The sequence below is a fragment of the Phyllostomus hastatus genome, unplaced genomic scaffold (genome assembly GCF_019186645.2).
Source record: "Phyllostomus hastatus isolate PE091 unplaced genomic scaffold, TTU_PhHast_1.1 phas_contig_1, whole genome shotgun sequence".
NCBI lineage: Eukaryota > Metazoa > Chordata > Mammalia > Chiroptera > Phyllostomidae > Phyllostomus > Phyllostomus hastatus.
The window spans coordinates 31584686-31728864 of NW_025333498.1; the positions used below are offsets into that span (position 1 = coordinate 31584686).

The following is a 144179-nucleotide window of genomic DNA, read 5'->3' on the forward strand; positions in this document are numbered from 1 at the left end:
TTTTTTGGATTCAACAGGAAGGCTTTACAAGAGATTCTAATATATCTGCAGATTTATTTCCATCACTGAAAGCATGTGAATTTTTTCTGCTTTCCCTCAGTCAAAGTTTATGGAGCTAAATTATCAGAGGCATCTTAGGAGAAATTGTATTTGCTCATGATCACATCATTTGCACCTTTTTACAAAGTCAGAGAGGACTTGTTTTTAATTTGTTCCTTAAGGAAATACGTGTTTAATTATTTTGTTGTGTTTCTTCACTGAAAAATATGTTGCCTTAAACTCCTAGTGACATTCAAAATAGTTTAGGAAGAAGGCTACTAACGGTGATATTACTTCCACTCAGCTCTGCTTCCCCAGGAGGATTATAAATGTTTTCAAACTACCAAAGAGTATGCACACACACACAGTGCAAAATTCTCTCTCTGTGCTTTTATAAACACCAGCACCAATTCCATTCCTATCTAGCTAACACTTATAGAGTCCCCGTGAACAGAGAGACTGTTCTTTCCATTGAAATGTATTAAGAAAAATCCCACTGTAAGTAAAACAGAATTATAATTGCTTGGCTTAAACCTCCAGAAAGCCTAGTCCCTAGGGGGAGCACTTTTATATCTGCTCTCTAAATTATGACCAAGAAAGGGAGATTATTTTATTTTGTGGGGCTTCCCACTTGCTTACTTGTGCAATTGCTCTGCAATGGTCTCATACACAATTCATTCTCTGCTCTATGGATTCCTGTGAGAAAGGGATCAATGGGACAAGGTCTACAGAGTCACCCTGTTATCTCACACTTTGTTAGCATCAATTTCCACAAAGCCAATGCACTGGGATGTTTGTAGTGGCCACACTACACTAATTAGTCACACACTAATCCCAATCCAAGGGAAGGAGGATGAAGCCATAGTACTCACCCATGTTGTGTATTATTAGATAAAGCAGATGCCACCATTGTGCATCCCCTGCAACAAGCCATTCTAAAGGATGCCATTACTGAGGGTTTCCTGAGGACTGCAGGAAAGAATAGGACTGAAGCCGCATTAGGTCTAAACTCCACTATGTGCACCCTCTCAGGAGCAGGCATGTCACAGTCCCCACATGGCTCCTACTGAGTTAAAAAAAGAAGCTTTCGATTATCTAACTTCACCTGTCTCAGAAGTAATTCCAGAGTTTGGCTTGTTATTAAAAAATCCATGCATATGTAGATGACATATGCCCTGTTTTTCCTGGAGACTTTCCTTCTCAGACAACAGTAAAATCATGTCCACTCTTCATAGAGGAGCAATGAGAAGCAGTGAGAATTCCTTTAGCCCTTATCATGAAGCTGGCCGTCATTGCTGTCAACTGTCCCCTTGAATCTTGATTTAGACCATTTCTGACTGAAGACTGAATGTTAGGAGATTTGGTAGAAAAATATCAGGATGCTAGAGTGTTTGTAATTTTCTTACAGTTCTTTATAACCTGCTACAAGCTTCAGTCAAATTTGTAGTGTCTGAAAGATGAAAGAGAAGCAAATACAACCTTACTAGGAGAGGTATTTTTGGCCAGTAAGAAGCAATTCATGATAGTTAAATACCAAAATACTTACCCCACAAATGGTTGAAAGAGCTGAATTTTCTGTCCCTAGTCAGTCAATGAAAATCCAGCCAGAGGATCACGAAATGCAGTGTATTGGTTTCCTGTTACTGCTGTGACAAATTACCACAAATTTAAAGACTTAAACAGTCCAAATTAATTTTTTCCAATTCTGGAGGTTTGGAGTCTAAAATCAAGGTGTTGGCAAGGCTGTATTCCATTCGGATGCTCCAAGGGAGGTCCTGTTTTCCCGCCTTTTCCAGCTTTCACCAGCTGCCTGTGTCTCTGGATCCCGTGCTCGTGTCCCTCCGGCCTCTCGCTGTGGGGTCACAACCAGCACCGCTCTCTTCAACCTCGCGCCCCTTCATCAGGACCTGCGGGATTATTACCTTGGATTCGATCTCATAATCTAAGATAATCTCATTTTAAGAGTTTTATTTTAATCGTACCTACAAAGTCCCTTTCTTCACGTAAGGCAACATTCACAGGTTATGGGAATTAGGACTTGGCTGCCTTTGGGCTGGTCATTATTCAGACTAACACATTCAGCTGGGGACTTAAAGAAAGACTGGATGCTCAGGTCCATACCTCCTAATAGTCACCTTCCTTGTAATCAAGAGAGAAAGGTTACGTGTGACATTGTTTAAATCCTTGGATCCAAATATGTACGAAGCCAACTCGGAATTTTCTGCAACGTGTACAGGACTTAACCGAGGTACCAGAACAGCAAAGCTGGGATTTCACTCCAGGTCATGTGGTACCTGAGTATGGACTCAGGAGCCTCTTGACCACTCTAGGGGTCACTGATGATAATGATCATTTGTCCTCCATTTAGGAGGGCCTCTTAATTCTTGCTTAGTGCTATCCCTCTTCCCCTCTCACCTCTGCTTGTCTGGGCCACAGGGACTTACACCGGCTACTTCAGAGCTCTGCTCTCCGCTAATCCTCACCAAATCATGAGCCTTTTTCTTCCAGTGCTTTCTTGATGTGCAGTGACTCCCTGGATTCTAGGACCACAAACAGATACACTGTTCCTGGGGTCTAAGAAAGGCTTTGTTTTAGAGAAATAATTGACAACCTCCCCTACCCCACGCATATACCCCTAAATTTGAAAAGCATGCTGAATTTTCAAATTCTGTCACATTAAATTATTAAAACTGATGTGCTATTCATTGGCTTCTCGGAGAAATTGCTCTTCACTCTGAGATCTTGTATCACCAAAACGACAGCTGTTGCTTCGCACTGGGCATAAGTATAAACATGAGGTACTGCAATGGCACAAGGCAATCAATTAATTTAATTTATACTAAGTGGCAGACAGTTATTGTTTCTAAACTAAAATACATGATTGATTTCACTGTATTATGACACTTTATATTTCTGTCTTTTCAATTTGTATATGTTAATCCCTTAAGTGAACCATTTCAGATTATCCTATTTCCTGAGGGACATTCAGGGTTACACACTTCCTTGAAGCATTACTCTGTTTCCCATGGAAGACTCTATGGATTACTGTGGAGAAAGGTGGGCTAAAAGGGGCATTCGTGGGTGAGAATGGGAGGGTGAAATGAAGCAGCAGCTATTTTGCAGCTCACACAGGCTGTCTCTGGTCTGTCTGCTGGTTCACCTGTGCATGGGGCCACACTGGGCCTGCACCTGCTCCCCACTTCCCTGCATCTTCCTTCAGCTTCTCTGAGTCTGGGCTCCAGACAAGGGGATGACTTCTCCTGGAGGACTCTGATGCCACTAAGGTCAGAGGCAGTGAGAACTGACACAACATTTAGTCTGACCTTGTGTGTCCCGGCTTGTTCTTCTCTCTCCAGGTTGCTCTTGCCCTAAACATCCATTTTTCCTTCCTACTTCCTGCCCTGTAGACTTTCAGTTCTGACACCAGACTTGACAACAGACTTAAGAAGACAACTTAAGCAGCAGCCACAATTGTGTAAGATCAAATCCCTTCGGAGAGATAGATCTCTTCGGAGAGATTTTCTGTGTCAACCCTGCTGGATACAATAACCCTGTCTCAACTATGCAAATATCTGCTTGTGTAAACATTGGCTCCAAGCTGCCAGGATAAAAAAGCCCAGTTTTAAAATACATTTCAGGTTTGTAACTCAGTGCTTATTGGCTACATAAACTATAACACTCACTTGTGGTTTGACTTCTCACATATTATTAAAGGTCAGGAGCTTATGACTTTTCCTCAAATCTTGTTTCTGGACGTCATATAGCCTTAACATCAATCATTTTGAATTTGACAAGTGGAATGTAGATATTTACATACTTTTATTTTGATATTTCACATTCCCACATGAAAATCCTACCATTATCATATTTTGTTATACATTTGATGATTCTTACATGGCAGGATGCCCTTCACTCTTAAGTATAATAACTAGAAAAAAAATTCAGTAAAGCATCTAAAAAAGTCATGATTCACGCAGTGGAGATTATGCAATGGTGTTTGAATTAAGGATCATTAGTGCAAATTCTAATATACTTTACAGGTAATGGGTTCTTATAAACAATGGGTGGTAACTTACCTCTTTGTAGATAAAATGCCCTACGTTTTATTTTTTTAGCTATGTAGACTCATCGTGGTGCTAAATGTATCTCCTGTTGCCAACTACTTGCAGGAAAAATAGTACATGTTGTGAACCAGTCACCTGACCCCCATTGTTCTGCAGGACAGCGTAGCAACACTGCTTTTTATAGAGGGGAACACCCTGGTTAGATGATGCTGCTGATATATGAGTCATTTCTCTATTTTTCAAAATATAAAATAATTCTAATGCCAGGAAAAACATGTCAAAGCATGACATGAAAAAAGAAGATATTTAAAAAGTTAAACTCCCATAAACTCTAAGCCAGAGGTATAAATTGCAGGCTGCTATAAGGTCACAGAAATCTAGGTGTGGGAGAGATAAACTAAACCTGTGCACCTTGCTGTGCGCTGGAATTGGAGTGCTTGGCAGTCTCCAGGGAAACGAGAGGGACTGGAGACAGGTCTTTAAGGCTACTATGAGCATTTCTCTGCATGTTGTTGCTGGGCATTGGGTAGGACTGGTGTCACTTCCTGTTCTTAAGGTTCTCACAATCTAGTATTCCTGGCTTTGATGTTGGTTTCTGTATTTTTCCATCTAATTCCATGCAGTATTTTCTTCACTGCCTTAGACCCTGGGCTGTTTCCATTCCATGTCAGTGGGATGGATTGACCTGGCCTTCAAGCTTCAGATTCTGATCTTTGAATTAAGGGATTAATCTTTTTATTCCTGGTGATAGGAAACTCCCTGGCCCTCCCAACACGGTCCTTGGCAGCTTGAACTTCTATCTTGGGAAGGGCTTGCTGCCACCCCAGGCACTCTGCTAACTTCTCCTGGCCACAACTGCTTCTGGTACACTTTGCTTCCAAGGTGGTTAATTCATCAAGCTGGAGCTCAGTGGGACTTACATAAGCATCCAGGCTAGATGGCACCATGCTGCAAGTGCTCACTGGTAGTCTTTCTAGCTGTGTGAATTGAACAATTTCCTTAATCTCTCTCTGCTTTACTTTTCTAGTCTGTTAAAGGGGATAATAATAGTACCTACTTTACAGGGATTTACAAAGATCAAAAGTGTTATTATTTGTGAAGCAATTTGAATAGTACCTGGCATATAATAAGTTCTGTATAAGTGCTTGTCAAACAAATTAAGGACAAACGAATGAAGGATAATAGGCTATGCCACCCAACCAAAATATATCTCTTTGGCATAATGATTATGTTGAGTTAATTGATTTTGAGAAACAGCAGGCACTGGGGAAGTTCTGAAAACAAAGCTGGGGGTTTAAGGACATCCCCCTTTTGTGGGGGAAATGAACATTTACAAAGAAACTCTATAAGTGTGTCTCTCTCTCTGTACCAGAGAAAGAACAGTGACCCTAAACCACAAGAGGATCTAATCAGTGGAGAAGGCATAACAAAGTGCGTAACATACATGGCCCTGTTCACTCTGCTTTTCCTGGTGATCCCCCCACCCTCCTCCTAAAACCTCTCTTCCTTTCGTCTTTAGTTGAAAGTGATATTTCAGTTGGTAGTAGCTTGAGAGGTCTCAGGAAGTTGCTTGGTTTCCCTGGGTATCTCCTATGCATATGTGAAGTATACATGTTAATAAACTTCTGTTCCTTTTTCTCTTGTTTTTTCTGTCTTTTATTACAGGGCCTCAGCCAAGAACTTAGAGGAGCAGAGTGAAAATTATTTTCCTCCTACACAAACAAATAATTAGCATGTTGGGGAGAAAAGAGCTGGTGATGACAAGGGAGAGACATCTAGGATCTATTAGAGATGTCTTGCAGGTTCTTGGGAGAAGGAAGGGCAGAGTCATGTATTTGTCATTCTTGACATAGACTTTAATGAGCTCAGCCTAGATACAATTTTAAAGGTGATACATTTACAATTACTATGCAACCTTTCTTCTACTCTTTAGAAAAGAACTGAAATGTATTCTCTTGGGAGTAAAATCAATTTATTTTTTATTGAGTACTTACCTACTTCAAGGCAGATGCTACAGAGTGGGGACATGTGTAATAAAAGTACACATGGTTCCTACTCAGACAAAGCTTCGATCTAGTTGGTGAAACAGGTACTATAGCTAATTGTGCCATCACTAGTTTAGTAACAAATGTAAGGAGTGCTCTGGAGGACAAAGATAACGCATACAAGAGTCCTGTCTTAAATCTGTGGGTCAGGGAAAGTGTTAAAAAAGTGTTATTTCATCCTCAGAGCTGAGACTTCAAGGAGCTGGTTAAGACAGGGGTTTGGCGGTGAGGACGAGAAGGCTTTCCAAGGAGGTGGGGGCTGGGTTTGGAGAGGGAGCATGGCAAAGGCTCTGGGATCACTTTGTACTATATGTGATTCCTCCCCTCCCCCCCCAGAAAGAAAGAAAGAAAGAAAGAAAGAAAGAAAGAGAAAAGAATTCATGTCTTCTTGTAAAAGGAAGGTGTGGTGGTGGCAGATGTTTTACATTATCACCTGTTTCCCCAAAGGGCAGGCTGTGTTGGTGTTATAGCATTTTACCAGCATCGTGCAATATTGGTAGGGAGAGTATTTCTGATTGAGGGAGGTGAAACTTCATGGAGGGAATTATATTAGGGTTTTAAAGGATGGGTTGGGCTTCAATAGATATAAATAAACTACAGAATAAGAAGCTATAGACCAAATGAATTACTATAAAATTGTAACATTTTGGTATTAGCAAGATGGCAGAACTTTTTGTTTGTTTTTTGTTAAGTCTTTTCTTTGGGCTCCTGAAAGCAGACCAGGGAACCTGCTACCAGAACCACTTTTAATAAAGCTGTCTTGTTTACAGGTTTTTGATAAGCTGTCTTATTCTTGAATAAATAAGAAACGATGCCATTGTTCCCTACAAAATAGCTGAGGTTTTACTTGAACAAAATCTGTTTGGAAATGTTAAGCTGGTTACACAGAACTAATATGCCTCAAGGTGGTCATTCTCTCTGGATTAAAGCTGTGGAACAATGGCGGCTCCTGTTACAAGGAAAATGACAAAAGACCATTATGAAGAGGGACAAAAATCTCTGTTCCCAGAGTGGGGCTGACAAGCTGAGAGTTCCCCTCTACACACCAACACAAAAGCCTGATTGCCTCAGATTGTTTGTTTATGTAAATCAAAAGGCAGCCATTAATTCTACAAGTGGGACTGCTAAGCAACAAAGAAAGTGGCGGTTGGCCGATTAGTGGGCTGGTGGCAAATCTGACAAATCCTATTGCCTTTGTTCCAAGTTCCATCTGGGCACCTGTAGAAAAAAGAAGCTTGTTATTATGCACTAAAGAAAATGTTCTTAGAGTAGGAGTTGGAAGTACAGGACTTGAAGGCAACAAAACGTATCATCAAGGATCTGTTTCCTCAGTTTCCTCAAAGATCTCTCTAAGTTGGACTCAACTGTACATCATGACAGATGCTCCAGTGACATTCAGTCAGGTGGAGTGTAATGGGGATATACCACCTGAAAATGGTAAACCACCAATCACTGAGGCCAATGAGGCAGTCAGTGATGTGGACAGCACCCCACCCTACTTCAGGGCAGAACCCAGTCTTGCAGACTTGCCCACAGAAGGAAATCAGGAGAAAAGTGAAAAACTACAAGGGAAGAGAATACTGAACTGGTCCATGGATGAGAAGATTCTAAAAGGTAAAACATTTTCCTTCTCTTCAATTTGCTTGATTTGATTTGTAAGCTCACTCTGGATTCTTTTGATAAACTGTTAGGACAGGAATAAGCTGTACATCTTCCCAGTCCTATCCTTGCCCAAATGTGGTCCCTTTTCACAAGGGGTTGCTTAGCACAAGGACTAAACCTGTGCCACAGATCCAATCCAGACTTATGTATTTCATAACTCTGGGACCCTGGACAACTGTCCTAGCTTCCTGAAGACTTAGTTTTCTCAGTAGAAGGCAGAAGAATGGTGCCAACATTTGTTGGGTTGTGAAGATTGGTTAAATGTTAACTACTGTTATTTACTAGTATTACAGACAGCTCCATTATTATTTGAGCAAAAGGAATTCAGAATTTCAAGTTTTTCTTCTAAATATACCTTAACATGTCTGCATGATGGTTATATACTTTAGATATTAAAGGAAGATTATCATTATGTATACAATTAAAGAGGAACAAATGAAGAAATGAGGCAATAGAGTAAAATCATTATTTTAAGTGACAATTAAAAATCAACGAATCTCCCTAGTTACAATCTAAAATTATCATATTTAGTTAACCCTGAACTACTTAAATATTAAAATATTAATCTTTGTGGGTTTTTTTTTCAGAAAAACCAGAAGAGAATCTCTTTATTGTTCATAGGGCCATCACAGATCTTTCTCTCGAAGAAACAAGTGTTGATGAAATGACATTCAGAGAAGGTAAGAGGAACCTGTCTCCACTATGTACACAGCACTTGCTTGACTGGCTATGGATGACAGTTTTGGCAAGGGATGATGCATGAGTGTGGTGTTGAGAACACAATCCAGGCAATACCTTTCATCCCTCAAAGCCACAATAGGTGGATAAGGGAATCTTCATTATCTGGGGGTTCCACCTTACAGAGTATTCTAGAAGCTTCAAGACTGACAATGTATCTGTCTCTTACTAAGCTAGTCCACTAAATCAACCTTTCTTTTTGATTTAGTGTCTCCAAATCTGCATCAGGCACCTTGTGTAAATGTTAATGTTAATCCTAAAAATTTTCCATTAACATACAATTTAAAATAATCTTATAAACTTATTTGATCTAAAAGAAAATTCCAGTCCTCTGATCTAAGCACAAAATGGTTACCTAATTCTTGTTAAAGGAATCTCCCAGGTGATAAAGTTAATTTTAATCGTGTTTTTCAGAGAATATGAGAATAAAAGGAACACTGATTTTTAAGTGACTGTATTATGTTGCAAATAAAGTCAAGAGACTAAGAGATATACAATCTTTTAGACTTCTCTTCTAAGGAAACACCTACATTCAAGCAATTTCCAAATACAGTGAAGGATAAGAATCTATTAATTAATTATTTACTTCCTCTCTTACAGCCATAACTGTCTCATTTCAAAATTGAAGTCAGCTTATTAGACCTAAGCAATTTAGTTTAGTTAGCACCTTAACAGGAAAAATATTATAGGCATTATTGGTTGAATTATTAGAGCATCACATAAAAAGTAGATGCCAAGGAAGACACAAATGTGGCTGGCAGTTTCCTGGACACCTGTCAGACTGCCCACCATCCACATGCAGTGGTCCACTGTGTGGGCACAAGGAAGAATGTAGTAAGCAACAGGCATTGTCAACAAGCTCTTACATTATCACAGATAATTTATCAGGCTTAAGCCCCAGTGAAATGGCTAAACCTCTTTGCCCTAGTCTTTCTGCTCCCAATTAGTTCTTGGAGGCAGGATCACGATCTTCCACCTAGAGCCCTTTTCAAATTTCTAATCAGAAGTCCAATGGAGACCAGTTTTTTTAAAGGATCTTTCATTTTTATTAAATAGGAAACAAAAGCAGTCTGGATTTAAGGTAGTGGGTCTCAGTGTGAATTGTCCCATGAATGAATCCTTCTATGTTTGGAGGAACATATGTTTTTCCTGTAAGCTAGAGGTATGTATACATTTCATTGTCTTTTATTTTCACAATGGCAAATAGCTATAAAGTCTTCAAAGAGAATACTCCTAATTCAAAAAATAGAAAGATGCTAAAAATACTGAGGAAAAACTACCATTTAAATTCAAGAAGTAATTTTATATGTGATGACTCTATGCCCGAGTCATGAATATGAGTGAAAAGAACAGTTTCTTTGGTTCTTGTGGAAAAGAAGAACACAAAACAAAGCTCAAGAGGACAGCAAACATCCTAATGCATACTTATTTATAGTGTAAAGAACATGACTGGGTACCTGTGTACAACTAGTCAGAAGTGATAATCCATCTTTAAGTCCATTTTTATAAGTTTGCAATTTGATTCCTGTAGTTGGGGAACAAATAGAAAAATAAAAGAAGAATGAAAAAACATTTTTTAAAGATTTTATTTATTTATTTTTTAGAGAGGGAAGGGAGGGAGATAGAGAGAGAGAAACATCAATGTGCAGTTGCTGGGGGTTGTGGCCTGCAACCCAGGCATGTACCCTGACTGGGAATTGAACCTGCGACACTTTGGTTCACAGCCCGCACTCAATCTACTGAGCTACTCCAGCCAGGGCTACTGAGCTATGCCAGCCAGGGCTGAAAAAATTTTGATGGAAATGAACTTGTGAATATCTTTCAGTGAAAATAGATAATCATGGAAGGGAATGGCAAAGAGAAACCTCATCTGTCACTTTTGTTAAAAACTCTTACAGTGTTGAGAGGGATCAGCGAATCCAGGCCTGCCTGACAAGGGACTCTGCTCAGGCAATGTTTCTGAGTCACACACTTTACACACCGCAGCTTCCCACACAAGTCCCCTAGCAGTGAAAGCTCCAAGAACTACCTCTACTCTCATAATTGATTCTTTTTTCCATTCATAGTAAATATTGTTGAGAACACCCTCTTATGATCTGTTTGTAAAGTGAAGTGTGGAGTGGATTAAACTCCTTAAAAGTCAGAGAAATGGACATCACATGGAGGGTTTTCAGTGGGGAGGGGGAAGGGAGGAATAGGGGGAAAGGTACAGGGAAGAGGACGCATAATTGGTAGACATAAAATAGATGGGGAGAGGTCAAAAATGGTATAGGAAACAGAGAACTCAAAGGACTTATATGTACAACTCATGGATGTGAACTAAGGTCGGGGAATGCTGGAGGGTTGGAGTATGCAGGGTGGAGAGGGGAGAAGGGGAGTAAAATTGAGAAAACTGTAATAGCATAATCAATAAAATACACTTAAAAATAAGAAAAATAAAAGTCATGGAACAATACCAGACAATTTGAATTAATTAGTTGTCTTTAGGGACGTGTTTAAAACAATAGGCTAATCTAGCACTATGTAGATACGACCTCAAAATTATTTTTAAATCTTGGCTGTCTAGGAATTAATGGCAGGAATATTAGACTAAAGTGTGCGTGGTTTGGTGGGTTTGGTGTTTCAGTCAGCTGTAGCTCCTGACTTTGGACCGTCTGCGCTCCTCCATTCCCCCTTCACACCTGGTACTTTAGGCCAGCTCTGAGAAGCATGGTGGCAGGTACTAAATGTGCTCCTGTGAGCATGGCCAGAAGTGGGTGGTCATTGTTTTTACTATTGGAAGAAATCCATTTTTTCCCCATGAGATACCTAATTTTTCTTGAAGTGTGCATGTGCCTGTGTGTGTAGATAGAGGTTCAAATGTTTATTTTATATATTCACATCCCATCATGACAGTCTAAACAAAATTTTTAGAAGTGTGTCTCAGGGAGTACCAGTTTCACTCAGTACTGTAGCCCACAGCAACAAAAAATCCATAGTCAAATTAAATTAAGTTGTCAACTTTCTTGGAAATCTACAATGTTTATTAGCATGGCGTGAATACATTCTGAAGAAAATTTCTTAACTGTGTTTAATTCAGTGTTTTCCAAACTAATTGAATGGTATAGTCCATTTTATTATATGAAATATATTAGTAACCCATAACATAATATTTCATAAAAAACATGTGGGGAAATGATTGTCCAGAAATATAATTTGGAGAATAACATCTGAGGATTTTGGAACCTCTGCACATCTCAACTACCAATTGATTTTGCTACAGGGCATCAGTGGGAGAAGATTCCTCTGAGCAGCAGTAACAAGGAAACAAGTGGACAAAAGGAAAGAATTGTTGAGCAACCTCTAGAAGAAAGAGAAGATGAGGGTAGGAAGAACATAGCTTACAAGGCAACTGAAATTGAATGGCTGGGATTTCGAAAGCCTCGCCAAGTGGATGTGGTACCTGAAGAGGAGCAAGAGGTTTGGGATGAAGAAATTAACAATGAAGACGATGATGAAGATGAAGTTCGAGTGATAGAATTCAAGAAAAAAAATGAAGAGTGTCCTCCCTTAAAGGAGGAAGGTGATCCAAGTGAGGACTCCCCACTGAGCAGCTCCAGTTCTCAGCCAGTGACACCCGATGAGCAGCCAGCTTTTGGGAAGAAGAGTGATATTTCCAGAAGTACTTATTCAAGATACAATACAATATCCTATCGAAAAATCAGGAAGGGGAATACCAAGCAAAGAATTGATGAATTTGAATCTATGATGCATTTATAAACTAACTGAATCTGAGAAGTTCTCAGGCCCACTAATGCAAAAGCTAATCCTATTTTCTTGAGATGTATCTTTGTGTGCCTTATTCCACTTATAAGCTTTAAAGTTGTGGAAACTTACTTTCTGTTTTTCTGTAGAATAATGTGAAAATAACCCAAGACAAAATTCAGTCTGGTAACTTGAAATCAAAACCTTTACATTTATTTGTGGACATTTGCTTTTTAAAGTTTCACTAACATAGCATTATGGGATAAGCCCTAAACAACCAGAACCCTGGGGAATCTGGCATAATTTGGCTTTAAAAGGACCAGTGCTGGGAAATGTATTCATTGAATGAAGAAACCTATTTGAAATGGTTCCTATATTTCTTCTGGGGTCTTTCTTACTGTAACTTGAAGCTGATAGAAAGTCTGTTGTTAACTCTTTCTTAACTTTTAAACATTATTTTATAGACTCTGGCAATAAACTTTTGAAAATACTTTGCCTTTCCTATTATCTTCAAAAAAAATTGAAATGGTTTCCTTGGTATCCACAGAGTGAAAATTCTGTATGGGCCTTCTTCCTCAGTGTTACCATTCACTGAATTTTCTCACTAGAGGAGCTGAGCAATTGTTAGGAGACTTCTGTATACTAAATGTTGCCTTTATGCTCTCAAGATGAATTCAACCCATTGTGAAGTAGACATAGGGAGGGGCTATAAAATTGATGGGCAATAGACTAGGGTTTTATCAGATAATTTTATTTCTGTGATGGAAAATAAAATCTTGCCTAGCAAAATTAATGTCATTAAAAATGAAAATGAGAACTTTATCACATTTTAAGGAAAATATCCTCCCCTTATTATCATGCTTTCCTTTATTAATAATATGTCAGAATAATTTTCTTTCCTAAGAAACTCATAAAACTCTAGTCATAACTGTACCAGTTACTATGAAAATGGAAGTAATTAGCTTAGAATATTCTCAAAGTAGAGTGTGAGTATATATTTTTAGTGAGAAAGCTCTGATAGTTGTTGGGAATATATAATTTACTGGACCTCAGCCCAAATCAGATGCTTAAAATTGTGCCTATGGAGTTTAATCATCCAGTGTGTCAAATAATGTATTGAATATTTATGAAAATGGCGAGTCTATATTTATATAGATTTCTTAGAGAGTTTCATAATTTTTTTATTTCATGCCTCCATATATATTACCCTGTACTTTCTGTCACTACAGATAAAGATATTTTTTGGCCCTGCAAATAAAAAGACAATTCCTTATTGTCTGAATGTAATATAGTCTCCATTGTACTATTCAACCCTTTGTTCATTTCTTTTTCATTTTGTAAAAAAACCCCAGTTTAGCTCTTCTTAGATTATTGCTTATTTATGTGTAACAAATCCCACACATTTTAATGGCAATTTCTTTAATTCTTCCTGGTCATATAATATATTTCCATAGTATCATATACTATTATTTAGTGTTTACAAGACTCACTTTTGAATTAAGATTGCAGTGTTCTTTTTATTCTTTCAAACAAATACTTTGCAACTTGATCATACAAAAGTTCTGCCAGCCTTAATCTGTAGAACCTGTAGATTTCATTCTTGACAAGGCAAGTTTTCAAAATAAAGCTAGGAAAATCAGGTCTTTATTGAAAAAACTTAGGTAGAAAAGTGATGTACTAGGACAATTTCCTGTTTATTTAGATCCTCTAAATCTGCCCATCTGGACAACCTATTTTATTTTCTGGATTACTGATGACTTCTGCAATTTTCTACCTAAATTCAAAGCTCAGTGCTGTGTTATCCTTCATAGAACAGGGGCATATTGTTAATCTACCATCAGCAGAGCTCGTATTTTAAATTATTCCAGGGAAGGTGATGATGCAGTGGTGGACTATGACCATGTGATATGGCCAAGCAACTAGCTCTCCTGGGGAATGCATATAGATGACAGATAGATGATAGATAGATAGATAGATAGATAGATAGATAGATAGATAGATAGATAGATAGATAGTAATGCTGGCCTTTTTACTTTTGTACTCTTTAACCAGATGATTAACCAATCACGAAAACTTTTGTCAACAAAACATTTTTCAGGGTATATTCAAAGAATAAATACTTAATGCTCATGGATGAGGCAATGTACTTGCAAAAGAAAAACTGTTCTTTGTCATTGCCCTATGCCACTGTCTTACACTAAGGCCATGGAGTTAAGTGACCACTAGTAACATGACACTGATGGGTGGATGTTTGGTTCTTTGTAACCTAGGAAGGACACGGGTCTAGTTCAGATTGCATGAGGCATATTATCATATTTGAAACTCACATGAGACATTAAAATACAAACTGCTAACTACGCAAGAAAGTTTACCACTTCTGTGATTCAAGGTTCAGAGTTGGGAGAAGGACTCTAGTACCTCAGGAAGGAGAATTAATTTATTGTGGGAATGCTGATATTTCTTACATGATTTTTTATTTTCCTTAGTTGCTGTGTGAACAAGAATTAATAATAGCTCTATTTCTTTGTCAATATAAAATTTACATTTAATATAGTGCTAACTTTGAAGACACAGAATATGTCAGAATCTATCTATCATCTATCTATCTATCTGTTAACAAATAAATTAAAGAACTTCTGTGTCTGACTTGTTCTCAATAAAAGTTTGTGTCCTTCTTTTTGGTGCCTAGGTTTTATTTTCTTTAGCTGCCCTTTAAAATTGAGTAAAAATACTTGCATATCAACAACTATTAATATGATCAATAAATGCTGCTTCAGAAAGCAAGAGAACACATTATTTTAATTCATTTGTATTATTATATCAGAAGGTATTAAGATGATTGTACATGAAATTGCAAGAAATTTGTAATGGGTTCATGAAAAGTTTCCATTACTTTTATAGGAACTGGGCTATTGTTTTAGATGCATTACTCCAATAGTCGAAAAACATATCTTTGTAGTCATTAGGTAATACATGTAAATTATGCCGACATTTGTATAATAGTTGTTTCTGCATATTTACATAGGGTAGTATTTTTTGAAACACTTTCAAATGGCAAATGGACATTGAAGTTTTTCAAAGTGATAGAAAAAAAACATTTAAAATAAGTAATAGTAGAAAATAATGTGAAAAGATGAAGCACCAGAGTATCATAAAGAAGAAATACGTTTGACAATATGAGAAAAGCAACTACTTATTTTAAAGCCTGAACTTTCATTGTTCTATAGGGGAAAAAAAGGACTACAAAAAGTAAGGTCAGAAGTTATAGCAAACATTTAACAATATTAAAATATCGGACTGTAACATAATAAATACGAATACTGAAACATGTACGCCTCACACGAAGAACACAAGGTGACCAGGCCATGCACCCAGCACAAACGCAATGACATAGGCAGAAGTCAGCTGTACACATCACTCAGATACATGACAAACTGTAACTCAAATGAGGATGTCTAGTAATTATTTGGCAGTTAGAGAACTTTTTGGAAATGAATTTGAAAAGTAATTTAAATTTGTATGTAGAAACTTAAAAATTAAACATCACATGTTTGATACCTTCTTTATAATACCTTCAGTTGGTCAGAGGCAGAAACATTGGGTATTTAAAATGTTCAGATTAATTATAAATTCTTTTATACTCAATAGTGTTAATCTAGTTCTCCCATTAACAAATGTTTTCAAAAACAAAATTCACGATATTGACCTTTGCCTTCTCTTGTTTTTATGTTCACCTCTTATAGTTAATAGGTATAAAACTAGCAACATTTGGGCAGTTGTTTGAAAGAGAAGAACTAAGGTATGTGTATAACCCTAACTTGAATAAGTGGCATTTTGAATTTAAAGTTTGATTATTCCTTTCAAGTATGAAAAACATCAGAGTGAGAGGTCAACCTGAACTTCTGTCCAGAAGGCCAGATGAAGACAAAGCTATGCATTTAAGAAGAGTTAAAAATGTCCAAAAGTATTTCTTAATTTTCTTTACATAGAAACTCTTGGTTTTACTATTTCCCAATTAAAAACATAAAATATAGAGACTCATATATACATACATAAGCATATAAATAAATATATTTGCATATATGTATATGTCCACATATACATATATACACATATATTTACAAAGATTGATGTGTTTTTGAATGGTAAAATACAGACAATCTATGCTTTATTTATATAGAGATTTATGACAAATATTCTTAAACTGGAAAATATTTATCAACTGATAATAAAATAGAAAACCTCTGTTTTAAAAGAAAATATTTCTTATTTGATTACAACTGTCATCATTAGGAACTAAGCATATTAAAAGTTGCTGTATTTGCTGGAAAATGAGAATTTCATGTGTGTTTTTGCAAAGCAAAGTTTCACATAAGCTTGCAAAAAGACCCTAGTGGGAGTGGTAACTCTTAGGTGACTCATTAGGTTGAAAACAGAGACAGTAAGTTTGCTTAGTGTATGGTAATTTTCATTTCCTTTCTTGTAGACACAGGCACCATGAATACCTAACATACCACCCATCAAAGCTCATCAGGAGTATATAATACATTACATGGTTTATTCAAACCCGTCCACAAAATGGCTATTTGCCAAAAACAAATATTTTCTACATTAGCTTTGGTTAGTGATCCTGTTCTCTTTGCAAGGCATCTTAGCTTGCAGCAATTGTTGAATAACCTATGGAAAAATGGTTGCAAAAGCAGTATGGTGACAACACAATGAAAAAAAGTTACAAGTCTTGGTTTGTGTTTTAAGTTGAAGGATTCTTCAACTTTTCATTTCCCACCTGTGTTCAGATCTGTCAGCTGTGATTAACAGTTGGGGGAAGAAAAAGCTGGTAATATTATTCACAGAGAAGCAATCTCTCTATGTCCACCTCTTCCCCTCATGTTTGTTCCTGGAAATGGAAAGGATTGTGTCCAGCATGAAGTCAAATAAGTAGATCACTGCAAGGCACGTGGGGTTGCTCTCCTTAAGTCTACACTTCAGTTGTTTAACAGAAAAGGGCATAGGTTCTATTTCCTGTCTGTACAACGTCGATGAGAGAAAACAAAGTGGTTTGACTCCACAACCAAGGGATTTTAACAGAGCCCCACTGAGCTGACTGCCTACTTAGAAAAATATAATCATACCAGTATGGTGTAGGGGAGAAGACTCTCTCTCTTTTTCCTTTTTTTTTTTTTCATTTTTTTTGATCCAGATAGGATAGAAACTGGGTTCTTATCTCTTACAAAGTGGGATGATGGGATGGCACTAGACAATCCCTCTTACCTATCCTCTTATCTTCATGATGAGGAGAACCAGACCCACTTCACTGAGTTGTGCACAACAGTGAGATGGGGTGCAAACTGTGCCTAGCACACCGTAGGTACTTAACTGTAATTAGTTCCCATTTTTTCTCTTTACTCCTTGTCATTTCCTTGCTTTAATCCAAGATATTGGGGTTTTCATCTGAGGCATAATTTATTTCCTGTGTTTGAACATAGAAATTAAAGATGTTAAAACAAATAAAGATGGTACTATCTGGTGTTCCTCAACCTCATTCTCTTGCAGGAGAGCCCCTTGGAAATCATTCTAAGCTATTCATGAAATCAAGGTTGACTAGGGAAATTGAATTCCTACATTATAACTATATCTTTGCCCCTCTACAATCCCTATTAGAAGCAAGGTATTTAAATATCTAAATAATGTTTCCAGATTAGTGCAGAGAAGCTGACACTATGCTGTGACCATGACACATGGTGGATTTGGCCTGGTGAGTGACGGCTGATGAAATGTCAGCAAGCAGAACTGTGGAGACTCGATGCTGGTGATAAAACATGGTTGTAGCAACAACAGCTGTGCCATCCTTTGGGGAGGGGAGGGTGGAAGCTTTGGGTAGTTGTTGAAAAAGAGAAAGAATTGGGCAAACTGAAAGGCTCAGAAGCACTCAGATGGTTTGGTCAGTTAGTTTTTGGTCAAATGAGTTCTGTTAACTATTAACATAACCACACTTGTGTTTAAGTTAATGAGACACATAGACATTTCTCTAAGAAGGGCAATAAGTCAAGCCAGTCAGTGGAAAACTGTGAAGTACCCAATAACACAGCCCTCTAAGGAAAAATTCAGGGCTGATAAGGACCCTAAGGTGCCCCATCCGAAGGTTTCTTATTAGAAGTACCAGAAGACCTTGAGGCATTTGTATCTTTACTACAGTCTTCTGAAAACAAAATTTAGAGGGCAATGCTAAAAAAATCTTGGTAGTAGATTTCAAAATTAGTCAAAACTGTTAAGCTTAGGCCTATAAAACTCTTAACTAGTGATTAGTATTTTTGTGTCGTAGAATAACTGAGCAAATATATGCTAAAAGTTGTTTTTAAAATTCTACCCAAGAACAACTATGTGATATATGAAAACAACCCTTTGTTATATTGACAATATATATTCAAATATATCTTCATATAGTGCATACGTCAAGGTAAAGTCAGGATGAGCATACACTGAACAGACCTTAAGAAGGTTTTCTGAGAAAAACATTCAAATTTCTTCTGCTCTTATACCCAAAGTGAAGTGTATCCAAAACATAATTCATCCTTTTATGATGAGAGGTGGAGTTTTTGGTATAACAATAGAGTCTTTAGACTGGGGGACAATAAACCTGCAACATTTTTGTGAAGAATTGCATGAAGCACTCAGCATATTCAGTTCGGTTGGCAGTTCAGTAAGGCGTCTGGCAACTACCTTGTGTTTTATGCCCTGCATGGCTCTGTGTGGAGAGAGTTATCTCATAATCTAGTCATTCTCTGATCTCATCTGCAATGTCAATTATTTGTAAAATGCACCCCAAATATGATGTAAAAAAGTAAAATTTTCCCCCTTCTGATTCTTGTTTATTGGTCTGCTCTTGTGGAATTAACTGGGAATTAAAAATGAACTTTAAATTGGAAGGCAGAACTAAAAATGCTCAGGTTTATCATCAGCTCAGCTGAACAAAGGTGGGTGTTTTTGTTGTTGTTGTTGTTGTTTTGCTTTTCTTTTTTTTAGATATTAACAGGCATATAGTATGATTACCCTCCAGGACTGAACTCAGGCAAAATGGTGTGTGTGTCTCTTTCAGAGAAATGCTGTGGCACAGATTTGTTCAGGCCAGTGCTCTGGGGCAAGAGATTGAGCCTTGTCTCTGGAGATTCACGTTCTAATCCTGATTCTCTCACTAACCAGCCTGGGATTTCAGACAAGTAACAAGTCTTCTAGGTATCAATTTTCTTATCAGAATGAATGTAAAGGATATCAGGATTTCTAAGATCTTCTCTGATATGCCTAAGTGTTCACATGCCTAAGATTAGGGGCTCAGTTCAAATCAAAGGAATATTTGACGTGCCCCCAGTGTTATCATTAGCTCCTTATCTGAGGCTTTATTATCCTCCATTATTTTTGCCAGGTCTAAAGCGTTTTCTTACCCTTTTTCCTGAAGACTGCTTACCTCATTTTCTTCCCCTTATATTGTTTTCTTCACTTTATTTCCTTTTTAAAATCTTTAGAGCCCATTTTTAGCATATTTATCCCCTAAATGCTGCTAAATTTAAGGCAGTATTTTATTTAAAGAACCTTAATATTTTTGCATGCCCTATTTCTCTTTCATTTCAACTCCTCTTACTTGATCCTGCATTAGTGTGTTCAGTGATTAAATGTATTTCGGGTTACTACAATGTGTTGTGATCAAGCCTCTTTTACTTTGCCATTTTTGTTTCCTTTTTAATATTCACGTGAATCTACAAAGTTAAGTGTAGTTTTAAAAGCACAAAATAAACTGAAGCAATGTCCACATCTAGATGGAATAAGTATTTGACTCCCCACTTAAACAATTTTCCATTGACTCATCTTGGTAAAAAGCACTATGTAGTAGTGTAGATCAAATGCTGCCGTCAAGGAGTATGATATCAATACTATCTCAGACTGTAAGGTAAACTTGCATGTAGTCTGGGGAGTTTCGCCAAGTGATAGCTGTGTGTTTATGCGGTCTTCCAGCCATTGAAACTAATCTTTTTTTTTTATGAAAAAATAGTAAATAAAGGACCAGTTTCTCACTGGTTTTAACCTACTTTGGGGCCAAAAGAGCTGGTTATTACCCAACACAGTCATTATGATTATGATTGTACTTCCCCAAGTACTTCTGTCTTTATTTGCGGGTGCTTGGTGGGTTGCTTGGGGAAACTTAAAGGCTGATACTAGCCCAGGGCAGGAAGCAGGCAGTTCAAAAGGGTTCCTGGTGCCGAAGAAGGACTCCAATTCAATGTAGGACTGTTTCCCTGAGTTAACATTTGGTATCTCAAATATGATTTTTAAAAATCTTCCATTCAAGTGTTATTCATTTTGAAAATTTAAATTACCGTGGAGAAACATAGTCACTGAGTTCACTATCTTTTTCACAGTGTTTGATGGCCTCACTAGACAAAAACATCAATTCCTCTTCAGTCTTCAAAATACTTTTCAAATTTCCACTTTTGATATGGCTTCTTTGGGTCACAAGGAGCAACTTTCAGGGTCTTCTGAGAAAAATTTCCTTCCAAGCATAATAGCTGATGATAGTTTGCAAAAACAATGTGATTTACCTGCAGAGAAAGAGGATCTGGGAATGAGCCATAGACTGAATTTGACCAGTGAGATGTAAAGAAATGGAAACCAATAAAAAATAGGTATTTACATTTTTGATCATTTAGGAATTATCCTAACTAAATTAATAACATAAACACAGGCTTTAGACACTATTAATTTTGTCTCTCTCTCAAGCTAAGTTCTCATACATCAAAGATGAATTTTCTGATCATATGGCTGATTACTATATTATTTAAAGAAAATATTACCAGATGGCATTTGCTATATTTGATGGATGATGGCCCATCACTGATGGTAGGAAAGAAAAAAACACATAACATGACAAATAGTGAGTTAGTTCATTTCTTAATTAAATCCATGCCTTAGAATGCAAATTTGAAATACAAAGTGCTAGAAAAAATGATATATTTAATTCACAAGCTCCCCACCATAATCCCTGAGTACATAATGCCTAATGTCCAGAAAATTCAGATGTAATTAGGAAAACGATCAAAGGTACTTCAGGGTTCTATTATTGCTTAATATTTATTGATATGCTAGGAATATCAATAATCTACTTAGAACTTGCTCATGGCTTTATAATTTTTTTTACCTATCATACTTCTCAATTATGCAGGACTATGACAAAAATAATTTTAAATATATATATGTATATTATGTAATACTTTGTAGTAGACCATCCTGAGTGGCGTGGGCCCAGCCCCCAGTGGCAAACATTTACTGCAAAGTAACTTCCTAAAAACCATGCTAAACCTTCCAAGGATGAGTGTAACCAGTTCAACTACTTTTGCCTTTTCATTTGCAAATATCCCTCTTCTGTGATGTGATTAGCAGCATTGGCTCCTTTGTTTTCTGTAAAAGGTAACTACCTAAGCGAACCTGTGTATTGTAAATGAGGACCATCATGTAATGGGTGGAGAAACCCAATAAAGGGCTGTCATGGTGGAGGCCAAGGCTTTTGCTCCTTTTGAGAGAAAAGCCATGCTGTCCCTTTTCCTCCACTGGACTCAGGGTCCGTGTGAATGTCTCATGTCATCCATAATGATGTGGACACTGCGAGGCAGTGTCTGCATCAATACTTAAAAAATATTATCAAATGGGGGGCTTAATAATAATTTATTTTACAGATACTCCTACAAAAAATATGTTAGAAAAAAATAGACCTCTGGTAAAATCATTCTAAATGCTTTTATCTACTGGAGCATTTGGGATGTAACTGAGATTTAACTTAGATTACCAAGTGTGACCTCTCCACTTATAGGGTGCCCCCTGTACTATCATGGGCATCACCTGAGAGTTAGTTGGGAATGCTGAGTCTCAGTCCCGCCATGGACATATTGAATGAGAATCCGCATCATAGCAAACTCCCTTATGGAACTTTGAACATATAGTGTTTATATAAGCTCAAGGTTTTTGTGAAGGAGTTAGACTTGAGCAAAATTATTCTGAATTATCTACAATATTCTGCTGGTGGATTGTAAAGAGGTAACTAAATAACTGGTCCCCAGCCCAAAGACACTTGCTGTGAGAACTAGTGGTAGAGAGGTTTTATATTTCCCAAATCCTAGAAGCCACCCATGAAACTATTCACTTTTATGTGGCCATAACCTGAAGCATTTGGGAAAGGCTCACCTAGAGAAGATCTTTTAAATGCTGATTAATAAATGTATAACTTGAATAACTCATTGGTATCCAGAGTCAAGCTTACTATTACTATTCCTCCTTCCATGAAGCTCCTAACTCCTAATGCTTTCTGAAAGGAGAGAGATGCTCCTGCCATTCATAGTCTTATTTCCACTTCTTTTGTCTTTTAAGACTTTCATGTCTTGGGGGACTTAGAAGTTTAAGTATGAAAACTACCAAAATACTGAAAAAAGAATGACAGCTTTCAAGATACTCATCTCCACGACATCTAGCAGCATGAGAAGGGGAAACTAAGGCGGAAGGTAGCTATATACTGTGTTATAAGTCACAGTCACAAACAAGGTAGCAGAATAGCTGTCTAATTTCTGCCATCTTAATTAAATCACCTTCTTTACAAATTGGCTTACCGTTTCAGGAGGCTGAAATTAAACTTATATAAAAATCAGTTAGCTCTGGCCAGGTGACTCAGTTGATTGGAGTGTAATCCCACGCACCAAAAGGTTGAGGGTTCAATCCCCAGTCAGGGCATATACCTAGGTTGCAGGTTTGATCCCGGGGCATGTATGCGGAGTATCTGATCTACATGTCTCCTTTCTCACAATGATGTCTCTCTCGCTCTCTCTTTCTCTCACTTTCTCTTTCTCCCCTTCTATCTAAAATCAATGAACATATTCTTGGGTGGGAATTCAAAAATAAAATTAATCAGCTAATAAGCCTGAAGTTTCTCAGTGGGGCCAACCCAGTTGGTAAATAGCCCTATGTGACTTAAGGATGGCCTGCTTCTAAATATTTTCTCACCAGCCTAAAATATTTCTATTTTCAGATTCACTTCTGGAGATAAGGATTTTGTTTTCCTTCCTATATTCTCTCTCTCTTTTTCTTTTTCCTTTTCTTCTTTCTCTCCCCCCCCCCCACCCCTCTTTTTCTTGCTCCCTTCCTCCTTTGGCACAGAGTTAGGGAAGCAAGAGGTAAGATGTAATTTATTTGGTACGTATTTATAGAGTTTTCCAACACTATAAAACATAAAAATAGTAGTTTATACACTCATAATTCCTCATTTTTTAAAATAATAATAACTATTGTCACTAAAGTGAAAAAATTCTTTAGGAGGGATTAAAATGTAACAGAGAACATCTAAATGGAGATAAACTGGAGAATGTGTGGCTCAGGCCCTGATTTGGATCCTGGGCAGGAAAGAAAATATCCTGAAGAGAGTAGTCACTGGCTATGATATCAAAAGGAATGGAGGTACTCCAAGTAAAACAGCGTGCTTACTTTGGGGCCAGCCCTGAGCAAAATGATGGTCTCCATATCTCACTGCGTTTAGTGGATTTGGTGGCTATCTCCTACTGAGATAGTGGAGAATTTGAGAAGGCAGGCCTGACAGTATTTCTGCCACTCCAAGATCCTACATGAATGCGTCTGACTTTGTACCCTGTTAAAATAGAATTGGGAAAGGCTGAGAGGATTTTGTATGAATAGGGTATTACAGGGGTATTCTGGTAAATATTAATCACTGCACCTCTGGAAAAATACCCCCTGACTTGTAGCATGGATATAAATACTCCCATCATGGGTGCTTTCAAGTTACCAAAGCAGTATCACTGCATGTGCGCTTGGTAAGCAGGTAGGAGCTGACTCCAGCACCCCCAGAGAGCCCAGGCCTCTGGAAACTGAGTGCATGAAATGTGTTCCTGTTGGCAAGAGGCAGAATGTGCATTCAGATGCATACTGAAATGCAGGGCTTATGGGGAGCACACCACTTCTTGCTTTCCCCATATACTCTCCCAATAAGGCTTTCTGGTAAACAGTGCAAACCCATTCTCACCTATAAGCCTGCCTTTTGACATTGTTAACTGACTGAAGCAAATGGCTTTTAGAACCAGATCATGAGAACTACATAACCAACAAAACCTGGTGACTACTATTTAAAATAACTGATTTTAAATAAATTTGTAAAAGAAAAAAAGAATTTGATGATTTACAAAAAATGTGTTTATCTCTCTGTAAGAACTTTTACATTGCCTTTGTTGTCACATATTCTCTTGTGTCAGATTTCCTTTAAAGTTGGATTTGTGGTAAAGAAGGGATACAAAGATTGTGCTTACCAGACCCGAATGAAAGACAGATGTTGACTTATGCAGCCATTTCAGCCCTTTGTTTCTGTTGTCACAAGGGTGCAGCCTCAGGGCTCCCTTATCAGGGACGGGAGCCAAGCACCATTCTTCGTGTTTGATGAGTCTTAACCAGGTGTAATTAAATTGTTGTAGCTGTGGAAGAAGTGAGTAAGAGAAAAGTCACTTCAAGCAGAAAACACAAGTTCGTTAGTTAGTTGCAATAATTCAACTTAGTACAGTTAGTACATTCATGTACATAAGTGTCATTTCAGGTGCTCTGAGTCCCAGACAACACTGGTGCTTGAAGTACTGGAGCATGCAAGCACCACAGGATTATGGCCTTGAGCCACTGGGGCTAGGGAGATCTAAGGGAGATCTAAGTCACAGCTCTAAATCACCTTGGCAGGAATTACTACGTTTCTTTGTTTAATACTATCTAGACAATTGGACTCTTAGAAGGATTGTTAAGAATATTCCTTATGCTTCCCTGCACAAGGGGTCAACAGGTTGCTGCTGTGTGAGTGCCCCCAGTTCATAGAAACTGCTCTTGAAGAAGTCTGGTTTTGGGGAGTCACCAAGGTCTAAAATAAAAACTGATTCAGGAAATAGAAGCAATTTTCAATTTCCACATATTTTCTCCAGTTTTCTACAACCTAGTACTATCTGCCTGTTTGATATACTATAAGGCTCTGGGCCTGTGGGAAATTGTTTTACACCAATGTAAACATATTAGGGAAAAATAGGCTGCCGGTAAAACCATCCTAAATGTTTTTATCTACTGAAGTATTTGGGATATAGCTGATATTTAACTTAGATTACCAAGTGTCCAGGTGTGACCTCTGCACTGACAGGGTGCCCCCTGGACCATCAGCGTCATTACCTGGGAGCTAGTTGGGAATGCTACGTTTCAGCTCTGCCATGGACATTTTGAATCAGAATCCGTATTGTAACAAACTCCTTGGGTGATTTGTGGGCACATTAATTTTGAGAATGTGGAAGAAAATGGGGTTTTATGGAAAATAACTTTGCAGGGTGGTCTGATCATAAATTCCCCACTGGGCAGATCATGGTGGATATTCACCCCTGTCCATTTTTCTGTTAACACACCTTTGAGATATTCCTTTAAAGACCCTTTCTTCTAAATGTGACCACTGTTTCAGACCTCTGTTTCTAAGGTGTGAGAGCACATGATTTGAACTATCCTGTAATCCAATCCCCTCTGTGCTTTCTCCCACATATAATCTTCCTCACATATCCCCCTTAATCCCAAATTCATAAAAGAAACTGCAAAATGGTTATTCTCTGGAGCATTTGAGATCTTACTCCCTGGCATATGCCATCAGTTTGGCTCAAATAAAGTCATAAAAATTCTCTATAGGTTTGGATATTACTTACATTGACAAGAAGCATGGACATATGTCATAATACAAGGAAGCTATGTAGCTACTAAGAGAAGCTGGATAGTACCTTGCAAAGGGACATCTTGATTGGTTGAAAAGTTAACTAAAGACTTTTTAGGTAAGATGAAATATGGGGCTTGATGTTTCAATCCTAGGGTTTTATAGCTTTTGCACTTTTTTTTTGATAAATGCTGTAGTCATGGGCTTGATATTAAGTCTCATTAATTCTGGCAAAAATAAGTTAATTTCCACCTTTTCTTTTTGTTAATTTACAAAAGGTAAAGTTCCTTTACCTTTTATTACTCAAACAAACCACAAGAAGCAGGAGGTGAAAAAAAAGTTACAAGACAAAAAGGGAGATGGGCATTTAGGGGAGGCAGAGGATGCATAATTCATACCTTTTCCTCTTAGCATCCGCCTGAGAGACTCACTGGTTATTGAGACCAGACTTTGGGTTTTCAGATAAAATACTGATTAATCAATCAGACCCAGAAAGTCACTAAGTGATGAGTCTTGAAGGATTGCATTATTTAATATTTTGTTTTCATATAATTTGGACTAATTGTTGTTTTTGTTTTACAATGTGCGAATTATTTCCTCTTTGAATCATTAATACTCACAAGTTATTTCTTTTAGTTGATTTTGACACTTCTTTTTCATGTCTCCTTGTCTTTCCCAATTAAGAAAGAGTTCCCTTAGCTGCATGTTTATAATCCATAGCTGGATTATAACTACAGAGATGACAAAAATGCATTTTCTTCTAATAGCAGCTTAAGAGGTAGAGATACGATGTGCTTGAAAATAAAAGCAGTATCTCTAAGTCAAATCAAAGCAGTAAGTTTCAGCAAGCCTATATTATCATCTTACAAATAATTTCTCTAACAGAGTCACGTACACTTTTGGGGGACTGACTTCTACTGATGAATCAATATTCTTGTGAGTTCTATTTGGCACCCAAACCAGAAACTGGCCAGGGGACTTACTTCTACTGATGAATCAATGTTCTTGTGAGTTCTGTTTGGCACCCAAACCAGAAACTGTTCCCACAGAACAAGAATGGATAGGGACCACGTGATGGAGAGGAAGGTGCCGTCTCCTGGAGCGGTGGAGTCCCTGCTCTCTTCTCCCTCTCCCAACCACCGGGCTTGAGTCTGTGGGAGTCTGCTGTAGGATTTTCCACCATGGGTCAAGAATTTTGTGATTTACATTATTTTCTTAAGATATAAAATAATGAGGGCAGGGGATAGAAGTAGAGAATGAAATTGCTCCCTGAGATTAATTCTTTAAAAATATGTCCTTTTTTTATTACTTTATCTTTATATGTAATATGTTATTTTTCACTTTTTTGTTTCTGTTATAGTAGTAAACATTTGTGGAGCATTAAATGTTAGGTATTATTCTACATCCTTCAAAATATTGCCTAATGCAATCCTCACACTAGCTTTAGGGTAGGCATTCTTGTCACTGCCATTTAGCCAGGGGTTAAGAGACTTACACAATTAACACTCTTTGCAAGTGATGGAGCCAGAAACTGTGTTCCTGGTGAGTTGACTTCAGTACCCACATCTTTACATTTAGTGGTGGAGCTTCTCATCACCACCCTCATGATTATATAAAGATAATATTTATTGTTTCTATAGGAAAAAATAAATTTCTAGGGATCTGATGAATGTGTCACACCCTCCATCATCAACTACTCCAGTGTCATCAGCTGCACCTGCAGTGAGAGAGATCCCAGCTCGGCCTACCTCGCTGCCCCCGTCACAGTCTCCCAGGGTGGCTGTGGCGTTCTCAATGGAAATGCATTTTCCCAAGGCCACATTAATAAGCTGAGAAGCAAAATATAAGATGTGCATTAAGAAAAAAATATTTTAAATTAGAGCAAGACATTCAGAAAACACAGAATATACAACTACCATAAGGTTAAATGATAGTTAAGTTAATAGCTTAGCAGTACTTAGCACTGTAAGATTTTAGTGGTTGCTATCTCTAACAGAGACATAATGTGATCTTGCTAAAGTACAGCTTCAATCTGTCAATTTAGGCCTGTGATTTAGCCACAGAGCCAACAAACAGAAGCTTTTAATTAACCCTTGCCTGGAATGCTGAACAGGGAATGAGCAAAAGGTGGCATGGGAAGGAGTTATTTTCTTGACTCAAGTTTGGTACATATATTAAAAGTCATTGCATATACTTACAATTTAATCAAACCAAGAGTCACAGGCTTTCTTGCCAGGCTGACCCCTCCAAGCTCTCTGACTGCTTAGGCAGTGAATCACAGATAAATTGAGTCCTTCAAGAACAGCAGATTTCCAGCTGATTCCCTGTCAGAATCTTTCTAATGACTCAGGCAAACTACAATTGATTACAGGAAAGTCACGAAAGCTAATACAGAGCCAAGCTTAAAGGCAGTTTCTGGCAGGCCCCCAGATTTTTAATGGATTTGCAGGGTCAAATATGGAGGCAGCTTTCTATAAGTCACCATTTAACACAGAAAAATGTTGATTATCTTGCTCCCTTTGACATCCTGGGCAGGGCTAACGAGATGGTGGGTCAATAGTGCAATTTAGACTTCTCCGATTTGTAGAAATGCTGCGTAGAAACATGTTTCTACTCTGGAAAGCCTGCTGATGTGGGAGGCAGTGAGGTGCTAGTTGCCAGGGACACTGTTAGTGTGCTTCCCAGTTCCAGGTGCCGAGCACAGAGCTCCAACTCTGGGGTGTGCGTGACGCAGGCTGTGTAGCTCACAGAATTGCCAGTGTTCTTAACCCAGTGCTCAGTGGGTTGTCCTCACTTTTACATGCATAGCTTAGCTGGCCAGAAAGTGAGGGGCACTTTCAGGAACCAGAAAAGACAGAGTTAAAAAAAAACCCCGAAACCTAAAAGCAAGTGGAAAAACTGCAAATCATGTAAGTAAGGGACTGACATTTTAAGGACAGGAGAAAACATGGCCATGGATAAGTCAGAGAGGTAGAATTGTGGTCTTCCACATACAGATGAAAAATCAGACTAAGACCGTCAGTGGAGTGATGTCCTAGGAAAACAATTTACCCATTAAGGGAGTAAACAGGGAGGCACAGGGAGACCACAGGGAGGCTAGGTTCTGCCTGGGCTAAAACCTTACAGCGGCCTTCATTTGGGTTTGATATGCATATTTATACTACTTGTATCACATATGAACCCTGATAAAGCCTCAAGACACAGAAACAACATAAAAATAGTACCAAGTCAGTTAGTTCTGGGGCGGCTGGAATGCAAAAACCATTTTAGAAGGACAGGAACTCTGTCCGAAATCCTCAAAGAAAGCCCTGTTCACACTTCAAAATGGCAAAAATTGAGAAAACCATCCACCATCAGTAAATGGGAACAGTCACAATGCACAGGAGCCAACCACTGTGGACTGCAGAGAAGAGAGTTAACCGAGATGCAGGAAGGTAGAATAATCCTGGAGATTAAAGAAAGGAAGTGCTTTCTCAACTTTTCTTTGGATCTTAACAGAGATAAATATGAACTCCTGTACTTGTGGATTGTTTAGAAAATATTCTGTCTTTGAGGGGGTTTGGAAAACTGGCTGCAATGCAGCTGCACAGGTGGTTTTCCTCCAGAACTTCCTAGAGCCTTCAGTGCGTTCACATTCAGCTTGCTGCTCTGAGAGGGAATTTCTACGAGTGGTTGCCAAATGTATTTGACCAAGGATTCCTCTTTTTAGCAGCACAACTAATAACATTGCCCAGAACAGTATTTAAAAACTCCAGGTTCAACAGATTTCTTTGTATTTATTTTGTATAATTTTTTCCAACACTGAAAGGCATTAGAAGGTAAGCGAAATCTTTTCTATCTTTGCCCCCCTTCCCCACTTCACCTGAAGATCTCTTTCCCTTCCCTCTTATCCTCTTATCAGAGATTACTGGAGAAATTTCCTGGAGACACTGCTTTTCTTCATAACAAATAGTCCATGAATTGGTAATAAACTCTCATTGTGTATTCATTATGAATGACTTTTAAAGTGGAGTCTTTATTTTATTTTTAGAGAATTGTACACATGACTTTGTGATAAACCATTTAAATCTCTCTTGTTTAAAACATCAGGTAGTGTATTAATTTTAAACTTTTCATTTTGAATTATTTTACTGCCTAATTTAGAAATGGGAGTTACTCCCACAGTTTATGACAGAATTGGTAAGCATTAGGCTATAGGCCATTTGCTAAGAGTTTTATCCAATATAAATATACGCTATTGGTGAGGGTATTTTATTTATGCCAAATATTTTCAGTTTAATAAGAAATGATTTGTTCTCATTTTAAAAAAATAACTTCACTGGATTTAATTCCTAAATATATAGGTTGAAAGAAGAGAAAATGTGAAGCAAGTAACAAAAAGTTGTGGAGTTCATTTTCTTGGAACTTTTTAAGATTGTCTATCCAAAATAATGGTCTAGTTAATCTTACTCTGTGTTGCTTGGAGAAAGGTCCTATTTTTTTTTTAATGGTAATAATGCTCCCTACTGGTTGCTTCAGGCAGAAGCAAATGGCATCTTTGTTAAAATTTGTCTAAGAAAAGCAACAAATAGTGAGGAAAATTAGAAGAAAACAATTTGTTAAAATCATTTAAAATATTTTTTTGCATTTGATATATAATAACTCTGGCATCAGCAGATGGCTGTTTCATTAGGAGAGTTCTTCAAAAATTTCATAGGCAGGCAAACCAGGCAGCCTGGCAGAGGAGGCAAAAGACAGTTTTTTAGTTCCCTCTGGTGGTTAAAGTTAAGTAATACTCTTGCTGAGATTTTGTGTTAGGACCAGAAAAATTACTATGGTAGCATTTTTTTTTTCTTTTCTGCTCAAGAGATAGAATTTAAAAAATATATAAATTTATTTTACAGGCATTAAAGTTTTAAAACAATTTTATGTATTTATTTTTAGAGAGAAGGTAAGGGAGGGAGAAGGAAAGGAAGAGAAACATCAATGTGAGAGAGAAACTTCGATTGTTTGTTCCTCGTACGTGCCCCAAGCAGGGACCAAACCTACAACCCAGGCATGCACCCTGACCGGGAATCAAACTAGCAACCTTTTGCTCTGCAGCACAAAGCCCAACCAACTGAGCCACACCAGTGAGGGCCACACATATCATTTGAATAGCGTATAAATCCAGGTCATTTTTCCTAATGATTTCTCTAAGAGAAAACATCGTATTGAACCACCTCAAGTAGTGCTATTCTATTTTGACCTATAGAGATGGCATTTTATAATATATTATAGTACATACAAACAAGTCACATGTACCCATCTGTCAGTTGAATTTTATAAAATCAGAAAAAATTTTCATACTAGTTTCCTCTCTTTCAAATTCTTCCAGGATCTCCCTGTACTAACCAGAAGAATGGCTTTACTAAGTCCTTGTCATCAGGAAAGTTGTTAGGAAGAGAGTGGTTAGATTGCAAAATCTACTTTCTAGGACAAACTAGAAAAAGTTGGCTTTGTTTTCCCTCTTCCTTGATTTTTCCTTAGCTTTGTACTCTATCCAACCTATCTAGCTTGGTTTCTTCCCTTCAGTACATTACATTGTGCCTTGGAATTTTCTTTGCTATTGTCTAACAATTTGTTATTTTCAACCCATGTTGGAAACCTATCAAACTCTGATTAAATCATGTCATCCCATTACTTAACCCTACTCAATAACTTACCACTACATTCAAAAGAAAAGGAAGGGAGGGAGGGAAGGAGGGAGGGAGGAAGGAAGGAAGGAAGGAAGGAAGGAAGGAAGGAAGGAAGGAAGGAAGGAAGGAAGGAAGGAAGGAAGAATTCTTACTCTGCCTACAAAGGCCTAAATAATCTGACTCTGTCCTGCCTCTTCAGTTTCACCGGGTGCCATTCTTCCCTCCTTCACACCCTGACAACAACATTCGTCTTTTCCCAGTCCTTGAATGCCTCAGACAGTCACCTGTCTTAGAGTTTCTGCACAAGGGTACCCTCTGCCTGGGGCTCTCTTTAGAGCTTGGCTGACAATTGGCCTTTCAGGCCCAGCCTTCAACGTCTCCTCAGAGCTGACCACTCTAACTTAGAGGAATTTTCATTTGTGGCTGGTTCCCTAAATGAGAGCTATTATATTTATTTATACTTCATTTGCTTGTTTGTTTATAATCTTTTTCTCTTCTCAGCTTGAAGCTCCACAAAGAAGAGGTCAAGCCTACATTATTCATCTCCTTATTACCCAGTTTTGAAATATTGCTTTGTTTATTGATACTCAATAGGTATTTGCTGAATTAATCATCAACATGGCTGCCTGGACCCTTCCTCAACTTTCCCTTTATTTACTACTCACCTCTGCTTTGTCTCATCTGCATTCGTACTTGCTATTTATTCATAATCTAATAATATTATTCTTTCCGACACATTTTCAAAAGTGTTTTGGCACTTTATTTGTATGGAGTCAGACTTTAAATTGCTGCTTGAACTTACCACACCACAAGCCCTCACAATGGGAGCCTTCAAGTCAGGAAAAACATTTTCCAAGTACCATTTGAAACTTTTGCACTTTAGTTTCTGTCGAAGTTCTCGTTGCTGAGTGAGGTTTCCGACATCAAGGCCTTGGTCTATGAGGTGATCCCCATGGCCGTAGAACAGCTCCTTGTACTCATCAAGCCAGACCTCAGCCACTCGCACTAAGTTGCGTTCCACTGTCTTCATCCGGTCTTTGGGGAAGGAATACGGATTGTCATTTCGGAATATGTGGCCCACTCTGGAGCAGGGAACGATCTCAATTTCACCACCACACATCCATACCTGGAACAGTTTAATGATAAGCATCAATTACCAAATCATTGTCCACAAATTAAGGACAATTAATGGCAAGAAACTACCTGACAACTCCCCTCCTCTACCTTGTGTGAAGTAGTTGTCTCACCTTCTAAAATCTTCAATAGAAAATTAAACTCAACAAATGTATTGACTTCTGTATATTGCTGTGGACCATTTTAGGATTAGTTAAATATACTTTTTTCCTTCCCTGCAATGTAGATTTCTTTTTCCTAAAGAAATCCTCACAGAATCTCAAAATGTAAAATCAGTTCCTGCTTTTAGCTGAATTAGGGAAAGGAGTATATATTTATGTTTTTTTTTTTAAACACAACTCGAAAACCATTCTTCTTGTTCAGGAGTTCAATGTAATATCATTTTTTACTATGTATCACCCCACTCCCTAGGAAAACAGTTGCTTTTTGGATGCTCTTTACTAAGGCTGTTTCCATGGCTTTCTTAGATATCAATCAATGGTTGTATAATTACCCAGAGTTGTCTGATATGTCCAAAGTTGCTGCACTGTGGCCTTTGGTGGCATGCCCTAGGGTCACTTTTTGTACTTCTGTCACTTGTGCTCTCTAAGATGAGCCATCAATGAATGATTTAATTACTTCTAATGTATTAGGAAAATTTTATAGAAGAGTTATTTTATATTAAGTATGAATCCTACAGCATTTACACTGAATGGCAGACAATTATTTCCCTCATATTCAGATGCAGAAACAGTGCTGGGAAATATTAGGAAACTTTCATACATTTCATGCATGCTATTGATTCTTCCAAATTCAATCTTGGATATGAAAACATTAATCTAGAGGCCCTAAAATTTCTGTGAAATTTCCTTCCAGAGGCAATAACATATCTGATTGTATTAGTAAAAAGAAACCATAAAAAATGATAAACTCTAAATTGGAAAGAGAATTTGAGAAACTCTTTGTAATACCTTGAATGACAGCTCCATATTTTCTCCACCCCAAACATCAAGTCCAGGGTCATATGTTCCAAGCTCAAAGAAGTAATTTTTATCGATAGAAAATAATCCGCCTGCCATGACAGGGCACCTACAAAAAGAAAAGTTTGTTTTTTCACACCTGCATGTCATAGGAGCTTGACTGTTAGCATAGATCCTCTGTATAGTTGTGATGGACTTAGGGGGCATTTCAGAATGGCTACCACGGGTGAGGTCTCAGAATGGAGTCACAAACAGCATTTAAGGAACGAGTTCCCTGGTTCATGCTGGTACAGCTTAGTTAGAGTCAGCAAAGGTAGGGCCTGGAACTCGGATTGTCTGTATTCCAGATTATTCCAAATACATTCTCTTCCTAACATCATGTAGAGTATAATCTGAACTCTGACACTACACTGACCCTCAAAATGGGAGTCTGAAAAAGGCAAAGAAGTTCTTTAGGAGCAGGATCAGAGCAAGAGCATTAAATTCAGGCAGATCACATCTAGTTATGAATCCCACTTTCTTCTGTTACTCTCCATATATCCTTGGAAAAATTTCTTTACTCTTTTAAGTCTTAATTTTCTCATCTCTATGATGGGAATACTACCACCTCTCTTCTACAGTTATAGACTGGGTTAAACACATAGAGCTTGATGAATATAGTACTCCTGTTTCCCTGGCTAGGAATGTCAGTCCTGAAAGCACACACCTGACAAGGCATGCGTGTGTTGTGTTAAGGATTAAGCTCAGGGAAAGCATGCTGCAGTGCATGGACTGGTCCTGGACTTTCTCTTGGAACTTGCTGCCTGCAGTCTACATAGGTTTTCTCTTCAACAGGGAAAGCTCCGGGCTCCCACCACACAGCCTGAGGCTGACTGCCTGCTTGTCCCCAGGACTCCTTTGGGGAAGTGTCAGGAAGCCTCCATTTTGGCTTCAGGTATAAGTTTATTGCTGGAAAAGCTGGATTTTTCCAGCTTTTTTTCAGATTTTTCCAGCAATAAAACCCCAATTTTAATTAATATCCAGCTTCTGTGTCTATTTACTAATTCATTCACAGGAGTCGGCACCCCTCCCATGGAAAGGGTAAGGCTATACTAAAAAAATCCTAACAGTAGCCATTACTATTATAATGATACTTCTATTATTATTATTTACTCTCTTAATTTTTACTCATGTTGACTTTAATATTATGTTTATTTATATAGCATTTATGCAGCATACTCAACCAGCTTAATGTTCTTTTAGGTTGTAAATCCCAGAGAACAAAAATCATGTTCATGAATTTCTCTACATTTAGGGCTGACTAGGGTGCAATTGGCCATTTAAAAAATGAGCTTTGGTAGTGGGAAATTAATTTCTCAGGAAAATTTTGTTTACTTTTTGTAATCTATTGGCTACAACTGCAAATCCTTTTTTATTGATTGATTTTAGAGAGAGAGAAAGTGAAAGAATGAGAAAGAGAAACATCCATTTGTTGTCTTACTTGTTTATGCATTCATTGGTTGATTTTTGTGTGTCCCCTGACCAAGGATCGAACTCACAACCTTGGCATATTGGGATGATGCTTTAACCAATAAAGCTACCTGGCCAGGACTACAAATGTAAATTCTCAATGTCCTATAGAATGACAGGACATGCTTCTTTTGTGAAATTGCTTCCTATACCTTTAGAAAAAGACACATGACTGCTTTCTAATCTTAAATTTCACACACTTACCTTATTATATCAGTTTCTTTGATCTTGTTTTTTGCAACAACATCTGGAGGAATTGTTCTCCAACCGAAGTTCATGGGCCACACAAAGATGCCTCTTTGAAAGTTGTCCACTGTCATGTAACTAGTCCAGGGGAAAACCAAAAGCGCTACTTGAGATCATGCATGTACACTTAATCGACCTGATGCCATGTCTTGTGTAATGAATAAAATAAGTGTTTCTGTAGATGATTTTAGATCATTACAAAATTTTAAAAGCCATTTCAAGAAAATTTTAAGTACAATTTACTTTAGTGACCAATTGGCTAACTTGATTATTTTTAACTTAAATAATATTATAGCCATTTTGAGGGAAAATCCCCCAATGTACAGGCATGATTTTTTTACCACAAAAAATCTAATCTTAAGAAAAATCAATATTTTTCATTTCAGTTGAATAGAAAGAGGAAAAGACTGGACAATGGTGTTAAAGGTTATGAATTTATGATAATCAAATAATCAGATTTGCCCACTCTGATCCTAAGATATCTACCATGTATTTCCATTTATTTAAATTGATACACTGTGTATTTCTTAGATTTGCAAAAATGCACACATGAGGAGTACGGCTAGTACTTTATGTTGTTGCTGGCTGAAGACCCACTTAGAAGTATCTTGTAGAACATGACAATATTACCTCATATCCTTATCATTGATGACTTCAATTACTGGACAGGCTACTTTCTTTCTACTTAAATAAACTCTTTCCAGAAGAGGTTCCAACCAACCAATGTTACATTCCACGTGAGAATCTAAGAATGTCAACACATCACCTAAAGAGCCAGAAAAAAAATCCATTTGAAAATGTGATATCAGGTCTTAGATATTGTTTCTGAAGTGTGGTTGTAAAGGCATTAATCCTTTCTTCTCACTGAATTCCTTATCCCTATAATTTCATTTTATAGTGAAATAACAGAAATTTTGCTTCTTATAGTCATGTGGGGCAAGTACCATTTTTGCTTGGAAAGATTGCTCAGCCACTTAGAATGGGTAGCCAGGACTCTGCAGGGGATACTCAGCATTAGAGGTGGTTGCTTACATTCTTTCTAAGGAGATGTGTCCCACTAACTCTGGGAGTAGAGACCTGGGAGTGGAGACCTGGGACTTTGTTTTTCAGAAGAACAGAAGTTTGAGATTCCAAGTGTGACTATAGGAATGATAAAGAGGAAAAACTATTCCACATAATAGGAGTAAAAATAAGTTGAAGTGGAAGAACCAGGAGGACTAGGAGGTAGTGTTCAAAAGGTTATAGGGAAGGGAGGAGGACTGGGGAGTTGTTTAGTGGCTACAGAGCCTGAGTTTTGGAAGATGAAGAGAGTTCTGGAGATTGGTTGCACAACAGTGTGAACACGCTTCACAGTACAGAACAATGATACACTTAAACATAGTTAAGATGGTAACTTTTATGTTATGTATATTTTATTATAATTTAAAGAGTTACAAGAGAAAACAATCTTAGAGGCCAGAAATATTTATTAAGATTTATTTTTTTAAATTGGTTGTGTGAAGCAATACACCTTCTCTTCTCTGAAAATCTCAGCAGCATCTAAATTGTTACAAATGGAGTGTGTGTGTGCATATGAGTGTGCGTGTGTGAATGTTAATAGCAGGATAAATCTGGCTCCTGGCCAGAATCCTACTTTAATCTTTGTGGCTCTACCACAGGCAATGACAAAGGCTTTACCCAGTAGACATCATGAAGGAAGCCACCCTCCCCATGCCAGACTTGGAGCACAGCTGGTCACGACAGTGTCTGAAGGGAACTGCAGTCCAGGACTCGGGCCTTCCCTTTCCCTCAGCTGGACACACTTTTATGCATATCTACCTTCTCAGGCTGGGTTTTTCCATTTGGAGGCCTCTCTCTCAGACCAATATCTCTGCCCCACCTTATGGGAGGTGGATGGATCTTGAAGACATTTTTCTGCATTCTGACTCAGTATTCAGTACTCATCCACTCCCAGCCCTTCCCCTTCTCTCCCACCCTGCCCCCCAGTCCAGGGCTGTAAAATAGAAGGAAACTTTTATTCTGGACTCCTGGCGCAGTGAGATTACCATCTGCTCTTTTCCACCGACTTAGCACTGTTGCATGGGGAAAAAATGGAACACTGAGGGAGGCAGCCAGTGCTTTCTTCTCATTTAGCTTCTTTCCTTACACAATTGCAGTGAGTGATTAAAGGCTTGACTCTACTTTCCTGTTGGATTATTGCAGATAATTGATCACTCTGACATCTGGCTGTTCTTCTCTGCTCTTGCAAACCTATAATAACATCATTTATCATCTATTAAGTGCTTACTTTATGCCAGGCACTGTTCTAACCATTATATATTGTTACCCTATTTAATCCTCACAATAAACCTGAAGTGTAGGTCTAATGTTTATTCCCATTTAAGAGAGAAGAAAACTGAGGAACAAAGAACCTAGGTAAGCTTTTCAAGGTTGCACAGCAAAGTAGCAGCATAATATTAGAAAGTAGTTCATTCCATAGCCTGAGTTAAAAAAAAAAGGCACAATAAAGCAGAACTTTGAGTACAGGAAGACTTAAAGTAAATGCAGGAGACAGTAGTGGGCAAAGAACAAGATGAAAATAGGTATCTGGGTGATGGATGTTTATCCACTAAAATCTGTAAGTTACCTCTCAAGCTACCACTCAAATTAATCCAGTATATTATTAATTACCTGATCAACAATGGCATTTTGGCATGAAGGTAAAGAGCCTATCTTAGCCAAAGTCTTGCTAGGGCATGTTCTTAAAAAGGCTCTTCAGACCAAATCAGGCTAGTCAGAAGCCCTGCGTCCCTGTCAGGTCCTCTGCTCTTGGAGACAGCAGTTATGTGTCCTGATCATTCTGGGAGTGTCCTGTCTTCAGGAAATTATAGCTTGTTTCATAACGAAAGGCTGTTTCTCCTAAGGGTGTCCTCTTGCACAGGCCTTTCCCTGTTGTGGGAAGGTTTGCGGGGGCCATCTGGGTGTGTAAAGCATGTAAGCGTGGTCTGTGAAGGCCCTGCTGGCTAGTGACATGGTAGTAGAAGTTGTAGAGATTTACAGGACAATTGCTCTTCAGGAGTCCTCAAAGTTGGCCAGGAGCTAATGTCACTTCTTAATGTTAGCCAACCGATTGTTTGGAATGCAGGCAGCAGTGTCAAGTATGTTGCTAAAGGCTATGAAGGAAATGAAAATCTGATCTGACTGGTACTGAGTGTCTCCATCTTCTCAGCACTCCTATTTCCATTCATTCAGATGCACAGCTTAAAGAACAGTCTCTGGTAGGCCGTGTCCCTATCCCCACAGCAGGCTTAGAGAGTCAAAGGGGCTTGGATCGACTTCCTCAGTCCCCAGTGGCAGCACAATGAGTCCCCAAACTTGTATTCAATTCCTGCCTGCCCCAGATCCCCACAAAGCTTCCCATTCACTTGCCGTCAGGACCCATGGGAAGTAGCATCTACCTAAATCATAGGTTGAAATTCTATATTGTATTTTGGGAGAGAAGAGAATCCTACCATGCAAGAATGTCATTGCTCCATATTCAGACATTTTATTAAATAACATCTCAGGAATCAGCACAAGGAGCTGTGTAGCTACGTTGGGTGGGATTTCTAATTGTCCTGGATATTGTCAGTGGATATTTCACACACTGTTTCTGACTCTGAGAGGCTGCAAGGCAGAGTGAAATGAACATAGGATTGAAGTTACACAGAACTGCTTTTATCCCAGTGCTGCTGCAGCTTTTAGCCACATTAGATAAGTTAATTTTAACCTTTTTGAGCTTTACCTTATGGGAATATTTCTAAGATCTACCCAATACCTAACTTCTTAATAAATGGTATTATTAACATTTTTTTCAATGAGTGTTTAAGCTACAACTCAGAATAATTAATTTGGTCTTGATTGCCACCTGGCAGGTTGTTGTTTTCTAAGAGTATGTCCCAGGAATGCTGGAGTGTTTGTGTGTGGGTTTTGTTGTAATTTATTTATTTATTTATTTATTTGACAGTCCACAGCTGCTCCATGTGCCCAGCAGCTTTGGCTCCTTTTGTAGCACTGACTCCCACTTATATTTAGCTGACCAGCTTATATTTAGCTGCCAGCACCAATTAGTGCTGGAGAGCTGTGTTTAGGGTTCCTGGAGGAATGTGTACCTGGCTGGCCATTTGATTTTACAAAATGATTTATAAGTGATGTTAAGGAAATAACCTGTTTTAACTTCAGCAGAAACAAGTTGCAGAAATTCACAGGACTGCTGCTCTTCAGGAGACCTGATGTCACTTCTTAAAGTTAGCCAACTAATTCTTTGGAATGCAAGCAGCAATGTCAAGTATGTCGCTAAAGAAGACCATGAAGGAAATGAAAATCTGATCTCTACTCCGACTCTATGGAGTGTACTGCTGAACCTGCCTGACTACAGGCTCTTCCTGGCAGGGCAATAGGCCACTGGACCAGCTGGTTGGTTTATTTCCTTCAACCTCAACTACCCCATCCCTTCTTACTTCGGTTGCTTGTGTATACGGGTCTTTCCCTAGAGACTCATTGACCATGGCCTGCTCTTTACATTTTGAAATTCTGCTTGGCCTCTCTAACTCCTCATTCCCAGTAGACAACTGATTGGATCTGATCTTTTTTCCTGAATCAGATTCAGATGATGAACCTATCAAGCCCTGGAACTTGAATGTGTAGTAGCCATTGCTAGTGACCAGAGAGTCAGTGCTTTGCCTTTATTATTTTGTAGAAGGCTCTGTCACAGTTCTGTACAGTGATGATAGTCTGTACTGAAAGGGGCCACTTGACTTCTGTTTCTTCAGGTCCTTGATTCTCCAATCTCATCCTTGCCTGTGGTTTTCCTTCCCTTTTCTCAAAATTCTAAAGGGTAAACCTGTAGGGAATAGTAGGTGTCAAGACCTGTCAAATTCTGGATTCATGTTCTCGTCTGATCTCTCTGTTTAGCTAAGGCATTCTAGAGAAAATTTTTGCCCTGTAACCTTTGCTGATCTCTGATTACAGAGACTCTTTAGACCTAGAAAGGCCTCCTGCCAGTGTGCTACTTGTGAGGTTGGGGGGTGGCCGAGAAAGGGGCGGGGGTGACTGGGAGGACTCAGGAGGCCGTATATCTTCACTCAAGGCTGGTCCCTGGGTGGTACCTGAATCATATCCTTGGCTAAAGCTGATACAGGATATTAAATCCCATCAAATTCTTCATGGGATTCAGGCAGTTGGATATATCCTTACACAAGGCTGTCACTAACTTTATCCAGATACACCTTTCTGTTTTCTTCCAAACTCAGGCATTGTCTCTTCACTCATGCTACTAAAAGTGTGGGCCATGAACCCTGCTGTCTACAGGAAGATAGAAACAGAAATTGAGAACAAGTGTTTTGAAACTTTATAGTAGTTTGCTAGAGTAATTTATTAATACATTATCTGTGGACAATTTCATATAGATGTATACATATATAACATAGATATTATATATACAAATCTACATGTATATATAATATATGTGATAAAATTATGCACATATAATACATAATAAAATTATTTATATATCAATATACATAGTGGTGGAGGCATGAGAGGAGAGGAGAAAGGAGGAAGGGAAGGAGGAGAAGAGAGAGAGAGAAATTGCTTATTTTAAAAAGTGAATGCCAGTTAATAAAAAATAAAATGATAGAATTAGAAAAATAAGTTTGCAGGTCAGTAATAATTGATTCAAGGATTCAAGCAGTGATTATGACTGAATGTTAAACCATTAGATGAAGTCTTAGAAGGAAAACAGGATACTTGCATGGATCAAAGTATCGCCCTACATTTTACTTCTCACTACCAAAGGAAACCTCTAGCTGCCAATATCTTAACCAAGAGCTCAATATTTGTATCTCCAGCAGCGGGGCAACTTGACATCATGTGCATCTTGATTTGAAGCAATAAGTACACAATTCCTACCACCTATATAGTTCAATTCTATGTAGTATTGATACCAAAAAGTATTTATCCTGTAGGTAACATGAGGAAAGAGAAAATTTTAGAATGTGTTCAATTATACAAAACAAATGACCTACACCCCAAGTCAATGGAAGTAAACAATGCTTCAGTGTGGTGGCATTGTCTCTTCTCCATCGACAGACTAAGGAGATCAAACAGCCAAATGCAGTGCATGAAATTGAATTACATCTCAAATATTAAAAGAAAAAACAGGTACATAAAATATTTTGGGAGCAATGAGAAAATTTGAAAAGATAACACATTAGGTGATATTTAGGTATGAAAGTTATCCTTATATAAGAGAATGTCTCTGTTTTACAGAGATGGCTACTTAGGTACTTAGTGTAAATTCCTTTTCAAAAGTTCAGGAAAAAAGGCATGCATATATAGACATGTATCTGTGTATGTGTGTGATGAAGCATGTGTGTGTCATTGAAAAAAAATACAGATATTAGGGTATGCACTGTACTATTGTTTTACATTTGATGTATATTTTTTAAAAATTAAAATAAAACAAAAATGTAACCAAACAAAACAATTAGCCACTTCTTACCTGTTGCATTCTGTGCCCCTGCCAGTCTGGCTCTTATTAAGCCATGTCTTTCTTTGAGGCGAAGAATCCGAACTTTTGGAAACTGAGACATATATTTATCCAAATTATCTTTTAGGTAATCTAAATGAAAGTTTAAGGAGAGACAAGAAATAATTTAACTAGATCAGGATAATACCAGAAATAGTGCCTCCTTAATATCAAACTCCAAAAACTATAATATTTAAATTAAAAAAATTTAATCACCATTGACATACAATATTATATTAGTTTCATGTGTAAACCGTAGTGATTAGACATTTATATAGTTTACAAAGTGATCTCCCAATAAGTCAGGTACCCATCTGACATCATACATTATTACAATATTATTGACTATATTCCTGTGCTCTACTTTACATCCCTGTGACTGCTTTTATAACTGGCAATTTGCACTTAATCCCTTCATATTTTTCACCCACTTCCCAACATTCCTCCCATCTGGCAATCATCAATTTGTTTTCTGTAGCTATGTTTTTTTTCTGTTTTTTTTTTGCTCATTTATTTTGTTTTGTTTTGTTTTGTTTTTAGATACCATATATGAGTGAAGTCATATGGTATTTGTCTTTCTCTCTCTGACTTACTAGACTTAGCCAAATACCCTCTAGGTCTAGGTCCAGGTCCAGCCATGCTGTCATAAATAAAATATTTTATTCCTTGGGCCATGATTTTATTTTCTGATGTAATTTTCTTGGATGAATTTTTGTCTGGATTCAATACTCTAAACTGCCATTATCTTAAATCCCATATTCTTTTTAGTGTTGCCAAATCACACAGAGGAGGGTTCGCCTCTTCTGAGTGTTTGTGGATACAGGAGAAACTTTAATCTTGAAATAAATGAAATTTGTACAGCCCTTCCCCCTTACAAAAGTCCATTCTAAAGCCCAGGAAAGAGATTGAGCATTATATGCAAACTGAAAAATTTGCAAAAAAAGATATCACAACTGTCATTGGTTAAGGACACTGTTACTTCTCAGTGTGACATCCCTGCCTAGTCAGTCATACCCACTCTGTTTTGTTGGATGGCCAAAATTGATTCATCTAAAGAAATGTTTTTTGTGTGTGGTTTTATGAAGTATTTCCATGTGCCTTGCTGTCAATTCTAAGTGTAGTTAAACTATTGAAAGATATCCCAGGGAGGAATGGCCATTAAGAATGCTTCTGCTACTCACTTTCCTACCAAAGTCATGTTGTTTTTCTTAAAGAGACTCCATAGAAGCTTTAGGTACCACAAGATCTGGATATGCCATTCCTAAAGAGATTATCATCTGCTTAGTAACTACACACTATTTCTGTTTATGCTTTCTTAAAGTTTTCAAGTAGTTTTCCTTAGGCATCTCACTGATCTTGGGGCTCCATGTGATTCTGAGGCCAAGGAAGAAAACTGGCTGTCATTGTGGTCATGATTGAGGTTCAGCTGTTCTATTAAGGTTTGCCACCTCTTCATTATTTTCTAAAAGTGGGTTGCATTTTGGGAATTCACAATGTGGAAGTCATGAGACCGCTGATAGTCATGAGACCACTTACATACACAAATTCTTTGACAATCCAAAGAGAGAGATTCTTCTCTGTAATAAAGAAAACAGATGTAGCAGATCTGCCCTACCATGGTGGATTCTGCTTTTGAATGGTTAGAGCCTTGTCTCTCTCATCCCATTGGACATGTGTCTCTGAACACTTACCTGAAAACATCATATGTTTTGCCCTTGAAGAAGAAGTCACAGGCCTTCCATTTCCTTGTTTTCCATGAAGTCTAACTCAAGTTCAGGACAGTCAAACTCATTTTCACTGGGGGCCACATCAGCCTTGCTGTTGCCTCCAAAGGGTAGAGTGTAATTTTAGGACTGTATAAATGTAACTATTCCTTAACTAGGGGCAAGGAGCTCAGCGCTGCTGCCAGGTAGAAACAAGGTGCTGGGCCAGATAAAACAAGGTGGAGGGCTGGATTCGGTCTGCAGGCCTTGTGTTTACCACCTGTACTCTAGTTATAGGAAAGGCATCCCATTAATTGTGGGACGTTTGCTTATTAGATCCCATGATATTTGTGCAATCATAGAGAACATCTGGTTGTCTGTATCACCTCTACATGACAGAGAAGTCACAGCTGAAAGGAAGTTTGAGGAAGCCAACTAAACAGGGTCCTGGATACTAGTTAGAGCTGGCTTTCTGTATCCCATCGATACTTGGTAAGGCACCAAACAAAACAGTGATTTGGTATTTATAAAATATATATGCTTTTTCAAATTACCCTGTAATGTTGTCATCTATCCAAACTATAATTGTCTTATATCAAACCTTATTTTTTCAGGATTGGTCTTCTTACCTTTGGTGCTAAAGTCATCCACCAGCAGGATCTCCTTGATGAGATGTGGAGGAGAGCGATTGAGGACACTATGAACGGACCTCAGGAGAGTGGACCATACCTCATCCACAAAGCACATGATGACACTGGTGGTTGGGAGGTTATTGTGAACTAGCTGCTTTGCACACCTGGGCCAGGACACAAGCAGAGCACATGTGATGTGCTAATAAGATCCACAAGATGGTTTTAAAAGTTATAGAGTGCAATTGTGTGTAAATATACATACCTATCGATTTATCTATTCATCCATTCATCCAAATCTATGTATATCAAAGAGAATACTACTATTGTGTGTTTTTTCTTAGGGAGGAGTACAAAAAATAAATGAGCAAAGAAAGAATGGTCAGGAATAGCATTTCTGTAAAAAGGCCAACAGGGCAAGACATGAGCACGTCCTGTGGAGGCAACACACTGAGGTGGAAAGGACATAGGCTTTGCAGACCATTAGACACTATTTTGAATCCCACCACCAATATTTCTAAGATCTTTATTCGCTGATACCTTACTTAATCTCTGTGTGCCTCAGTTTTCTCCTGTGTAAGATGAGGTAACGTTCCTTACAGAACAGAGGTTTATAAAATGTCCAGCACAGTTCTTGGCACAGGAATTCACCAAATGAGAGCTATTGTTATTCTAATTAGATTATGTACCACAAGAGAACATTTGGAATTATATAATGCTATCAAGGAGTTTATGATTGTCCTTCCAACTGGCCTTCTGCCAATGACCAGAGAAAATATCTTTCTTCTACTCTGCATGTAAATGCATTAACAGCAAATTACATATATGTGTGTGTATATATGATATATATAATAATTAGACTCTTTATCTTTTTTATCTGTTTGGGGGTGTCTTGCTGAGACTCTGTCTGCTAAAGATGAGCCACAATTGAAATCTGTTCACTGGCACGGAAATGGGAAGAAGGCCACGGTGGGAGTTGGTATTCAGGTGGGCCATAATTGGTCTTGGTGTTTTTTCATGCTGTGCACTGCATACTGCCTCACTGCTGGCATTTTTCCTTCTTCTGCCTGTGTTACTATTCACGGGATGGTGCCCAGTGGAATCTCACAAAGAGGATGTGCTATCCTTTAACACAACTACTGTTAGAAATGCAATAATTATGAAGATCATAAGTGAATACTATAGGCACTCTGTGTTATTTCTATTTAAACCGTGAACCAATGGCATATCTTTCTCTTTTTATAGGTAAATAATTGAAATCATGGGGAGACTAGTCCATGATTATACTCTTAGTAAATAGCAGAGTGGGGGCTCTGCTTTGCTTACTACAGTGCCACAAGCATAATAATTCTTTGATAATTATGAATTAAATGGATTAAATGAATGGAGTTAGAATGGAGCTTAAATCAAAAGTTTAAAAGGTAGAAAATTATATTTTCCTTCAAGATAGAAAGAGAAAAGATGATACTATATACTGACAAAATTTAAATATTTGGGATGAGAAGTTGAAAGTATTTGGAGCTCATGCTGGATGAAAGGTTATTTGCTTATGTAGTAGGGTAGAAACTTGAGGATGACAGAGAATATGTGGGATAGACGGTATGAACAATGGGAGACTGTGCTGGCTGGCTACATATATACACGCAGACACACACCGTTCTGAGGTGCATTGAGCACTTTCCTGCATTTTGATATCCCAGAATTTTGGTAAAAATACAGTGTGGTTTCCTCAACCAGTGTGTGGCAGCCTAGATATAGAAGAAGATAAAGCAGATAGTTGGATTAATCCAAGTTTAGGGGTCATCAGAACAAGTGAATTAGAAAGAGAAGTGGCAAAAGATTTTGAGGGTACTGATGTAGCATGGTTAAATGGTTCATCGTGGACTCTCCTCTGGGACAGAGGAAGTAAAGTTAGAGGAGTAGAAAATGTCAGGGAGGGTAGAAAAGACATCAGCGACTTCCTATGACTTTTTAACTGCATAATGTAAATTAACGAGAAATGCACATTTCACATTTAAATATTCTTTATAAGATTTGGTGCTGAAAAATAAATCAGTTCTAAAAAGGAAGGGTCAGCTGCACAGATTCTGCATGAGCCATCCAGAACAAACACGCTTAGCTGTGAAGTCCTGAGAATTGTGTTATGGCTGAAACTTGGTTGCCTATAGGGACATCTAGTAACATTGGGAAGGATTAACTAAGAACACTAATACAGGTGAAACTTCTTATATTCTGAAATCAGTAGATTTTGGTCTCTTTTAGAAGGGAGTTCTAAGAAGTGTTATAATGCTAGCAGGTCTGACACTGGAGATAGGAAAAGCCCTCTGAGATCTGAGAGATTTGGGGAAGGCATTGCCACTCACAATGTATCTGATCCTCCATTTGCAGCTGCCGGTCATGATGCCTTAACTTCATCATGGAAACATATACAGATAGATTATGAATGACTCCACCAGATGCTGTTACCTCAGAAATAAGTAGAACATCTCTTAATTATTGAACAGAAGTATTTTAGATGTATTTAAGGGATCACCTTGAAGAAGACTTTGTGAAGGCTTATACTGTACAGATCATACTGGTGCCTGCAAACAGGGGCAGCATTAAATGATGGGGAAGTGCAGCACAGAAGGAGATGTGAGAGGGTTCGAACACAAAGTTTCAGAGTGTGCCTTGGTTTGGGTGGCTGAGATGTCAGGCCACTCTTACGTTTTTATATGTACATGGTTTCCTGCATTGCCAAACAGGTTCAACATGTCTTCAGGTATCTAGGGAAGCTGGCCTGCTGTCTTGTTCAAAGATGCTGTGGGTCAGACCAGAAAGGCTTTCAGCATTTTTAGCTCTTGCACCATTTTTACATAACAACAGTCATCTAGTTTTTACAGGTTGTAAAAACTACTTCTAGTAATCCTACACTGACCCAAATGAAGTAAATTTCCTTTCTTCCCATTTGCCCATTGGAAACCTTGCTTTCTGCTATACTTGGGTGAGGAGTCACAGCTAAAGTCAAGTCTAATTTAAATGCAAGATATAGGTTGGTAACCCATTATTATCAATAGATAATATTGATATCAATGGTAAATCCATTATATTATCAATAAAACCATGGTTTACCAGAAATGGGTTGGTAATATTTTTTTGAGAATTAGAAATTATATTTTTATTCTATATGTCCATTTATTAAAAAATTAGGTATTTAGAGTCTTCAGTCCCTATGCCATTCTTAAAAATTAATCCAATCTATTTTGTTTGGTAACAGTCTAGACTTTGATTGCTGTAGCCAATCCAATACTGAAAACAAATGGGGACACTAATTCGGGGGTTTCACTGCCCTGCAAAAAGTTAATACACTGCTGTGGTGGGACAGGAAGACTCTGGACTTGAACAAGATGATGAAGGACTGAGTTTTGAGTCCTTTTTGACACAATTGTCTGCATGACCATGGGCAAATCCCGTGACTTTCCAGAACCTCAGTTTCCTCACTTTTAGGATGATTACAATGCTTTCATCACAGAAAGTCCATGAAGATTTGATGAGATCATGAATATGAAAACACTTTTAAGCTCCATGGTAGAACACCTGTGTGAGAACCGATGATTACCCACAATGCAAATACATACATTTGGCCTGGGTGTGCTGCCCTTTTCTCGGGCAGTCCTTCAATCCAAACCTATCTAGGGCTCATCATTTACCAAGAGACTCAAAGGGTGATATGTTTCACCTTCTTGGCTTGTGTGCTGAGTCCTCAGCCAGTAACTTGATTTGAATGCAGCCTATCAAATAAAAAAGGCTTCAAATCAGAAGATTGAGGGAACGATAACATTCTCTCATGTCTATGAATTTTTCATTTTATTCCAAGACAGTCAAAATGTACTATTGTAGGTCAAGTCTCAGTGTTCTCAGATTTGAACAGAAGGTCGAGGAGAATATTTTCTCAGTTTCTATTTGCAATTCAACTACTGCCTCATGTGAGCCTTTGGGGGCTCACTCCCCAAGCTCTGCTATCTTCAGGATGATCAGAAGGAGAATTGAGCATCAGGCTGAGGAGCTTTGTCTGGAATTATATTATTTTCTCCAAGACCTTAGAATTATTGGGACTTCTTTTCCCTCACTGTAAAAAAGTATAGTTATATAAAAATTTTACTTTTATGCTGTGTTATTTCTATGGCAGACTACTCCTGACATTCAGTCAGAATCAGCTGACTACTCATTGAGAAGATTTTAGTCAAACTTACCACCTGTACTCCAAAGGCCTTAGCCAGCTGAAGCTGTGGTTCCTGAGGTAACTGTATATCAATGCTACTGAGCTAAGGCTTAGACATATAAACCACCAACATCAACATTCATCATTTCAACAATAGTCTATTTTGAGCAGGCAGCTGTCAGAGTGAAATTGGGAGGGGAGGGAGGAGAGCAGGAGGTGGTGTGATGTAGCAGAAATAGTTCTGGGTGGAGGTTAGGGCACCGTAGGGCCAGTTCTGCCCCACAGTGCATGACCTTGGATGAGTCACTTCCTTCCTCAGACTTTTCTGTATATAAGAGACTGACTAGATTGCTTTTGAAGTTTCATCTAGTATTAACATTCTCTGATTCTCTAGTCAGCATCAGTCTCATTCACCCATAAGAGCTTTGCTTTTCTCTGGGTCATGAGACCTCTGAAAAAAGGTAATTAAATTGTTTTCTCTATGACTTTAAATTTTTCAATGTTTTCCACTGGCCCTTAAAAGAACGTAAGGCCCTGAGTAATGAGGGCTCTTCTTATTTCTATGGTTTCAATCCATGTCAGATTTTCTACACTTCCTCAAAGATTACTCCTTGTACCCCTTTTCCCCTCTTCTCTAACTCCCTACCTTTCAGGTCAGAGCTCAGATGCTTCTGCCTTCTTGCAGGCCAGATTTGGCAATTCTTTTGCTTACTCCTTTAGTGAGTCAGGAAATTTTCTTTTGTATCCCAAATGTGCTATTGGCTTGCCAGGATAGCAGATGTATCATTTGGCTTTTAGAGCCTCACTTTTCTCCTCTGCAAATCATATAAAAGAAATCATATGTCTTTCATAGTGCTGCTGTGAGGACTGATCAGAATAAAAGCATATACATGTAAAATGCAGCATGCACACACACACTGCTGCCTGGCACCTAAATAAGCACTTTTTTTGGTGAGGCTCAGCAAGGGAGAGAGTCCCCTTATTCAGACAGCTTCGGCAAAACCAGGCAAGGGGGAGGTGAAGACGGTCATGATGAGGGAAGAGTGGCTGAGGTCTGGGGTTGGGGGAGAACCAGTTGGTGTAGTAGATTATTACTGAGAGAGGTAGAATTGGAAGGCCAAGGGTGGAGGCCAATCCTGCCATTTGTGAGCTGTGGGCCCTTGGGCAGCTTGTTTCCCTGGGGTTTTCCCCTCATCTGCTAATGAGGGGAGGTAACTCTTCACCCACCTGACAAGCTGTTGTCAGAACCAAACTAGCTGACGTGAAGGATGAAAGGTCCCAGCTGCCTGGTATGGTTGCCTAGCTCGTGACAGTCAATGAGCAAGTAGCCCATGGAATGAAATGAACTGCCACCCTCTGAATTGTCTGTCACAATGTGAAACCTCAGTTTCCTCTGGAAGTCTCAGCTTCTTTGTAGGTAAAGCTGGCATAATGATAGCACCTGCTTTGAGGAATGGTTTTAAGGATAAAATGAGAAGGCAAGTCATAAAGCTCCTTGCAAATATGGAGTTTCTCTGTATTGCTTTTTTTCACACATGTCTGTATACCAACATTTTAAAAGCAGGGCCAATTTAGAAGACGATATAGTTTTGAATAATACAGACTTTTGAATTTCTTTTTTAATTAAATTTTATTGGGGTGACATTGGTTAATAAAGTTATATAGGTTTCAAGTGTACAATTCTGTAACACATCTGTATATTGTATTATGTGTTCACCACCCCAAGTGAAGTCTCCTTCCCTCACCGTTTATTTCCTCCTTTACCCTTTTGTTCCTCCCCTTACATCCTTTTCCTCTGGTAATCACCACACCGTTGTCTGTGTCTGTGAGGTTTTTTGTTGTTGTTTTCCTAGAGGAGACTCTACAAAGCTTCTTTCATTTTGAAAGCAAACAAAACAGAACTTCTAAACATTGTTATTTTTCCCTAATTTTCTGACCCTTGAGAAAAAAAATGTTTCCTTCTTAAAAGGCTCTTGTTCTGAATGGGTCAGCCAGGACAGCCCAATGGGAAGTTATTTTCTGGTACAAGAGTACTTGTGGCAATATTATGGCAAGAAGCTGATAAAATTAAGCTGATGGTTAAATTGGGATTAAACTGGGCCCTGGATTAGATATGTAAAAAAGAAGTGTAAACAGGTTTGAATTTTTTACCTTTACTGATTAATTGCTCCAGGTCTTTGGCAGTATTTAGGAGAAAAAGTCACTGATTTGATTTAACATTGCTCAGTTTTACATTAGTTAGACAGTGTTTAACTGTTTTCTTCTCTTTGAATTAGTAGCAGCAATGTATTTTGCATTCCTCCCCTCTGGTCATCTTTCTCCTTATTATTCCCCTAGTTATGGGGAAAGTGTGGCAGATAAAAGTATCAAAAGGCTCTATAATAATCTTTTAGCCACATTCAACCTTTGTTATATTATGTTCTAGCCTGTACCTTTTAAACAAACTCTGCTTTTTATTTCCTACTCCCTACATGACTTTTTAGTGAAATAGTGCACTGTTCTGTAACACATGCAAGCACACAAATGTGTCCAGGTACACATGCACACACACACACGCACATGCACACGAACGTGCATACTTCAAAGGCACCACTGCACTGTGTTGATCCATAAAGGTGAAAGCCAGAAAGAACCATTCAAATCTGTCTTGTGAGACTCCTTCCCCCTGTCCCTGTTTGGATTTTCGGGTAGGTCTCATAGCTTTTCCGATTAATTTTATTAGAGAGAATGTTCTCCAGTCATTACTAGTCACAAAAGCAGTTTTGTGTCATCAATTAAAATACTCATTCCACATAAAAAATAAAAGAATCTGAACTCCATTTAACATTAAAGTTTCTCTTTTCTCCAAGCCTGATAAACGTTTAAGGGCCTGAAGTTTAGAAGAATATGTGTGGTCAGTTTATTTTCTCTCTCCTAGCTGCTCCTTCTCTTCCTTTCCACCTCCAGAAATAAATTAGTTATGGCTTTTGAACTCACAAGGGTGGAAAGGGAATGGGGGGATGGAAAGCAAGTTTCCAGAAAGGTTTTTCTTTCCCCTCAGTAATTTAGACTGGTTTGTGGCGAATGCATGGTGCTATCTTTCACTTTTCATATGTGCCAGAAGAAAAGTCTCTTTAGCTGTGTAGGAAGGAATCAAATTATTGGTTGACAGTCCCAGCTCTGGGCTAAGATACTAAAGACCAATTTGGATAATTTTACAGAGAAGTTTGCCAGAGCTCTGTAGGAAAAGCAAGCATTGAATGAAGCGATCGAATAAAATCACGACACAGCAGCAGCGGAGGAGCGTGCTGCAATACTTAGTGTACTTCAAAAACTAAATGCTGGCAGCAAAAACTTTTTGAGTCATTTCTCTCTAAATACAGATTCAGGAAGTGCACTTGTAAAATGAGTTCATTTGTTTGTAGTTTCATCTCAACTATAGCTGCCAGCTAAAAGAGAGACTTGAAGTAGAATTGCCCTACATTTTCAGGAGACAGGACCATGCTTTAACAATACTTGTATGGTGTACCGGTTATCACTGACTGAAACAAACTTTAGTAATTAACAGCAAGAACTATAAGGATTTACTTTTTATAAAGAATTGATTCAATATGGGACTTCAAAATGACTGTCAAAAAACAGTTTATTTTCAACTTACTTTAGAGGCAAAAGTGAAATTATATTTTACTTACTGACATTAAACATTCTTGTAAATAAAGTCAAGAGATTTTCCTCCCTTGACAGTGAAAACACTATAATTAAAAACCAAAACAATAATGAATATATGCACTAAAGAATAAACGTGAGTTAATGAGTGTATCATAATGTTAGAATAGGTGTTTACCTTTAACCTGATACATATTCCACATATTCAAAATGAGAAATTAGGATGTCATTATTAATTTATCAAAGGACTCATTGCAAGCTTTATTTGAATAGTTACCTTTCATTTACTTTATTTCTTTAGGCCTGGCCTGGGAAAGCAGGATTCCCCACATCAATCAGTAGGACCTTATTTACTTGTTAAAAAAAGTATTGACTTTAAACAATAATCTTAGAGAAATATCTTTTAAAGTGATATTTGAAAAACTTGTATCTTTTGAGTGTACAATGATGTGATCAGGGCTAAGGAGTATAAAATAAAGAGAAAGACAGTTTCCCTCAAAAGCTTATAATCTCACTAAGAAGGCAAAATAGACTCTGAAGGCTCGAGTTAGTGGAAAGCATATAACAAGGAGTGTTTCAGTGACCCTGAGAGCAGTAAGGGTCATGCGGATGCAGAGGTCCCAGCCAAGTCGTGGCCCAGGCGCAGATAAGCTGCAGTTGGATTTTGAGCAGTGTCAGAGCAGAAAGGAGGGTGAGGACTATGCAAGGTGAGGGTGGTGGGTGGCTGTGGGAAGGGACTAGTTAATAAAAGCATCAGTGGATGGTAATGAGCATAAAATGCAGGAAAGGGTATTGAGACTAATTTTTCTCATGCTGAGGGCCCACATAGGAGAGAATGTCACGTCCAGAAAGCTACAGCTACACTGCAAGGGGCCAATACATAGGCGACACAGAAAAAGACAGGGAGAAAAATGCTGGTAAGAGAAAGAGTACTTGTGCTTTTGGAAAAGGCCATGATTGCATCTTAACACCTTAGAGGTGGGTTTTTGGATTCAGGGGAAAGGAATCAAAAAGCAGGCTAGGAAAAGAGAGTCTGATTTCAGAACTAGAGCAGGTGAGGTTGTCCTGTGTGCCTTTTCTCCTTCTCAATGCCAAGCTTCTCCTAGTGTATCTGTTACATCATTCTCAGGTAAGCAGGTAACTGGTTATTATTGTCATTACTGAAGGGAATTGAATTTAAGTAAGCCTATGGTTTTTATCTTTTTTTGGTTAATTGATATTCAATTGGTACTTATGATAGACCAGTAACTGTGTTAATCAATCTGTAATGGTGGCTTTGGGGAAAATGTAGAGGGCATTAAGGGAGATATTCCCCAGAACTCTTAAGATATAAAGGTATCAGTGGGCTGCTGCTGTGGCTAATTTTAAGGGCAGCCCTCCTGTGTTTCTCTCTCTCTCTCACACACACATACACACACTTTCTTATTATATTCTATGACAATTTTCTTTTATGTTTACTTTTAAATTTTATTATCTTAAAAATCTTAATGTGCCATCTCAAATACTTTTTGAACAAGGCTGAAAACAAATAAAATCAAAGTAAGAAAACTTCAGTTCCTGCCAACCTGATGAATCCAATATTTTTCATTTCTATTTTCTGCCAACCTCTATCCATGTGAATAGATATTTTGCACATATTTATAGTCAGTGTGTTTGAGTAAAAGAATAAAAAACCATTTGTCCTCTTTCAAGGAAGAATGGCACAAGAGGGCTGTATATACTTCAGGGGTCCCATACATAGAATACTTGGGGCTAAACTGCCACGTCCTCCCTGTCCGTGGGCTGCAGCAGCAGGTAGGCGGCGTGTAGGGAGCAGCTATGTTTAGCCAAGGTGGGTTGTGTGATAAGAGGGAGGCGACCCGGCCACATGCCGTCTGACTCATCCTCTCAAGCACACGTGTCAGTGGCTCCCACAGTCTGGACAGCCTCCTTCCTGCGACAGAGCGTGACTGTAAAAGCAACTTCCCTGGGCTGCCACCCTTAACCTCCACGCACCAAATTTTAGAAACTAACAAGTGTTGGGAGTCAGCAAGCTTTCCATAAATCACATGCATAAGAACATCATTATTACTTGCTTTTGGCCCTCACACAATCGCCCTTTCTCTGGTTTGGAACTGCAGCCGTGCCTCTGTGCAGTGTCTGATTCTTCCCCAGGATCCATAGCAATCTGCTGGGGTGCTAAACGGATGTTGAAATGGAGCGACTTTAAGCACTACTTCAAAGCTGGCACAAATATAAATCATGTAAAATATATGTGACATATAATATGTAATATACAGAATTTCAGATCAGAGCTGGTCCAATATAATTTTTGGGATTATTTGAGGGGCTCAGGAGATGAAAGATAAACACACAGCACAATTTTGAGCACAGATTGAAATCAATTCTTTACAGTTACTGGCTCTATGACCACGGACAATTCCATTTCCCAGGTCCTCAGTTTCTTTGTCTTTATTTTGGGTATATTTGTGTGCTCCACAAGGTTGGTGAGTTTTGCCAGAGGGGGGAACATGAATGGCACAGTGGCTGATCTTGCAAGTAATCAGTGCATGTCTGACAGGCATTTGCTAAAGGCTAAGAGAGTGGAAAATGGCCTCTTTGTAGTTGATATCAGGGCCTCCTCTTCCTAATATGAATCCAGGCTCATTTATATCTGCCTTTCTCCTGGTAACACCGACTACCTGGGTGTTACTACTGCACCGGGTTACTACTGCACCGGGTGTACTACTGGGTGTACTACTACACCAACACCTACTACTCACAAAAGGAAGTTTTCTACAGAAGCCAAAGAAAGCCCTTGTTTACACACATGTGTACACCTTGTTTACACACGTACTTGTTTACATGTGCTAAGTTTGAATCTTAATGTTCCCTAATTCCAAGTTCCAAGCAAACATTGTTTGGCTCAGGGACGTGAATACCAAGGCATACATGGGGCTTTGATATTACTGGGTAGTGACAATATGGCTACAAAGTACCCTAACTTATGAAAGGATTAAAAAGAGGTGGGGACCCAACTGTATTTGACCCAGAGCATATAGTTGTGACTTAATACACCTTCTGCTGATACAGTGACAGGAATTTAATTCCCTGAAGCCCTGGTTCATGAAGGCTCATTGGGCAGCTTTAGAGCTTTGCTACTTTGGGAGAGTGATACAGCTTCTGAGCACTTCATCTGTTAATTTGAACCCATAATATCTGCATCCTCTTTTCTAGGGCACTTATGAGGTTCATTTGATGGGTATGCAGACTCATTGTAAATGGTGCAATTCTAGAAATATAAGCAGGCATTACTATACTCTTGTATAGGTTTTTGCGAGTTATTGACCAATTGACGTTTTCTAACATTGTTATTCCTGCATAACTGAACTCCTGAACTCCAAAACATATTAAATTTTAGGGGGGAAACTCACTTCTTCACTTGTTATTATGGTGATCATTATTCATGATTAGGCAGAATTTTGCTGGTTAAGATATAATTTTAGAGGGGCCTAGAAGGACCCTTCTCTGTGCTCCATTCCCAAATATATTTGTGACAAACTTGCTAACACTGTAAAGTTTTGAAATTAGTAATTCACTTCACTGTTACTCTTTAAATTGAATTACATTTTAAGTTCTACCATTTATATATACCTTATTAGGAATCAAGTTGATCTAATCATTTTATGTTTTTAATAGGGGAAACGAAATGTAACATAAGCTAATGGGAGTGGGGCCAAAGACTCAGAAATGAGAGCAGAAAGGTAACACAGTGAGTATGCAGATGTTGGAATTTTTCTTTTTGTGGGTGGTAGACTGTGTGCACTGTGTCTAATAATTAACATTGCTTTAGTTCGAGAGGTGACAAGAAATCATACAAAGTTATCTAGAAATAAAACCTTCTCTACATCAGTATGTGGTATGGAAGAAGAAGAAGAGAAATGGGTCTTACCCAACAGGTCTTGTGTCTTCAATGGCTCTGTCCACCGGGATCAAATCGCTGAGGTAGACATTGAAGTTTCCTTCTTTCCATCTTCTTTCTGCCTCCTTCTCCTTTCCAGGGGGAACAACTATAGGACGTCCAAACTGACCTGGAGCTTTAGGGTCCCTTGGAGAAAGTGTCATATCAATGCTTAATACCTGGTGCATTTGATGGTCTTCAGGTAGAAGGGCTTTTGCATGCTTTTGGTTGAGTTCTTTATGCTGGACCTTGGCAGTTAAGCTGATTCTTGCTGGCTTTGGTCCCCCAGCTAAGACTTGATTGGTTTGAGACAATGTTGCTCTCTGTAGTGCAAGTACAGAGAAAGATGCCTCAGTTCTATTCCTGGAACTGTGTTTCCCTTGGCTTTTATCCAATACTAAAGGAAATATAGTTTTGGTTTTAGGATTGGGGACCTGTTTGGTGTCTGTCTTTAGCTCCTCCTCCTTGGTTATAATCACAACATGGCTTTCAGAGAAATTGAGTTTCTTCCCAACAACCACTTTGGCTCCATCATTCTTTGGCAAGCCTCCCAACAGTGTCTCATTAATAGATTGCTTCTTTAAGTGATTTGAATTGGCAATGATCTTGGAAAAGGGACGGTTATTGGCTTTGTGATTATATGCATTTAGTTCTTTGCTCTGAGACTCAGTTTTATTTAAGGCTATGGTTTCCCTAGATTTGGGCACTGGTGGGCCAACAGTGTATATCCCCTCACTTGCTACTGCCTGTGATTGCTGCTTTGATCTGTCGCTATTAAGCCTGATGGTCACATTCAGGTTCCTTTCAGGGGCTTGTTTGGATGTGTCATTGCTGTGACTATGTCTCTTCTGGACCTCCTGGTTTAAACCAATGGGTCCTGTGTGTACAGATATTTGGGGCAATGATGTTCCTCTTGCTGCTATGAATGTGGTTTCCTGAGCTCCCTGAACTGTCGTTTGCTTTGGTGTCACAGAATGAGAGTAGGCTTCAGGTTCAATGTCACGTTCCTCTGTCATCAGCTTGGTAAAAGTCATAAGGAGGGTCTGCAGATGTACAGGAGGCCACAGAGGTGCAATCTTGACACTTCCTGGAGCATTCTGCATTTTTCTTTCCTTCTGGGTTTGGTCCAAATCATCTTCAATCTTGAGCACATGCCCCTCTGTTTTTCTAAAGGTTTCTTTGCCCCATATGCCCTTCCCGTGTCCCCTTAGTGGCCGCTTCATCTCTTTTATGCTGCTGTAAAGGATCTTCATTTGGTCTGGCTGAACCCTGAACCCTATCCTTTCCTTTTTGATGATGTCTTCCTTCAGGACCCCAGTGTTAATCTCACTGAATGAGAGGCGGAGAGCTGCCATGTCAAAGAGCAGCCAGATGACAGAAGCTACAAATATAAATGCCAGGACTCGCCCACTTCCTCGGAAAAACTTTCGGATCTTGTTCATGGTACAAAAGCGTCCCTTGCAGCCTACCCTCCCTTTGAGCCTGCTTACCTTGAGTGGAGAGGGAGCTGAAGTAGTAGTAGCAGCAGCAGCAGCAGCAGCAGCAGCAGCAGCAGCAACAGCAGCAGAATTGCCAGAAAGTGCCCCCCTCCCCTGAACACAGCAGGAAATAGCAGTCCAAGGGGAAAGCTCAGCTCCTACTGCTTGTCAGTCTCTGCCAGCGTGGCATTTCACAGCAGAGCATCTGTGCCTGCTAGGCTGGCCCCTGGCTAAACCCTGACAAACACTGTCCTTAGGTCACTCTGGGAACAGTCAATTCCAGCTGCCAGATAGTTCAACATATCACTCTTTTTGTCTCTGGGAGCCCATGTCCACCTTCCTACAAGCCCAAGAAAAGGTGGGGGCCGGGCTGGAGCTGCTGCTTCTCTCCTCCCCGGTTTTCAGCCTGCACGCTGTAACTCAACACCACTTCTCATAAGGAAAACATTTCAAGCCATTACCCAGAAAACTTCATTCAGCTCTCACCTTCTGTGTTATGTGAGAGTGTGTATGTTTTCAGGGCAATTAAAGGGAATGAAAGCTATCTCACTTGGAGGGCATGTGTTCCTGGTTTGTAACCCCACCTACCCCATTCCTGCTTGTTAACCCTGTTGTACCCAGGTCTTTCAATGATCTGCCTGAGCAATTAATCACCGGCCTTAACGTTTCAGCTTTAAGAGATAGCAGCTGAAAGAAGGCGCCTAACATAACCTCAAAACCAGAGGCAGTTGTGTAATGAAGCCTTCCTTGAGGGGCTATCAAAATGTTGCTTTGTAAGTCAGCCTTTATTTTAAACTAGTCCATCTATTTTTATTATTTGATTTAATAGATGTAAATGCAACTTGTCACATTGGTATAAAAGTTTCTAAAAACTCACTCAGTTTCTGTACCCATCTCATTACAGACCATAGCAGTTTGCTGATCGCACTGAACTTGGACCAGACTGTGAGTGGCGCTTGTAGATGGGTATAAGAGTGGTCCCCACATAGGCTTTGCCTTAAAATCACTCTGAAGAAGTTTTCCCTATCTGATTAATTTGTGGGGGGAGAGGGTAGAGATGACAGTTCATCTGGTATTGTGTTTTTAAGAAGTTTCCCAGGTTTTTCTAATATAAACCCAAAGTCTACCATAAAATGCCTCAGTGTTATTTTCTGTTTGTTTTTGAATACTGCCTACAGCTTTTGTGAAATTCCTTCTCAGACAGAATAAAACTTTATAAAAACTATACATTCTTAGGACAACTGAATCAGAATCTGCATTTTAACATCACCTGTGATAAACATTGCCCATAAAGTGTGAGCAGCACTGCCCTGGAGAACTATTTTCTGAGGAGCTCTGACTTTTTAAAAAAAAGATTTTATTTACTTATTGGTTTTTGGAGAGAAAAGGGAAGGAGAAAGAGAAAGAGAGAAACATCAATGTGTGGTTGCCTCTTGCGTGTCCCCTACTGAGGACCTGGCCCATAACCCAGGCCATGTGCCCTGACTGGGAATAGAACCAGTCACCCTTTGGTTTACAGGCCAGCACTCAATCTCCTAAGTCACACCAGCCAGAGTGGAGCTCTGACTTATTTGTGTTAGGAGGGCTATAGTGTCACCGACTTGAGACTATCTTAGATTCCCAAAAACTTGGGAAAGGAAGAAGGAAAGATTCTGAATTCTTTACACTTATGCCATTGCCTTGCATTTGGCTTTTAAATTTATACTTGGCCTCAAGGGAAGGAACTCTGATAAATGTAGCTAAGGTAACGTGTTTCTTGCATCCCTGATTCTCCCCTTTATTCAGTGACTGCTCACTCTGATTTGAAATACTTACATGAGGATTAGCATGGGTAGCTTCACCATTTCCCCCATGCACTTTTTCTTGCTCCATTGATATTTCCAATGTTTGTTGAGTGTTTTCTGTGGCTCAGGCCCTATATTTGGTGTTGAGGGGTATTGAATAAAAGGATTTGGTTCTTGTCTTTGAGATTTCACAGTCAGGTAATTAGATACAAACAGGTAGGTCCATATATAATTCAAAACAAGTAATATGAGAGAATAATATCTCAGATTCTGTGGGGATGTAGTTTAGTTTTAGAATGCATGGGCAACTTTTGAAGAAGATATCCTTAGACTTTAGGGATGAATAAGAACGTAAGGATCTCTTCTTATACTGTGGTCCAAGAAAATAAATATTAGCTGGATGGTGAAAGGTAGATAAATTACCCAAAGCATGGAAGTGAAGAGAGAGTATTGTACCTTATGGGAAGCACAAGTTTTGGAGAACCAGCCTGATTGGAAATATAGGCCTTGGTGTTAACTTGTGTGCGTGTGTGTACACATCCCCAACACTTTGTTAAGCTCTTTCCATTAAGTATCTGAGTCTTCACAAAAATGAGAAAGATACACTTATAACTATACAGTGGCACCTGGGTACTTGTCAGCTTCAGAATTCAACAAACATGGTACTGGTCACATTTTGACAAAAAAATTGTTTCAGCACTTGGCACTTGCTCACCTCTCGCTGCACCTGCTGGAACTTGTATGAGCAATGATGCCACCCTGCAAGAGAAAATGATTCATCGATCATCGCTCACTTTCCACTCATCAGAATGAATTAATGATGAGTACTAAGGAGGTACCACTGTACTCTGTAATTGATGAAACAAACTCTTAGGGAGGTGAAGCAACTTGTGGAAGAGATTAGAGGAATTGGATCTCGAGTAAATGACTGCATGATGCTATAATCCATATGCTTAAATACCACAGAGTACTGCTTTTTTAGCTCTATGACTTTGCAAGTTGGTTAATTATATGTGTTTTCTTAGCAATAAAAAAGAAAATTTCTGCTTTTCAGGTTAATGCGGACATTACAGAGCATGATTTAAAGTTCTTGTTATAGATAAGGCAGTCTATAAATGATAGTTACTGTCATTAATACTGCTGCTAGTGTTTTGTTGTGATTGGAATGTGGGGTACAGTGGAATACAGTGTACCAGCTCATCCTAAAACTCAAATAGAAGGCTGATAACTGACATGATATTGGCAATGGGTCAAGTACATCTGTGTATTTTATTTTATTTTTGCTGTTCCTATTTTATTTTATTATGGATTTAATCAATGAACAGTTATTCACAGAGAACTAACTACATGAACAAAACATGAAATAGGTGACATCACTTTTGCCCCTAATAATCTTAAAACTCACTGAATAGAATATCTTCAATACAAAACATAGCACAACTATTAAGGATCCATGTTCTAAAATAAAGTGAGATTTTTCAGTGTCAGGGATAAGTGTTTTGCATTATAATATTGTTTTAAATTTAAAAATAGAGCATTTGCAAATATTTTACTATAAAAGATTTGTCTTGTCCAACCATGTCTCCATTACAAATGGCAGCTGAAATCACTCAAACTCCTGTGAGAATAGTTAACACTTGTTGCATCCTTATTATACTTGACTGCTTGGAAAATATTCTGAGTTTTCTATATTTATTTGATCTAAGAACAATGATCTCTCTCTCTCTCTGTCTCTTATCTCTGACCCATCCTTAATAGTAAAAACATAAGTTACTTTAAACAGAAGGGAAAAATGTTAAGAAAAATAAAGGAGAGTTTTGACTTTAATTTGGGGAAAGTTACTTATTACCTCTGGCTGAGTCTTTAGTTTTAGTAGACATAGAATTTAGAATAAGACATAATAGTACATAAGAGAGGAAAGAAGTATCATTAAGTCCTCCATGAAAGGAGGAGTGGATTGATAGATAGTCAGACCTAGTCTAAAGTACTAACTTGGTTCCTCAAAAGTTGTCCTAACCTCTTCTTCCCCAGTGAGTCCCCAGCAGATAAACATCTCTCCTTTTTTTCCTCTTTTGTCTGGACATACATGATATTCAGCCCATTAACAAAGTATGGATAAAAAAATAGAAAAAAAATAAATTAAGAAATTTTACCTTTGCCCTGGCTGGTGTAGCTCAATGGATTGAGTGCAGGCCTGCAAACCAAAGAGTTGCCTGTTTGACTCCCAGTCATGGCACATGCCTGGGTTGCAGGCCAGGTCCCCAGTAGGGGGTGTGTGTGAAGCAACCACACACTGATGTTTTTCTTCCCCTCTCCTTCCCTTCCCTTCTCTCTAAAAATAAATAACTAAAATCTTTAAAACAAGAAATTTTACCATAATAGAAGTCAAAACACATTATCCAAAAGGAGACTTTTCATAGGTAAGTTCTGCTGTTTTTTATTTTAGTTGCATTAATGTCCATGTTGCCAGCAAAAAACTAAATACATAATTTTAATTTGGGCTATTTCAAGTTATCTAACTGTCATCTCAAATTGTACGTTTAGCCAGTCAAATTTTTCAAGAATCTCCACATACTAAGTTGAAATGGATATCAGCCTGAAAATCTAGCTATGGGGTGTCTTTGGGAAGCTTTAGAGGGGTTATTCTCATTCTCAGTTTGAATCTACCTGTATAGCAAAAAATTGAAAATATATTTTGAGTTCATTCTTTGTAATATGAGTATATTAGTGGGAGAACATTCCTTTTACTCTACTTCATCGATTGTCAACTTGTATGCCATAAGAATTTTTAAAACATGCAATACCTGACTATTTAGTCAGTGGCACTGACCTCTTTACCCTTAGATTGTCAAATAAAAAAAAATAGCCCTGGCTGGTGTAGCTCAGTGGATTGAGCACAGGCTGCAAATCAAAGAGTTTCAGGTTCGATTCCTGGTCAAGGCACATGCCTGGGTTGCGGGCCAAGTTTCCAGTGGGGGCCATGTGAGAGGCAACCACACATTGATGTTTCTCTCCCTCTCTTTCTCCCTCCCTTCCACCTCTTTCTCCCTCTCTTCCCCTCTCTCTAAAAATAAATAAATAAAATCTTTAAAAAAAAAGACTTTAAAAATAATAGCCCTGGCTGGTGAGGCTCAATGGTTGAGTGCCAGCCTGTGAATCAAAGGGTCACCTGTTCAATTCCCAGTCTAGGGCACATGCCTGGGTCGTGGGCCAGGTCCCCAGTAGTGGGTAAGCCTGCAACCCAGACATGAGAGGCAACCACACAGTGGTGTTTCTTTCCCTCTCTCCATTCCTTCCTCTTTCTAAAAATAAATAAATACAATCTTTAAAAAACAACAACAGCCAACACAACAATAGCCATCCTGTGTGAATGTGGCAAAATTATACCTATTTTTTGTCAAATTGTCAAAAAACATATTTTTGGTATGTTGCAGAATTATGGTAATTAGTTTATGTGTGCCATGAGATAAAGGTTCAAAGGATAATCATATTAATAACAACCATTTATTGAGAATTTACTGAGTGCCTGCCACTACATTCTTCCAGACTAGATCATGAACCATTTAGCAGGAGAGCTCTGTACACAGTGGGATCTGTATGCTTGTTCTGCTTTCACTGCACGTATCTCTGAATCATCCTCATTAGTGATCAGTAGGAGTTCAATAAACATGTTTTTATTCCTATTTTTAAATTTCCCCAGTGGGAATAGAGAATCTCAGAAGAATTGATTCCAGTTCTTTGACTTTGCATCAGATGTTACACTCTCAGGGTATATGAAGGTCTCTTGACTATGTGAATGTAGTGTAAGTGTTAACTAATGGCTATTGTCTTTTACAATATTTACTCAATAGCTTACCCTAATCATAAAGAATATAAAGAAAAATATGGTTAAACATATATTTTGAAGAGAATAATGGTAATCTATCGATGCATCACTGACTTTGAATTTAGGTTTAAATTTGGGGACTCCAGTTAAAGTCTGCATAAGATGAGGACATTTGAATGAGAAAACTGAGTAAATATTAAATATCACTTTATTGTCTTATTTTAATATGCCCACCTTTTCCTTTAAAGTTTTTTTGAGAAGAAACAAATTATATTCAACAGGATAACACTATCCTGTGGACAAAATCCACACACACACACCAAAAAAAATATTAAAATAGAAATTTAAAGACTAGAGTTATTGCAAAATTCATGGCTAGCATAAAAATACAAGTGAGTAGGTCAGGAATGGAGTCCCAGAATTTGGGCTTATAACTAGTTTCCTAACGAAGCTAACGGTGCTAGTCCCAGGACCACACTTTGTGAAACATTGCCTTTGGCTGAGCATAAGGAACCTGGATGAGAAATGTTTGTGGAGGATGATGACAATTTTGATTGTTATATTGAATTTGAATCATCAGTGATGTATTTGATTAGCAATATCCTTTTTAAAAAAAATTGGCTTAGATTTTAGGAAAGAACCCAGGGCTGAAAGCCTTTGTGGAAATGTGAGCATGTATTTGATACCGCATGCATAAGGTTACTCAGATACCACACAGATCACAAAATGAGAAAATGGTGGGGAAACTGGTATGAAGAAGGTAGAGAAGTATATAATAAGAAAGAGACTGAGAAAGAACAGTTAGAGAAAGCAAAGGCTGGTAAAGAATAATGCCATAAAATCCCAGAGAGGAGAAAATGGAAAATGTTCAACAGCATCAGATGTTTCTAAGAAGTTAAACAAAATATGTAAAAGTAGTCCTTTAGGCACAGGCAAATTATTTAATTCATTTTAGATATGACTGGGAGCTCGTTTCACTCTGAAATTGTACCTGTGCCTAAATAAATGAATGCTGTTTTAATAAATAAAATCCTCTCATACATAAATAATTTTGTATATTTTTCTTAAAATATGGAGAAATAAAAGGGATAAGTTGGTACCTTGATGAGCTGCCTTTTATATGAGGATGGGCAAAACCTGAATGCTTTTGAAGACTAAGGCATAGAGGTGATAACATTGAAGATTAAGTATGAATAAGACCTTATCAGACTAAAGTGAGGTTCCAGAAGAGACAGGAAACCAGTTTAAGAACACAGGCAAATTACTTAATTCATTTTAGATATGACTGGGTGCTCGTTTCCTTCTGAAATTATACCTGTTCCAGGGCAGATAAGGATGAGTGGAGATGAAAAGAAGGGAAGTTCAGAGAGTTCGTGGTCATTGTTTTAGGTATGTACGAGGCAGACAGTGAGAAGTAGGGGGTGGGTGGAAAGGGGATCAATGTACTTGGTAAAGATTGGAGTCACTTGTTATGAAGAGAAAGAAATGCTGCTGACTCAGAACAAGAATATGGATTGTTAGACAGTTTTGAGAATCCTGCTGACATTTAAGTCAATGTCTCTAATCTTGGGAAGAACACATTGAGTCACACTAGAACAGTGGGGATCTGGAAAATGCATTGAGTCAGCTAGAACAGTGGGGATCTGGACAGTCCCACAGCACCCATGAGGCAGAGTGTTCACGGGTGATAGGGCAATAGGCAGGAGTGATGATTTCTAATCAGCTTGGTAGGGAGCCAGATGTCATGGAAAACTTCTTGAAGGAAGTGGAATGGTTGGATCTTGAAGCCTTGATAGAACTCTTAAAGTTCAGTGTAGGAAGTAGGTACTAGGGTTTGCTTTTATTCTTATGTTTTGCTTGTCTTTGTTCATTTGTTCATGTGTGTGTGTGTGTGTGTGTGTGTGTGTGTGTAAGGAAATATTCTTCAATGACCACAGGCATGTCAGGGGCTTTGTCTTTTGAAAATCTATCACAAATCATATAAAAATCCTTCATTGTGTCTTTTGGCAGAAACTGGATTAGTTTTCAGCTGCTCTCTGACATCATTCACTTAAAAGTTCCAATGATTCATACACAAGGCTTAGGCTGAAAAAAAAAAAAAAGACCTGGGTGAGACTCTTTAGGGTGTGGCCAGAGCTAAATTTTCAGGTGGGGTGGAAGGACTGATTGGTGTCCAACCCTCTGTCCTGGCCTCCCAGGAGCTCCACCTGCCTAATGTGAGCCACCTCCATGGTATTCCAGGTGCTACACCGGTAATGCCCTCAGAATGTGTCCTGACTCCTCTTCCTCTTCTCATCTTTCCTACCCTGAAATCTGACTATTCTCTCTATAATCTCCATTTCAACAAAGAGAATAGAAGGAAGAGGAGAGGAGTAGAAAAATAAGTGTTGTGGGAGGAGCAGACTGCAGGAACTTTGGAGGACATTTGAGGGCACTTCTCAGGTGCTGTGAAGAAGTGGGATGAAATGAAAGCCTTTCAGAAAGGGCTAGATGCTGCCTCATATCTCTCCCCACCACCTCAGTTTTTGCCCCAAGTGGGAAGATCAAAATAACCTTCTGTGGGGTGAAATGATGACCTTGGATCCAATTACGTTATCATAACCTGGAAATAACCCTTGCTGAGGTACTTTGCAGGCTTGCTGAAGTGCTGAACTGTGAAACTCACAATGTGAGAGATGAAAGAGTTTTGAACTCAGGGCTCTTTGGACATTTCCCTCAATATCAAAGGATTTTTATCTCTCCTCTCTGAAAATAGGATATGAATAAGACAAGTGATAATCTAACTGAGAAATGGTGGAAACAATAACTAATTGGAAATGAAACTAAAAGAGGAAAGGAAAAATGGGTTCAGATTAATGTCAGGCTTGCAGTTATCAAGGGATCTGAATTTGTTTACATTATCACATATTTTCAGGATTACGGAATAATGTGAAGTGTCTAAGTGTTTTTGTTATCCCTGGGAGTTGAGGATTAAGTAACTTTTCAAGGCTGGGCACACAGCAGACAGGAGTATGCAAAGGTCCACTCATGGTTGGGCTGAGAAATTGTAAATATAGCTTTAAAGTCCCCCACTTCCTTTCCAGAAGTATGAAATAATCCTGGAAATAGTTAAACTCTCTCCATGAATTTGGGCTGGATTGGAGCCATGCAAAGAAGGAGCATGTGAGAAAGAAGAAAAGATGAGCAATGTGTATATTTTACATGTGCACACATATGTGACTATACATTTATATGCAGACACACAAGCTGCATGTGTGGTTTATGTTTGTGTGTGCATGTAGATATTTACACAAATACTATGCATAGAGTTCACAGAGCACACCCAAACAAACACACACCAGATGTGCTGATTTTGAGGTCTGTAAGAAAGAGAGAGAAATGAAATGGCTTTTGAGGACATTGGTCATACTATCAGATACACTGCTTTTTGGAGGACATATAATGTGTTTTGTGCATGTTTATTTTGGGTAAGAGGAGACTCAGGGGCAACAAAATAACTGCTTCAAAATTTTGGATATCATGTGAAAAAAGGATGTAGCTCATTCCATATGGTTCCGTCGGGTAGAAAGGAGCCTGAGGCATAGCAGATTTCTGTTCTAAATGAGAACAACTTTCTAACAATTAGTACTATACAAAAGAGATATGTATTCCTTCTAAAAGTAGATAATGATCTGCCTGCTCTCGGAAATGACATGTGGCAGAGGCTGCATGGCCATCTGTCACGAAAGTTGCAGGGGGCATTTTTCCACTTGGTGGGGTCTGGACTGCAGTCAGTGGTTGTGCCATCTCCGTTTGGAAATTCCATGGTTGTCTCAATCAAACACATAAGCACATTTTGAGGAAAGTCAAGTCATATAATGGTTTTGGTTTTCTGACTGGTTTTATTTTATTCAGTAACTTATGAGCAGCTAACTCCTATCTCAATAGGTTCTAGAAATAGCAATTTTTCTGCTTTTTACTTGATTTCTGTTCTCCCCACTTCTTTTCCTCACCTTTAATTTCTGTGTTTTTTGTTCTTTTTTCCTTGTTTTTTTCTTTATTTTTCCTGTGCCCTACAGACATAAGGGATGGAATGAAGGCAATGTTCACTGAGAAAGTAAGATAAGAAAGAAAAGTGTTTGAGTCAGTTAACTTTTATTTTCACTTCAAATCCTGGCTGTGTCTAAGTATGTGAATATGTGTATGTACATTTGAGCATGCATGTGTGTGTAGATCCTCAGTGAGTTGTGGAATTGCCTAGAAAATAAGGCTTGTAGTATTTTTAACTGAGGTAGTTCATTTCCGAAATAAATGTTTACAAGAGTTGGGGGTTGGGAACTTTTGATCGTCACAAAACCTGGGGCTGCTACTGGCATTTAAGGGGAGAAAGGAAGGAATGCTCAGTGTTCTGAAAGCTTTGAGACAGTCCCATCCAATCAAGTATTATGCCACCCAAATGACAGCACAGCTACATTGAGGAATACTAGATAAAGGCTTTAGAGATAGATTATCTGGGTTTGAATGTGTTTCTGCCAATTTTAGCTCTGTGATCTTGGACAAGTACTTTAATCTCTCTGGGCTTTTGTTTTCTTATCTGTAACACAGAGGGTAATAAGAGCACCCAATTCACAGTATTGTTAGGAAGATTAAATAAATGAATAACATAAGTGCTTAGAGGAGCACAGATAATAAGACACACTCAAAAAGTGTCAGCAACAATTTTTATTTTTTTGTAGCGGGTATTTGGATTCATTTATATATTGAGTATATGAGAGTTTCTTTTATTGCATATGCTTTAAACAGTTTTTGGGAATCAGAAGCTAATGAACCAACATGTAAAAACTGTGGTCTGCAGACTCCTTGAAGTTAGGAAGCTGCTGTGATATCACCATGGTAAGTGTGCAGTAATCCTTGATGAGATAAAGTTAGTCTGCCTTTCCTTCTCCTCCTCTCATGTATATGTACCCAACTATTTCCCTAGTGCACACACGGTTCTAATTAATAAAATATGCATTCATTTAAAGACCCAGGGTTTTTTTCAGTATGTATTTGTTCAATAAGTAGATACAAAAATGCATTTACAATATGTAGGGACTATAGAATTTTCAAGAGTGTTTTTTTCTTTATTATGCTTGAAAAGCGTGTGATTCATACTACAGACCATTCCTAATCCTACAATAATAATGAAGACTATTTTATCCTTTTAAAGGCGGACTCAGATGGCATTTCAAGATTTGTTACTTTTCAAGGTCACATTCATGGACTCTAACGATAATTCTGTTATAGTTCTAGAGGGCACATTTGATTAAGTGGAATCTGTTAAAACTATGTAACACCAAAGAAATTGCTTTTAGAAAAAAATCTATTACATTTAGTTTACTTTTCATTTTTAATCTATTTTATTATAATAGAGTCAAGATGCTTCATAATGGTGTACACTTTGGTATGATAACGATACTTCCACTTGATTTTGTCCTATCTGTTTAAGTAATTTCCCTATACTTTTTTGACTGGCTTATTTGGAGAGAAACACAAATACGTATGACAGTGTGTGAATTGAACATGTTCCTCCATGATATGACTATTGTATTTTTTATGAATATACAATGAGAGGTGTTAAACCGTTTCCTGCCTTTCCTGAATGCACTTTTTTCTCTCCCTCTGGTGCAGGTGACCTGCATATACTGGATGCCCCAAATTCCGTGGAGAAAATGGAGACATTTTATAGTTTATTAAAATATGCATGCTTACCTATTTTCATTATTTATTATGAGGATTAAATGACTTCTTACAGGTCAAATGCTTAGAAAAGCACAGACAAGTTAAACACATTCAGTAAGTGTTAGCTACAATTTTGATTCTTTTGAAATAGCAGGGAATGGGCTATTTGAGTTCATCATATATGTTGAGTATGTATAAAAATTCCTGTAGCCAGTTTTTAGCAAACTGGAACAGGATGAACTAGGATTCAAGAAATTCTATGGTGAGGATAGAGGTGTCTTACACTTTATTAAAATAAGAGGACTCCATGTATCACTCTGGCACAAGACCTTGACGGTGGGGGAGGCTGGGCATGTGTGGGGGCCAATAGTACAATATATGTGAACTCTGCACTTTCTGCTCCATTTTACTATGAAAATAAAACTCCTTTTTAAAAAAGCTTATTAAGCACTCAAAATACTATTGAGATTAAGATCTGAATTGTAAAACAACAATAATAACATTTGAGTAATTAGGCATTTTTAGTACCAAAAATTTAAATTACTTCTTTTCTGTCATGTATACTCATACTCCCAACTCCACTGGGGGTTACAAAAATTTGACATCATGAGGAATTGCACTACTGATTTGTGTTTGCCTGCCTCTGAGGAAGCTCAGTCTAGAGAGGAAAACTGATGAGCAGGTGTCTTTATGGCTGTATGACTGGCCTGCTTAGGGTACTGCTGGTTGGTCTGCAGTGCTCATGGTCCACTGTTTTACATAGCTGTGATCTGGGTATAGTTTGCATTGTTTTCTTTCATCTTTACAATTCTGTTTGTGCTTTTGTGCATTAAAGGTTTGATTACATTCAAAATGTGACTACTCACCCATTATTCATTTTTTTAGTGAGGAAACAGAAACATTAAATAGAACACTTCATGCACAAAAATAAGTTCTCTATAGGGAGACAGCCTGGTATAGTGAAGAGCAGACAGGATTTGAGGTCACCAAGTCTCAAAGTCATATTTCAGCACTGCCACTTTTAGCGATGGAACTTTGGCACCTCAGTATCCTCATTGACCTTCAGTTTCCTCATGGGAAAGCTATGAATTTTGATGCCTCTTTCATGGAGTTGTGAGAATTGGAGCAGGAAGGTGAAAGGTAAGCAGAATTATGTAGGAATGCAGATTGGTGCAGCCACTGTAGAAAACAGTATGGAATTCTCTCAGAAAACTAAAAATGGAACTGCCTTTTGACCCAGCAATTCCACTGCTGGGTTTAAACCCTAAGATTCTGAAACATCAACTCAAAAGAACCTATGCACCCCAATGTTCATAGCAGAACAATTTACAATAGCCAAGTGCTGGAAGCAACTTAAGTAAATGAATGGATCAAAGAACTGTGGTACATTTACATGATAGAATACTACACACCAGAAAGGAGAAGGAGCTTCTACAGTTTGGAAGTGGATACAGTCACCAGTGGATGGAACTGGAAAGCACTATGCTAAGTGAAACAAGGAAGGCAGTGAAAGAGAAATACCGCATGATCTCACCTGTAAGTGGAACCTAATCAACAAAGCAAAGAAGCAGGCAAAGTACAACCAGAGACATTGAAATAAAGAACAATCTGGCGGTAACCAGAGAGGAGTGGGGAGGGGGATAATGGGTGGCATCAAGGAACATGTATGAAGGACACATGGACAAAGCCAAAGAGGGTGTGTTTGAGGGTGGGAAGTGGAGATGAGTGGGGCGGGGGGGATGGTGGGGTGAAAATGGAGACAATTGTACCTGAACAACAATATAAATAAATAAATAAATAAATAAATAAATAAATAAATAAATAAATACTTAAAAATAAAAGGTAAGCAGAATTACAAGGAGAGTAAAAACACCTATCTCTGTGTCTGGCACATAGTAGATGCTTATTAAATGCTAAGGTATCAATTATTGGCAATTATTATTATTATCATTATGGTAGAATTTCTGATAAATGAGTTTTGTTAAAGTATTGTCACTTGTTTTCAATTGTGACACTGTAGAGTGGTGCCTTAACAGCAACAACAACAACAAAGGATTGGAGACTAAGCTCAACAATTGGCTAAGTAAATACGCAGAAGTCTACAGTCTCCGGACAATATTACGCAAAGCCTTTAGGGACAAGATACAAGAACTACCCCATGTGACCCAAGTGTACAAATAACTCCTTAGCATTCATGAGATTAGAGTGTGCTTGAAAATTTCCAAGAAATAATCCATATTGGACTATGATTTGATGTGGATAATCAAAGGTCTAATTTACAATCAGTAGGAGCTGACTAAACTACAATAAGAATAAATGATAAACCAGGACATTATAAATTTATTTATCAGTGATTCATTCCACAGTGTTATGTGATAGGCTTTGTGTTATGTGCTGGAAGTGAGGGTACAAAAATTTATAAGATGTTGTCATTAAAATCAAGTTTCTTAGGCTAATAAGCTAGCAATCTATAACACAGATAAATGAAAATATTACAGAGAATTTTATGCCACAGTTTGTACACAAAAGGATTTTTGGTTAACTTGGAACAGTCAGGGTAAATAATTATTGGGATGAGGAATAAAGATTGAATAAGAACTGTCAAGAAAGACAAAAGGAATGGATAGTTCCAGTTAGAAGGGACAGTGTGTGCAAAGACAAAGTGATGGAAGCAGCATGTGGCACAGGTGGTTGATCAGGGAAAATGCAGAAAATAAACCTGGAGGTGGAAGCAGGGACCATGATGACATTGTTCATGTGCTATATTAAGATGCAAAAGAAGAGGCCCAACAAACAACAGTAGTAGGAAGGAGTTTCTTAGCTGCCACTTTTGGTCAGCGAGCTAAACTTCTCAGGGCCCCACATCACCTGGGTTTTTGTTACAGGTTTTCTCTGAGTTTCTTTTTCCCTGACCTGACTCTGCTCTCCAAGGGAATCAATCACATACCTTGTGGTCACACTGATCACCAATGCTACAGAGCATTTTTGTGCCTTATGTGGAAGACATAAGAGTTCTTAGGAGTGGAGTTTTTGGTAGAAGAACAAAAATTATGGTAATATGGTAAAAAAATCTGTTGGTGAGATTATAAAAACAGAGTCTGTTCTATAAAATGATCCTGGTATCTCCTCACCCACCAATCCATTTCCCTGTTTTACTAGTTTTACTAGCCTGATTCTCCCAAATGTTAAATTCATTTCAGGATTTAAGAGACTGCCAGATATTTTAAAACTCTCCCTCTGTGGTTTCTCATTTGAGACTGCTCTTGTGGGATTGGTTCCCACATAATGGATTTCCCCAATCTCTCTCAATCTTCTCAGACTCAAGCAAAATCGTCCTGCATATCTAGTGACTAGTCATACCATCTGGCCAACTAGTTTATTCTCCAGTATTAATGGCTCATCATGGTTCAATAGTTTTACTTTACCAAAGAAGAGTATGCTTAATGTCTTCACCATGATGTTCCCATTGTCTCACCTTTCTTGCCTACACCCAATTTAGGCTCTTAGGCAATACTTCATGAATGGGAAATCAGTTTTTCATAAAACTTGTTTTTAATAATTTCCCATATAACCCTTTTCCCCACCCACATCTGCTACATAGCTTCCTCCATTATCAACAACCCCTACCAGAGTGATACATTAGTTATAATCAATGAACCTGCATTGACACCTTATGATTGACCAGAGTCCATAGTTTACATTATAGTTTACTTTTGGTGTTGTATATTCTATGAGTTTGGACAGATGTATAATGACATGTATCTATTATTGTGCTATCATATAGAAATGTAATATTACAAAATCATATTTTCACTGCCCTAAAATCCTCTTTCCTCTTTTTATTCATCTTCCTTTTATTCATCCTTCCTCTTTTATTCATCCTTACATAGTTTTGCCTTTCCCAGAATGTCATACAGTTGGAATAATACATTATATAGACTTTTCAGATTGGCTTATTTCACTTAGTAATATGCATATAAGTTTATTCCATGTCTTTTCATGGCTTGATAGCTCATTTTTATTATTGAATAATATTACATTGCCTGGATGTACCACTGTTTATCTATTCACCTACTGAAGAACAACTTAGTTACTTCTGAGTTTTTGAAATTATAAATAAAGCTGCTATAAAAATCTTGGTGCAAAACTCAACATAAAAAATAAAACAATTGAAAAACAGGCAAAGGACCTGAATAGATACTACTCCAAAGAGGACATATAGATGACCAACAGACACATGAAAAGATGGTCAATATCACTAATCATCAAAGAAACACAAATTAAAACCATAATGAGATATCACCTCACACCTGTCAGAATTGCTATCATCAATAAATCAACAAACAACAAGCTCTGGCAAGGATGTGGAGAAAGGGGAATCTTTTTGCACTGTTGGTGGGAATGTAGACAGGTGCAGCCACTGTGTAAAGCAGTATGGAGATACCTCAAAAAATTAAAAATGGATCTGCCTTTTGACCTAGTGATCTCACTTTTGGGGACATATCTGAAGGAACTTGAAACACTACTTCAAAGAATAAGCACCCCTGTGTTCATTGCAGCATGATTTACAATCACCAAGATATGGAAGCAGCCCAAGTGTCCATCATCAGATGAGTAGATAAAATATCTATGGGACATTTACACAAATGGAATACTACTCAGCCATAAAAAAGGGAAGTTTTACCCTTTGTGACAGCATGGGCAGACCTGGATAAAATTATGCTAAGTGAAATAAGTCTGTCGGAGAAAGACAAATACCATCTAACTTCACTCATATGTGGAATCTAATGAACAAACAGAACTAACAAGAAAAATAGAGACAGATGCATAGGCAGAGAGCAGGATGAGACCTAAGGAGGGGAGGAACTAAGCAAAAAGGAAAAAGGACTCATGGACATGGACAACAATGTAGTGATTGAGGGGGGAGGAAATTATAAGGGGACCAAGTAGTGATGGAAAAAGTACAATAAATAATGCAAACAAAGTATGTGTGAAGGTTTTTTTGTATGTAGATGTAAATCATTTCTGAACTTTTTCTATTTTTTGAAGCCCATTGAAGTAAATAAAGAATGAGTAAAACAATACCTTTACTATGAAAGAATTCTTTAATGTTAAAGTTCAGATAGGTTTCCATAAGTGGAATGACATCATAGAAGGCTGACCTGGGTGATATTTGTGGAGAGAGGTCTTTAGTTTTCAAATCACTTGGTCCTAAAAGGTCACAGTTCTGCTATATTGAGGTTTTGTGGGGTTTTTTGCTAAAATTCAGTGATTCTCTTCCTTTTCAATTTCAGAGCTATAAACTTTAGTGGTCTATTTAAAGGAATTATAAGAGCTACACTTGCAATGGACAAATCAACAATTCCTACTTCAGTTAGACAATATTTAATATATGCCTTGAACAGCAACTATAATGAAAGAACTCTTCACTTTGTCATGATTCAACTCTTTCCTGTGAGATGGAACATTTACTGTCTTAAATATGATTTCACATATTGTCAGCAGGCAAAGTTCTTTGAGAAAATGCATTATATTTCTGGAGAGCACCACTGTTTTATTCTTTGAGAATGGTGGCCTTAGAGCTGTGCAATACTGCCGGACTGCATGGTGGTTAATCACACAATGTTTGTGTAACTTGGGCTTGACTGTTGCTTTATTCTTCCTTGACCTGTTCTTTTGACTAACTCCTTATACATGCTGCTCAGCTTAATGTTCATCTGATGACCCACAGTAATATTGTCCATATTAACTAGAATAAAGTTAGATCTTGTTCTGGACTTAGGGTCAGTCTCCGCACTGAGTTCTAGAAGGTTGAGTGAGATGATGGAGAGTGTTGTGACTATTTGTCCTTACATAATTTTGTCCTGATTACATGCTTTCACTTGTAGCAAAAGTACATTTTACATGTGGATTAAAAGTCATCCACATTAACTTTTACATCTTTTAAACAGAGTGACCCTATTTGTACTCAGACAATTTATACACAGATATTTGTACAAAGAACTTATCAACATAGCCATCAAAGTTTATAAGCCCTTTAAATTGAGAGACTTGGTTTCTTTCTTTGTTCCCCTTGTATTGTGTAAAGTATTGGGTCACCACTTTGATTTCCTTTCAGTCATTAGCTGGAGGAGCTTCCTAGTCACACAGAATAATTTGTCTTATTCTATTATCACTACTTTGAAGAGTCTCTTAATACTTAAATGAGGAACTCCTCATCTTTGAGTGTTGAAAATATAGCCTTTCATGCAATTTTTAAAGTTGCAGAGGTATGGACTTAACAATTTGTTCACACAAACATGATTATTTTCTCAAGGGAGAAAATGCTGTTCAAATAGACAGAAATATAGTTGTAGAGAAACTCAGTCTATAGTGCTTCCAGTTAGAAGCTAAAAGAAAATAATTTGGCCAGGCTAATAGAAATAATTTTAGAGGTCAGACCAAAAGCACAAAGTTGAAAAGTATAGAAGATTGTCTTGGGAATTCCTTATGAGAAACCCTAGATGACCTGCTATTCAACTGAGCTGTGTGAAATAACAGACTTGATTTTTTTCCAAAAACTTCTCTCAACTTCCTCCATTCTTTTAAAAATGATAACTTATTAAAATGAAAAAGATAGTGAATAACAACTAATTGCTATTGGAAATTTAATACAGAGACTTTAATAATTGTCATAAATGTTCATTTTTCTCTTTTTATTTTTAAAGTTTTATTTCATTTTAATATAAAAATATATATAGTATTTAATATCCACGTATTTCAGAAATTGTCCTGAGCCTAGATTTAAGCCTGTAGTCCCTGCATATACAACCACTCAAGAAGAGAAGAATTTGTAGCAGGAAACCACTTCATGATCCTCAAGTATCTGAAGAATCTTCTTTTTTTTTCATTTTGCATTTATTCGTCCATAGTATCCATGTACCTCACATGGTGCTAAATGCTTAGGATATCAAAATGGAATAAGTTTTTGTCCCAGCAATCCAAAAGTTCTCTAATAATGGCATAAAGCAGATATATAAAAATACCTAACTAAATATCAATGAAACTGAGCATCCATGGAACTACTGACAAAGGAAAGGTGGACTGTGTTTGAATATCTAAATTTACCTTTCTGCTTACTCTTTGACCAAGGGCTGCTTTATCATCTTCGATTGTGAATTTTCCACAGGCTTTTCCATGAGTGCTGCCCTCGCATTGTGAATCCTGGCTGCTAACACATCATCCTCTATCATCCACCCATTGCACAAATCTTAGCCAGATGCAGTGGTCTAGTTTTCATTTGCTTAACCAAGATCCAATTAAGCAAATAGTGAACTGACTGAATCTATGGATCAAATTAAAAAAAAAAAAATGTAGAATACTAGCGAAGAGTTAAAGCTCTGGAAAAATATGTGTAGTCTAAGAATCACTTTTTCAATACTTATGTCTCATTCATAGACCATGAACCTTGAGGTGAGATGAATTGGTTTATAATTTGTCATAGCCAAGTATTTTTGGTTTTTGTGGAGAAGAAATAAGATAATTATGTAAAACATATAGCATGTTACTAGTTATAAAGTAAGTGTTCAATAATTGTAGGCTTCTACATTTTCCTGATTAGCATCATTGTATTCCTGTTTCTGCTGCTAAAGGATGGCCCTTCTGCTCAGGGATAAACTGGGGGGTACTTAGGTGTTGTGATTTGAGGGTCAGTGGAAAGAAACATGTCAAAATATTCTCCCACAAGTCTATAATATTTTGAAGTTGTAATAATGTTTGAATAATTAATTAACTCTAAATTAAAACTTTTCCCATACTCTAATCTATTAACATCCTTATATGCAGAGGCAAAAGAAGACTGGTTTGAGACCCAGGGGTTTTCCTCTATCTTCCTCTGTCATAATTGACAAAAATTACTGGGAACTTAGGAAGAGAACCCAAAAAGGCACTAAAGGCAGACTTCACCTATTTTAATTTCATGAAAAGATGAAATTTCTTTGCCTCTGCTTCTTTACTTTATAGGTATTAGATCTACCCCCGCCCCCAAATCCAGGGCATCAACCAAAAAATACTATTCAGGTGGTTTTCAGTTACCTACATGTATGTCTGCTCAAAGTTTGAGAAGAATGATTCAGCCTGTGGGAATGTATCATAATTAGTCTAGTACATACTGTAGGCACTGGATAATGGTGAATGAGATGTATCAATTCATCCTCCTGTTGACAACAGCTAGAAAATTGGATATAAGGTAAACACAAAACATTCACTTGAATTCTTTAGAATTAACAGGACCAAGAGAAATCTTTGCAATCTCCTTGTTACTCATAATGAATTCTATCAACTAGTTTGAAAAGAAATACATGCATTTAGATCAATTCTACCACAAAATAAAGAAAGAACACTCATTAACTGTTTTATGTAGCAAGCATAACCTTAATATTAAAGCCTCATAAGGATACGCTGAGTAAGTACAGGACAATCTTACTCATGAACACAGATATAAAAACCTTAAACAAAGTATTGGCAAACCCAATACAGCAATACCAAAAAAGGATACATTATGATTAAGTTACACTTATTATAAGAATGCATAATTAGCTTATAATTAGCTTCTAATTAAAACAACCAGTGTATTTCACAAACAAATGAGAACAATCATGCAGCCTATCTCAACAGCTGGAGAAAAAGTTTATGATAGAATTCAGTTCTGATCAAATACCTTAGCAAACTATGAAAACAAGGTGACTCTTAATTTGATAATGGGTATCTATAAAGAATTCCAGAAATGCCATCCTTAATGTGGAATGCTGAAAGTTTTCCTCTTGATTTGAGGAAAGGAAAAATGTGACTAAATATTCACTTCTTTTCAAATTGTCTTGAAGAGCCTAACCAATGCTGTCAGTCAAGAAAAAGGAATGATGAGAATTGGGAAAGAAGAAATACAATTATATTTCAGATGATATGATTGCATAAATAAAAACGTCTGAGGCATCTATGTATAAATTATAAGAATTTGTAAGTTAATTTAGCAAGATTGCTGTGTAAGAGGGCAATGGAAAAAGTATCAATTGCATTCTTATATAGTATACACTATAGAAACTGAAATGGACTTCAAAGATAAGTTTTACCTACTCCACCTAGCCAAATACAAAATTTTAGACAAGATCAGAAGTAGTAATCTGAATCTGTGGAAGGATTTTATTCCAAATGTCTTTAACATTCCCTTTTTTTTAAATTGGGGGACCTCCCAAAACCCTGGAATTATCTTTTGGAGGGCAGGCCCCTTGTAGTACAGCCTTCCCAGCTAGGTGAGTGTTTTAGGAACCCTTCTGTATCGGTGTATCAGCTGGTGTTGTGAGAGGCTGTGTTTGGCTTCAGTGAATTTTTTGAAGACTCTTTCAACATCATTGCTCATTTCACAATGGGTGATTTACAAGTGCACCTGCCCACACTACACTGAGTGACCAGCAGTTTTTGACCAAAAACGGCATGACCCCCATGTCCTACCCTCGCTAGTTACCTGATCTGGCCCCTAGTGATTTTTTTTTGTTTCCCTGAATGAACAAAGTCCTCAAAGGGAAGAGTTTTGACAAGGTGGAAGAGGTGAAACAAAACATAGCAGAAGCATTAAAAGACATCAAAATCAACAAATTCAAAAACTGTTTTGAGCAGTGGTAAAAGTCTCGGTAGGTGTATTGCATCAAATGAAAAGTAGTTTGATGGTAACTGAAGTTTAAACATATAAGAATAAATACACAATTTTTTATAAATAAATTCTGTTTTTTGAGAGGGTGTCCCCCTCGTATAGTCTTTTTTTTTGCAGCAGAATCCCACAGAAATGTGATAGTTAAAGAATAACTTCGAGTAAAAGAAGTTACTTAAAGAAACAGCCAATTCTTTGATCTGGGCATATCAATATCTGTTAACTTCTTCCAAGATAGCAATGACTAGCACAAGCTCAAGTCCATCATCAACAGTTAAGTGGGATTTTGTTCTGCTGCGTTTCCTTGCTGCTTTCTTCCCAAGTGTCAGTGTTTCCTCGTGATCAGCTTCTCTCTTTCCAAGCCCTTCCTGTGGTGAACCCAAATGTTGTTTATCAGGTGGGTGTAATTCAACCCACTAAAATGCATCCTTGCCAATGGGTTTCATGCTATAAACTCCAACCCCCTCTACCTAGTGGCATGCATGTGTTGTTCTCAAATCTGCGTCATGGAGATGTGTAGGCAGATGTAGGTGGTACCAGATAGATGCAAACTATTTTTTGAGTTTTTCCTTTGTCATTTGGCACAATAGTAGAAAAGCAATCATTCCTTAGTTAAAAGGATTTAGACAGTTAACGGTTGGGCTTATTCCCTAACCTTGTCCTATCCTGTGTTTTCTTCCAGATCTTAGCAGGGGGAAAAAAGCATATAAGCCTTGTGTTCTGCAGCTTATTTTAGTCCCCTCACACTTTGTTGTGTTTCTCCACCTGGACTGTACTTATGTACCACACATACCTAACTAGGAATAAGGGCGTGAGGTGCCTGAATAGAATCTGGACCTGTAAATGTATCATTTACTTTCACTTTTATATTAATAAAAAATGTAATTGATATTATTTGCTTCTAACATTGAAACATTTGAAATTGACTTTTAATACTCAGAAAATGTAAACGTTTTATTAATTTAGCAATCCTTTGTAGATTTAGTAGACATTTAAGAAATATGAGAAAAGAAAATGAGAATATTATTCTTTTTTAGGTACTCATTTTGTAATTTAAAAAGTTTTATTTTAAAAGCACACACATCAATATTAACAAATGTATGGAATATCTTTAGAAGTATCATAAGAAACTGGTAACTGGTAACAGTGGCAAACTTTGTAGAATTGGGTGGCATAACAGCAGAGAGTCAGATATATTTTCACTGTATCCCCTTCCATATCTTTTGAATACAGCACCATGTTTAGTATCTATTTATTTATTTTTATTTTTTTAAAGATTTTATTCATGTATTTTTAGAGAGGGAAGGAAGGGAGATAGAGAGAGAGAAACATCAATGTGCAGTTGCTGGGGGTTACGGCCTGCAACCCAGGCATGCACCCTGGCTGGGAATCAAACCTGCGACACTTTGGTTCGCAGCCCGTGCTCAATCCACTGAGCTACGCCAGCCAGGGCTTGGTATCTATTTAAACACAAATGGTTTTTAAAAAACCACAATGATGGGAAACATGACAGACATTTAAATTTTTCCATATTTAACTCTTTCCACATTCATTAATAAAGAATTTCTTTTAAAAAATATCCCCTCTTTTATCAGGAAGAGCAGGAAACTCCCTATGTTGGGGGTTTAAAAAAATCCTGGTTTAGTTAAATTCTAAATTAAAAAACCAACTCCAAATATATGACCTATGTTCCTTTCTCTTATTTTTTTCTAAACTGTTTAATCTAAGGTGAATTTCAAGGTCATTTGAAGACACTTTTCAGTTGGATATTTCAGAGGTTGTTTTCAAAAGGTCATTCATAGTAGTTTAAATAAACTTAAAAGACTTTGAAAACAAGATGTGCCTTGTTACATCTAAGCAAGATCATTTTAGAAATCAAAATTGTGACATTTGAGAAGGATTTAAACTTGGCAGAATTGCATCTAGAAAAGGAATAGTAGATCTTGAAAGTATTGGAAGGCATGTGGTTTATAATGAAAGATTTCTCCACATTATCAAATCACTTGCTTAAACTCAAAATCTTTCCCCCGCTTCTAAATAATGTGCAGTTTCATCTCTTCCTGTTTGCAGATTTGTAACTGAACACCGGTCCAGCTTCAGAAGTATTGCTTTTAAATTTTGTTTAAAAATATCAACTTTGGAATGTCTTGTGAATTACACAGTGGATTCGTTGTATTAAATCAGAAGGGCTACTTTTAGAAAGGAGAGAGATATTCACACTTAGTGTTCTGATTGAACCTGGTATAAATCTGCAGGTTTTCACTGTCTGTCTGTGGATGAGTGAGGATGGCCTCCTCGGTGGGTCCTTGACTTTTAGTTGTAATAGTCTATCTACCACTTTGGGAATGTTACCAAGAATACCATGTTATTTCTAGGGGACCTCCTCAATATCTATTTTCAAATGGCCAAGTTATTTTTTAAAATATCTTCACTTGTTAACATTAAATCAAGGACTTATTTAATTAAGTTAAAAATGACTTAGGACTTTCATACTCATGTTTCCCTCTTTTCACTGCACAGCCTTCTAAGCCATAACAGACATAGACTATTGATAATACTAAATATAGCAGGATTCTTTAACTCATGATTTTTGTATCATTTTAAGCATAAGCCTGCTTCCACAGCAAAAATCATAGATTTTTTTCAAGATTTATATTGTAGCATTGGTCATGACTCACTATTTGATATTCATACTAAATATTGGTATTTGGAGTTTATAAACTCTTTTAGCAAATGGTTGTCTGCCCCTTATCTGGAACAAATGATGGTTTTGTTGAGATCCTGCCCCCTTTCCCCAGCACAGCAGTGGGCTCCATCTCACCTCCTTTACTTCCTGACCCAGGGCAACCCCTCACTCAGCCCCTTCAACCCAGAAGGCAGCCATCTGGTGTAGAATCCCACTGACTTGCTTTGAGTACAGCTGCTTCAAGAGATGACTGCTTGCTCAAGGAGACCTAGGTTTTCAGAGCCCACCAACTGCTGAAAGGACAGGTTGATCTCACAGCTGAGCTGTCTCCTCTGACAACACACCCAAGTCCTTGCTTTCAAAATCTACTGAGCTGGAGGCAGATGTTAATCTTTTTGTTCATCTATGGTCCTGGTGTCCATGGGGATGGCATATAGTTTTAGTTCTGTCATTGGGTTATTGAGAAATTGCAGGATTGTGATCACTGTGCCTTTCTTTCAGTAAGTAGGCACTCGATTTAAGTGTGAATGTTGCTTAAGATGAAAATCAGGATAACAATGACAGCTTTATTTTTTTAAGAGTGAAATTAATATAAACACAGTTGATGAAACAATTTAGTGATAAAGTGACTTTAGTGAGTCCTAGGCTGAGTGGAATTATTCTACTCTGACTTGAAGAAGGCAATATTTTTCAGTTTTACTGCCTCTTTTGGTTTTATAGGATTTTCAACCTGATTGTTTTCATTAAAGCAATAGAGTATCTATTGTAAAGTGAAAGATATTTATGCAACAAAAATGGGTGTATTTAAAGAAAATGAGACTACTATATAGCATTGTTTTGAGCTTAAATTATAAGCATTTTGAGCTTCAATTAGTATGAATTCATTCTTTTCCATCATTTTCCCAAGAATTTAATTCCAGTTTTTTAAATTATTTTTATTTTTCTTCTCTGGGTTATTTAAATTCTGTATTATTTCAACCTTTGTCACAAACTGAACTATATCAATATCCAGGATGGGGCAAAAGTAGGTTTATAGTTGTGAGTATGCAAAACTGAGTTTATTCTTGTATTATTATTTATTAATTATATTATTTTTCATATGAACAACTGTAAACCTACTTTTGTCCCTCCTTGTATATTTATTTTTATAAATGATAATATAGATCAGAATTGTAAAAGTAATTCATCAGATTTTTGTTTAGGTATTCTCAATAATTTGGTTTTAAATTTTTTAGGCAGGAAAGGACAAAAATAATCTGAAAGTTTGGTGAGGAGAAGGAAAGTGTCAACAAACAACTGGTGAACTGGGTATAGACAGTACTAGCTATATATCTAGTCAAGTTGCTATGCAACTTAATGATTACACTTTGATTTTTACGATGCTAACTCAAACTTTTCATACTTTAATGAAGTATGGGGGTAAATGAGATAAAATGCTCATTTCATTTGTGGAACTGAACTAGAGATAACCTGAATGGTTGATTCCCCATTTGCTCTCACCAATGCTTAGCTTCTGCTTAGAACCAAATTGGTGCTCTCTGTCTGTCCTCTGTTAGAATGCATTGCTTCTAAAAATTCTCTTATGTCCTTTTTTTTTAACAGATCTTTAGTCAGTCCACTTAGTCAGTCCTTCAATTGTGTCCAGCCTTGATGTATCTGAGACAGAGAATGAGCATAGCTTAGTGTAGGATGCCGATAATACTCTAAATATATCTATTTTATGATTCATTAAAATTACTAATTAACTTGTTACTTAGTTCACTTGGAAACTTGGCATAAGTTTTTATTATCACCACTTCCAATATATTTTCTTATTCATGTAATTCACTATTAATCAGGAAAAACATTTTGAAAATTCCTGGTTTAGATCTATGTTATCCAAACAAGTTAATGAAGGAATAATGTGTAGGGTCATTTATGTATTTTACAGCTTTGTAAAGATGTCCTGAATATATCATGATATCCAGGATTCCCCTCCCCATAACTGCATTTTAATTGAAGATATGGAAGGAGAATGTAGTGGTCACCATAGAATAGAGTGCAGTTTTGAACATGGATCAGCACATGTGTACAGCTGTGTATTTAAATGAGAGTAGTAGCTAAACAGTGGGATATTTAGTATTGACAAGATAAATGTTTAGCATTTAGTGTGTATATTATGAAAACATATATTTAAAAGGTGTTAATGTGTTTTTCCTTATTGGTTTTATCTGAATTACCGTGCAAACAAAGCCCAAATCCTTGGCAATGTCAAATGATATTTCATATTTTTCATTTGGCTAGGTGTTGCCAGTTCCATCAAGGCATTGTAGAGGATTAAATGGGTTCAATACTACATTGCCCCCCAAGGCCATTAAAATTTGGGGGATTTTGAGCATTGGTTTATTCAAGATATTTACAAATTAATCTCATTAAAAAATTAAGATCATGGTATATGTGTGTTTTTGTGCCTGACCATTCTCTGAACTTGCACAAAAACGGGGTTATAACACAGTGTGCTTCCGTGTGCACCCCACAGTGTGAACAAGTCCAGTGAACTTCAGAATGTACATGAAAGTGAAACTAAGGCTCCATAATTTGCAAAGAGGTTGTGTTTCATCAATATGTGTCTTATATACACAGTTAGGATGTAAAAATAGATAGTAAATATGGCCAAGAGTTTAAAATTATGAATTATATATAAAGTATATGCTAAATTAATTAAAGAATTAATTAAGAAGCTTAAGTTGAGAAGAAAACTCATTGATGTTGGACAATATTGGATAATGGTAGTCATTTTCTACAATTGGTTAATATAATTTGACTCATAATGTTGTCCTTTGGTAAATTGTTACAACACTGTGTGATATATGTGGCTTATTAACAGTTTCATTAATTGCTATTAGTGGGAAAGCTATGAAAGCCAGTACACGTAGGAACAAATGTGGAGGCAGATGGTTGAAATCAGTGAGCAGTTGCTGAACTAGTGTAGCTTTTTCCATAAGAGTAGTTGAAATGAACTTGTCATATTGTCTTCTGAAAATTGAGATTCAGGGAACAATCATACTATAGTAAAAAATATACACATCAAATAACTGTGGGTCCTGACCCATGACTATTAGCTTGTTCTGTACTGAGTCTGCTTAGATGAGTGGGACCTTCCCTGTTAGGGAAAACCACCTGCCCGGACATCTTTTCACTGCCTATAATGGGGACAACTGAGGGAAAAGAGCAAGTGAAAGTTGGCTACTGACCACAAAAGTTTCTCGATGCTGTTACTGCTTGTGAATGATTCTCAGAGCAGGTGAAACAGACTTTTGAAATAATTTCATAAAACAGTTTCATCTTCAGTGAGAGTACAGAAAATTCTAATCATCAAAAAATTATAATAATTTTTATGCTCAGGCCATTTCTAGCCATATTCCTGGGAAGGAAAGAAGGGGAATCAATTTTTTTAGATACTTCTCTTTGGTCAATTCTTATTGATTTGAGTTTGGCACTAATAAAACAAGTAGTTAAAGATGGTAGAGGTATTGATTGAAACATGGTTCATATATTGGAAAAAATGATGATATTCTGAATTGTTTAAGGGGGTTCTCTAAATTTTGGTTGAGCATTATACAATTTATGTCTGCTGAGGTTTATATAATTTTGGAACACTTTATTATGCCTTCTGACAGTAATGTTTTACTTTTTTCTGTATTTTTAAGACACATTTTTTAACTTTGTAGCAGAAGTGAATAACTAAGCTATTCATATATAAAATGTTCCATGATATAGTCTTTATTTTTTAGGAGGTGGGAAAGTGAATATTTATTTATTTATTTATTTCCTAATTTTTTAAAGATTTTATTTATTTATTTTTAGAGAAAGAAGGGAGGGAGAAAGAGAGAGAGAGAAACATCAATGTGCGGTTGCTGGGGGCCATGGCCTGCAACCCAGGTATGTGCCCTGACTGGGAATAGAACCTGTGATGCTTTGGTTCATGAATATTTATTGAATGCCTGCTATGTGTTTCGTCCTATGCTAGGTCACATTAGAAGTGAGCTCTGGGTGATGTGTTTACTGATATAAATCTGAATGACAACTATAAACAAGTATGACTCATTAATGACATAATTACCCTTTCCCCTGTTAGGATATACTATGAATTTCTTTCTGCTAGTGTTAGCTTATAAATTGTTTGATTTAGAAACTACAGAGCAGCTGCTTCTAATGGTTTGGCCTTTGTCATCTTCCGTGCCTTTTTCATCACCTTTGGACTTAGGAAAGAAGTTAGAGTAAGATCATTTTATTCATAACACGTTTACTGTCACTATGCCAAACACTTTTGAATTTTTGAGGTCCCAGAGAATGCATACTGAACTGTTAAAAATTATCTTTATAATATGAAATCTAATAATAAAAAATTGAAGTGAATAAGTTCTTACATATCTATAATGTATAATTAAAAAATAATCAATTGTTATTTTACTGAACTCTTAAATAGTAATATATAAATAATACTTATTCTGGAAAGTGGGTCCATTTTTTATATGTTTGCTATGAAAAAAACTTTAATATAAAATACAGCCAATCCTTATTAAACTACATTTCAATTTCCATGTTTATATGTTGCAAAAAAAAATTAGTTACATTAAACCACTAAAGGCCATCATATTTGAGCCCTCAATTTAATACTCTTCATAAAAGATGGGAAGATATTAGGCATGATGCTAGCTCATTAGAATTTAAGAATAAAGTTTAGTAATACTAAGATGATGATTCAAGAAATGAAGGAGTTTGCCTTGTGGGGGGTGATTCAGTTGGTTGGAGCATCATTTCACACATAAAAGATGTCATGTGTGATCCCGAGTTGGGGTGTCTACAGGAGTGTTCCTCTCTCTTTCTCTCCTCTCCCCTTCCCCTCCCCTTTCTCTTCTCCTTCCTCTCTCACTAAAATCAATAAACACATCTTTTGATATGGATTTAAAAATTTTAAAAAAAGAAAAGAAGCTTAATGATAACAGGTATAAGACAAAGAATGCTATTACAAATACTCTACATGTGAAAAATCTAGAGATGAAGGTATACCACAAACTAAGTAATCAGGCCAATGGTACTACTATTTTTAATATTGAGCAACACGGGACTGGCTCTCTAAGCAAAATTGGAATCAGTATTGTTAGTTATATTTGTACATTATAACATAGTTTGGTGATTTGAGCTCTTAGCTTAAATTATTCTCACTGAACTTTTAGTATTATTTGTTACACACTCATCCTACACCATGCACTAGAGCTGTAATGCCTTAAGAATAGATATATTACACCATTGCTCATCTTTCCAGTCATTGTGAAAAACAAATTGCTATGTGCTCAAAGAATGTCTTGATTCAAAAGCTTTTGCTCTGAATGTTAGGAGTATTGAGAAAGCTGCTTCTAATTTAGATATAGATCACTCCTACTCTAACAGCAAAAATATGAAATAATCTACAAAACTGTAACTTATTTGTATTCCTCAGAGAGATTGCAATGCAATCTTTGAATTCCAAAGAATGACAAATTTTTACATGGAGAGGAGAGTTACACAAAATTTGCCTTTGGTAGAGCACAGTAAAAAGAGGAAGCATCCACCATGGTCACTGTGGCTCAGTTTTGGAGTGTCATCCCATAAACTATAGGTTGCAGGTTCAATTCCCAGTCAGGGCACATATCTAGGTTGCAGGTCCATCCCCAGTTGTGGCATGTGTGATAGACAACCAATCAATGTTTCCCTCTCACATTGAGGTTTCTGTCCCTCTCTCTCTTTCTCTCTTCCCCCCTCTCTAAAATCAATGAGCGTGTCCTCAGGTGAGGCTTAAAAAAAATAATATATGTGAAATATCCATAAAATCAGGTAAGAAGAAAATAAGTATGTGATTGTTAGTTCTATTTGTCAACTTGAATGGACCATGGAATACTCAGATATTTTGTTAAACATTATTTATTATTACTGAATTTTGTTATTATTAACGTTATTTTTAGATGTGCCTATGCAGATGTTTCTGGATGAGATTAACATTTCATTAGGAAGATTTAGTAAAGTAGGTTGCCCTTCTTGATATAAGTGGGCCTCATCCATTCCATGACGGCCTGAATAAAATAAAAGGCTGAATAAGGAAGTATTTGTCTCTCTGTAAGGAAGGAATTAAGCTGAGACGTTGTCTCCCTGCCTTCAGACTTGGACTTAGACTGGAACATACACCATTGGCTCTCCAGCTTCTTGGGCCTTCAGTGTTGGGAACTGCCATGCCTGGTATCAGAAGCTGTAACCCCACTAAGGCTACAGCTGAGGGAGTGGCCTTGGACCATAAGCCAGCAAGGAGACAAAAGCTTATCTCCCTGGCAGGAGTGCTGCTTCTGCTGCTTCATTCGTAACTGAATCCCAAAGCTTGGTCGGTTAGCCAATGATGGGTAAGATTCCCCAAGGGGAGAACGACCTAAGACAGGCACGATCACGTGGGAGGACCCCAAGAAAGGACTTTGGGGGCTACAGCAAAAGGGGGTGATGGACCCTCTCTCCTCAGCTGTGATATAGCCTGAGTCCTCATCATCTAGGACAAAATCTTCTTATCCCCTGGCTGCCTTACTTCCCTTGCTCCACCTAAGCCTGAAACAATGACAGGGTGGTGCCGCTCTGTGCTGAAAAGGGCGGGTTCCCCGGGTGATCAGGCCTAAGGAAGAATATGTAAGATCCTGTGAAACCTGCTTTGTTTAGAATGCTCTCAGTTGAATGATGAGGGTCCAGGGAAGAAGTAAGTTTGTTCCTCAAAGTTTTACAGCTGTTTGACCCTGACTCAAAATAGGCCCTCAGACTTCCTTGTTATCTATTGTTTGATCCTTACTTCCTGGCAGTGTTTAATGAGCTTTTACCTGAATTATTATTCAAACAAAACCAATAAAAAGCCTCCCCAGAAGGGGGACGGGGCTCTCTCTTCACCAGAGTGGCCATTCTGTTCTCACTTCCCCACAGGACTCAGTTGTCTCTGTGTATGTTTTTCTCACATGTTGACGAGCCATCCACAGCATTCTGTGGTCACTACCAGCCTGTGATTGTGACACTTCAGATTTGAACTAGAACTTATACCATCAGTGTTCTTCTTCACAATATATGCAAATAAAACCACCATACTGTATGCCTTAATCTTATATGGTGATATATATGTCAATTATTAATAAAACTGAACAAAAATTTAGTTTCAAAAGCAAAAATCAACACTATTGTTGATTTATAATGTAATTATGGATAAAACATATAAAAGCAATAAAAGAAGGAATGAATGGAAGGAAATAGGGTTGTGTGGTTATTACAACATATTGAAAAGATATATTTTTAGAAAGTAGGTTGTGAGAAGTTAAAGATGTATTTTGTAAACCCTACAGAAAATACTAAAAAGTAAGACAAAGAGCTGTAACTAATAGACCCGTAAGGGAGATAAAAGTGGATCAGAAAAAAATAGTAATTTAACCCAAAAGCAGGGCAGAGAAGAGAAAATATACAGAATCTATGTCACATTTAGAGAACAAAGAATAAAAAGGTAGATTTAAATCTAAATATATTGGTATTATATTAAATGTAAATGGTGTAAACATGTCAGTTAAAAGCTAGATATTGTCAAATTGAGTATGATACAGCTATATTTTGTCCATAATAAACTAACTTTAAATATAAAAATATAGATATATTCAAAGTAAAGTAATGGAAAAAGATATACCATGTAAACACCATCAAATGAAGCTGAAGCCAGTGTATTAGCATTAGACAAAACAGACTTCAGAGCAAGAAATATTACAAGAGACACAAAGGACATTACATGATAGTCATTCAATCCATAAACTACAACAATCCTAATTATGTATTCTTCAAATAATAGATGGTCAAAATATATAAAGAAAAATCCTGATAGAACTGAAATGATACAGAAACAAATACACAATTATGGATAGAAAATTGAAAATTTCTTTCTTTACAAATGATACTCATAGGCAAGAAAGTCAGGAAGAAGACTTGGGCAGCACTATTAATGACTCCTACCACACTGACATTTATAGAATACTCCAACAAACAATAGCAAATTGTATTTTTAAGTGCACATAAAACATTAATGAAGATAAAACATTTTTGGGACCATTGGAAATGCCACAAATAATAAATAATAGAAATCATGGGGAATATGATGTTCAGATAAAAATACAACCAAATTAAAATTTAATATTAGAAAGACATCTGGAAAATCCCTAAATATTTAAAAATTAAAGAATATTCTTCTAAATGTCCAATAGATTAAAAATATATCACAAGCAAATTAGAACTATTTTAAACTGAATAAAAATGAAAATATGACATTAAATTTTGGGAGACACAGCCAAAGATCTTCTAAAATGTAAATTATAGCATCAAATTCTTATATTAGAAAAAAGAGGCAATGACTTTTTTTGGGTATAATAACAAAAGCCAAAGATTCAAAAGCAAAAATTAATTGAGACTACATCAAGCCAAAAAGCTCTGCACAGCAAGATAAACAATCAACAAAATAAAAAGAAAACCTGCAGAATGGGAGAAGATATTTGCAAATGATATATTTGATAAAGTTCAATATCAAAATATATAAAAGATTTTTATAACTCAATAGCAACCATTCCCCCAATCTCTCCAAACAATTTGATTTTAAAACAGGAAGAGGACTTGAATACCATATTTTTTGGACTATAGGACTCACTCCACCCCTCAAATTTGGGAGGAAAAGTGGGGTGTGTCTTATTGTCGAATTGAGTTTACCTGGTTCACTGTGGGGAGGCGGTGGCCTATGTTATTTATGTTGTTAAATATTTTACCACATTTTTTGCTTCAAAATTTTTTTTCCTATTTTCCTCCTCTAAAACCTAAGTGTGTCTTATGGTCTGGTGTGTCTTATAGTCCTAAAAATATGGTAAATATTTTTCCAAAGAAGAAATACAAATGGCAATAAGTACATAGAAGATGCTCAACATCATTAATCATCAAAGAAATACAAGTCAAAGCCAAAACCATCTCACATCTGTCAGAATTGCTATTATCAAAGGATAAGTGATAAAAGTTGGTGAGGATGTGGAGAAAAGGCAGCCCTTTTGCACTGTTGGTGGGAAAGGAAACTGGCGCAGCCAACATGGAAAACTGTATGCAGGTTCCTCAAAAGGTTAAGAGTAGAACTACCGTATAATCTAGGAATACCACTTCTGGATATTAATCTGAAGAAGATAAAGTTACTTCTTTGAAAATATAGCCTTACATCCATGTTCACTGAAGCATTATTCTCAATAGCCACGACATGGGAAAAATCTATGTCTATAAACACATGAATGCATTTAAAAATGTGATATGCAGGAGGTCTTTCCAGAAGGTATCCAGCCTTGTAATATGAAAAATAGAGACATTTATTGAAGAAGATACAAGATATAAGAAACATTATACATAGGACAATGATGCTTCAGTCCCCTTCAAAGTAGGTACTTTGGGACCTCACACAGTTCTCCCAATCACCATCAGCTGCTCCACTGTGCTTTCCTGAATGTCATTGGTGGTCTGAAATCTCTTCCCTTTCAAAGGTGATTGTAGTTTTGGGAAAATCCAGAAGTCTCAGGGCACCAAATCTGGGGCTACAGGAGTGATTTGAGGTTTCACCAAAACACTGTACAAGACATGATGCATGAGCAGGTGCATTGTCATGATAAAGGTACCAATCACCAGTTGCCCAAAGCTGTGGCCTTCTGAATCATCCAAATAGTTTCTGTAGAGGAATGTTCAAGCTTATTGAAAAATCTGATGCAGATTAATTGCTCTGCTCACTCAGTCATTTTGAATGGGATGGCCACACAGCACACATACTCACTCAACTGGCATATACCACCCCTACTGACTAGTACAGTAAAGTCATCATTTTTCATACATGTGCATTCCAGTGCACTCTTCTTGGCTACCAGGTTACATCACACTCAAACCATTCTCATTGTATTAATAATAACTGAACTGTCTTTGGACAGACCTCTGTGTGTGTGTGTGTGTGTGTATGAATTTTAGCCATAAAAAGAAGGGAAGAAGGTGGCTCAGTTGGTTAGAGCATTGTCCTGACACACTAAGGTTGCGGGTTTGATTCCCAGTCAAGGCACATACAAGAATCAACCAATGAATGCATAAACAAGTGGAACAACAACAAATTGATGCCTCTCTTTCTCCCTTTCCCCCTTCCTCTCTCTCTCTCAAACCAATAAATATGATTTTTAAAAAGAAGGAAATCCTGTTGTTATGACAACACGGATGAACATTGAGGGCATTATATTAAGTAATATAAGTCAGAGAAAAACAAATATTGTATGATCTCGCTTATATGTGGAATGTAAAAAAAGTCACATTCATAAAAGTAGAGAGTAGAATGATGAGTGCCAGAAGCTGGGAGGTAAGGGAAATGGGAAAATGTCAGTCAAAGGATGCAAACTCTCAGTTACAAGATGAATAAGTTCAAGTGTCTAATGTACAACCTGGTGACTACATGTGGTTAACAATACTATATTGTATATTTGAAAGTTAGAAGAGTAGAGATTTAATGTTTTTTTTACCATAACAAAAACAGCAAAATGTTTTGTGAGGTAAACAATGTGTTTTGTTAACAAACCTTATTGTGATCGATGTTTTGTAATATACAGAGTCCAGCAGAAGAACACCTGCTTGAGAGTGGTTGGTAGGATAATAATATGGGTGTAATCATTTACAGTTTTAACTTGAACATTTCACCTAATATGTCATATGGTGTGCTTGAGTGTGATATTGTTATGGTGCAGAATTATATGCTTATTATTTTGTAATAAAAATTGTGTAATAAAAAGGGGGCATTCTTTGTGCTGGACCCTTTATATATGTCAATTTATCCCATTGTGTACCTTAAACTTACACAATGTTTTATGTCAATTGTAACTCAATAAATCCAAACATGTAAGCTTCTACTTAAGACTCTATAAAAACACCTATACTGAATGAAACTACAGATGTGAAAATATTAGACCACAAGTGAACATGATATTGAAATTTCTCCTTTGCAAACAAATAAATAATTAACATTAAGAACACTCCATAAAAACAAGAGAGTATTAAATGTAAATAAACAGAAGAAAGAAAATAGTAAATATGAGTAAAATCAATAACATAAAAAAGAAAGCTAATAGAGAAAACTGATAAAACTAAAGTCTGGTTCTTTGAAAAGATTAACAAAATTAATAAGCATTTAGCTAGACTAGGGGGAAAAATAGAGAATTTAGAAATTTCCCATATCAGAAATAAAAATGATTACATTACTACAGACCCTCTAGACATTAATGATGAGAAAATATTAGGAGTAATTTTATGGTCATAAATTTGACCACATAGATGAAAGGGGAATTTTTCTTAAAAAACAGAAAATGCCAAATTTGACTGAAGAAGTAATATACAACATGGGGCAAAAGTAAGTTTACAGTTTTGATTACATAAAATACAGAGGGTTTTTTTATTATTATAAATTATTGTATTATTTTCAATGTGAACAACTATAAACCTACTTTTGTCCCACCCTGTATAATCTAAATAGCCCTATGTCTATTAAGGATATTTAATTTGTAGTACTTACTGTTAAAAAATCTTTCAATAATGACAATTCAAAGCCCACTTGATCTCACTGATAAAGTCTATTAAACATGTAAGGAGGAAATGATACCAACCTTTTACAAATTCCTCCAGGAAAACAAGAGAGGATAGAATCTCACAGATTTTATCAAGTTCTATTATCTTGATATAAAACTATACAAAGACATTACGATATAGGAAACTACTGCCTAATGTTTTCCATAATTATATGCTTAATAATATGTCAATAGTAAGAAAAGTGTTTACCAATATATTAGTAAATCAAATCTAGCAATGTAGAAAATAATAGTACATAATTACAAACCTGGATTTATCCCAGAAATGCAAGTTCGTTGATCATCTAAACAGCCATTGATGTGCTTTACTATGTTAAAAAACTAAAAATGAATATGAACATAACATTATATGAATGGATATAAAAAATGAAATATCATAAAGGAATCAATTGTATTTCTATACTTGAGATATAAACACCTAGAAATTGAAGTAAAAAAATATCATTTATAATAGCATAAAAATTCATGAAATACTTGGCAATAAAATTTTAAAAATATTTGTGCAAGACCACCATAATAAAAGTCACAAAAAATTATTGACAGAAATTAATAAAAATATATATAACTGGAGAGAATACTGTGTTTATGATTCAGAAAACTCAATATTGATAAAATGTCAGTTCTCTCCAAATCAATCTATCAAAAATCTCAGCAGGTTTATTTTTTTCTAGATATTGAGAAGCTGATTCCAAAATATATCAAAATCAAAGGGACCTAGATCACCTAGGGTCCTAGGGACCCAAACAATTTAAAATATCCAAAAATTGAAAGACTCACACTACCTGATTTCAAAACTTACTATGACATTACCCTAAACAAAACTATGTATTATTTATTTAAGTATAGACACATTGAACAATGGAACAGAGTTGGGACTAGAAAACAGACCCACACATATATGGTCAATTTGCTTTTGATAAAGATGCCAAGGTAATTTACTGGAGAATGGATATTTTTTATAAACATATGAGATTGAAACAATTGGGCTCTAGAAGCAAAATAATGAAATTTAACACTTATCTTAGATAACAGTAGGAAAATGGGCTTGAAATAATTATAGACTGAAATGTAAGGACTAAACCCACAATAATATCTCTAAGAAAATAAAAGAGAAAATAAATTTTACCTCAAATTTGGCAAAGATATGTTAGCACACATGCACACAAATCATGAATCATGAAAGGAAAACAAATCAATAATACTGCCTTATAATTTTAAAAAACCTACCTGCTTATTATCACCCTTATTTATCTTATCTGTAAACTAAGATAATTTAAACACGTGTGTTTCCTACTAGAAATTAGGGCAAAGCTCTGAACAAGGGCATAGAGGTGAACATTTTTGACATGAAATGTGTAACCACATAGAATAATAAATATTACAAATTGACTTTTAGAGATGAAATATTTTTGTTTTTTGAAATATGCCCTGTGTTAAGACATTGGTGAATATTTTGACAAATCAGTGACCCAGCCTTCCTTTTCTTCACTTAAAGAGCCTAAAGGGCTAATAACATTTTTATTTTGGCTCCTTAATGATTATATAACTCTAAAAAGTGAACAGAAAGGCTTATTGTTTTAGAAATTCAGCTGAACAGCTTGCTGCACATTTAATCAAAACAAGTTTTTATTCAGACCAAGCTTGTCACTCTTGTGACGTGAGGTGACAATAGACAAAGGCCTTCGTAGGGTTTTGGAGGTGAGGCTTGACTAAAAGAAGGTGTATTTATTTGGGAGGCTCCTTTAAGGTTTTTTGTTTGAAAACTGTGTTTTTCTGATGTTTTATGAGGAACTGATCAGTTTTTGTGATCTTCAAAGCTATCCTTGAAAACAACATAAGTCTTATTTATAACAATTAGCCTATAGTAAATTGGTTTCATTACACAGAGTGGGGCAAAAGTAGGTTTGCAGTTGTGAGTATACAAAACAGAGTTTATTCTTGTATTATTATTTATTAATTATTGTATAATTTTCCATGTAAACAACTGTAAACCCACTTTTGCCCCACCCTGTATATTGGTTCACTTTAAGTCACAGAACCTATCAATGATGTTTAGAACTAACTGTAGTTTGTTGTTACTGGATGATGTGGCCTGTAGATGTCAATGAGATTCAGTTGTTTGATGGTGTTGTTCAGTTCAACTATGTCTTTACTGATTTTCTGCTTGTGGGATCTATACATTTCTGACTGGAACTGAAGAGAGCTGGGTTGGAATCACAGTCTGCCTTTTTTTTTTCCTAAAAGATTTAGGATAAATTAAACACTTAGATTACAAAGTTTCTTTCTCTAAAAACTGTGAATAACCAGAGGTATGCTGAAACCTTTTCAAACTGGTTTACAAGAATTGTTAAAATTTTAGGAACTTGGAAATCTGATTACTAAACACTGTCATTAAAAATTAAATTCTATAAACTTTTCAATAAATACTGTTAGAACCAAAGGTAATATATACTTAAAACTTAATAGTTATTAATTATTTTGCTATGTTTTAGTATTACTTATGCTTTTGAGGTTATTCATATCAATGATATCTGTAGAGTGAAAATATATATAATAGTATATTCACATACTGATGACAAAAATTAAGGCTTAATTTGTTGGTTTGTTGATTTCTAGATTTAAAAAAGTGATGGCAAATGTTAACATTGCAGCTTAAATCTCAAAGTGTATCAGCTTATAGCTGAATAGCACAAAGAATACCTGAGGAATTATTTTTCTAGTATTGGAAGTAACCAATTAGCAAAAAGTTACTCACTCATTGATGAATGGATGAAGTCCAACATATGTCTCCTTTTTCGTTTTATCTTACACAATACCCTAAATGAAATACCAACTTACATTTATGTTGAACTGCTCTTGCTTCTCAGTTGCAACCAAGGTTGGTTACAGGTAGAAGAGATGGACAAAAATCAATGAAAACATTCTGTGAGAATCAGTTAGCTGTCTGGAATTTACATTAAAGATTTTAGTATGTTCTGTCTTCATTTAAACATGACAAAATATCTAGAACATTCAGAATATCTGCTACATAGGTGGTCATTGTTGACGTTATTGTACTTTTAAGTATGTCTATATAGTGAAGAAGAAATTGAGGAGTTGAATTTATCAGGAAAAGTGTTTAGAATAGCACTGTTTCATGGTAGATTCATTGCAGCATTATTAACAATCACCAAGACATGGAAGCAGCCCAAGTGTCCATCAGCAGATGAGTGAATAAAACAACTATGGAACATTTACACAATGGAATACTATTTGACCATAAAAAAGAAAAAAAATTACCCTTTGCAACAGTATGGATGGATGTGGAAAAGATTATGCTAAGGGAAATAAGCCAGTCAGAGAAAGACAAATTCCACTGTTATGTGGAATCTAAGGAACAAATTGATCTAACAAAACAGAGACAGACTCATAGAAGGAGAGCAGTGGCAGCTATGCAGGAGAGTTTAGAGGATAGAGGGGCTGAGGAAAAAGGACTCATGGACATGGACAACAGTGTGGTGATTGATTGTTGGGGAAAGGGGTTATAGCAGAACTAAATGGTAATGGAAAAAAAGTACATTAAAGATTTAAAAACAGTGGAGTTATGAATTGAGATAACCTATGGCTGATATAACTACAATAAAGAGAATTCATTGATGTTCAATTTTGTCTTTGTTTAATTATTTTGCCTTTTATCTTTAGCTTATATAGGATGGTTCCCTCACTAGCATCACAGGGTATGGTTTAAACATACAAATTCTTGGGCTTCAGAGCCAATGGACTAAATCAGAATTTTCAGAGACTGGGAATTTATCCCTTACAATTCTGGTGCAGCCAGCTCAGCTACACCTGAGGGCTGGGGCTTGAAAAACACTAGAAAATAAGGAGGTGCACCCTGAGTTCTTGATTTTAACTCTGCTTCTGCTTTTTCCCAGCTCTGTGAACCTGGGAAAATTACTTGACCTTTCTGTGTTTTGGTTATCCCACCTTTAAAGTGGGAGCAATGATAACATAGTAATGAAGTTGCAGTGTATAAGAGGATGGAAGATATATAGTATTGTTAAAAGAGAAGGATATTCTATGATTTTTGTGTTTTGTATTTTTAAAAATTTTGTCAACATATCTGTAACTGCTTGAGTCATTATTTCATCCCCACTTTTTCCCCCCACAAATGAAATTTGTCATATATAAATACTAATATTTTGAAAATTTAATTTGTATTAATCCTATGATAAAAATTGCCACTTCCTACTGAAAAAATAACTTACTACTAACTTAAAATGATCTATATGAAAAGTTTTATTAATAAAATACAAAGACTAAATTTTCTGTTTGTTAAAAGTAAATTCTATTTTTATTTCAGATTTGACTAAGGAAGTTTAATCTCGTTGGTTATTATGTGCTGGGATTTGTAATCCTGAATCATATCTGTATACAAATGTGTTAAAGATATATTCAATTCTAAATTGTATTAAATCAGTTAGCCATCTGTTTTAGAGAAAGTTACCAAGTGTTTAAAATTAAACTTGACAAATATTTCATGAAAAGTATGTGTGAAAAAAAGTTGACTCAGATTGGCTTGAAGTACTTTTTCCTTTCAGCCACGAGATGGTGCTTTTGCACTCTGCATTTCCATTGAGAAAGCAAAAATACCTTTAAAATGGTTGACAGAAGACTTTAATTTTATAAGAATCATTAGAGTTCAAAGTGCTTGTTATCATTTCCAAAAAACCACTCCTCACTACCCTTGGGTAAGAAATGTTAATATAAATGTGTAAATGAAAAGCATTTTTATTAATCCATGGGGACAATTCATTTTATCTGTTTTAAAGCTGGGCTGTGACTCTGAGCATATTTGTTATTTCTGTTCATAACTGAGGAAAGTCCCTCCAAGTAACCAACATCTGTATATTACTACATAATTCCCAACATATCATTTACCCATTTTAAGATGCCCAAACTAGAACTTGTGAAATGCTAGTCACAGAGAATGGTTCCCTAAATGTGGTTGGGTTTAAACATGAAAAGGTGAAAAGAGGGATTCCTCTAAAAATAGAAGTGTTGTGCTTCATACCCAAAATGTCTTACTTTCTTTTGTCTGTATGCCATTTCTTCATTCTTTTTTTTTTTTTTTGCTCTTTTATCCTGAAAGGACTCTTCTTAGCTTGTATCATATTGAGATTAATCTTTCCACACAACAGTCAAAATCTGGGAGTTGGGGAACCTGTAAATACCCTTCCTTCAACCCCTGAGCTGAGGAAGGCATTCTCTGTATACCATATCTTGATCTTCCAACTGCTGTGCCATCAACAACAACATTTCTGTGATGCCTTTTATTTTTGGGAGGGGGGATCAAATGCTCTGCTTATTTTTTATTGTTGTTATTTGCTTTAAAAAAATCTGATGACCTCATTCAGACTTTATTCCCTTAAGGGAGAGTTTCATGAAGATCGAATATCTCATAGTTTTACTGTATCTTGCCTTTTAAAATATAAGCCACTAGAACAAATTATGTTTCAAAAGAAAATCACCATCTACATGCCTGACAGGTTTTTGGAGACATTGTATCCCAGGTTTTTTCATGAAGATTTGAGGAAACTTGTTACCATTAGGAAAACAATTAACCCAGAGCTCTCACCCAGGAAAGACTATGCTTTCACCTAACTTCAAATTTCAACTTCACAGCATTTTAAAGGTGGTTGTTCTCTGCTGACCAGTCTTTTGCCTGCTGTCCCCATTGGCAGTACATGAGAAACAACGCTGTCTCTGTGAAGCATAGACTTTTTTTTTATTCAAGAATCATTATTTTTTAAATAAAATTTCAGTTGCATATCTCAATTTCCTATCGCAAGTTCTTCGAAGCCTTCATGAGAATGAGGGCACGGACTAAAGGGAGTCAAGCCAAGGGGAGGCAAAGGAGGAGGATATGGGCTTGCCTAACTGATACGGAGGCAACTAGGAGACAGGTGCATAAAGGACTCACCTCTATAAGTAGCTTCCTGTCTTAAGCAGCTACTTATAGTCTCCCAAAGTCTCCAGAACAATTTTGTTTGACCTTTTGTTAAAGACCGCCTCTACAAAGCAACCGATTTTCCTGTTCCCAAGGGTGGAGGGCTGAGACATGTGTTTCTACTGCTATATATAAAATATGTATCAAATCATGTGGTTCCTGTGTAGTACCAAGGACTCCTCAGTAATCTAAAAGTGGTAGAGACAGTTATAATTCTCAACTCAAGAATTACGTTATCTCCTTGTGATTACCACCATCTTGAGTAATATTATTTCTTGAATGCGTTACTCCTAAGAGAAGATTGAAAAGTGAGAGCGCTCCTGTGTAAAAACAAAGGGATGTTTCAGGGCGGTGTCAGTAAAGGAAATGTTGACTTGTGATCAGCATGCATGTCAGCTTACTAATGCCTAAAGTGCATTAGTTACTTAGGGTGACATATCAACGAGAGGGGTGCTCCCATGCCCTACAACTTGAGGGGACAAAAGAACTCTTTGTTGCACATTGCTGAGGTAAAAATTATTCAGGTGGCTTTTGTCTTCCAAGTCTTCATGTCCATTGTTTTGTCAAAATTGAGAAGAAAATATCTGCCATACAGTGAAATATATTTTTATAAATGCCACATTACATTTCTGTGGGATAGTATACTGAACTCCTCTCCTCAGGGGCATGGCAGCTGTTTCAATGTGAGGGTAAGAAAGTGATTCTCCATACGGCATCACCCAGAGTCACACCTGTTATATTCCTATGCTCCTTCAGGCTCCAGTGTGACTCTAAGCAAAAAAGTGGCCAACCTAATCAGATTTTCAATGTTTTTTTCCTATTACCAAAGTCTTTGTCATAGTTATACTTGCCTTTTTCTTTTCTTCCTCAAGTAACTTCAAGTGGCCCAGTTTATTGTTTGCAAAAGGAAGGCTGACTGCTCTCTGGGAAGGGATCGGATTTCCTGTCCAATTTAAAGCATGGAGGAGGAAACATTCCAGGTAGTGCTTCCACCTACCTCTAACTTGTCAGTCATTTCGTCAAGTATGATCACCTGACCTGAGTAAAGAGCATGACGGAAGAGGACAACAAACATCTGGGAAGTCTCTTCCTTTGCCAAGGATGGAGATAGATGACAAGAAGCTGTACTGGTGTTTTGAAGCCATAGACAGGATCAGAATTAGGCTGAGCAAGACAGTTCAGTATCTTGAGTTAGTCAATACTCAGGCACATCCTTGTGGTATTCAATTTGAAGAAAAGGAAAAGCTGGTGTAGGAATTTGGGGGTGAGGTGGGGAAGGTAGGATGGCTGGGGGAGCCTGTAGGCAGGGTAGTGTGACTTCGATGGCTCACCACCAACTGGGGCATCTTCCAAATTCTACATAAAAATCTTGCCACTGGTAGCTTTTTATAATGAATGTGACCATTGATATCAATTCGAACTGCAATTTTTTCTAACATCTGACTAAGTTTGTCAGAGGATAATTATTTACCATTTTGATGAGTCCAGGCGGTCCGCTAATTAATTCTTCAATGGGATGCTTGCCATCCTTTTCGTTCCTTAACACTGCATACTGAGGGTTGTGCATAGCCAGGATTGGCACGGGGCCCACCATAATGATTATACACGTTGAACGTTTGGTGCCAAGTGCTATTTAATTCAGTTTCCCTGAGGTTAGGAGGGAGAGCTTCTGCTGTGCCATGTATTTACAATTTTTAGAAGAGTAAGTGAAAATGTGGTGTTATATTGGGCAGTTTAAAAATTTTTAACCCAGTAAATATTGGAAAATAACTAGGACTAGGTACAAATGTATTACAAATCTGGAAATTAGTATTAAATGCACTGGTTGGACTGAGAATCCAGCAACATATTTAATATTTCTATCTGTAAATTTGACCATGGCCCAAGAAATATCTCTGATTCTTTCTAGATAAGGACATAGGAAAGAAGTAAATGAAGTGCAAGGTCATGACATCTTACTAATCAGAAAATAAATGAGGAGTCAAGTTAACATATTTTAAGCAAGTCATTTTAAAAGATGGGGCTGGAAATGATAATCAGATTTGCCTACCAGTGCAAGACTAATGAAAATGTTTAATTGACAAAGATTGTTGATTAGTTATGTTTTCTTGTAATCTGTGCTAGAAAGCTCATACCTGGAGGTATATTATTCAGTTTCATTTTCTATACACTGCCTTTTTAAAAAAATCCCAACTTATTTTATGTTAAACTGCATTGGAGATGCAAGTTATGAGCAATATTTCACTTAGGACAGACACCCAATTAAGTTGACCTTGTCATTAAGAGAATCATGTGTTTCATTGCTGAATTTAAAGCTTTGATAATCATTTTAATGGTGCTTCAAAATGACCAGAAATCTCTAGCAACAGGGATTACAAATTCTCACATTTCCCCAGGCAAATAAAGGATAAGACAGGCCACCTAGTCATGTTCCAAAAGGCTTTTTCCCTTCTTTACCAGATGAGTATTTATGGCAGACAAGCTACCTCTAGGCTTTATCAATGATGATGATAAACTGAGAAGGAATGACAGCTGAAGGAGAGAGGAAAACCACGAAGGCGAGCATGAACTGTCGACCAGGGTGTCAGTGTGCATCAGAGAAAGGCACAAAGCGACCCAGGGAACTCGGGGCTCAGGAGAGGAGGTGTGCCACGGACTGACTCAGGAACAGCCATTCAGAGCTTTACAAATTCCAGGAAGTTGAAGAAAGCTGACGAACTTTCAGTTTCCACAACTGATATTTCCTAAAACTTGGGCCATATTTATAATTCAAATAGCTCTTTGGCATTATTATTTCTGTCCCTTTTTGGAATGCTGCAATTTTTTTAGCATTGTTATAATAACACAAATATGGGTCATGTAGTTCTAGAACTCAAGCTGTGACTCTCTGGTGAGGAACACCAAGTCCTCTGCAGCTGCTTTCTTCCTCCACCACCATCTCTTAGAGTCTAGGGTGACTGTGGAAGGATTTAGTGGTTGTTTCCTACAATGTGTATGAGAAGGTTTACCTTCTGCAACTCACACTTGTCTGACCTACCTTCACTTCCTAGTCTGCTAAGAGAGAACTTAGAATTTTCATTCTATTTCAACTCAGGAATTAAGTTAATACCATATTTTTAGTTTACTCAACATTTAAAAATCATTGCTATAATTAATTTAATGAAAAAAATTAAAATAGGAACAAGGGACAATGCCTTTCAGTTCTGGATTTTCATGGTCAATGTGTGACAGATAGTGTCATGGAGATTTCACTGATGTGCCAGTGTAGGTTTTGTTGCTCTCTTGTTGCTAGGGGCTATAGACACTGTGACCTATGCACTCTATTTAATACGCATAATAGCTGCTTGCTTTCCCAATCCAAGTGAAAATCCAGTTTACCTTGTTCTTTGGAAACTTGTGGCTCTTCCTCAAGATTTCCAGAGAGAGGCAGATCCACAAGATATTTGCTTGGGAGATGTGCACACACCCCTGCTCGTTTTCTTCTCACCAAACACTTTCAAGTGTTCCAGACTCTTTGCAAAGAAACATCCACCACCCATATGCTAACTAGCATAATCATCTCTGTTATCCATCCTACAATATGCTATATTAAAATTCCGTTTTACAGGTGTCAGCAGTGATTGCAACAACCATTCTCCTTACCCAATGCGCTTTCCTACACTTAAATTGTCACTTGTGTGTTGAATGACTCCTTAAGCACCCCATTACAGAACAAGGGGTCTCCATCAGTAATAGATCTTTGAGCATGCACTTACCCCCAGACTATGTATAGTTATTTACTTAGTAGATTATATGTATTAAAACTATACTATATATTATATTATTAATATAATACCTATTATGTTGTATATTTAGCAATAATATAGTAGTGATATTAACATTGTATGTTAAAAACTAATATGTTTATACATGCTAGTCCAAAATAATATGTAGTATATTATAAAATAGCATTGTTTACATTATATTATATATACACAAAATGTAGGAAACAAAGAGCTTGATATAAGAAAGTAAATATAAATATAAGTGCTTTCTTTCCAAACTTAATTGGTCATCTTATAATACCCTAGAGTTCATGCATTGCCTTTGCTGAAAGCTGTCTTATTCTAGCAAGGAACTTTAATGGAATTGTTACTACAAAAAATGTAATTTAAAATTATTTTATATTATGTGGCTTGCTGATTTACTCTTTGACTTCATTTAGCAATCCTTAAGATAACATTGGAAGTAATTTGCATCTCCTGATGGGGTACTCATGAAGTAGTGAATAGGATATCCTGAGTGGTAATGGAAAATGGCTTGAGATTAAGAATTTTCTCTGAATAGATTTAAGAGTAAATAATTTACAAATGTTTGACTTTATGGGGAAAAATAGACATATGAGGACTAAGCATCTTTCTAAGATTCATGGAGTAAATGCCTAAGGCAAAAGTAGAAACAGAAAATAAGTCCCCAGGCCTCGGTGTTCTGAAAAGTACTTTGGTACTTTTGATACTTATAATTTCTACAGTTAAAGAATGCACTTACATCCCTGTGCACTTATGTAGACATTTTTAATAATATGATAATTTCACTATATGTTAAAGTCATTAGTTAAAGCCTTCTATGTACACCACGTGTCCAAAATTCTTCTCATTTAGATAACCTTTCACAAAGAAAGATATAGTAAAAAATGGGAATGTATATCAGAGACATTATATTATATTAAAATGTCAGCTGGCATTTTAAAATATTTGAATTGATATAGAACACTGACCAACTTGTAAGTTAATGATGACTGACAATCCCTCTTTTAATATTGCCTATAGTTTGGGCACATATATGGTACATTGCCTTTCATGCCAAATATCATTTCAAAAGTCTTTCCTTTTTGGCCTGTGCAAACAAATGTGTTTTAAAAACATTTGTTTGTTTTTAATATTTTAAAAAATGTGATACTTTCAAAACTTCATGAAAATTATTAGCTCTCTTTCCCAAACAATACACATATTTAGCAAATGACATCAAGTTAAGACCCCTGTCCTAGTATGATTACAGTATAAAAAATTTCTTTCACATGCCTCAATTCATAGGAAAATGATTTTTAATAAAGTTATATACAAAGTAAAATTTATTATTTTCTTATGAACTTAATATATGAAATTTTAGATATGCCTCTGAGATAGCAGCTTAAAAGAACAGGATAAGGAAACAGAAAAGAGGGGGAAAAAGTAAGGGAAAATCTTCCCCTACTGTGATTGACATTTTCATTCTTTGGGGATGACTGGGTCAGTGACAATGTCAAGAGAATTCCCAAAACCATGAGGTTGATTAAAGAATTTGTTGGGTAGAGTCTCAGCTACTTCTGGGGCTCTGAGGAGAACATTTGCCATAGTGGTATGAAGACAGGTGGACTTTATACTTTGGGGTTGAGGTCTGAAACAGGGAATGTGAGAACAGAGGCCAAGAGTCAGAACAATTCGGAAAGAGGAAGGGCAGTCCTATATGAATCAGGAACTAGAAGAAACTCATGAACGAGCGAGAGTTCTAAGTGCCAAACCACACTGAAGGTGGGTCTAGGTATATGTCTGTCTGAGAAGAAAAAGTAGGACTTCCTTAAAGCCTGAAGGAATAGTCCCTACCTATTAATAAATGTATCAGTCTTGACAGAGATTACAGCATTTACCGGGACAATATGGAATTTAGGTTTTATTGAGTGGTAAATAGAGAATACTTGGGAATTATATTACATTGAGTCTTTATGGAAAATTACTCCAATGTTTCCCTTATTTTATTGAGTGTCTTCCATCCAATTATATATTATTTTGCCACATCCTGAGAACTATTTATAGACATTATTGCTTTTAAATACTTTCTTGCCCCAGAGTCTTTCACATGTGCTTTCTCTGTTCTCCACTTTCCTGTGACTTTGTATGGCCCCCTTACTCACCTCCTTTGGTTTTTACTTGAATGACATACTTTCTGTGAGGTCACTTTGTACCATCTTATTTAAAACTATGGCCCTCCTTTAAGATTCCTTATCTCTTTGCCTTGCTTTATTTTTCTCATTATTTGACATCAATGATATCTTTCTTATTTTTTATATTTACTTTCTGTCTCCTCCCAATATAATATAACATCTTGATGGAAGAGCCCACACTTCTTGTTTACTGTTATATCTCAAGTGTCTGGAACATTGCACATATGAGGAACTTGATAAATATTCATTAAATCAATAAATGAATATGGAAAAATAGGTAGTTTCATTTATTCATCCAACAAATATTTATGCCGTAGCTTTTACTTGCAGATCACCATAGTGGTCACTTGGGCTCTGATAGCACAAAATTGCATGGTCTCTGCTCAGGAGGAGCTTATAGTCTATCCAAGAAGATAGACCCATAAGTAAACACATATAACACAATGATATAAGTGCCATAAAGTACTGACAGAATGCAGGACAGGGAGCAGTTAACTCTCTCTGGGGCATCAGAGTTTGCTGAGCTGTTGAACTTTGAGCTGTATTCTTAAGGATCAGTAGAAATTCATTAGAGTGAAAAGGGAGGGCAAGTTTCTTTTCATGTGCAAGAATATGTGGTTATAGTCAAAGAGGCTGCTGTTGGGCAATTATTTTCAGGTATGTGACTACCTGGAGAAAAGAATGCCTGTCAGCCCTTTTGCACTGAGCACCTCTAAAAATGATCTTTGGCTAGCAGCATGGACTTCCAGGTACAACATTTCTATCCTTGTGGTCTTCTTTGCCTCTTTACCAGTGTTATGCTTTTGCTCAAAAAGAGCCACCTCATTCTCTGATTGTTTTATGCCAAGTTGGTGTGTTGCCTGTGATTGTTTCCCAGCATTCCACAGCTTGACGTTTGCTTTAGTGTATCCTTATGGTGTTTCTTATGCCTGCCCTGCTTGCAGGCTACATATGTTGTACCATTTTACACTTGGAGACCTTCCAAAATGTGTGAGGGAGAATGAGACCAAAGTGGTTGCCTTTAACCAGAAGTGGGTATACAGGCAAAAAATCCTGGATTCCCAGAATCAAAGAGTTGAAACAAACTTGAGAAGTCTACTAGTTAATTTTCTGGACTCTTGGTAAGATTGCAGAAAGCCAGTCCTGGAATACCACTACCTTTTGCTCACATATGACTAAATAAATCAATTCTAAGTAACAACTGAATATTAAAAATTGAGCATTGAATGCACAACCATCACTGGTTAAGATAATACAAGTTTCCATTTTTGGTAATGTGTTCATTCATTCAAATGACAAGGTACTATGATGTAAAAAATGAAGTAACTTTCATAACAGCCTTTCATTTCCTGGCCAAAGTAAACAAACCATTAAGAAATTAAACAACTTTTTCTGTTTTGTAAAACCTGATGTTTGGAAGGAATTCCTCTCTGAGGTCTGTTACTGACATGGAATCCTTTTACCTTTATATTGACTCTGACCTTTCTGAGTGATGCAAATAGTCAGCACTGGTTAGAAGGTAACTTTGTGTAAAGTAATCACACCCGACTCTGTAACTGGGGTCTTACTATAGTCTATACTCTTAAGAAAAGTCACCCTTAAAAGGTACAGAATATAGTAGTGGCAAAAAAGAGAGATTACTGGAGACTTATCAAGACCAGTATCACTCAACAAATATGGAAGGTATTACAACACACAGTGAAAATTTAAGACATGATCTATCTCCTCAAAGGATTCTTGTGCTAATTGAGAAGATTGCATATACACACTGGAAAATAGTACATGGTGCCTGCTGAATATTCTGACAGTGAATGTGACAACAGTGTTGCTGAGCATTATAAACAAGTGGTATATTGGCAAGTACTCCAGAATTTAGTGGTAGAAGAAATTGCAGTGGGTTGAAGTAAGCAGAGATACATAGGATACAAGTGGAACCTGAGATAGGCTTGAAGGTAGGTTTTGCATGAATAGAAAAAACAAGGACATCTTGTATTAGGAAACAAAACAAAACAAACAAAATACAACACATGATTAATACGTAAAATGTTCAAGAATAGAGCATACACAGCCAAATTGGAAGATTCAGGTTGGAGGGTTTGATAGAGGCCAGGATATATTTGGAGTCTATTGAATGCTAAGATGACAATCTGGATTTTATTCTTTTGGAAATGCAGAGCTGTAGAGGTCTGATCAAAGAAGAAGCAACAGGAAAGCAGTGCTTTAAACATGAGTCTTAGTCCTTTAGCTATTATATTAAGAAGAATTGGTCAAGAGTGTGTGTTAGAATCACTTAACATGGGCAGAGCAGTGGTAAAGAATAATAGTTTTGAAAATACAAGCTTAGTTTGAATTCTGGCATCACCACTAACTTGCTGTGACCTTGGATAAATTAGTTAACTTTTTAGTGCTTTCTTTTTCTCCTTTGTAAATTATGGAGATTGACAGGGATTACCTCATAACTTTGCAGATGAGCAGATGTGAAGAAGGTTTTTAGAACAGCACACAGTAAGAGTTTAACGAATGCTAGCTTTTGTTAGAGAACAGTTCTGAATGGTTTCCATAAAAAGAGTATCGATCAGATTTTTATACACACCTGCAACGGAAATCATGATAATGCCTTCATTGCAGAGGTGTGGTCATGATCAAGAAACAATCCTTGTAAGGTTATCTGCCATGGAATATGCATTAATCATTATTATTTGGTTAATTTATGGCCCCACCCCAGGTTACAATTTACGTCCAACATCTTTAAGTTCAGAGGGACTCGTTTAGTAAAACTGGTAAAAGTCCCTGTGCTCTCTGGACTCAGAAGTCAAACTCAGATCAAATAACCTTATTTGGGTTTCCTGTAGAATGATGAAGACACAAAGACATGAAGAAAGGCCTTTGTTTGGGGAAACTTGATACTTTTCTGTTATTGCCAAAACAAACTCATTTGGACAAATAAAAATTGATTTGGAAATTTTAAAATAAAAATTACAAACCAAACAGGATGTAACTTGGTCAGGGAGGAAATGATTCACTGGGTTAATGTAATGAACGAGCTCTATTTGTGCAAGACTTAATTACTCAGTTCTTTCTTCAATACTTAGTCCTGCTGTTTCTGCCCAGCCCTGGTCTATTCTAGGTGCAAAATGAGAAGCAGAGAAAGAAAGCACACACATTCTCTGTGTGTGTACATGTGTGCTTGCTGGCTATCAACTTTTCTTACAACTGTGCTTCCAAATGATTTTTAAGTTTTAGTGTGTTTTGGCAGAGGAGAGATTTCTTCATTTTGAATAAAAGGTATTGAGATCAAAGGCACTAAGTAGAAACTGTCTACAAGTAAAAGGGGTAGTACTGTTCAAGATCTCTCTCCTTTTCCCTTTGCTGTAAGAGAGAGGTTAGAGAGTGGCATGTGGTTAGAGGAGCTGTAGCCACATGATGGAGGATGAGAGAGCTGTCACCTGCTTTGCTACGCAGGGTGCCCAGCTTAACCCATCTTTCTTTGGCAACTGTGCCCCAGTGAGAAAAGCTAGCAGTCCATATGTTGAGTAGGCACCATGCCATTTTGACAGGCGTGAGTGTCGGCAAGAAGGGGACCATGTATGAGCATCAAATGTGTTTGTTGTGGGAAGGATTCTAGGCCAGGAATATTAAAATAACTGTCTGTCCTTAGCTCTAGCACATATGGTTAAGGAGATATGCTATGATGACTCACATTAACTTTGGAAAAAATATATATAGAATACACAACTATGCTATGTTAAGTTTCTGGTGTTGATAAATTGAGTCTGGAGTCTTCACAAAGGAAGGTTGTAGAGAGACATACATAGCAATAATACTCTTTTCTATCTATCAAATAGAATTGACTAAAGACTAAGTTTACATCCAATTTTAGTTCCACTGGATTGATGAACAGACCAAAGTATCCTGTTAAATTTTTGCTGAGAGGTCCTCAGGTATTTTCTAACACTATTTGAAAAATAAATGGGATATAATGGATTCATTTAATATTTCAATTCGAAGGAAATTAAATTAATTTTAGCAATGTTAGTTCAACTATTTTCCTGTTACGGGGATCATTTGTTTTAAAATCATGAGAGTTTTAAACGACGTTGCTTTAATATTTGGTGTGATTAAATTAAGGGAATTAGTATAAAGTCACTTTATCTCTCTTTTGCTTTCTAAATGAACTGTAATTTTCCTATGTAGGAGAAAGGAATTATTGGGATATTTCTGTATTTATAGCCATTTCTACATGTGTGTTTGTTGACTGTATAAATGTTTAGGCATGGAAATGCTTCATGTGACAATTGTGTCCCTTCAGAGTTTTCACAAGGCTTGCTTAACTCCTTGGAAAGGCAGCATTATATAGTGCAAAAATAGAGGACTCAGAGTTAAAAGAGATATGTGTAAGATTTGGCAGTTGTCCACATGGTGTTTAAACTTATAACTACCTGTACTCACACACACACACGCACGTGCGTGTGCACACACACACACACACTTCCCCCTGCAAACCCACACGAGTTTACCATTTGTCACTTTGAAGCCAAGGACGGCACATCTAGGTTTTCTCTAGCTTCAGTAGTTTGGCCTCCTAGGGAAATGCCCTGGTAACAATCTAAATATATATTAGAGTTGCATCTCACTAAGGAATGTGTTGTTTCCTAAGAATATTTTTCTCAAAGATGAAAAACATCTTTGTACCTACTATATAATTCTCTTATATATCATGTTTATTGCTTATTGATTGCTTTCCCTGACTAAAATATAATCCAAAAGAAAGGACTTTTGTGTGTGCTTTTATTATCATTATTACTGTGGCCCAAGCACCTAGCTAGAACATTGTCTGGTACATACTCATAACTCAATAAATATTTTGTGGAATGAATGAATCAATAAACTAGGCTTTTCTATAGTGATGGATAAAAGGCAGATACGCGGACTCCATTCAGTGTCAGTGCCAAGGGCAGTAACCGCCCTGATCTCCACCAGCTCCCTCCATCCTCAAACAAAAATATCACTTTTAATATGGCCAATTGAATCATTGTTGTATAAAGTGTGACTAAAAGTATATTTAGAAAACTTTAATATTGATATTGCTCTGTAACATACACACTAAGTTAAAAAGAGTGTGCTTGCTTTGCAAACATAGCCTCGTGGCAAAGCTCCCAGCTTCCTCTTCAAACCAGATGGCCTCCCCTAAGCCCTACCCTCCATAGGATTTTGGAGATGGAGCTGGCCCTACCCCAGATCCAAATCAGGGTATCTGTGGTGGGACCAGGAATCAGCATTTTTACAAGCTGCTTAAGTGAGTCTTATGAAACACTAAAGTTTGGCAATACACACAGTCCTGGAACTTCCTTTTCTTACATGGTTTCTTTACTCCTGCTCTCATCCATAGCTCTCATAACACTCACTGACTTAACCAGTAGTGGCCACAAATCCCAGTTTTATGGCTGCCTGAAATTTAGTCAAGATCATTTTATTTTCCCTCATGTGACATCTAGAGAAAGAAGGTCCAATTACATCACAAACTTGGATTGGGCAATAAATAGGGATGCTACTTTGCAGACTTCCAGTTTTGCACAAATTATAGGACTATCTTTGGGGAACAAAACAAAACAAAGCTTAACCTTGTCACTAATCTAAACTAACATCCATTTCTTGAGTGTTGCAGAATGACTTATTTAGTGCTTGTACATTGACAAGTGGTAATATTGGTGATTATTTTGGAAGGTATATATTATCTTGGTGGAGACATTGACAAGTTTTCAATGCTTTCTAAAGGCATGTGTATATTACAGATTTCAAAGAAACAAATGTACATCTTTACAACTTGAATATTTGTGTTGCTTCCTTTTCTTAAATGACTTTCCTGAGAAACTACTCTAAAAATATTTTTGTAGTATCCTCTCAATGTAGTGAATGTGGTGAAATACAGAGGATATCGCAAAGAGTATACAATTCTAATCTCTGTCAATCTAACATCAAAGATTATGGGAAGATTAAGGGATTTTTTAATAATAAAATGTAAGAGTCTCAATGGGTCAAAAAGGGGTATGTTTAAAAAAAGTAAGAAAAAGAAGATAAAAAAACATATATAGTAAAATGACAGCAAATGCACAATTATTAACAACCACACCTAAAACAAAACCAAAACCAAAAACAAACTAAGCAAACAACTAGAACAGAAACAGAACCACAGAAATGGAGATCACACGGAGGGTTAGCAATGGAGGAGGAGAGAGGGGGAAAAGGTACAGAGAATAAGTACCATAGATGGTAGGTAGAAAATAGACAGGGGGAGGGCAAGAATAGTATGGGAAATGTAGAAACTAAAGAATTTATGACACATGGACATAAACTAAAGGTGGGGAATGTGGGTGGGAGAGGGTGTGCAGGGTGGAAGGGAATAAAGGGGGGGAAATGGGACAACTGTAATAGCATGATTAATAAAATATATTAAAAAATAAAATAAAAGTAAATGTTTCAAATATTTCTCAAAAGAGGTAATCTGACTGGATGGGACTATTTGTGAATCTCAAATTTTGGAGTCCATTAGTATACATTAGAATCATATGTCGTCTCATTTGAAACATCATTCTTGGACTCCAGTCCCAGGGATTCTGATTCAAAAGATCAGGGATGGGGTCTCGGAATGTGAATTTTCATAAGTGCTTGATATGGGCTAGCTGAGGACCACACTTGGAGAAATACTAAAGGAGGTGATCTTAAAGGTCAATCTGTATTTTAGTTTCCTTGAGTCATTTATTTACATTGAAAGTATTTTCCTGAATCCTTGCCAGGAATATGAACAAAGTAATTTTTTAATGATTCACATACTTATAAACAAGAAAATCTTCATGAAATCTTCTCTGGATTTCTTCTATGATTTCAAATTTGGAAAAAACTTTGATGTTTAAACAAATATTCAGTATCTAGAATGCTATAAGTAATTGTTTGAAAGTGATCCTGTTATGCCAAGAACAATTTGAGGGTCTTAAAAAGTACATACAGAGTGTAGAAATATGTTATACTTACATGGAACATTGCTGAAGGTTCACCCAAAGAAAGAGCAATATAACTCTGAGACTTCCACTGAGATAATTTAAAGTACTGTGCCATAACCTGGGCTGCAATTAAAATCATCTAGGAACTTTAACAAATCACATACATCTAAATTACAACTAAGACTAATTAAAAATGAATTTGTGAGGATTGGGAGGAGGTAATTCTGTTGTTCTACTAAAGCTAAGAGTCATTGGTTAAATTAAAATATATTCATTAATATAATTTCTAGTTTTATATGTCTTTCCTTTATTTCACATATGATTAAGAAAATTTGTTTTGTTTCTGATCTCAGTAAAATGAGATCAGATCAGATCAGGAGAGAGACAACATGAATTGCATTAACAAATATTTATAAATGTGATTTCTGACTTCATGGAACTTACTAATGAACAGAAATAAATAGCCTTCACAACAAGAAGATATCAGCTGCAATTCTCAGGCTTCCACTCACTGACTAAGGTTGAAAGCTGGTAGCCTAGGCTGTTTAAGCTCCTTTTAGACATAATGACTACATTTGATCACAAGAAAATTAGTGGTAACTGGGCCATAGTCATTGGGTCTAAATTTATTGGTTTCCCATAGGCAGAATCAAAAGAATGAACAAATACACTAAATGATTTAAAATTCTACAAATATTTATTAATTATTTAGTATGTAAAACTATAGTTTATTAGTTAGAATGATTTTCACCATAAGTAACAAAATCTAACAATAATAATATGGTGATATATTATCACACAAACTAAAAAAAAAACAAGATGTTTGGTGACTTCTATGTAATTCATTCATTTCATGAAGAGCCTCATTTTTTTTTTGACCTCCTGTGCTGTCTTAAGTATAAACTTTATCCTGAGTCTGGTCCTCCTTGTAGTTTGCAAGGGGAAGTTGGTTTCCTGTGTCAATTCACACTATAGGCCTGCTTTCCAACCAGACAAATCTTTTACAGCAAGTACAGGGTGCAAGTCTTTCTCTTTAGTCTGATTGTGCCAGCTTGGGTCATGTGCCTATCTCTAAATCATCTAGCATTTGTCTCTGAACTCGGAATGAACTCATCTTTTTTACAATAGAAAGAGGTACACGGCCAAACAAAATTAAGCTTCTGAAAGAAAGAAAAAAGAGAGGAGATGGAAGCTGGCTAGTTTACCTAAAGATTTCAGAATGATAAATGATGTTGATTTAAATGAAAAAAGATATTTTTATCTGTCTTCAATAAACATATATTTTTTGCAGGCTCCTGTACCTTTCACAAATAAAACTAATTATGTATAAGTATTAGACAAAGTATTATTAACCAATTCCAAATTACTCACATAAAGAATGACTTGGTATATATCAAGGCAAGATATTTAAAATCATTTAATGCACAAAAAGAAGGGATGCATACCTAACCTCCAAGGGTTATCATGCACTGTTTAGAGTAAACCTGAATTTTCTTTTAAGTTTGAAAAAGAAATCTTTGCACAAAATTGCTTGGGGTGGTCTTTTGCAGTCAGATGAGAGTACCTCTCCTCTTTCTTGAAATGCCTTTTCCAATTCCCAAAACTTTATCACTTAGAACATATTCAAATATTAATTTGAATATATCTCATGTTTTGATTTAGTGTAATGATAAAGAGTTCAGACACCAGAGGCAGGCAGCCTTTGTTTAAATCCTGCCCTGCCTCCATACATTCCTTTATTATTTGTGTGATCTTAAATATGTTAATCAGCCATACTCAGCTTGTTTCTTTATGTACCAGGTGGGGTTAAAAATAGAATGTATTTCACAGGATTATTGAAAATACTAGAACTAGAATTGCACCTGTTATTTGGTAAGGGCTCAACAAGTATTAGTTAATATTATTAATTTTCTAAATAATCTATACAGGTTTATTATAAAAATGATCATGGAAATTATACTGGTATGAATAGTCAGGACTTACTAATTTCTTAATATGTGCTAAGAACTATGTAATTATTTAAATCATGTAAACTGCACATTATGTTCTTATAATAACAACATGAAGCAAATATCATTATCCCCATTTCAGAAGCTAAAGTTTAGAGAGCTCCTCTAGTTCTCACAGCAACTGGATGGCTCAGGCTAGATTTGAGCTCGTAGCAATCTAGCATTAAAGGCCTCTCCTTCTTCCCTGCTTCATAAAGCAAAATCATTTTCTTACCATCTATAGACTTGTGATGGAGTCTTACTGATTTTTACAAGAATCTGAGCTCCATTTTTTCTTCAAAATATTTAAAACACCTTTAAATGAAATAATAGGAAGTAAAGCTATGGGTGAAATGCTGCAAACTTGGCGGCACAGGCCGAATCTGGCCTACAGATGTCTGTGTTGGGCTTCTACCATGTTTACATTTTTCTGAAGTAATTGCCAACATTTAGAACTGGAAGATTTTATGTAATGATAAAGATTTCTGGCTTGTATTCAAGTTCTGAAAGTTCTGACAACTCTGGTTCATGTGCTCCTGTAAAAACCATTGAACTGCACCTAAATAGGACCAGCCTCCTTTGAGATTGGGCGTACAATCTAGTTTGATCACTCCCTCTTGTTCAATCACTTATTTTATTTTATTTATATTTTTAAATATTTTATTTATTCATTTTAGAGAGGGGAAAGGAGGGAGAAAGAGAGGGAAAGAAACATCAATGTGTGGTTGCCTCTTGCGGCCCCCCCACTGGGGATCTGGCCCATAACCCAGGCATGTGCTCTGACTGGGAATCGCACCAGCAATGTCTTGGTTCGCAGGCTGGCACTCAATCCACTGAGCCACATCAGCCAGGGCTCAATCACTTATTTTAGTTATCAAACTCCCCCTGGAGGCATTTTAATTTGTGATTTGCTGTAGGCAGTAAAAGTGTCCCCCCCCGCCCCCAGTATGGTTTATTTCTCTTGGAGGAAAATAATTGAATTAAATGGTTGTCACCAAAAGTCAATTCCCCAACTTTGATATGAGAGCTGATGTACCACTCAGAAATTTGAGTCTCAGAAAAGATCTTCAAAAGGTAATACTGCCATGCCCTCTGTTTGCCTAATAAAGGATTTTCTGATTCTGGGTTAAACAAGGATAAACAACAAACCTTAGAAACATGTCCCTAAAACAGCACATTTCATTGACGTCAGATCAGGTTTTCAAGCCATTAGGTCCTTGATTCAGCTGGTATTTAAGATCTTATCTCATGAATCATTCACAGAGAGAAGGAAAGAGCCTGTGGAATGTCTTCCTCTGGGGCAGGCATACAGATGAGATGTGGTATTGGAGAGTGTCCAAAACTCAGATTTCCAGAGAGCTTGGCAAGAATGTAGAAAGAGGGATTAAGAAGTAGGAGGTTCTTTTAAAGCTTAAAGCATCTGTGCCAATGGGACAAAAACACCATTACTTTTATATTTGTGATCCCTAAACTAAGGAAGTTCTGTGGTTGTTTATTCTGGAAACATAGGTGTTCCTCCATTTAGAGAAATTTCAAAATTCAAGAATCCACATTTACCAAAAGGGATTGCAGATTTAGATCACAGAATACTGTCCTTTACTGAATGATTTCTTTCTATAGACTTTTTTTCTTAGTAATAATCTTCCCTGGGACATTTATGCCATAGCTGTAGTTATAAAAATTATAAGCAGATGAGAAAATGAGGACTTAGAGAAGTTGCCAAGTTTTCACAGTCTCCCTAGGTTTATCTGATTGGAGAGCACAAATCAAGCACTATGTCTTATTCTGCTACATTTCAGTCCCCCTCACTGTCAGTGCACTATATTTTCACAAAATAAGTTCACCAAAATTTAGGATTTGTAGTTAAGATTCTGAATATGCATTCTGTGAAGCCCAGTAAATGCTGTTCTATGTAGTATAGATTTTTTACTTAAAAACAAAGAAGAAGATACTTGAGAATTATTAGTAGTCACATGTTGGCATCTTTAGTCACTGAATTGTTGGAAAATCATTCAAATGAATAGCAGATGTGGAAAGGAAAATAACAATAAAGCTTCTGTAAATGGAAAAATCCACACTATCTTTCAAACATTTTCCAGAAGACTGAACTTTTGTACAGTCTTTGCTCTTTTAAAATGTGCTCATTTGTTTGGATACTTATTCATAATGAGATAAGTGATATTCATGCCAATGTATGAGTATCATTTTGAATCCAGGAAAATAAAACAAAAGGGAAATTTCACATGAGATAGTCTTTCAGTTTCTATCTACTACTGAAGTATCTTCTATAAAGATCATCTCTGGAAGGAAAAAAATACCTTTAGTAGTTGCCTACTTTATAATATAAAATAGTCAATTGCTTCAGAAGTTTGAGGAGGCACAGATGCATGTAAATGCTTAATCAAATTATGGCTTGATGTAAAATGAAAACTGTTTGGATTGTTTATTCTTAAATTTAAAAAGTTATTTTAAAACACTATTTTTAGAAACTTATTTGGTAAAGGGGTCAGGGCTTATGAGTACAAATTCTTTCAGATATGGCCACTGAATGGTGATCACTTTTATTCTTGAGGAGTAGGAGGTAAACAGAGAATAAAAAGCATGAGTTGATGGTAGATAATTCTCTGTGTTCCACCAGCAGCAATAATTTCCATAGCCATATTTAAATTGCTGCATCATATTTGCCAAACATCCAACCATGGACAATGGACAATTTCATATATTTAAATTTTGCTTTTTGATTCATGGAGACAAACAGTCAGCACCTTGATGCAAGGACAGAAGCTCTCCATTAAAACCAGCAGCATACCAGGAAGGGGTTTTCATTTTTATTTATTCATTTGGCTGAAAGTGAAAAGACTTATAATAAAGAAATCAGGACTTCTGTCAAGATGGAGGCATAGGTAGATGTGCTTTGCCTCCTTGCACAACCACATACAAGAATTAGAATTAAATCTCAAAACAAATGACACCCAGAACTGTCAGAAAATTGAACTGTATGGAAATCCAACAATGAAGGATTTAAAGAAGTCACATTCATCCAGATGGGCAGGAGGGATGGAGACATGGAGTCTGAGCAGAGAAGTGAGGAGACATGGTGTGGTGCAGAGAGGTGATGGTGGCAACAGAATGGGCCGAGCAGTCCCACATTCATGTGAGGTAGATAAAAATTGGGAGGGATACCTTAGGAGTGAGCGATCTCAGCCTCAAGCTAGACTGCACAGCCCAGGTACCAGGTCAGAAGATAAGTCCCTATAACTTTTGGCTATAAAAAGCAGTGGAGGTTGGGATGACAGAAGAAACTGCTAGATTTTCAGGAGACTCTGCTTAAAGGGCTCCCACAGTCTTAGAACATACACAAGCCCACTCAATCTAGGACTCAGCACCAGGGCAAAAGCTGGTAGGGTGCCAGTTGCACATGGGGAATGAGTGAAGTGATTGGCAAAGGGCAAGTGCTGGGCAAACACCCAGAAGCCAGGCAGTGGCACAGTCCCCTCTCCCCCGCTGCTCTGAGCTCTCTTCCCATGCAGAGCCACAAAGTGATGAAATGGGTTGCCTCATCCTGGCGATTACCTAAGGCTCTGCCTCACACAATTTACAGGTGCATTTCTACAATAGGCTATGCTACTAAGATAGGGAGTCAAAGCAGCTTTACCTAATAGTTCTACCTAATACACAGAAACAAACACAGGGAGGCTGCCAAATTGGAGAGACAAAGAAATGTGGACCAAATGAAAGAACAGAACAAAACCCCAGAAAAGAACTAAATGAAACAGAGATAACTAACCTATCAGAGGCAGAGCTCAAAACACTGGTGATCAGGATGCTCAAAGAACCCATTGAGCACAGCAACAACATAAAGGGAGAAATGAAGGTTATACTAAGCAAAAGAAAGGAAAAAATCTACAGGGACCCTACAGTGAAGGGAAGGAAGACAAGATTCAAATAAAAGATTTGGAACACAAGGAAGAAATAAACATTTAACCAGAATAAAATGAAGAAAGAAGAATAAGAAAAAAAGATAGCATAAAAAGAATCTGGGAAATTGCCAGTCATACCAACATCTGAATCATAGGGATGCCAGAAAGAGAAGAGGAAGAACAAGAAATTGAAAAGTTATTTGAAAAAATAATGAAAGGAAACTTCCCTAATTTGGTGAAGGAAATAGACATACAGGTCCAGGAAGCACAGAGAATCCCAAACAAGGTGGACTCAAAGAAGACCACACCAAGACACATCATAATTAAAATACCAAAGGTTAAAGATAAAGAGAGAATCTTAAAAGCAGCAAGAGTGACTAGCAAGAAGTATTCAAAGTGATGAAAAGCAAGGACCTACAACCAAGATTATTCTATCCAGCAAAGCTATCATTTAGAATGGAAGGGCAGATAAAGTGCTTTCCACACAAGGTAAAGGTGAAGGAGTTCATCATCACCAAGCCCTTATTACATAAAATGTTAAAGGAAATTATTTAGGGAAAAGAAGATCAAAACTATGAATATTAAAAAGGCAACAAATTCACAACTATTAACAACTGAATCTAAACAAACAAACAAGCAAACAAACTAAGCAAACAACTAGAACAGGAACAGAATCATAGGTATGGAGATCACTTGGAGGGTTTATCAGATGGGAAGGGGGAGGGGAAAATGGGGGAAAGGTATGAGAATTATAAAACATAATTTGTAGGTACAAAATAGACAATGGGTTGTTAAGAATAGTATAGGAACCTGGCTGGCGTAGCTCAGTGGATTGAGCTTGGGCTGTGAACCAAAGTGTCACAGGTTCGATTCCCAGTCAGGGTACATGCCTGGGTTGCAGGCCATGACCCCCAGCAACCACACATTGATGTTTCTCTCTCTCTCTCTCGTTCCCTTGCCTCTCTAAAAATAAATAATAAAATAAAATAAAATCTTAAAAAAAAAGAATAGTATAGGAAATGATGAAGCCAAAGATCTTATTTGCATGACCCATGGACATTAACTAAGGGGGCAATTGCTGGAGTGAATGTGGGTACTAGGCAGAGTGTGGTAAAGCGGGAAAAATTAGGACAACTGTAATAACATAATCAATAAAATATACTAAAAAATGAAATCAAGTAGAGTAAATGTAAATAATTTCATCAGCAAATTATAAATATAGGATATTTTAAAATTTCAGACAACATATTAAAAATAAATTGTAAATAATATTATAAATAAATTTAAAATTTGTTTCTAAATAAAAATATTTAACCTCTGGATTAGCACAGATAACCTTTCTTACATTGGTTATTATGCAGGCATAATTGCATAAACTGTGCACTTAGGAATATTTTCATTATTTGTTTTATGTGGCATGCATGTTTTATGTTGATTCACACTATTGGTTGTAACTCCCACACTGCCTCTGTGATTATCCATGTCCTTCTTATCCCAATAGATTTGTAACAATCTTGAGGCAACTGATTCCTTGAAAAACACTCTCAGATTTCTATTTTCTCCTTCTTTTTTCTCAGCTTTCACCACTAAAATATACTCAGGCTAGCATGCTGAATTATAAAGTCAAAGAATCTAGTCACTCTTATGACAATAGCCAGCTAAGTGAGTGCACCTAACCTAGACTAGCCTGAGAAATTAGATCTGCTGACCTAAAGGCTTGTAAGCTGAGTAAATGCTTATTATTTTAAATCACTGAGTTTTAGGGTTGTTGTATCATACAGCATTATTACACAGCAGAGTGAAATACTTTATTTTTATCTATGGGTTGAATCCAAGAAGAAATATTTATAATAAAGATATCAAAAAATAGATGTAAATAGCTTTGTTCATTGCAATTGATACATAAGGAGTTTTTTTAAAGTTTCAGTCATGGAAAATATACAATTAGATGGCATCTGAATTCTAATTATTAAAAGGAAATATTTGATTAGTTGACTAGCAAAGATCAATGAACTATTTATTTCTTTATCAGATAGATTGTTATATATACATGATACATTTCTTGGCTATGTAGGCATGTTTTATTTCATTTTTTTATAAATGTGGCATGAATATGTTTTATATTGTTCATGCTATTCTTTGTGTGTGTCTTTCTTCACTTTATAGTAGAGCTCTCCACAATTGGACTGATGTGAAAATTGGAACATCTTTAAAATTCCTGACATAAAATCAAGGAGAAAGCAATCAAAAAAAATATGTAGAGGTAAAACAAAATTTAGGTTTTATATCAAAACATTTATATCAGCAAACTGTTGTGATAAGGATTTACCCAGATGGGCAAGTATCAATCCTATTGAAAATGCAGTTTATTTGATTATTTCCACTCAAATAACATATCACAAATCAACAGTCTATTTTGAAAGGAACATGATGTAATTTGAGCCATATCTTAGTCTTCCAGAAAATGTAAATTGTCAACTGTGAGGTGCTTTGAAAATGGGTGAATAACATTAAATCTTATTGGATTAAATATTTATCTTTAAACTGAGGAAATTATAGACCTTTTTTAAGAGATACCATGATTTCATTCTATTACTGTAGCTGGTCTCAGTGCAGAGATCTGGATAAGCTTGTACTTAAAAGAATAATTTTTTAGAGTAGTTTTAGGCTCACAGCAAAATTCAGAGAAAGGTGCAGATTTCCCAATATATGCAGATCCTCCCTCGTTAACAACATGCCCACCAGAGTGGTCATTTGTTACAGTTGATGGACCTACATTGACACATTGGAATCAGAGGTAGTCTAATAGTTTACATTAGCATTTAGAAAGTCTAATAGTTTACATTAGCATTCATTCAGTATTGTACATTCTATGGGTTTGGACAAATGTATAATGACATACATCCATCATTACAGTATCATACAGAATATTTTCACTGCCTTGAAAGTCTGTGCTTCAACTAGGAATCCCTCCCCACTCCAGACCCTGGCAATTATTAATATGTTTACTATTTCCATTGTTTTGCCTTTTCCATAATGATACATAGTTGAAATTATACAGTATTTTTAGATTGGCTTGTTTCACTTAGTAATGTACATTTAAGGTCTTCCATGTCTTTTCATGGCTAGAGAGCTCATTTCTTTCTAGCACCTAATTATATTCCATTATTTGGATGTACCACAGTTTATTTATTCATTCATCTACTGAAGAACATCTTTCATACCTCCAAATGTTGCCAATTATGAAAAAGCCACTTTGAACATCTGTGTGCAGGTATTTGGGCAGACATAAATACCAAGGAGCATGATTGCTGAATTACATGGTAAGAGCATATTTGGTTTTGAAAGAAGATACCAAACTTTCAAGAATGAAAGTTTCTTTCAAGGAATGAGAGTTTCTGTTGTTCCACTTCCTCATTTGCATTTGGTGTGTTTGGTTTGTTTGCATTTGGTTTGGTCAGTATTTTGGATTTTGACTATTCTAACAGGCATGTAACAGTATCTCATTGTTGTTTTAATTTGCATATGATTTGGAGCATCTTTTCACATGTTTACTTGCCCTAAGTATACCTTTTTTTGGTTAGGTGTCTGTTAAGATATTTGGCCATTTTAAAATCAGAATGTTCATTTTTTTATTGTTAAACTTTGAGAGTTCTTTGTGTATTTTGGATAAAGTCCTTTATCAGGTGTGTCTTTTTAGCATTTTCTCCCAATCTGTGGCTTGTCTTCTCATTTTTTTGACATAATCTTTCTCAGGGAAGTTTTTAATGTTAATGGAGCCTGTCTTATTAATTTTTCTTTCATGAATATTGCCTTCACATCCTACAGCATCCACTTGTCAATTTGGAAAAGATTTTCTACTACAGTCCCACATTAGTACAGGACTCTATTGAAAATGACCCTGCAGACTTTGATTTGCCCTTTTCAGTGACTGACAACTCAGACTTCATGAGGCAGTCCTTAATTTTTATTTATTGGGAGGTTCCTATTTTGTGTTTATTCATAATCTGATTCTATTTCTCACCAGAATACAACATAAGATGCGTCTGTTTCTTCTTCAATGTAATCACTAGTCAAGATGATTCAATGTAATCAATAGTCAAGATGATTCTCATTTTCTTTTCTTTCACTTTTTTTTTCTTTTTTTTTCATCCTCAACCCAGGACATGCTTATTGATTTGATAGAGGAATGGAGAAAGAGAGGAAGAGAAAAACTGATGTGAGAGAGAAACATTTGGTTGCCTTTTGTATGCAGCCCAACTGGGACTGAACTTGTAACCCAGGCATATGCCCCTGTTAGAAAGTGAACCCATGACCTTTCAGTTTGCAGAATGATGACCAACCAACTGAGCCACAGTGGCCACGTCAAGGTGATGCTTATATCATCAAGTAAGTCCTTTTATTTCATTTCACGTAATGAGGTTCCTCTATCCTTCATTATCAGAGTCAGTCTCACTGTGGACACTGTTTTGACATATTCTTAAAATGAACTAAAGGAAAGAATCTAAGTGTCATTTAATCATTGTTGAACACTGGGACTACTGCTTCTCTTCATGTAGCCTATTTCATCGATTCATTGGTATTTCTCAAATTGATTTAGCCTTTTTGTCAGAATACAATGAGAAAATAAAAAACTACCTTAGATATTTTAAACAGAAAATTTTTAATACAAATAATTAGTTATACTAGTAATGGTCAAGTTAAGTAAATGAGAGTAACCATTTGTGCATCTATAGGGCTTCGGTTATGAAAACAGGAGGTAGTGTAACATAGTTCAAGGTCTGAGTTCACCCAGCAGAAGGTGGGGACACTATGGGAGGGACTTTCCAGCAGGACCTGGAGCCATAGAAGAAAAATGTGCTCTGCTGGAGATGTCACTTATAACAGAGAGGATCAGGGAGATGGAGAAAGAAAGAAGATGAAGATGAAGAAGAAGAAGAAGCAACACCCTCACTTGTCCTATCTTTGCACAACCTTTAGTTTAGGTACAAAGAATGTCCAGAGAGTGATTACAGAAGAAAATCAGAGTTTACTTTTAGACATCCAAATTTGAAGAGCCTGTGGATTATCCAAAGGAAGATATCTGATAAATATTTTATAGATAGGGAAATGTGGGCTGGAGCTATATCTTTGTGAATCATTATTATATTAATTGCAATTGAAGATATAGAGTGTATAAGATCAAGGAATTCCATAGAATAAAAAATAAGAATTGAGGGCAAAAGATGAAATCAAAGGAACCCCAATGTAAGAATGCACAAAGGAAGAAGAGCCTATAGAGGAGGCCAAGAAGGGGGAGCCAAGGAAGCATACGAAAAACTAGGAGAATGTGACAGTATGAGATGGAGATGAATTAGAAAAAAACTGTTAAAAGTATCCATTGGTTTTCATTTTGGTTATGGCTAGGAAGTCAGTGAAGATATGGAAAGGAAGATCAATTACAGCTTACTGAATCATGGAAAGAAAGGAAAGTGGCACATGAGTGTAGACAACTCATGTAAGAAACTTGACTGTGATTAAAAAGAAAAATATATCTAGTAGCTATTGGTTAGTATGTAGTAACGAACTAGATGTCAGAATAAATGCTGTAAGTTCTGATATAAAGAACAATTCCAGACCTCTCCCTGTGTACTTCTTCATCTGGGCATTCATCTGTATCCTTTCTCATATTGTTTATTATTTAATGCCCTGATAAACGTGCATCTTTGCATTCTGTGAGCTGTTATAACAAATGAATGAACCCAAGGACAGGGTTATGGGAACTTCCAATTTGTAGCCACTCAGACAGAAGGTATGAGGAACCTGAGAACCTGCCATTGAGATTGGCATTTGAAGTTGGGGGACAGAACCTTAACCTCTAGGGTCCTCAGTAACTTCCATGTCAGTGTCGGAATTGCATGGTGTGGGTGAGCCCACACATCAGAAGTACTGTGGGTGTGAGAGTAAAAGAAGGAAACTAATTTTTCTCTAATATCTAATAACAAATTCTTCTCAATACAGAAAGTACTACTATTTGAATTTTACATGAATTAGAGCAAAGCCTACCCAGAGGGTGTGTGTAGTATATGTGCATCTGTATCTATGTCTGTATGTCTACATCTTCACCTGTACCAATATATCTGCGTGTGTATCTGTATCTGTATCTATATCTATTATCTATCTATATGTACACCTATACCTATCTATCTTTCTCTCTGTCTATATATATACAGGGTCCAGCACAAAATCTTTTATTACAAAATCATAAGCATGTAATTCTGTACCATGACAATGTCACTCTCAAACACACCATATGACATTTTGGGTGAAATGTTCAAATTAAAACTATAAATTATTACACCCATATTATTATCCTCAACCACACTCAAGCAAGCCTTACCTCTGCCAGACCCTGTATATATAACGCTAAAAACTGAAACCAGTGAAACCAGATTTAGTGACAGAAACAGCTCACCATGGTATTGGGTCTTTCAGATTCATGACTATACACTTAATCTTTATGTCTTCTCTCCTAAATCAAGCCTTTATGTGCTAACTGCAACATTCTCTCCATTCTCGTCTCTGGCTTCCTCGAATCAAGTCTCTCACTTCCTACCTAGCCCACACATTTACATGATGAATCTACCATAAACTCCACTTTGATCATATCACTCCCTTGTTCAAACAATAAAGTATCTCCTACTACATCCAATAGCTCTTTGGCTATTCATTTTATTTATTAAAATAAAAAGTACAATAGTTCAGTACATTTGGGAAACACTGAATTTTCCTCTTGCTTTATTTCTTAGAAAAGGAACCTCTATTTGCATGGCATAGAGCAGTAATGTTTTATAGAAAAATTCATTTGGGAAATCTTACCATGATGCAGGCACAGACAAATATTCACTTTAGGGAACATTCCCTGATCACAGAAAACCTGATAAGAAATAGAATGGCACAGGGTGGTAACACAAATAAAACCTAGAATAAATTCTCTGGAACGATGCTGTACATGGAGACCCATATTCCTGTTTGCAGTGCTACCATTCTTAATTCATGACTTGCCTATTGTAATTATCTAAGCAGATTTAGTTTTGATTTTCTTTAATATTTTCTATTTTTCTTGGGTGCTTTCACAATGACTTCCAAAGCCTTATTTATATTGCTAAATTAATGGCTTGTGTAAGGAAATGGGACCTAGCAGTGAAAGAAGAAAGTAAGCACTCAAAAATGAGTCCATAAATGAATTTCAGAATAATGTTTGCTGACAAAATGGTGTTGTGATTTTCCTTTCTCCTAGTTTTCTGTTCATAGATAACCATGCCATACATTTGTTTTGTGGTCTTTACTTTGTCTTTTATAGGGTCTGATAAGCAATTTGAAGTCTGAAAATAAAGATCGACTTTTTGCATTTCCAGGGTGATATTAGGACTTTGTGGTTATTTGCACAGTTCCACTTAAAGATCACAATCATAGGTACATTGATGAATAAAAATGTGTTTTCTCTGTGCCTATGGAGATAAAGTAAACTTGCAAGTTCTGAATAGTAGAGTTGCAGCGAAGGACATCACACAATTTTGGCCTTTAAGTACAATTATGTATGAATGCAAATGCATTTTTCTAATACGGGGAAACGTGCAATTACATGGACACGCGGATGTGGTGTGGTCTGATACTTAAGCATGCCCAAGTACAATGGACAGAAAAGTGCCCCCCAAAGATGTCTATACTCTAATCTCCAGAACCTGTGAATATGTTGCCTTACAAAGAAAAAGGGATTTTGCAGATGTGATCAATGTTAAGGACTTTAAAATGGGAAGATTATCCTATATTACATAAGTGGACCCGGAAGACATCACATTTTGTTTGGGAAGTCGTAGCAGTCAATCAATGGGAAGAGCTTCCTGATAAGCCAGAGAACCACCTAAGATAGCCAGTGCCAGTAGGTGAGACAACACTTCCTACCATCTAGTGATATCCCTTATTTATATGGGGCTAGAAACTTCTTGAGAAAGATTTTGAATTCTGACCTCACAACAGATGACATACAGAAATGCCTGTCACTTTAGTTGAATTGGGATGAGGAACAAATTTATAAAGGTTTGACTGAAACTCCTAGGAAAAAAATTTCTTAGAGGCAAAATGATGACTAGCCAGAAATTCTAGAGTCACCCATAGGGCTTAGGAATTAGGAAGGAAGAATATGTGACTCTGAGGAGACCCATGATGATCCAAACCCTTGCTGAATAGTATAGTGATTAAGAGTACAAGATTCAGAACAAGGACTGAAATCCTGGATCTTCTGCTTAGTAACTGGGTATCCTTGGGTATGTTACTTCTTGTACTTTGGTTTAATCAACTGCAAAATGGAAATAATAGTATTTATGTTAGAGAGCTTTTGTAAAGATGATGGGTCACTACATCCAGAGTGCTTAGAAAAGTTTCAGACATATTTAACATTGCATAAGTGTAGCTACTATTAATATCCTTGGGATGAAGGAGTATGGGGCTTTGCTTAAGGGGTAGAACACAAAGACAAGCCACTTGTACACACACATGTATATGTACACATATATCTACACATACATGCACATGTACATGTACATGTATATGAGAGGGACCCGGTGAGCAGTAGGAACTTCATTTGGTGGCTGGGAGGTGAGAGGCAGAAAGAAAGGCAGGGCCCAGCCTAGAATGCACTAGCAGTGCTGGTGCAGACACGAAACCTCATTAACTAAACAGCAGCTGAGAGCTGTGGTGGTGTGGAAGCAGCAAGCCAGAGAGCATTAGTGACTGAGGACACAGTGATCAAAGTTGGAGGCATACTGGACTGCACTGAGGTAGTAACCCAAGCAGAAAGGGCTGAGCATATAGCCTGCACTATAGTGACATGGGAGATCGCTATGAGACAGGAGTTGAGAAGAAGATGTTCTTGGGTATAATCCCAGCAGAAGAATTGCTGGGTCAAAAGGCAATTTCATTTTTAGTTTTTTTGAGGAAATTCCATACTGTTTTCCACAGTGGCTGCACCAGTCTGCATTCCCACCAATAGTGTACAAGGGTTTCCTTTTCTCCACAACCTCGCCAGCATTTGTTGCTTATTGATTTGTTTATTACGGTTATTCTGACTGGTGTGAATTGTTATCTCATTGTGGTTTTAATTTGCAGCTCTCTGAAGGCTAGTGATGCTGAGCATCCTTTCATATGTTTATGAGTCCTCTGTATGCACCCCTATGCTCATAGTAGTGTTATTTACAATAGCCAAGGGCTAGAAACAGCCTAAGTGCCCATCAGTGAATGAGTGGATCAAAAAACTGTGGTACATTTACACAATGGAATACTACACAGCAGAAAGAAAGAAGTCCTACCTTTCTTGACAGCATGGATGGAACTGGAGAGTATTATACTAAATGAAATAAGCCATAGGTAAAAGACAAATATCATGTGATCTCACCTATAAGGGGAACCTAATCAACAAAACAAGCAAGTAAAATAGAACCAGAGACATGGAAATAAAGAACAAACTGACAGTGAATGGAGAGGAGGGGGAAAGAGGATAATGGGGGAAAGAAGAGGAAGGGTCAAGCCAAGGAACATGTATAAAGGACCCATGGACAAAGTCAATGGTGAAGAGGGTTGAATGTGGGAGGGGGTTGAGCAGAGCAGGGGAGAGTAATTGGGGGGAAATGGGGACTAATATAATTTAACAGCTATAAAATATTAAATAAAAAATACAAGAAAAAAAGAAGAAGGTGGTCTGAGCTGGATACAGCTAATTACAGTGGGTTTGCTTATTGTGGAAGCACCTGTAGATGGGGAGTCTCCAGTAGGGATTTCCCCGGAGGCTCTAGAGGGAGTTCTGTTAAGGGGATGGGGCAGAGGCTCTGCATTGGGAAGGTGGGGCTTTCAAACCAATAGGCTTTGTGTCTTTTAATATGACCTTATGTGTGCCCACAATAAGGTAAGAACTGGGGAAACTTCAGGTGGCACAAACTACACATTATATAATGCAATAGGTCCTCTAACAGAAGAATCAAGGAGGAGCCCAGAGGAGGGAACATGCTTGACCTCAACACAATGAAAAAAGAATGATTCAGAGAAAAGTTAAAATAAAATGTGCTGAGAAGAAAATTTAATTAATTTCTGTGGGGTTTTCTTTTGCATTCTACTTGTTACTGCTTCAACCTAAATTTGTGTGCCTTTATTTGGATGCTGTGAAACTGAATAGTATTGAATTGGCCTTTGACCTCTGATTCTTTATAAACAGATTATGCTGATAGCTTTTGTCAATCATTTACATTAATTGTGCATACTTTGTATACCTGACCCTTTAACAAGCAGTGAGGAGGTGGTACACACATTGACATACCACCTATTTCTTCTTTAGAAAGCAATTTTCAAATGGTTGTAGCACACAAGAAGAAAATGTCATAAATCATCCAGGAAGGTTATGCAAATATATATGCATAGCCCTGCAATGCAGCAAACTATGCACACAGTCATCAAAGGGAGCATATGGATATACATGCTTGTGTGTACAAGTTGTTTTATGCTTGGTCTTGACTCTGGTGATATCAAATAGTGCCAAAGACACTTAATAATTTTAATATTTAGTGTCCAATTATAAAAACTACATTTATTTCTGAATTCATTAGTCAATATAACACAGATATAAAATAAAATCTAAGGTCGGAGTCAGATTGAATAAAATTCACTTCATATTTTGCTACAGTAATTGATTATAGCCTCTGAATTGGAAAGAACTCAGATGTCAGATACTTCAGCCTTTCTCCCAATGTACAAAACCTTTCTACATCATCCCTGAGAGACTGCCTCTAGAATCTGTTTTCCACTTTCAATGTCATTAACACTTCTTTAGTATTCTTTCCTAGTTCCTGTTTTATTCCAGTCTCCTAATAACGTGTACCCACAGTTATCTACTTTCTTATGTCTCCTCACACTTTTTCCCTTTCTGCCCCTCCTCTCCTTTCTTTTTTATTCTGCATTCCTATGGTCTTCAAATAATAACTATAAATATGACTTCTAATACCTAATTCTATTCTTAACTCTCAGGCCTCGGGCATGAATTTTGAGCTGTCTGATAGATCTTTTCTGCCAAATATCCCATTAGAACCACAACTTAACATGACTTAGCTCCTAGGTTCTTTTGGTTGATGGTGTCACCATGCTCTGGTTTTAAAATCCCAGAATGGTTTCTAAATCTTCTCTCCTTCACTCTCTGTACAAAGTTACTCGAGAAGAAAGAATGAACTTGGATTTCAAAGAATTCAGTCTTGGTTTTAGGATCCCTAATTAGTGGCCTTTGGGTCTATTGGACAATTAATATAATTGCTTTGAGCTTTAATTTCTCTAACAAACGAGCTGATAGGAACAAATAAATTCTAAAATTCTTTCCAGCTCTGACATTCTGTTGCTGTGTATGATTCCAAATCCTATCAATTCTCTTGCCTCAGTTTTGGTTGCATGTAACTCCTCTTCTTTATTTCTACTACTTCACCTCACCTGACCCCATCCTTGAGGTCTCATCTAGACTTTTATATTTTCATTGGATTTTTTTCTCACTTAACTATCTCTTTAACTTATCTTTCCAATACATTGGTTAATTTCCATAGGAATTTTCCTGAAACATAATATGCTGATGCCATATTTTGTTCGCTAACCTGCAATGACTCACTACATCCTAAGGTTAAAATCCAAATCCATAGTTGTACTCCAATCTATGACTTCCTCTTCCTTCTTTCTCTCTTACCCATATTTATCTATAGTTGTAGATGTCACTTGGCTGACTTGCCTTTCCCATACATATCTTCCATTTTCTCTAGACCAAGCTACTTTGTTCATCTTATTTACTCTGTTTAATTTTTTTTTTGCTTTCTATTACTCCATGTCCACGTCCTAATTGCTTAAATTTAAAAGACTTCCATTAAGCCTTCTATATAAATTGGGCAAGAAATACTATTATAACAAACAAACCTCCAAATTTAGTGGCTTAAACTATAACACCCACGTTTCACTGGCCAAAAATTAACTGATAGAGAGACTGAGAAATATAGTTTCACTGTGTGCCCAGAAAAGAAAGGAAAGAAAATGAGTTTTGCTGAACCTGTAAGTCTTTGAACTTTCATTATTCCCTCCCAATCAAAACCTCAGAAATAATTTCTCCTTTTTGAAAACACTCAAGTTCATTTATGTAAAATATCTATAATTCTATCGTACCATAATTGTTGAGAATCAATACAAGGAGGGACAACAAACCCCACCCCACTGGAATTTATTTATTAAAAAGTAGTGTGTGTTTATTCTTATCTTACATGTTTAAACTTCAGTCACCTTTAAAGTACTCTCCATTTGTTGTAATATACCTATCAAGATGTTTTTTCTACTGCTCAAGACAGCTTCTGAGCTCATTGGTTTTGATGCCTTTTAGTGCTTCTGCCGTTTTTTGTTTCACCTCTTCCAAATTGGCAAAACACTTCCCTTTGAAGACTTTTTTCATCTGGGGAAGCAAAAAAAAGTTGCTCTGGGTGAGATCTGGTGAATTGGGAGGGTGGGGCACAAAGGGTTGTGCTGTTTGGGGTCAAAAACTTCTGAACACTCAGTGAAGTGTGGGCAGGTGTTCTTGTAAATTACCCATCATGAAATGGGCAAATGTGTTGAAACAGCCTTCAGAAAAAATTCACTGAAGCTGAATGCAGCCTCTCACAACAATGCCAGCAGGTACACAGATACAGATAGGTTTCTAGAACAGTCACCTAGCTGGGGAAGCCTGTAGTACAATGGGCCTGCCCTCCAGAAGATAATTCTGGGTTTTTTTGCCCCCCCCAATTGTATTTCTAGACATTCATACAATTTGACCATATTTTCAAATTCTCATAGTCTTGGATATAATAGTCTCATATATTTTAAAATTTCCTCTATGTCTAGGTTTAAACTTCTCTTTTCATCTCCGAATTTGTTATAGTTCTTCATCTTAATTTCTTGATTATATTTGTCAGATGTTTATCTATTTTATGTTTTTCTTTTTCAAAGGCCAAATTTTTTGGATTTGTTTTTTACATTTTGTCTCTCAGTCTTTTGGATCATGGATCTTGTCTTTATTTTCTATTTCTTCTTTATATACTAGCAATTATTTTTTCCTGTGTTAATAACTTTTTACATTTTTATTTGTCTAACTTAAATAAAGTAACTTAAGTTTAACAATTGCTTTTGACCAGACCTTTGGTCCATGCCCTAACCATATTGCAATAAAATCTCCACTCAGCCCCTTGTGGCATATTTTACAAATGATTTAACCACTTCAAGCCTCACTTTGTACAAATGCAAATGGGAATAAAAGATTACTTTCTTCATAGGTTTGTTGTGAGAACAAAATATGCTAATGTTTGGAATTCATCTAGCAAAATCTCTATCACATTTCACTACTCAATAAATGTTAGCTCTTATTGGATTTTAGTTTTGGGTATTTTCTAGTATGTAATGCTAATTTGCACTCTTTCTTTGACAAAATATTTATTTAGGTACATTTTAAATGTTTTATATTGTTGGAGTACTTTATTTAAGCTTTGTTTAATAATTCATTACATATTTTTATTGTGTTTTGAAGGTGTATTCTGAAGAATTTCTGTTTTGGATAATTTCCATTCTCTTAATGTTCTAGGGTATTGTCACTTCTTTTTTTTTTTAATTAATTTATTTTAATATAAATATAGTAAGTATACAATATTATATTAGTTTCAGGTATACAACATAGGGATTCCACATGTACATATATACCTTATGATGTGATCACCACACTAAGTCTAGTAACCATCTGTCACTGTGCAAAGTTAATCACAATATTATTGATTATATTCCCCTTCGCCTTTTTCATCCATCCCCCTCCCCTCTGGCCACTATCAGTGTGATCTCTGTTTCTATGAGTCTGTTGTTGTTTTGTTTTATTTGCTCATTTGTTTTGTCTTTTTAGATTTCACATATAAATGAACTTATATTGTATTTGTCTTTCTATGTCTGACTTATTTCACGTAACATAATACCCTCTAGGTCCATCCATGTTGTCACAAATAGCAAGATTTTAATTTTATTATTGCTAATGTTCCATTGTAAATATACCACATGTTTATTTATCAATGGATACCTAGGTTGCTTCTATATCTTGGCATTATATTGTAAATAATGTTGTAATGAGCATATGAGTGCATACATCTTTTTGAATTAGTATTTCTGTTTTCTTCAGATAAATATACAGAAGTGGGTTTGATAGATCTAATGGTAGATCTGTTTTTAGTTTTTTGAGGAACTTCCATACTGCTTTCCATTGTGGCTGCACCAATTTGTACTCCCGTCAAAAAATGGACAAGGGTTCCCTTTTCTTCATATCCTCATCAGCACTTGTTATTTGTTAACTTTCTGATAATAGCCATTCTGACATGTGTGATGTGGAATCTCACTGTGGTTTTGATTAGCATTTCCCTAATGATTAGTGTCATTGAACACCTTTCCATATGTCTCTTGGCCATCTGTATGTCCTCTTTGGAGAATGTTTCTTCATGTCCTCTGTCCATTTTTTGATCAGATTATCTTTTTTGTTGTTGTTGAGTTGTATGAGTTTCTTACATATTTTGGCATTAACCCCTTATTGGATATATTATTTGTGAATATATTCTCCTATTCAGTAGGTTTTCTTTTTGTTTTTTTGATGGTTTTCTTTGATGAGCAGAAGCTTTGTAGTTTGATATAATCACATTTATTTTTGCTTTTGTTTCCTTTGCTCAGGGGAATCCTTGTATATTTTCTATCTGGAAGTTAGGACTTTTAATAGACATCAACTTCTCTGTCTCTTTATTCACTTCTATTAAATGAGTTTGTCATGAATTGATGTATAGTAACAATGCCTCCTAGTATGATTATTATTTTATCCTTTGTATTTTGATTCTTTGGTACTTGGCACATATATTTGCTAATAAATATAACTACATTTATATTGCTTCTTTTATAAAGATAATATAATCCTCTTTGTATTGTTAATAGTTTTTATCTTTAATTCTAATTTGGCTGATATAGATATTGCCACTCCTGTTGTCTTTTTGTTTGCATTAGATGAGTATATCTTGGCCTATCTTTTATTTATAACCTTTCCAAGTCATCTTGTTTTAAGATTTGTCTCTTGTAAACAGCATATTGTTGAATGTTGTTTTCTACTCTAATCTGAGAGTCTTTGCCTTTTAATTGGGAAGTTCAGCACATTTACATACATTGTCATAACTGATCTGTTTGGTCTTACTTCTGTCATCTTGTATTATGGATTCTATTTTCTGTGCTTCCTTGCCATTTTCTATGTTTCCTCTCTTGATATTTGGACCATATTTTGTTTGCTTTTATCTTTTGAAGAGATTTAAAAGAGAGAACTTCTGTTTTAAATTCTACCAATTATATCTTTAAGTTTATCTCATATAAATTTAAAACAATTCTTCTTTAATTATGATAATGAAGAAATAATACCTTTGGTCCCATCTCTACATAGCATGATTTTACTTTCCCTACTCTATGACAACTTCTAGTTTATTACATAAGTTCCTTTCTTGTCTTTTGTTTCCAGCACAGCTTTTTAAAACAGATTTTATTTATTTATTTATTTATTTATTTATTTATTGAGAGGGGAAGGGAGGAAGAAAGAGAGGGAGAAAAATATCAATGTGTGGTTGCATCTCACATGTCCCCTACTGGGAACATGGTCCGCAACCCAGGCATGTGCCCTACACTGAGATTTGATCTGGCAACCCTTTGGTTCACAGGCCAGTGCTCAATCCACTGAGCAAATCCACCCAGGCCTCCAGCACAATTTTTTAATGAGAAGTTGAGAAATGGTGTATAAAGTACTTCTAGCATGTCATCAATCCTCTCATTTTTCCTGAGAACCATCTTCTCACTTTGTGACGCTGGAAGAAATTAAGACAGTGGTATAAGCTATTTATGTTCAAGTTAAGAAACAATTTGGTGAAATCCATCACTGAACTCCAGCTATGTTGTCCTGACTTCAGTTCTTAGACATGCCAACGCTTCTCTCACCATTGTATCTTTGACCATGCCTTTCTTTTTTCCTTCAAGTCTCTTTTAAATGTTATCTTCTCAGAAAGCTCTTCTTTAACTCACCAAACAAAAGTATATCTCAACTCCCCATTATTTTTTTCTTAGCTCTACATTCTCCTTTATAACATTTACCATAATGCAATCATACATTAATTCATGTGTTTTCCTGTTTAATAACTGTGACCTTGATTAGACCTTAAATTCCATATAGAAAATAACCAAGTCTATTTTGTTTACCACAGTGTACTGTATTTTTAACACATTACCTGATATAGTGAGTGCTTAGGAAATAGTTGTTGAATGAATAAATGAATTGAAGGCAGAGTGTTTAAAGAAATTGTTATACTTTTATAAAAATATATTTTATTGATTATGCTATTATAGTTGTCCCAGTTTTTCCCTTTTTGCCCTCCTCTGCCCAGGTCCCCCATTCCCACCAGTGACCCCTGCCCTCAGTTCATGTCCATGAGTTGTACATGTAAGTTCTTTGGGTTCTCCATTGCCTATATTGTTCTTAACATCCCCCTGTCTATTTTGTACCTACCCAATTATGCTTATAACTCCCTATACCTTTCCCCTACTCTCCTCCTTCCCTCTCCCAGCTGATAACCCTCCAAATGATCTCCATATCAATGATTATATTCTTGTTCTAGTTGTTTGCTTACTTTTTATTTTTTAGATTCAGTTGTTGATAGTTGTGAGTTTGTTGTCACTTTAATGTTCATAGTTTTGATGTTATTCTTTTTCCTAAATAAGTCCCTTTAACATTTCATGTAATAAGGCTTGGTGATGATGAACTCCTTTAGTTTTACCTTGTCTGGGAAGCACCTTATCTTTCCTTCCATTGTAAATGGTAGTTTTGCTGGATAGACTAATCTTGGTTGTAGGTTCTTGCTTTTAATCACTTTGTATAGTTCTTGCCAGTCCCTTCTTGCCTGCAAAATTTCTTTTGAGAAATCAGCTGATAGTCTTATGGGAACTCTTTTGTGGGTAAATCCCCGACTTTCTCTTGCTGCATTTGAGATTCTCTCCTTAAACTTTTGCGTTTTAATTATAATGTGTTTTGGTCTGGACTTCTTTGGGTCCAACTTGTTTGGAACTCTCTGTACTTCCCAGACTTGTATGTCAAATTAGGGAAGTTTTCCTTCATTATTTTTGCAAGTAATTTTTCAATTACTAGCTCTTCCTCTTCTCCTTCTGGCATCCTTTCTCTTCTCCATGATTCTGATGTTGGCCATTTTAGAGATGCCCCAGAGTCTTCTTAAAGTCTCTCTCTCTCTCTCTCTTTTTTTTTTTTGAATTCTTGTTTCTTCATTTTGTTCTGCTTGAATGTTTATTTTTTCCTATGTTCTAAATGATTGATTTGAATCCCAGCTTTCTTCCCTTCACTGTTAGTTTCCTGTGGAGTTTTTCTTTATTTCCTTTAGTAGGGTCTTCATTTCTTCCCTTATACTTTTGCTGCATTCAATGAGAGCTTTGAACATTCTGACCCCTGGTGTTTTGAACTCTGCATCTGATATACTGGCTACCTCTGCATCACTTAGTTCTTTTTCTGGAGTTCTGTTCTGTTCCTTCATCTGGGCCATATTTCTTTGTCTCTTGATTCTGGTAGTGGCCCTGTGTCTGTATACTAGGTGGAGCTGGTTTGATTTCACTTTAGTGCACATTGTTAAGTCATATGGAGTCAGAGGCCTGAATGTTCTCCAAGGTGGGGCAACCATAGGTCAATGTGTGGGGAAAGGATTGAAGAGGGGACAATACCACTGCCACATGACTTCTGGGGGCTTGCCTGGCCCTCTCCCCATTTCCATCTCTTCACCCATTTCCCTTATATGACTGGTGCCCCTCCACCTGCTGTCCTAGTTGTGGTTCCCAGCATGGGTGGGGTTATGTATGTATTGCCAGTTTCTTCTGACACTACTGACCAATGGGTTTACAGCCAAAGTTATGCTGCTTTATGTTTCCTGGTGCTGGAGACCTGTGCTGAGCTGCCTGGCCTGGGACTGGGCTCACTCAGTCACTGGGTGTCTCCCTGATTTTTATCCACCGCACATGAGTATGGGGCTGCCCCACTGGCCAGCCACCACTGCCATGCTGCCTCTCTGCCACAGTCTATCTGCCATCACACGGAGTCCTCTCCTCCCCAAGTCCCTGCCTATGCCCATCCCACACATCTGGATGAATATAGCTTCTTTAAATCCTTGGTTGTTGGACTTCTGTGCAGTTCTGGGTGTTTTTCTGGGAGATTTTTTGCAGTTCTGTGTGTTTTTCATTATTAGTTATGTTCCTTCCAATGGTTGTGCAATAAGACAAGGTACATTTACCTATGCCTCCATCTTGACTGGGAGACCTACTTTTCTTTATTTTAACAATCAAGTCTCTGCTTAAACCAAATAATACAGGCTTTTAGTCCCATATAATACAGTATGTAAACACTTGAACTCTGCAATCCTCTTCCCCAAGTGTTTCTTAGGAACTAAGTATTTTACAAATACATTTAGCACTGGGTTTAATAGCTGAAATGCTATCTATGCTCATCAATTCTTGCTAGTCATACACTACATATATCTTTATCTTTATCCACGGCTGCTGTGGATCTGCCATCTCCTGGGGTTATCATCAAGGTACCAACACATTTGTTAGATACTAAGGTCTCTTTCACTGCTGTGCTGGCTATTGATATTGTAACACTGGAGTCCTCATTTTACAGAGCTCCACTATATTTTTCACTGCAGTGAGAAGAATGTGCAGATCTCCTACTTCATGACAAGCTTTGACATGGCCCAAAAGTAATGTTATCATCACCTTAAATGCCTTAGGTCCTTTATGAAAAAAGTTTTCTGCTTTTTTTATAAGATTGGCACAGGTGCCATTCAATGGGGTTCAGTATGGAGCATACACTATTTTGATCTTTTTATTTATTATCTCATCCTATCTGTGGATTAAATGTAGCGACATATCTGGCTTCAGTTACAGAAGGATCAACTATAATCAGTCTTCCTCCTTTTTATTTATTTATTTTTGTATAAATTTTGCTCAGATATGAAGGTGAGGCTTAAGATCCTTATTTTGTACATAAGAGATAATGATCAATGAAATGTTACAGTTAGACATTTATGTAAGTTATTCTAGGTTTTCTTTGAAAAGATTCTCTTATTGTCACCTGAGAAACAACTTCATTCTTAGATTTAACTAAATGAAAAACAAATACTTTGTGATTTGTGATAATAGGTTAGTTTCTGATTAAGAAAGTTGACTAATAGATAACAAATGGAAATCACCAAATCTCTTAGTTTTTTGGCCTCTTATGAGTCTACCTTGAAACTTACAACATAGAGCTAGAAGGAGGTCTCTAATACTCATTGGTCTAGGGCTCAGAAAACTATAGGCAAATATGAATGATGCAAAAGAGAATTAGAGCTGTCTACCAAATTGATCCCATTCTCTGTTGGTACTCTTCCCCAGCATGGACACTTATCTTCCCTCACACCAGACAACTGATGGTAGAAACTTCTAATTCTATAGTGGGGTCTGTGCAATGAAAGCCCTGGATTTATTTCTACCTCTGACCCTTACTCAGGAACCAGGCAAGTGGCAGTTCTCTTATCTATGCTAGATAATCATAGGTATTTCTACCACTTACACACAGAGCAATTCTTCCTTATAGTAAAGCACTCTCCTCCAACATTTAAAATTTTTGTATTTTAGGAGTCAAAAATATTTTTCAAGGCATTGAGAGTTTTTTAGAAACAAAGGAAAATTTTAGCAATTTTCTCTTGAAGAAAAATTTTTACTTGTTTTTTTTAGCATAAGGATGCTAACTTGTAAAGTGCTCTGTTTTCTTTGCTGAAGGAAGAAGCAAAAGGGGTAATCAGTAAAAGAACAAGAGAAAAAACCATAGAGGTGGTCTCTTTGAAAGAGTGGGCTGATTAAAGGGGAAACAGGTTATGCTATTATAAGTTAATAAATATTACCCATAAAGAAGAGAATTAATAGGGAACTAATTAGGGAAATTCCCATGAAATAAGATAATGTAGGCTTGGACATGGAAAGAACAGCTGGTCAAATTTCTTTAATTTTGCAGATGAAGAAAAAGAGTCTCAGAGTGGAGATCTGTCACATAATTAGTTATTGGCAGGACCCACACCAGAAGCGAGGGTTCATGACCCTTTGTGTAGTCTCGTATTTCCTGAAACCTAGCACAAACCAAAATCACTCACTGAGTATGCATCTCTCAGAGCAATTATGATACTATATTTTAATTGTCTACTGTTGAGTTTTCATCTTTCCAATTAAACTGTTTGTTCCTAGGAGGAAGGACTTAAAAACATCTTTATATCTCTTGGATATAGCACAATGTCTGATACATATGGAACACCCAATAATTGCTTATTACATGTGGCAACAAATGAGTAAGTAAATGTAGTTCTGTGAAATCAAATAGATAATTTTCCTTTTTTTCCAAGTTTCAACATTTTCTGACCTGCAGTTTTGTTCTTTTTGAAATGGAAAACAACACTGAAGAGTAACAATAAAAGCAGCCAAGTCTGGACTGTGTATAGGAGTTTCTTTGTGTCATCGACCTCCCCAGTATCTTCTCATATAATAGGAACTCATCCACTCTGGAGAAGGAAAGGGAGCTCTCTTTGATTTATAGCTAAGCTTGCCATTTTAATCTTTTAGTATCCTCACACAATTTCTTTCATCTCATTTTGAATGTAATGATGAGTCACTTAACAACCTATAAGAACCTAATCTGAGAGTCTAAGGTTCTTGGATAACCCTAAGGAAACATGGTTGTTAATTCCCTTAAGAAAAGTACTAATTCTGATACAAATCACCATCTTTTATTTCCCCCCAAAGAAAAAGATTGCAACTGTGGTAAAGGGTAAATGTTCTTTCCAATTTGCAACCAGGTAAAATCCAAGACCTTTTGAAGGTGGGTTATGTGGCCTGCAAATTGCCTGCAGTATGCCATGGAGGGTTATATTGTCTGGGAAGCAGAGGTGTCTGATATTGGGTGTAAGGTTTAATAAGGAGTATTCTGGGCTTTCAGGAGTCCTTAAAGTTTATCCTGGTTTTCCCAGGTCTCCTCTCATCATACCTACCATTGCTAGGTGAGCTGGGCACAAAATTTTTCATGTTATGGCATAGGATTTTACTTCAGTGCCTACCGTTTCCCAGCTTTTGGTGTCTGCAAATAAGATGTCCTTGTACAAGCTGTTTGGTTTTATAAACTATTTTAAAATTGTTTAGGAAGACAAAAAATTTAGTTTAGAATTGATTAGAGACACACACACACACACACACACACACACACACACACACACACACACATACCTTACATTAATACTTTGAACAGACAAGGATTCTAATTTGAGCTTCAAAAGTTTTGTCCCTTAGCATTTTATCAATTTAGAAAGATGGTAAGATCTTATCTATAAAATATTCACTTCATTAGGGTTAGAGAGGGAAGTTTTCCTTTCCTTAAGGAAATGCTGTAAAGAGGGCACTTTCTTTGGCATTGTTAAAAAAATCATTGAAGTCCTATGGTCCTTTAGGAAGCTGACTTGAGTCCACACTTTTCATATGTACAAATATAGTTAAGTGATTCCTCCTTCAGGGTTAGAAGTGATATTCTATGCCAGATTACTTTAAAGGGAAGAGAAGGTCCAGATTTTGTGGGGCCATAAATTTTATAATTTGTATTCCTCTTTAAGAAAAATGATACAAATATAAAGATATAAAATGCTGTGGTTGCTCCGATGCCCCTGCTTACAATTAGTCTGATATATATTCAAATCAGAGTGAGGCACAGTCTTAATGAATTAGTATTAAAAATACTTTACAAATATTACAAAAACAAGCATATATCTTGTTAGGAGACATTCCAAGGGCTTGGAAGGGGTCCATGTAAGTGAGGGCTTCTCAGGCAACACTAGCTTAAGACAGTGAAACTTCCATTTCACTCGCAAATTCTCATTGAGGGTAATGGGAGAAACACATGCAAATACCACGTTCTTTTCTGTCTTGAAGGAGCTTGAATTTTCACAATAATGATTCCTGTAATTCCCTGAGGACCTATGCTGTTAGATTTGGGTTCCCACAGTTCTTTGATGGTTTAGAGGCAAAGCACTGATGATAAATGTCAGGGAATTTTATGTATACTTATTTTATATATTTATAAAATTTATAAAATAAAATTTATAAGTTATATATATCTTTATCTTTTTAATCTGTACGGTGGTATATATATACACATATGTATCTTTTATATATACATAGTATATAGAGTACTCTGTATATATAATATACATATACATACACATATAAAGTAAGAGTATATATAATAAGACATAAAATCTTACTAGCTATATCTTCTACTTACTATATATAAGTATATATAGACTACATAAAGACTATATTATTGTGTATAGTAAGAAAATAGAGACATATTTTCTTTTTTATTTTATAAAATATTATAAATATGTAGAGTATATATGCAAAAATAAAACCACTATTTTTCCTAGATGTACATATATACGTGTACATATATTATACACATATATACATGCATATATACTTATACTGTAAGAAAATATACAAACTGAAAAGATAAAGATGGCAGTACCATACACTGCCCTGTGTATGGAAACTTTCTTTAGGTCACAGTTGGGCCTTGGCCTGCCTGTGCCTCTTTGATGGACAACCATGAAAGAAGGCAGCTTCTCAGGTAGATGATGCCTGTTTCAGACTGGCCACTAAAGAGGTCAAAGTGAAACCTGTCTCATTACCATAAAAACTTATGTAAAACTGAACAAATAGGAAAACTAAGACTTGTGGAAGCAACAATAAAAGATTCACTGATTCTCATGGCTTGATTTCTCCAGATAGTGTCCCGAGACCTATTTCTTTCAGAGTGATTGCCATCTGTTTTTAATAATTTGATAATTCTGCTCCTGGTCAGTGCTTGTAGAACTATGATGACCTGATTTTTGCTGAGTTTTCTGTGTCAGCATGTGAATAACAGTAGAAAAGGAAAATAAGAAACTAGTAAAATGCTGGTTACTTTTGAGCATTCAGGTCGGAGAGGAGAAGATTTAAGTTAGCAGGAAAAGACATTTTGACTTGAGTATAAAACATACATAAATGAATAACAAGGAGGAAAGTATAAATCTGTTTTTTTGATCCTTGAACTATACTTTGCTTTACTGGGTATCAATTTTCACTCCATGTGAATAGTAAAGAGAGCTGGAAGTTCCTGGTCAGTTTCACTGCAGGGCACTAGAGCCCATGACAAAGCGCTGTTGATGAGTTATTTAAGGATTATTTATATATTGTGATGGCTATGTCATCGATAACAGAATAAGCTGACATTAAATGACAAAGTAAAACTGTTAGACATGCATTGCACATAGGCACTGAAACAATGCACAATGTTTCTGATCATACATAACTCACAGAAAGAAAATACAGGCACTATCCAAAAATATATTAGTTATTTTTTTGTTCAGAATGCACATGAAATAATGAACAAAATTATTTAATAAAGCTTTCCTGAAGAGCTTCTTTAGGCTAGTAATCACAAATCATAAAACCCAGGTATAAAAATCGAAGTGAGAAACCTAATAAGAGTTACACCAAGTTTCTATGGACCAGGCTTAATTCTGTTTGGGATGCGTGGTAGGCAACTACATCCTAAAGTCTGAAGACTGAAAAGGGGAGGATTATATTGGGGCAGCCACTCTTTAAAGCATGTAAAGTTTAAGAGGCCAAAACTATGTCAATTAAATATCAAATTTTCAGTGGATAAGAGTCTGGTTCACATGCGACATGGTAAAACTCTTCAGTTTTATATGGGATACACAACACCCTAGATCAACCCCTGATTCCAGGCCCAACGCCTCGAGGTCTGGAACTCAGAGCCACAGTTTCAAAAAGTTTAACTCAAGTATGACCAGGACTCACAAAACACAAGTGTCTCCAGAGAATCTACCTCTTCACCTTTCCCTATGTGCTAAATCTATTTTTTAAGTTGAGTGAAACCTTAGAAAAACAAATACTCATATTTAACTCATTTAACTGTGTGGGAATTTCTTTCATGAATGGTGGTTCTTCTGGTTTGATTCGTTTCTGAAGAAGAAAAAGCATAAAGGCATAGAGATGTCTTCAGCAAGGACACGGGGGCCCTTTACTGGAGCCCGGCACATGATCTCTGTTGATGTTTCAAAACCAGATGACAAATAACCAGAGAAAGCTTCTCAGCCTTTACTCTACCATCTACTACTTGTACAGCAAAGCACTGTTAATATAATTTAAATGCTTTAGTTGTCAGTCATTGCTCTTTCTTTGTAAATGTTACCCATTTCATAAATAAATCAAAACCTGCAGACCTTAGGTTTTCAGAAACTTGAATGCTTTTGTTAAAATTGTATGAAGCAAATTCACAAACACATGATTTATATTATCTCAGTGCACCACTGGAGATGAGAGAATATACTATTTAAATTAACTTCTCTCCCAACAAATGAAATCAATTCTCTTCTTAGGTTACTTTTCATCTGCCTTTTGTCTTGTTGCAGAATCTTTTCTATTTCTCTCACTCATTCATCTATTGTGCCCTTTCCTTGATCTGATAGCATTAAACATATAATTAAGTCATAAAGGAGGGAACTGATGAGTATAGCAGATGGTAATTGCTTCCTACATTTGAATGAAATGATATGCATTGCTACAATTTACAGCTCTCGCCTCATATTTTATTCAGGAACCTTTTATCTCTTTTCCTGCAGAATTATTCTGCAATAAATTTAGACATCTTATCAATAGCTTGGTGATAGTAGCAGAAACAGAGAAAAACTGAACTTTGTGCATCTTAATGTTTAAAATAATTTTCTGCAATAATTGAATTATCTGTCAGTGAACATTCACATAGAGAACCTGACTATTATCTTCCCCTTTTGGGGGACCAAGCCTGTGATGAAAAGAAAGACCCTTAAGATTGACTGAATTATCAGCTGAAAAAGTTTGAAACTAAAGAAGAAGGTTTGGACTTTGCTTTCTTTTTTGTTGAGAAAAAAAGGGTTTGTTTGTTTTTTTGCCCCTTTTCATGCCCTGCCTAGAACACAATGAAAGGAGAGCAAGGATGAAACTGTCTTAGTGAATACCCTGAGATCCCTGGGTAATTCACACCTAGCTTCTCAAAAATTAAGGGGAAATTCAGGAAATTCAAGCCTTGCTCCATTGCTTTCCTTGGAAGCATGTCCCATGAGGTCCACATTACTTTCTGAATGTTGAGCATCTGGAAACTGCCCCCGAAAAACATTGTGTTGTCTCCTAGGACCTGAGGGTAATTTGCTACACTACAGGGTCAGGGCAGTAAAAACAATAAAAGCCCTCCCTGACATGCTCACATTATTTGAGACCATTGTTGAAGAATGTGATTTTGAATGACTCCAGGTCTACAGGAGGCAAGCAGTGCCTATCAGTAGCAATATTTTCTCTTATAACTGGATTATCTGTCTCCTATGGGAGACTGGCTATAGATTTTGGAGGTTCACACATACAAACACATATGAGCACATTTGCATATGCACACCCAGTCCCACTAGAAAAGCCTTAGCTGCAAAGTTCTTGTCTTTAATTTGTCATTGGGTGAGTTTTTATATATATGGACATATATCCAACATGCCAGTCCCACTCAGAGCATCACTGTATGCTCTTACATGATTCCAGGCAACAGAGCCCCTGTGAGAGAAGGGGACAGGAGTCTCGTCGCCCATCCATTATTTCAGTTATTGCTAATAACAGCAGGTGTCTGGTAGCATTATGAAGCCTCACATTTTTTTCATGGCCTCTTCTCCCTCACTAGCTCATTCACTTCTCACTGGCCCAGAACTCCCACTCTCATAAGTGGAAGTCATCTTTCAGCTCTCTAACAATAAAATAATTTTAAATATTATATTAAAAGATAACTTGTTACGTCTCTCTGAATCATGCATGGAAAAAAACTCCTACTTGATAGTGAACATATTTTGTATATCAGACCCACTACTATTTTATGTATTTATTCATTTACTGATTCAAGAAATACTCAATGGGCACCTATTGTGTTCTCCCAAATGAGCTATGCTTTAGAATACAAGTTTAAAAAC

General features: G+C 36.8%; 2 protein-coding genes and 1 long non-coding RNA gene across 4 annotated transcripts; 2 read left to right on the forward strand and 1 right to left on the reverse strand.

Annotated features, from left to right (window-relative positions):
• Positions 1 to 7296: 7296 nt before the first annotated feature.
• ERMN (ermin) lies at positions 7297 to 14923 on the forward strand. Its single transcript, XM_045853797.1, has 3 exons — positions 7297 to 7762; positions 8398 to 8490; positions 11811 to 14923. The coding sequence occupies exons 1-3, from the start codon at positions 7522 to 7524 to the stop codon at positions 12305 to 12307; spliced, it is 831 nt and encodes a 276-aa protein (XP_045709753.1). The 5' UTR covers positions 7297 to 7521; the 3' UTR covers positions 12308 to 14923.
• Positions 14924 to 19999: 5076 nt separating this feature from the next.
• Positions 20000 to 58208, reverse strand: GALNT5 (polypeptide N-acetylgalactosaminyltransferase 5). Of its 2 annotated transcripts, XM_045853621.1 has the most exons (10): positions 56210 to 58208; positions 44433 to 44599; positions 42074 to 42193; positions 36184 to 36319; positions 35512 to 35631; positions 33790 to 33907; positions 32508 to 32831; positions 27797 to 27877; positions 24640 to 24801; positions 20000 to 20883 (listed from the first exon to the last, which is right to left on the reverse strand). In XM_045853621.1, exons 1-10 carry the CDS (start codon positions 57658 to 57660, stop codon positions 20743 to 20745), a joined length of 2820 nt encoding a protein of 939 aa, XP_045709577.1. In that variant the 5' UTR covers positions 57661 to 58208; the 3' UTR covers positions 20000 to 20742. The 2 variants fall into 2 exon arrangements, with proteins under 2 accessions (XP_045709577.1, XP_045709649.1); XM_045853693.1 differs by lacking the exon at positions 27797 to 27877.
• Positions 56164 to 70567, forward strand: LOC123828732. The gene is made up of 5 exons (XR_006787508.1): positions 56164 to 56262; positions 57529 to 57661; positions 58601 to 58641; positions 68089 to 68178; positions 68956 to 70567. It is a non-coding gene; the product is annotated as an uncharacterized LOC123828732 (long non-coding RNA).
• The last annotated feature ends 73612 nt before the right edge of the window (positions 70568 to 144179 follow it).

Excerpts from the sequence above, each read along its gene's own strand:
- ERMN (XM_045853797.1), top strand. The coding sequence starts at position 7,522 with ATGACAGATGCTCCAGTGACATTCAGTCAGGTGGAGTGTAATGGGGAT. Across the intron at positions 7,763-8,397 it reads GGATGAGAAGATTCTAAAAG|AAAAACCAGAAGAGAATCTC; the intron begins GTAAAACATTTT and ends TTTTTTTTTCAG. Across the intron at positions 8,491-11,810 it reads TGAAATGACATTCAGAGAAG|GGCATCAGTGGGAGAAGATT; the intron begins GTAAGAGGAACC and ends ATTTTGCTACAG.
- GALNT5 (XM_045853621.1), bottom strand. The coding sequence starts at position 57,660 with ATGAACAAGATCCGAAAGTTTTTCCGAGGAAGTGGGCGAGTCCTGGCA. Across the intron at positions 42,194-44,432 it reads GGATGACTTTAGCACCAAAG|ATTACCTAAAAGATAATTTG; the intron begins GTAAGAAGACCA and ends ACTTTCATTTAG. Across the intron at positions 27,878-32,507 it reads TTGTGAGGGCTTGTGGTGTG|CTTATTAATGTGGCCTTGGG; the intron begins GTAAGTTCAAGC and ends TTTGCTTCTCAG.